Source organism: Peromyscus californicus, unplaced genomic scaffold (genome assembly GCF_007827085.1).
Source record: "Peromyscus californicus insignis strain IS unplaced genomic scaffold, ASM782708v3 Scaffold_1__1_contigs__length_55948999, whole genome shotgun sequence".
Classification (NCBI taxonomy): Eukaryota; Metazoa; Chordata; class Mammalia; order Rodentia; family Cricetidae; genus Peromyscus; species Peromyscus californicus.
This window is the reverse complement of record NW_026294492.1, coordinates 50,901,936-51,023,831: the sequence shown is the minus strand read 5'-3', so window position 1 is coordinate 51,023,831 and position 121,896 is coordinate 50,901,936. Positions and strand designations below refer to the sequence as shown.

The window sequence follows — 121,896 nt, the reverse complement described above, 5'->3', positions numbered from 1 at the left end:
TTAGGTGAGAGGAATCTTAAAGGAAAGAAATGTCTAGTGGCTGCTGCTCTGCTTCTCTGATCTTTAAGCTTTCACCCTGATATCCTGGTTTTTACTGATAAGACTAGTTAGGATCATGCTTCAAACCCCTGTCTCATAAAACCAAAAATCCAAAAGCAAACAAACAAAAAACAAAGACATTCAATGGCTGAGAAACATCTAATAAAGCTGATTGACTACAGCGAGGTTAGACTTTTGAGCTGTTATAACCCAGAGTGGGTGGGTACAATCTTTTTTGTGGAACATGTGGAATTTGTGTGTAAACATGCTTTTGTCCTTTTCAAAAGCCATCTATAAAACCATTAAAGCAAATCTCTGTAGGGTTTTTGTTTCAAGACAGGGTTCTCTGTGCAGCTCTGGCTGTCCTGAGACTTACTTTGTAGACCAGGCTGGCCTTGAACTCAGAGAGATCCACCTGCCTCTTCCTGCTGAGTGCTGGAATAAAGGTGTGCTCCACCACACCTGGCTCAGAATTTTAACATATAACTTTAGACAATATCCATTAAGTACTTTTATAAAAATTTGAGAAAAGGATCTTTTGGAAAATAGATCCTTGGTAACATGCCAATTATTAACAATGTAAGACAAATAATTTACCTGCATTTCATTGAGTGGAAACATAATTTTTGTAGGCTCTTTATCAGTAAGATATTATTTCTATGAGCTACTGCCTTAGAAGCCACATTATTTAATAAGCTAATGACCTGCTCCATTTCAACTGTTACATTTTTATAGAATTAACCTAGAGTTGCCAGAAAGAAACTTAAAGAGCACAGCCAAATACTCAGGAGTGAGAAACAGGTCTAAAATCTGTAATAAAATTTGACTTTAAACTTATAGCAAAAGGCTTATTATAGTTAAAGCCTATACATAGGAATTTTAATTTGCAACAACATCCTCTATATGTGATTAAACTCTTATCTAGAATATACTGAATTTATAACTAAGATTCAACTCTTGTATAGGAAAACATGTTTTAAATAGCCATCACGTGGCTCTCTCCCACCTTGGCTGGTAACCTCATCAGAATGTAAGCAGCCATATAGCTGGCAATCATCTTTACTAAGGTTAGAGTCCAAGCCACATGACTTCACCATCTTAGGAGGACCACATGGCATAAAGCAACAAATGTAAAATGTCTTAGCCCTAATGAGCTCTCTGCTTTTTGTTGTATCTCCTTTTAGACTAAGGGATTGGGGACGGCCAAAACAGCTTGACCACACTGTTGTTTAAAAAAAAAAATAAGTGGCACTGGTTACCATGCAGAAAGGTCATGAGGCACGAGCCATGACAAAACCCAGTATCAGAGCTTTATTAGGAGGATGGGGGGGACAAAAGAACCAGGCCTGGGGAAGAAGCATGTGCAGAGAACAAAGAGAAAGAAAGAGAGATAGAGATGGTGGGGGCAGGAGAGAACAGAGAGTGGAAGAGGAGGAGTCTGTGTCTGGCATTTTAAGACGCAGGTGGGCTTTTATGGAGCTATGCCACACGTGCGCAGATTGTGTGACCATGACACATGTATGTAATCATGCGTGCACTGATGACATAAGACACAAGACCCCTTACTTAGCTCCTGAACTGCGCATGTGTATGGTGGTATTTTATTTGTACTGAAATGTGATTTTAATTGTATGTTAATAAATAAAGTTGCCCAGGGGTCAGAGATATTAGAGCCATAGCAAAAGCTGGGCGGTGGTGGCACATGCCTTTAATCCCAGCACTTGGCAGACAGAACTAGGTAGATCTCTGTGTGTTCAAGGATACAGCCAGCATTGGAGACACACGCTCCAATGTGTGTCTGGAGGTCTGTACAGACAGGCAGTGACAAGGCAGTCACGTGGTTGGGTTTACAATCAATGAGAAGGCAGAACAGAAAGTCTATATAAAGACTAACAGACAGAAAGTAGCTCTCTTTCGGAAAGGTCTCTTGGCTGAAAAGGCTAGCTGCAGTAGGCGGGTAAGGCTCTTAGCTCTGATCTCTTGGCTTTCTTCTTTGCATTGGTTCTGTGTTTCTTATTTAATAAGATGGTTGGTTACATCTACACATGTGCAATCATGCAGCTGGAGTGGTGGCAGAATCCTAATACACACAACTGCCATGACAGGGTTAGAGGCCCAGACACAGCTTCTGTGACAGGCTTACTGGCAGGTAAAACCTGGATCCAGAAAAAGCTATGAACTGACCCCACCCAGTGGGGCCTGCATCTAAGAGGAAATACCTGACATTCCAAACATTCCCTATACCTCTAGACAAATGTCAGCCAAACAGCGTCCTGATCCTTGTAAATCCCCTCACCCCAACCTCTGCTGTGATAAAACTCCCACCTTGTCTGGGTTGGGGCTCTCTGCTCACACTGCTGTCTTGGACAGACAGAGAGTCCAAGCTCGGAGCTTGAAATAAAGGCTCTTTGCTTTTACATATGGTATCTGGTCTCCATGGTGGTCTTTTGGGGGTCCCTGATATCTGGGCATAACAGAAGAAATGACAGTGATCATTATAGATTTCTATATGAAGATAAAAATTTAAGGTTATATTTGCTACAACATACTGTATATGTATTCAAGTATGGTTTAGAATATACTATGTATGGTGGAAAACTTTTAAGATTACCACGGTCTATTCAGATTAACAAAAGCTAATTTAAGATATATGTCTAACCATGAATGTTTTTATTGTTTAACACCAAGCTGCTAGAAAAATTTAGATAAGTAACATGTTTGATAATAAGGTATATTTGATTATCAAGATATATAAATTCCTAAGATCTACTCAGGTTCACAGTAATATTTGTCTAGCTTCCTCTTTGCTCACTTTAAGCTTTAGTGATTTGGATAAGTTAAGTCTTACTAAAAAAATTCAATATTATATAATGGTGTGTCTGGTCCCCCAAGAAAGTCCCTTTCCCAAGGTCAGGCATTTAGACAAAAGCCAGGATTCCCTGAGGGGCTTGAAGAAACTTCCTGCTCGCTAAAAATGGAGTCATTCTTATCTCTGACAAAAGGAACTTGTGGCCAATCTATTAACAGATGACAGTGGTGCCTATTAACTTGTCAAGGTCAATGCTAGATCCCTCAATCCCTGCTCACATGTCTCACCCCAGTACACAAGTCTGATTTCTCTCATTCCCATTTAACCCTGGAAATGTTTCTCCTGTTAGTTTTCCTTGCTTTCCTGGGAGACAGCCTTGACAATAAACTTTTGACCTTTTATCCCTCAGAATGTGTATTTTGGTTTCTTCCCTGTGCCCATTTTCATTCATGGTGCACTATAAAGGGATCAGTAAAGTTGCCAGTCTCTCTGTGGACTATACCTATGTTTAGAAGTTTTATTTTGATACTAGACGAGCATCAAATCAAAATCATTTTTAAAGCTAAACGTAAAAGAGATGAAACATATATTCCTAGTCTTAGGGAAATTACTAACTTATTGTAACCTGTTAAGGATGACTAAGAAATGCCAGTTTATGGTCAGTCACCTTAAATACAATTGGAACATAAAGTCCTAGTCTTATAAAAGCTCCTAACTTATTGTAAACTTTTAGAGATAATTAAGAAATATAAGTTAATGGTTAGTCACCTTTTAAATGATGAAACTCTTTAATATGCTCGGAACTATACTTATAGTCATGCTAAGTACTAATGCATTTAATTCCAAGAATAAGCCTTATTTAGCCCCTTGTATATATTTTCAAAGTTAATCCTAAAAAAGTAACTAGAAGCAAGTGAAATTTGTCTATTCAGACATACCTAATAGGCAGGTGGTCCTCAAATGCTTCAGAGATCTGCAGAATATGGCATTTAAAATGTTTAAGTACCCCATAATAAATAGATCTGCCCCAACATAGAGGGAATGATTAAGGTATCCAAAGAAGATAGATGGTACAGGGCAACTTGGCCTGGATTGTGGTATCACTTACTGTTAATACTCTGATCCACCCCTTGAAATCCCACCCTGTGTCCTGACATAAAAGCCTCATTCTAAGGAAAAACTCCTCCCCTTCCTCTCTCTCTCCCACTTTTCCTCCCACAAAATACACTCCTTCTCTCTCTCTCTCTCTCTCTCTCTCTCTCTCTCTCTCTCTCTCTCTCTCTCTCTCTCTTATCTTTCTCGTCATCTCTCTATTATAATAAACTCTCCACATGTATGCAGCATCTGTGTGAATTACTGGCCACTGCCACAGGCACCATGCCTGCATGGCATGCATCTGCCCAGCCCGCCACTGCATCTGCCTAGCATGTTTCCCTGCATGTGTGGGATACCCTCAGTTGTCACAAAGGCTATGGGCCGTGGAATTGAGAGGGCACAGGCCTTCTCCATATGCTGTCATATAGGGATGGGAACCTAAGGACTCTGAGCCTGAAAGACACGTGGTACCAGCAAGCAAAATGAGAAAAATCCTCACTTGTGGGAAAATGGCGAGAAGGGAAGGAGGGAACCTTGCTGATCCTGTAGGATGAAGAGTCCCCAGTGGTGCTCCAGCCTGAAAAAAATGGTGGGTGGTAGATGATCCCAGAGCTCCTCAGACTGCAGGTGGGCAGGAGAAAGCAGTGAGATTGCCTGGTGATGTTGGGTGATAAAGTTAAGAATTACTGCGCAGGGAGGGGAACCATCTTGAATAAAGTCAAAAGAGGCAGGTCATATGACCTCACCACCATCTTTACTAAGGGCAGCATGGAAGGGACACCCGGCACTCAGGCCATCGGTATAGAGAGAGGTTAGGGAATCACCTTCCACTGTGCATTGTTTCGCCATTGTTTTACAGGCCACCAGTTTCTCCCAGAATCTCTCAGTTCCTACCTGTTACAAGGTATGTCTAGCATATCCCACCCCCTACCCTGAACTCTTCTGCCCAAGGGCTGGGCTGTCCTTCCCCCAGAGACTCATCCATATATAATTTAGACATTTTTGTCTCCTGCCCCTTTTGTATCTTTGGCCTTCTGACTGCTTCACCTGGTTCCCATTTCCTCCCTTCCCCTCCCACTTCCCCACATGACCCAGCTCAGTCTGGTCCTGTCCACTCTGGACTCTCCCAGATATCCCTGCCTCTGACTATGATCTCCCACACATCTACAGTAAACTTTCTCCTCCACCATACTTAGGAGCCATCATGTCCTTTGCATTTCATTTTTTTATTCAAGCACACCCAATAATACAGTTTAAAATTATGAAATTTGCTCTGTTAGTTCATTTACTATGAAAATTAAGCATTCATTTAAGCATTAACTAAAGGATCAGGAGAAGAGATCTGAGTTTGAGTCAGATCCTAAGAAAGGACAAGTCCCAAAGGTCTATGCCTGGCCTGGAATCCTAAAGGCTCTGGAGTCCATTCTGCCTTTGCAGCCAAGATGTGTCCAGCAGAAAATTCTCTCCCTCTTTTTCTCACTCCCCTTTATAAAAACTATTTAACAGGCACTTTATTGCCAGAGTCCAGCTCTATCGAGGTTCAGATCCAAAAGTGGAGGTGTGGAGTTGGTGAGGGCAGGAGGCTGACAGGACCTGAGGGGGGATCTGAATAGCTGCTGCTTTATTAAAGAAAATTTTTTATTTTTCTTTAATATTTTTTAAATATTTTCTTTATTTCATACTCTACAATTGAACAAAGGAGTAACTGGGAATGGGAAGAAGGGGGCTTGTGTGCTGGGTTGGGGCTTGTGAGCAGGGATTGAGGGAGCTAGCAAGACCATGACAAGTTATTAGACATCACAGTCATATGTTAATGGAAGGGCCACTAGTTCCTCTTGCCAGAGAGAAGGAAACATCTCCCCTTAAATGCTTAGTGGACTAGTGAGAGAAGACTCTGGGATAATTATTCTGGGGAATATTGGTGAGGTCTGCTCCACAGATAGCAAAAAGTTCACCAAGTTATTAACAAAATCCACTCTTAGTCTTCTGGATACAATTCAATTCTTTGGTTTATATCTCCTCCATTGAGTGGACACATCTGGGTGATTAACATCCTGGTTCTGTTAGTGCTTCTTTGTGAGTACAAGGACCTCTGTGCCCCCAACATCCCATACATTCCATAATCAGCATTAGCACGTGACTCCACATGCTATTTTCCAAGTTCAGGTACAAAAGAGTAGCCCTGGGAAACTAGGTTACTGAGCCAGAAATCCTATAGTGAGCCAGACTGAACATGCTAGTCAAGTGTTCGTGTGGCTTTAAAGAATCCTCAGCGGAAGGCCTGCAGGCAGGACACAGGATGAAATTCCTCCACAGAGCAGTGGAGCACAGCAGTAACGCAGCTGAACAGGAATTCTTCATGCCATTGCCACTGCTGCTGGCTGCTGCTTCAGCACCGTCACAGATTCCAGGCAGGGTGTCAAAAAGTGGACAGTGGACTTGGGGACAAAGGCCAGGGTGCCATTGTCCCATGTGGACTCCAGGACAAAGACTGACACTAATGATCCAAAAATTCTGGGGTGGCAGAGCCTGCACATGTTTGCCATTTGCTCTTTGAGAGAGGGTCTCCTTTATAACCATGCTTGCCTAAATCTCTCAGTGGTCTCCCTGCAACAGTGTCCTCAGTGCAGAGTACAGTTGCGTGCCACACCTAGCTTCTCTTTATTTCATTAGTAAATATGCAGAATTCATAGAAGTCAAGCATGGTGGTGCAGCAGAGGCAAACTGATCTTTATGATTTTTATGATGAAACAATAGGAGAATGATGAAAAATAAGTATTCTTAATTTGCTTTACTTATTTTCACTAATGATGCAGAATTAAGTGAAAACAAATCTGTAGACTCCTATGTCAAGTGGGCGATAAAGTATGTATAATTTCGTCATCAGAGTATTGAGGTTCTATAGTAAATATGGAGTGGTAAGTAAAAAGCTCACTCTGATCCCATAGTGTTTACTTCTCTAAATCCTGTATGTACATTGATGGGCTTTTTTCTACAGAATAACGGTTTAAGAGAATGCATATTAGTGAATAGTTTTTTTTTTTTTTAATTAAACTTTCTTCTTACAAAAATGAAAATCATAGCACGTTTTCCACAGCTCGCCTGAGGTTTTGCTAGCCCAGAAAAGGGCAGATTTCCTTTGTCCTTTCTTAGTTTCTTAGCAAACCTGACTAATTCCCCAGAAAAGAGTCCTACTGAATGCAGGAAAAGTTCAGGAAGACTTTGCAGTCCAGCCCCAAGGTCTGAGGCAATGCCAATCTCTGCAGGTCTGGGGCAGTTCTGTACCTGGGGTGGAAGCCGCCTGCCAATAATTGTGCTCCCTCACTTCACAGCACTCTGTCCGCTAAGGGAGCTGTTTAGATCACTCAGGCCTCAGTAGCCAATCAGGGCCTCGAGATGGACTGCCAGTCAGAATGGGGAGGGCACTTCCGTTCCCCAATGCTGCCGGCTGTGGGGACCAAGGCTGAGGTAACCTGTCTTGTTTCATACGCTGGGCTGTGACCGGCTTCTGGGAGCCGGTGAGGTGAGCAGGCGAGCTCCATATCCGCCATGGTGAGTGAGGGGCCGCTATCCCCACGGAGACGAGCCACGGGAGCTTGTGTAGTGTCCTCCCCGGGGCTGTGGAAATGGCGTCCGGTCGCGGTGTCCGGAGTGATTCCCTTTGGTCCCCTGAGGTCCCTGCAACTCCCAGGCACAAGCGGGACCACTGAGGATTTAGCTCTGAGGTATGCGCCTGCGCAGAGCATGGGGGCGTGTGAGCTTTTGTGTGGAAACATCCTAGACACCATGCAGTACACGCGCATGCGGTGTTTTTACTGTAGCTAGGGAATGCAGATTTGGTAACTTGCAGAGCCCTGGTCACTCTTGTGCCTTCTAGAAGTTCTGTACTTGGCACTGAACATTCAGGTGTAGACCGTGTGCAGTTAATTCTGTGCAGGACCTAAAGTCTGTGTCATTAACACATTTGCATGTGGATGCCTTACTGAATATGTGAATATGGCAGTAAGGCCACCCTTCCTGGGTTTCCTGGCCTCCTGTCACATTTGACGCTGTATTTATTGTGTTTTTATTTCTAAGTTTCCTCTCTTGTTCTCTTAATCACTTTATTCTTTCCTGGACAGTACAGTCTCCCCCCCCGCCCCCCCCCCCCCCCCCCATAGGTTTTCTCTGTGTAGCCCTGGCTGTGCTGGAACTCACTCTGGACCTGGCTGGCCTCAAACTCTCAAGTGCTGGGTTTAAAGGTGTGTGCCTTCACCACCACCCAGTTCAGTGCAGTCTTTATTACAGTTTCATTCAAAGTTAGAAGTCAGATGGTTACTGTGTGTACTATTTATTCAGTCATGTGTTGATCATTTTTTCATTCATGATGACCTTTTCTCACGCAATTTCTGTTGCTTATAATTTATAGCATAAATTGTTAGACTTTTCATTGGACTTTTGCCGGATCTATGGCTCAATCTGTATTGTCATGATATAATATTGACATAATAGGCAAGATGACAAGAAAGCAACCACTTGGCTGCTTTCTACTCAAGGTTAGTCCTGCCCCCTGCTAAGGAAGCCCATCTTCCATCAGGCACAGTTCCAGTGGAATCCCCACCTCTCCATGGTTAAATGTGCACTGTTACATCCTTTCCTTAAAAAGACTCTTTATTTAGGTTTGCATGTATGTAGGAGGAGATGGTCCCTTGTCCTAGGCAGGTAGGCTCCATGCAGCTAGGGAACAGAGGAAAGAATTCCATGACCCCAGCCAGAGACAGTTGAGTCCATGGACGAGTTTCCCCAACTGACTGTAAACAGTTGAAGCCGATTGTTGTCATCCAGGTCTTTCACTCTCTCCTCAGTCCCCAACACAAGATGTTGCTTGGCCCCATTTTCTCCCAATTGAGTCTGGTCTGGGCTGTGATCAGACAGATTTGTGACTCTCCATGTTTGCTGGACTGAAGACTTTGGGGTTTAATTTGTTAAAATAGTTAAATCAGTGGTGTTGGTGCATGCTTTTAAACCCAGTACTTGGGAAGCAGAGGCCAGCCTGGTCCATAAAGTGAGTTCCAGGGCAGCCAGGGCTACACAGAGAAACCCTGTCTTTAAAAAAAAAAAAAAAAGGTAAATAAAATTTAAAACTTTTGTAGCCTTGTGTGGCATAACAACCGAGTTAGAAATGCAGCTTCCGATGGCCTCATCTACAGCAGTCACACTTCAGCACACCAAGAGACTGACTGCCTTCATTGTTTCCACCAGACGTGATCCATTGTTTCCCAGATTTACTAAGGAACTGGGTAGGGAGGAAAACAAGGAATAATGCCATGCACTCAGGGAAAAGATAGGGACTTAAACCTGAGTTTGGAGGCCTTGAATTGTTTAATCTCTTCTTAGATGGGGCAGGGAAGGTTATATTAAGGAAGCCTGTAACCCAGCCAGGGGAGTTGGCTCCTCCTATTTGGATGGAATATTTTTTCCATTGTTTCTCTGTCTGTCTTTTTCTCTGTCGTCCCATCTTCCTCTCTCTGTTTTCCTTAATATCATTCACTCTTTTCCATTAGAGCTCTTTCTTCTAAGGTTGTATTTCTTCCATGGTTTATATTTGCTCACAACCTTAGGCTCGTATCTTTGAATGGTTGGCCCCAATTAGGGAGAAGTAATTATGTAAAATAAGGAGGCATGCCCTTGTGGGAGTAGGTGTGTCTTGTTTGTATTGGTGTGTCAATGTGGGCTGACTTTGAGGTTTCTAAAGCCCAGTGCAAGGCACGTGTTCCTTTCTGCCTCTGTGTTAGGATGTAACACTCAGCTCCTTCCCTGCCACTGTGATTCTTCTTTTCAAGATGAGAATAGACTGACCCTCTGTCACTGTAATTAATCCCCAAATTAAAAGCCTTCCATTATAAGAATTGCCTTGGTCATAATGCTTCACAGCAAGAGAAGAATCAGTAAGGCAGGTTGTGTAATATTTTGTTTTATTATCTCTCTCTCTGTTCTGTACATGTCCTGGGAAATCAAATACGGATAAATGAAAGAGTAATGGACTGATCTTATTTGGGGGGTGGGTGTTGGTTTTGAAAAACAGTGATTTTTTTTAAAGATTAGTTATTTATTTTATGTATTTTATATATATATGAGTGCTCTATCTGCATATATACCTTTATTTTGGACAAGGGCATCATATCCCACTACAGATGATTTTGAGTCACCATGTGGTTGCCGGGAATGGAACTCAGGATCTCTGGAAGAGCTGCCAATCCTCTTAACTGCTGATCAATCTCTCCAGCCCCATGGAGTGATTCCTTTGGAAAGCATTCAGTCTGTGGAACAGTTATGACTAGAAAATCTTTCATTTCTTTCTTTATTATCTATCCTGACCCATTATTCATTACTAGAAATGTATTGAGGTTCCACAAGTTTGTAAGCTTTCTGATGCTTCTGCTGTTGTTGACGTCCTGCTTTAATCTGTGGTGGTCTGATAGGATGCAGGGAGTTATTTCAACTTTCTTGTATCTCTTGAGACTTACTTTGTGTCTGAGTGTGTGGTCAGTTTTGGACGTGAGGTGCTTGTTGTGAGAGAATACTGCTTGTGTTGGGGAATATTATTTTAAGGTGTGTTGCTTTTGTTTCTGTTGTGTTTTCTTTAACTCTGTGAAGCTGTGTTGCTGTGCCTATCTAAAACACCTGATGAGCTAATAAAGAACTGGCCAATAGCAAGGCAGGAGAAAGGATAGGCAGGGCTGGCAGGCATAGAAAATATATAGGAGAAATCTTGAAGAAGAGAAGTATCCAGAGAAGGCGGAGGACTCCAGGAGTCAGACACCCCATTATACAGCAGCCACAGAGTAAGAAAGAAAGGTATACAGAAATAGAGAAAGGTGAAAGCCCAGAGGCAAAAGACAGACAGGCTAATCTAAGTTAAGAAAAGCTGGCAAGAAAAAAGCCAAGCCAAGACCAACCATTTATAATTAAGAGTAAACCTCTGTGTGTGATTTATTTGGGAGCTGGATGGTGGGCCCCCTAAAGAGCAAAAACAAACAACAGCTTGGACATGGGTTTAAACCAATAGAAAGTCTTTATTTTCTGCCTGAAAGTACACTGGATATTCTGGATCCCAGTGTAGCCCTGATCCTTTTTCACAATAAGCTTTTAAGCACAAAAATCATGTTCTGGGTTGACATACTTCAGTTAACAGGAACATTTAGCCAGAAGCAGAACTACAGTCCAAAAAGCAAGGTTAGCACATTTAGAGAGTTCCTATAAATATGTACTTTGATGGATTAGGCATTTGTTTTCTTTTAGCTAGTGGTACTTTCTACATGCTGAGTTTTGCAGCCTGAATGGCACTTCCATCTTGGAGTCAGTTGTGCCAAGGTCTGGGGGCCTACTAAGGACTTGAGCCTGTTACATTCCCCCTGGACTTAATGAATGAGTCACATCATGGACTCATGTTGTTTTAGTTAAGATGCAGGGCCCCACCATTAATCCAATCAGAATGAGAATTAAAGGCCCAGTCAGTACCAATAGCACAGTAGTTAGTCAATGGGACAAGGAGAACATAGACTGGTATCAATTATTTCCCCAACCATGACAGTAGTTTTTTTTATAAATTACTTTGATCAATTATCATAGGAACAACAAGTTTTTTCCAGAGTCTTACATAGTTTTCTTTATCTCATGAGAAGAAAGCCTAAATCTTTTCAGTTTTGTAGGATCATTTTTGTAAGGGAATCTAACTGTTGTTTTAATTCAGAAATGGAATGTTTTATTACCATCAGGTGCTGATCAACCTGTCTGCCTAGTTTGGAAAGCATCAGACGAGGCACATTTAGTTAAACCATTGGTACATGCCCACCAAATAGTCTCAGGGCCTTGGAAATACTGTTATCCCCATGAATTAGCCCATAAAGCAGAACATTAATTTGGGCTGACCCCTAGTCATAGCAAGTTCTGTCAGTCAATGGGCTGACAGTCTGGTTAACTCCTATCCCTATGTAGTATGACAGGGGCCAGGTGTTTAAGCATAACCAGCAATCCTGGCCTATTTCTGGCTGGGAATGATTGAGTCCATCCTCAGTGTTCCTTCCTGTAGCATAGGTCTGATTCTGCAAGGATTTCCGTTTCCCATAGGTCAGAATCTTTTTAATGATGTTTTCCAGGAAGCCTGTTTCACAAACCGTTTTCACAATTGATTCTCTGTTTCTGACAACCAGGGGGTCCAACCACAGGGTATGCAGAGAATTGTAAACTCTGTATTTCTATATCAAAAGATAAACCACCATATCTTTCCTTTCTCAAATACAACCAGACATTTAACATTGTCATCAGTAAGCAGAGGTCACAATGAATACGGGTTGCTGGTCTGAGTTACCTTCCTTCTATCTGTCCTTAGTTCCCTAGTCCAGGCCTAAGGTCAGTGGGGGTTGCAGCATTTATCCTGTATTCATAACCAATGTAAGACTCAGGAGGAGGAAGTAGAGGGATGGGGAGTAGAACAGCTTTGGGATCAATGAAACCTAATTTTAATGGGTCCATAGTCCCGAGACAGTCCATGTGGCAGCATCTGTGGCTTCTGCTTTCTTGACCTAGGTGTGGTAGATCCATGGTGTAATGCCAGCTTTCTTCACTGCCATATATATTAGTGGAGAGAATCACCTTTTAGGGTCCTTTCCAGGTTAGTTCCAGTGTTTCTTTGTCTACTTACTTGACCCAGACAGTATCATTGGACTGGAAAAAGGATAAGCTGGTGGTGGACTGGGAGGTCAGCTGGGTGTCTAGGCTAGTCCAGTGAATAGCCTTTATGGAGGGCTGGAGTGCCTGTAGTGACCTGAAAAATTAATGATTAGACTGTTTGCAAACAGTTGGTTTCAGAGCCTGGGAACAGTGGGGGAGGTTTTTCAAACATAATCTCACAGGGGGGTCAATTTCTCATTATATGGGGTGCAGCTGGCAGAAGCAACGCAAGGGAAGGAGGCCTATCCAGTTCTTGGTAGACTCTAATGAGAGTTTTGTTATTTTTTCTTTTTAATTCGTGTCCTATTTATTCCTTTTATCTGGCCAGAACTCTGAGAGCTGTATGCAGCATGTATGAGATATGTATGACGTTTTTGGTCTATATGTGAAGCTTTGGCTATTCATTGAGAGATTTTTGGCTATGAAATCCAGGCCATTGTTGGACCCCATTGCTAGAGGGAGTCCAAATCATGGGACCAGTTCCTGAAGGAGCTTTTTAAGCTACTACTTGAGTTTTATAGTCTGGGTGGGGAAACACTGTTACCGACCAGGAAGGTGTATCTATCCAAACTAGCCAGTACTGTTATCCTCCCTGGGCAGGGCGGATCTTGGTGAAGTCATTTTCCCCAGAATTCTTGGGGGTCTTGCTCTGTTATTTGGATGCTTTCCTGGGTAAGGGCTCTCTGTTTTGGATTTATGTGAGCACAAACCTGGCATCTGGCTGAGACATCCCTTGCTAGGCTGTCCTGTCTAGGTATAATATGCCTTTGTCTGATTCAACTCTGAAAGTTTTGTGAACCCCACATGAGTAGCCTTTGAAGGTTAGTTACCAACAGTCCAGTCAGTTGTTTGGGGGGAGAATGATCCTTCCCTCTGGTGTCCTCCATCATCCTGTGGTTTTGAACTGTCCATTTTATTTTACCATGGAGTGTCAGGCAGTAAAGGGTCACGGTATGTCATCAGAATGTCATCCACCCCACCCCGATTCCATAATATTAAGTAGCCCCACTGGTTTGTGGGCAGCTATGTCAGAAGCCCAGCAGGTGAGGACAGCAATTTGTAGGGGAAGCCAAATAGCTTCTAGGATGGCCAAGATTTTTTAAAGTCCTTTTTCCATGTCGTGAAAAGCCCTCTTTCTGTATAGATCATACTGTGGGCATGCCCAACAATAAAAGCATAGTGACTGTCATGTGTATGGTGGAGGACTTTCCTTTCCCCACCGGAGACCCTAGGTCAGATCAATCAGTTCTGCTGTCTGGGCTGAGGTACCCGATGTGGGTCCTAATTTTTTTCAGTTAATGGAACTGCTATAGCTCCCATGTACCTGGTTTCATCTTCCATCTCTTGACAGTCATGGATGAGCACCTGTGTCAACATAGAAGTGGGTAGCTTCAACCATGTTGTGGTGTGCTGTGAATATAAGATCCTGATTCAAAATTAACTTGTTTTCTTTCATTAAACTAGCATTAGCCTTGATTCCTGTTAGACACATGGGCCAACCTGTAGCTACAGGGTCCTGTCATTTGGACAGGTACATCACAGGACATTTCCATGGCCTCAGATTTTGGGTTAAAACTCCTTTTTATCTGTATTTTGGGGACAAACAGATGAAAAGGTTTTGAGACATCTGGGAATTCTATGGTTGGAGTGGAAATCATAGCTGTTTTTAAAGCCTTAAAATGGCTTTTGTTCAGTCTCAGTCCATATTAGGGGCTCAGGGCCCCCTTTGTGCTGGTGTATAGAGGCCTTGCCATTTCCAGAAAGACTGGTATCCAGAGATATCAATATCCAGCTGCACCCAGGAGCTCTTGAACTTGTCTTAGTCTTTTGAGTTGGGATCTGAAGGATGACAGCAATGCTATTCTGAGACAGGCTCCTTTTACCTCCCTTCAGCTGCTAGTTAAATCCCTCAGTGGATCCTTTATAATCTGTTTTCCTAGGAAACCTCTGATGAGAGGGTAGGAATTCTACATTTTGTTTCTTTAACTCCTGGGGCAACCTGGTCCAGGTATGTTGCCCATTATAACCTCCCACTGGGTCTTTCCATTTAAAAGCAAAGAGAACTGAATCCACACTGCTAAAGAATGCATCTTTCAGATCCAAGACAGTGTTTCTCTGGAAGAACCAGACTCATGAGAGTTAGAGGTACCAGATTTCTTCATAGGCAGGAGAGGCATATTCCAGGGTGACTGGCAGGGCACCAGGATGCCTGTCTCATCAAGCCAGGCATGTGAGCTTCATTTTCCCACTTTTTTCCAGGGTCATTTGGTATTATTTATCTTTTCATTGGAGGAATAACTTTCATATATTCTTCTGACAGAGGGTAAGATACCAAATTTTTTCTGTGTATCTGTAGTCTATGTCTCATTATCAGAGAAGGTGAAGGTGGCTTTCAGTTTGTGCAGAAGTTCTTGTCCCAATCAGTTTATTGTTGTTAGCAAACACCTTTTGAACTACCTCCAGCAACTGGGACCTAGTTTTACCTTTAAAATTTTTTAAAACTTTTATAACATTTTTCTAATACCCTGGCTGACTAGGCGACAAAGGAAATCTTTTTAGCAGCTGCCTTTAATCTTTCTAAAAAGTACTTAGTGAAATTTCTTAAAATGCCCTTGGTCAGTGGTGGACAGAAGGGAATGTCTGTTCTTTCCTGGCTGCGTTGCCTGGCAGCAATTCCCTTGCCCAGTCCAGGGGCAGCGTTTTCACAGTTTTCAAAGAGATTGGTGGGTTTTACAGATCACTGGTTGAAAAGAAACACAAATTGTGGAGGAGAAAGTAGTGAAACTTTCTTTTTTTTCTTAGGGCTCAGCCCAGGAGAACTTTTCCCTTTCCCTGGAACTGCTTAGAGCAGGCACAAAGTGGCGGGAATGCTCATCTGAGGAACTATTTCCCCTGGCCCATGTGCATTCTGCTTAGATGGCCATGGGTGTTGGGGCCTGGACTGAGGCCCTGCTGTAGTTGTTACAGCTCAGGAGGGAAATGTATCCTGACTTGTCGGGAAAGTCATGGTATACCTGCAGCTGTGAGGAGAACGGTATCCTGACTTGTCAGAATGTCAGGGTATACCTGAACTTGGGGTCCTGTAGAGGATGGATCCCCACAGGATGTGGCACTCCTGTTCCTCTGAGAGAGAGCCTTTACAGCTGAGCTCTGCCCTGCACCTAAAGGAGTTTCCCAGCAGATGTGTCTGTTTCTTCTTCTGCTCTGCCCCTCTAAGGGAGCTTCCCAGCTCCTCGCTAGCAAAAGATCTTCACCCAAAACTCTCTCAAGAAAGAGATGTATTTGGGAAGGAGGAGTCCGGGAGAGTGGCTGCCTCTGCCAGTGTGGAGAAGGACAGCTGATACCTGAACAGGCCGAGGGGTTTATGTAGGGCTTCTTAAGGGTGGAGTTTTTCCAGGGAGAAGATTTTTAGGGAGGGAATTGGTCAGATTTCAATCCCCTTGAGCTTGGACAAGCTCAGATTGGCTAGATTTTATGCTCAGGGATTGGTTATTTTTCTGATCAAAGATTGCTGGGGCATTCTAAAATTTTTCTTACTCTAAGATAAACATGTACATGTATTCTGTCATAACATTCAGAAATTGAAGCTACATTGTAGTTGTACTTAAACAGTTTACAGAGACTGGAAAGATGGCTAAGCTGTGAGTGTGCATATGGAGTTTCCTGAAGGCAGAGTTCAGTTCCCGAGTCCAGGATGACAGTTTGTTTAACTATGAAGGAATCGATACCTATTCCAGACTTGTGGTCTTTTACAACTCTTTTGTGACATGGATCCCAAGTGCTTTGCTCTTCTTTCTCCTGGGATATTCTTGTGTGAATCTTTTTGTGTTCTTATTTCTTGAGGCAAAGTCTCATTGCACAGGTTGTCCAAAAACTCCCTGTTTACCCATGAATGACCTTGAACTTCTGATCTTTCTACCTCCACCTCTCAAGTGCTGGGATGACAGCCATTCTAATCTGTCTTTGGGTTTTTATTGCTGTGAAGAGACACCATGGCCATGGTAATTCTTACAAAGGAAATCATCTAATTGGAGTGGCTCACTTACAAGACAGAGGTTTATTCCATTATCATCATGGTGGGACATGGCAGCATGCAGGCTGACATGGTGCTGGAGAAGGAGTTGAGAGTCTTACATCTTGCAGGGAAGGAAACAGGAAGTGGGCTGAGACAATGGTAGTAATTTGAGCATATATGGATACCTCAATGCCCACCTCCACAGTGACACACTTCTTCCAACAACACCGCACCTCCTCCAACAATGACACATCTCCTAATAGTGCCACTCCCTTTGGAGGAGATTTTCTTTCTAACCACCACACTATCCTTGTCCCCTTTATAGACTAGGAATTAAACTGAGAGATTCATGCATGCTAGGCAAGTATGCTTCCAACTGAGCTACATCCTCAGATCCTATAATCTTTTTCTTTTTAATAGGGTTTTAATTATAATGTTGCTATATATGAATGTGTTTCCTGCTTAAATGCCTGTGTGCAGCATGTATTCCTCATGCCAAATAGACCAGAAAAGAGTTTGATCACTTTGAACTGGAGTTAGAGGTGGTCCTGAGCCACCATGTGCATACTGGGAAACAAACCCCAGGCCCTTTGGAGGAACACCAAGTCCTGGTAACTACTGAGCCATGCAGTGACCCTAAGTGATCTGATTCTATTCATCCCCCAGATCTCTAGTTCTCCAACCATTTATGTTTTAAGTCAGCAGTCAGATCTTTTATTTTATTTCATTTTTCTTTAAATTATTGATGGAATGTGTATGAGTGTTTTTCCTGTATGTATATCCATGTACCATATGAATGTCTGCAGTCTCAGAATGCCAGAAGAGGGTACTGAATCTTCTGGAACTGGAGTTCTGATCATTGAGTCTCCATGAGGTTGCAAGGAATCAAACCTGGATCCTCTGGAAAAGCTGGCAGTGCTCTTTAACTGCTAAGCCAGCTGTAAGTGCCAGAGATCTAAACAACAATGCAGGTCATGTTGCTATACACATTATTCTCTAAACCGAAGGCCTAACAGTAAATTCCTTGTAAAGTCAACTCCTCCCAAGTCCACTGTTTTTCCTGGTTCTCTGTTGACACTGCTTAACCATGCTTCAGTGCTTTGGGTTGTCAAGCACATTATCACCTTAGGGCCTTTTTCCCTTTGCCAGGAATGGTCAACTTTCATGTATCCCATATTTCCTTTGTGTCACTGAATGAAGAAGTCCAGCTCTAACCACTTTAAAAACTGCAACCATGAAGCCCAGAGTGGTAGAATATGCTTATAATCCTAGGATTTGGAAATTAAGGCAGGAATATCAAGTTCAAGGCTGTCAAATGACAAATGACAGTCAAGGTCACCTGTGGCTACAAGTACACCATGTCTTAAAGATAATAGTAACCTGAAGCCTTAGTGTTGGGTCTAGAGCTCATGAGCCTCGGTGAAGAATGTCAGACTTCCTTACACTGAGCCATGAGATTAGGCCTCAGTTTCATTTTGAGGTAACAATATGTTGAGACACATATGTCATGAATAGCTGGATGTAGGAAGTAGAAGTAGCCAAAGATAGAGATGTATGAGAAGTTGCAGGGTGTAAGAGCCATATAAACCTTTTAAAACTGAACCCCTAGGTACCTGACACAGAGCTGCAGGATTTGGTGTTTACCCTTCATGGTTTCAAACTTACCTTGGTCCAATCTCTCCTTAATTCCTTGAAGGGGAAATGTATATTCTGTCCCTTTGTGTATTGGTTTGATGTGATTTGTGTTTTGATATTACATGAGGTCACAGTTAAGAGGTTGCTTTGCATGTTAGAGGAAAGTGTGGACATTCATAATATGAGGATCTTTGAAATCAGAGTAAATGCAATTTGCATCATGGTTTGATGGTGAGCTTGTCATGACCTGTGTCAAAATGTTGAGGGTTGAATGAAACACCTTGCAGGTAGTGTGCTGAGTTTGAGCATTTGTCTTTGGTGTGGGCCTTCATTGGTGACTTACAAAACCCTTAGTAGGAGGAGCCTTTCCAGAGGAATATAGTCTCACCACATTTCTTTGTTTTGTTAAAAGCGAGCAGCCCCCTTCCTTCTCATGTAGGCATGCCATCACCAAGGGTAGAAACTCCATTTCATTCTTAAACAATGTAAGGAAGAAGTAGAAGCAATTGCCCTTCCTGCCAATCCATATTTCTTGCCTGATATTTTTATGTTTATATTTTTGGTGGATGGAATCTGGTTTTTGTATGTGTAGCATTTTCTCTTGTTCAGAACTTTACCCACATCATGACTTTTGAACTTTGGCATTGGTGTCATTTTTCAGAGCAAGAATGCATTCATTCATGAAATTAATAGTGATCTCCTCAATCAGTGAATTGCTAGTGTGTAATATTGCCCCTACCTTTGTGTATGTTTTTACACTTTTATATTGTGTTCAAATGTCTGAAACTTTTGCGTGTGTGTGTGTGTGTGTGTGTGTGTGTGTGTGTGTGTGTGTGTGTTTACCAATTGTCTTCCTGGCATTTACTGAAGGCAGAAGAGAGAGCATTGGATTCTCTTGACCTGGAGTCAGGAATAGTTGTTCACTTCCAGTGAGTGTTGGAAAATGATCTAGAACCTCTTCAAAAGCAAAACATGATGTATTTTTTCTTTAATTTTTTTTGGGGGGGGGGTTTTGTTTTGTTTTGTTTTTTGTTTTTTTTTTTTTTAGACAGAGTTTCTCTGTGTAACAGTCCTAGCTATCTTGGAACTTACTTTGTGGACCAGGCTTGAACTCACAAAGATCAGCCTACCTCTGCCTCCCAAGTACTGGGATTAAAGGTGGGCACCACCACCACAGCCAGCACAGCAGATGATCTTATCTGTTGACCCATCTGTCTATACTCCCACCCTTTTGGTGTTTGTTTTACTGTTTTAGGATCAGCATTTACTTTACTAATGTTCTTGAGAACTCATTGATCTGTCAGTAACTTCTTAAAAATGCTTTCCTTCCTGGGAATTATTACCCTTATAGTTCAATAGGGGTCACTCCAGCTTATGATAGACAAGTTCAGAACAGGCGGGAATGTTTAACTCTATGGAGGAATTTTGAGTGAGGCCTGAGTGCTTTCTGTTTTTTATAGAGACAGGCTCTCACTATGTACCTTTGGCTGTCCTGGAATCTATACATAGACCAGGCAGGCTTAGAAATCTCAGGGTTTCACCTGTCTCTACCTCCTGAGGTTTGGGATTAGAGGTGTGTACCACCCCACCCTTATTGTCTGTCCTTTCTTGAAGTTAATAATTTTTGATAAAAATTATTCTGCTGATGTATACTATAGTGTTACGCAGGTTGCATGTCTCTCTGTATTATTAGGCATTTCTCCTGATGTGGCGTATTCTATTCGGGGCACAGGAATGGAAGATGTCATCCTATTTTTCTGTTTCCTTTTAAAATGAGTTGGTGACTGCATTTGATATTTACTAAACCATGTCATAGACTGTTTCGAGCACAGAGAATTATGTAAATATATTCTCAATGAAGTGTACTTTTGCAATTCAGTCAGTCTCATTATTTCAATTAAGAACATATATGGGACTTTTAGGATGCAGTGACCTATGAGGATGTGCATGTGAACTTCACTCCTGAAGAGTGGGCTTTGCTGGATCCTTCCCAGAAGATTCTCTACAAAGATGTGATGTTGGAAACCTACTGGAACCTCACTTCTATAGGTAAGAATGTGGGCTTTCTGTCACTTTTTAACTTAAGGAAAGAAGCCTTTCTTGGAGATTGATGCTCTTGTATAATTATGAATGTTAAAGAAGAAAACAGTGGTGAATAAATCAGGCATTGTTCTAAAGTTCATGAAAAACAGTACTTTCAATTGTTCGTAATTTCCAGTAATATATCACATTTTCTGGTACTGTATTTTAGGATACAAATGGGAAGACCATAATATTGAAGAACATTGTCAGAGTTGTAGAAGAAATGGAAGGTAATTTACATGTGCAAGCTGATATATATGTATGTCTGAAGAAATGTCAATGTACCCTGAACTTTTTTTAAAAACAGATTTATTTATTTATTTGTATTTTATGTGTATACCCTGAACTTTTAATAAAAAGCAACTGAGTAAATAAGCATAGCTTTGTGATGATTATTAAATTTGCACACCATGTACTCCAATGTCAGGTAGCTGATCACTGTTTGCATAGCATTCCATTAAAACAAGTCAAGGAAACAATGCCATAATGGATGTCATGGCTTTAATCATAGCCATGTGTGAAGCATGTTGTAGAACTGTCCATCCACTTACTGTCATGCCATTCGATTATAATATAAGGTATATACATTGATGAGGGGATTAGTGTGTATCCAAGACCTTTTATAAGCAAAGCTTTCATATTAAAGCTAGTGTTCCTCATTTTCTTGTAGTAGTGATTTAGCATAGTTTAGGGAGTGGAGCACTTTGTGAGAGACCAGGAGGGTGTCTTGGTGTACAAACATGAATCTCTATTCCCCATCTGTATGACACACAAAACATTTGACTATGTGAATGCAATATGAAAACCTTTTATTTGTTATCTTCTTTTAACCAGGTATATCATCTGTCACTCTAGATACAAGCCATGTGAACATAAAGGGTATGGAAAGAAGCATTGTAGTTCTGTCTCTCTCAGAACAATTGGAAGCTATGTGGTAGTCCCCACTATGAGAAGACTTGATGACTGTGATACAAGTTTACAATTAATTGGTTTTCCAACTTCAGTGGGAATACATCAACAAACTCTCATTGGAGAAAATTCTCATAAGTACCAGGAATATGGAAATGCATTTCACTGTACTGGTTCACTATGCACATGTAGTGTGGCTCACAGTATAAGAAAATGTTGTGAATGCAATCAGTGTGGTCAAACTCTGAGTTCTTCAAATTCTCTTCAAAGATGTGAAAAATCTTATGTGGGAAGAGAAAATAATAAATGTGTGTCATCTACTAACGGCTTTAGCCTTTACAGGCATCGTCAAACATACCAAACAACCAATAATAAAGAGGCTCTCTATGAATGTAATCAACATGATAAAGACTTTAGATCTGATTGCTCTTTAGAAGTATACCAAAGAACTCATTTGGAAGGAAAACTCTATGAGTACAATCAAAGTTATAAAGCCATTGCATGTCCCAGTCTTCATCATCAAGAACATAGAATTCAAACTAGAGAGAAAAGGTATGAATATCAGCAATGTGACAAAGCCTTTCCATGTCCCACTTATGTTCAAATACATAATAGAGGTTATACTGAAGAGAAACCCTATGAATGTAATCAAGGTGGTAAAGCCTTTGCACAGAAGAGTAGTCTTCAAAGTCATGAAAGAATTCATACTGGAGAGAAACCCTATGAATGTAATCAATGTGGTAAAGCCTTTGTCCAGAAGAGTAGTCTTCGCAATCATGAAAAGCATCATGCTGGAGACAAACGCTATGAATGTAATCAATGTGGTAATGCCTTTACACGGAAGAGTAGTCTTCACAATCATGAAAGAAGTCATAGTGGAGAGAAACCCTATGAATGTAATCAATGTAGTAAAGTCTTTACAAAGAAGAGTAGTCTTCACAGTCATAAAAGAATTCATACTGGAGAGAAACCCTATGAATGTAATCAATGTGGTAAAACTTTTATAGGGAAGAGTAGTCTTCACAATCATGAAAGAAGTCATACTGGAGAGAAACCCTATGAATGTAGTCAATGTGGTAAAGCCTTTGCAGCGAATTATAAGCTTCTCAGTCATGAAAGAATTCATACTGGAGAGAAACCCTATAAATGTAAGCAGTGTGTTAAAGCCTTTGCAAAGAAGAGTAATCTTCTCAGCCATGAAAGAACTCATTCTGGAGCGAAACCTTATGAATGTAATCAATGTGGTAAAGCCTTTGCACAGAAGAGTAATCTTCTCAGTCATGAAAGAATTCATACTGGAGAGAAACCCTATGAATGTAATCAGTGTGGTAAATCCTTTGCAACAAAGGGTAATCTTGACAGTCATGAAAGAAGTCATAGTGGAGAGAAACCCTATGAATGTAATCGATGTGGTAAAGCCTTTGCACAAAAGAGTAGTCTTCAAAGTCATGAAAGAATTCATAATGGAGAGAAACCCTATGAATGTAATCAATGTGGTAAAGCCTTTGTCCAGAAGAGTAGTCTTCACAGTCATGAAATAATTCATACTGATAAGAAACCCTATGAATGTAATGAATGTGGTAAATCCTTTGCAGCGAAGAAGAATCTTCTTGGTCATGAAAGAAATCATACTGGAGAGAAACCTTATGAATGCAGTCAATGTGGTAAAGCCTTTGCACTGAAGAAGTATCTTCTCAGTCATGAAAGAATTCATACTGGAGAGAAACCCTTTGAATGTAATCAATGTGGTAAATCCTTTGCAACAAAGAGTCGTCTTCTTACTCACAAAAGAATTCATACTGGACAGTACCACATGGATGTAATCAATGTGGTAATTTCAGATGTGAGCTGCCATGTGGAAGCTGGAAACTGAACTGTGTTTTCTACAAGGGGTGTTTGCTGGAGTCCTGCTCCATAGGGGTTCAGGTCCCAAAAAGGAGATTAGGCAATAACAAAGTAAGATTGCCATGATCTGAGGGTGAATGAGGATAGCTGTTGCTTTATTGAAAAAGGACTATACCCTTTATACTCTATAACTGAACATTAGTTTAGACTCAAGAAAGATTAAAAGGAGACTTAATGATTCCATGATGAAACCAACCATCAACCTCATCACAGCATTTTTCCTGAGGCAAAAAGTGATAAATTCAGCAAGTATCTTAATGCCTTTCTGGATCCACGCCCATTGTTTCCTTTCATAGTGTGCTTTCATCCTTGAACTATGTGTATCCAGTTAGTACATCTTTAAGTTTCCTATTCTTGGTGTAATCAGGGGGACACAATAGGGATTCTTGTGTGGGAGTAGGCATAGTTATGCTACATCTATGATTCCATGGTGGTGGGGATTTTTTCCAAGAATTATGTTTAAAGAGACTTGCCATTAAAAAGTCCGCAAAAAAATTTCCCACAGGAAAAGGCTTAAGGAAACTTCATAACATAATTAGTGAGAATTATTAAAACTAAAAGGTAAAAGATGCTGGAAATTTAAGATCTGTAATGTCAAAGTGCTGGAACTTTGTGAAGTAGCAATGGTATCCATGCAGTTCACACCAGGTACTAAACTGCTAAACCATCTCTCATCCCTTTTTGTTTCTTTTAAGATTTAATTTATTATTCTTATCTTTGTGAGTGCATATTATAGTTTGAAATCAGATGATAGCCTGTGTGACCCAGTCCTCCCTTTCTACCACTTGGGTCCTTAGGACCAAAGCATCAGCCTTGGCTTCAAGCACCTTTACCTGCTGGACCATGCCACAGCATCCACTGAGCCCTGATAGTTCTTTTGTTAATCATTGTTTTTAGGTTTTGTTTTTAATACAGGCTTATCAAATTCAGGCTGACTTTGAACTTAAGACCTTTCTGCTTCCACCTCCAATTACTGGGATGACAGGTTTCACTGCTGTTATTTACCAGGCGTGAGAACGGACCACAAAATACAACAAAACCCACTTTAAGAGTTTTATTGTGGGGGATAGGAGGGCTGGAGAGATGGATCAGAGGTTAAGAGCACTGACTGCTCTTCCAAAGGTCCTGAGTTCAATTCCCAGCAACCACATGGTGGCTCACAATCCTCTATAATGAGATCTGGCACCCTCTTCTGGTATGCAGGCAGGATACTGTATGAATAATAAATAAATCTTTTTTTTAAAAAAAAAGAAAGAAAAAAGAAAATGTTTATGCCAACTGGTAGAAGGAAAACTCACCCACTGAAGTAGCCAGTGTTTTGCGAAGAGATGCAGTGGCCAGGCAGATGGAAAATGGGCAGTTGTAGATGAACTGACCTCAGTTCAGGATTCTGGCATGAGGGTGCCACGAGAGCCTGTTTGGTCTCAACAACAGTGTTACTTACTGGGTTCAGGAACAGAACACGAGATACAACAAAGCCCACTTTAAGAGTTTTGTTAGGGAGGATAGGAAAGTTGGGGCTGATGCAGCAGGCCTGCCGGAGAGAAATGGACAGGAAGTGGGAGGGTATGGGGGTTTTCTTAAAAGAGGGAATCTGCTTTTAAGGACGACCTCCAGCATGCGAATGGGAGGTTATGTAACCATGCCATGCATGTGTATAGATTACATGGCCACGCTGCAAACGGATTACATAGGAGGTAAGATATGGAGTGTCTAAACATTTTGCCTGAATGCTAATAGCGCATGTGCATCATGGGACTCTGGAAGCAGGTAGATTGTCAGAAATGATAACAACTACCAGGACCTGTTTATGCAGAAGTCTTGTGTATGCTGAGCAAGTATTCTATCCAATGACTGCCATCTGATGTGAAAGCATTGATGTAGCTGAGTTGTTCATATTCAGGTCCACACTGAGATCTTGTCTCAAAAACAAAAACTGCAAACAAACAAAAACTTTCCTTAAAAGAAATTGTGTGTTTTGAGACAGAGTCTATCTCAGTTGCCTAGACTGGCCTATAACTCACCATTGTAGATGTAACCAACCTTCTTATTAAATAAGAAACACAGAACCAATGCAAAGAAGAAAGCCAAGAGGTCAGAGCTAAGAGCTAAAACCTTACCCTTCCTCCTGTGGTGGTCCTACCTCTCCGAACCAGAGCTACCCCTGTGTTAAAGTCTTTATATAGAGTTTCTGTTCTGCCTTCTCATTGGTTGTAAACCCAACCACATGACCACCTCATCACGGCCTGTCTGTATAGGCCTCCCCGTTTTCTATGATTGGTATTGAGATTAAAGGTATGTGTATCCAATACTGGCTGTAGCCCTGAACACACAGAGACTTACCTAGCTCTGCCTACCAAGTGTTGGGATTATAAGCGTACACCACCACTGCCCTGCTTTCCTATGGCTTGCTAATAGCTCTGACCCCCGGGCAACTTTATTTATTAACATACAAATAATATTTTAATACAAATAAAATATCTCCATACACCGTAGCCCTTGAATCCTGCCCCTTGGCCTCAGCTGCCTAAGTACCTGGAGAAAAGGACTGGACTACTGAGTGAGCAAGCCAGAGCACAGAGGGGCTTAACTATGTGTCTGGATATGCACAGCTAGTAGCCAGAGGTGCATGACAAGATCAGAGTGTTCCAAGGGTCAGGTTGGAATCCAGAACCTTCTTTGATGTAGAATGCCATCAATTCAGCATGGAAGGATAGGAACAGGCCCAGGATCTAATCCACTTTGGGGTTGAAATATCCTGAGAGTCTTATGTGGGCTAGGGCCAAAATGCAGTGTGAGGCATTTTTTATGAAGAGAGATAGACACTACCTAGGCCCACCCTGTCATGGCTCAGCTGCAACTTCAGTGGCCTCATATAGAGGGTGAGTGAGCATGCCAGGGCCAGAGCTGTGCCCGGCAGTCCCTGGACAAGGACAAGGAGAATGGCGAAAAGGAGGCTTTCCTCCTGCTCACTGTGGGGGCACACTAAGCTGAGAATACACAAAACTCAAAAACCTCCCAGATAGCAAGATATTGCAAAATCCTTCCACTTCTCACATGAGAAGCTGAGGCATAGAGGAAAGGAGGAGAGTCTGTGCTAGAGTAATTCTGGGTATTGATGCTCCAATTGGTTATTGTAACCATGGTAACAAGTGTGCTGTACTTACATAGGCACAGGGAGGTGAAGCCACTCTCACAAAATCACAAGGCAGTAAATAGATCATAAGCCAGGATTTGAACCCACATATCCCATGTGTACCCTTATAAAGATTTTAAGACTGCATGTATTTGTTAATGTAGGGGTGAGAGCATGCATGTGTGAAGATCTGAGGACAATTTACCTGAATCTATTTTCTCCTTCAACCATGTGGTTCCCAGGGATGGATCTCAGGTAGAAAAACAGGCTTGGCAGCAAGTATCTTTACCCCCCAGAATCGTCACACATGCCCCGAGTTGTATCATTTTGTGTGTGCTCTTTGTGTGAATGTGCAAAGATATCAGGTCATGGGAGGCATAAATGGAAATGGCAGCACCCAGCCAAACTTAGCAAAGACATGAAATTTTATGTATCTCATATGGCAAGACAGAGAAAACATCTGAAAATAATGAAATAGTGGGCAAATTGGCATCAGGTTTAATTAAGACTAGAATATTAAAATTTTCCAGGGAAAAAAATTCAGAATAAATCAGCAAAAATGATTACATTTAAAAAAATAAGGAAAACGTAGAATCAAATTAAACCAAGACAACCGTGTAAGAATAAGTATAAGGAATCCATAGTGAGGTGGTGATTCATACCTTTAATCCCAGCACTTGGAAGGCACATTCCTTTATTCCCAACAGTTGGGAGACAGAGGCAGGCACATAAGAATTAAAGTGATTTAAATTTAAAAGCCACTTGCAAAAAGAAGGCTGAAATTCAAAGTGATCGCTACTGCAGAATAGTCCTTTACACTCTGTGAAGACGCGTCACTGTGATTGGTTTAATAAAGAGCTGAATGGCCGTCAGTTGGGCAGGAAGATGTTACTCAGAACTTCTCGGGACAGAAAGGTCTCTGGGAAGAAAACCAGCAGAGTCACCAGCGAGAAGAGGGAGGTAGAAATGCAGGAGGAAGGTAAAAGCCACAGAGTCATGTGATAACAACAAGTACATGAATACAAGTAAGTTAATAAGAGTTATAAAAGCTAGCTAGGAACAAGCCTAATCTATAGGCCAAGTTTTGATAATTAATAATGAATCTCCATGCTGGTTTTTGCAAGCTGGTGACCCAAAGAAAAATCTGGCAACACACTATCTTTTAACATCTAAAAATAAATACTATTAAACCTTGAATTTATATATGAAGAGAAAGGGGAATATAAGTATATTTACCCACACATAATTTGATCAGGCAACCAGCTATTAAGTATACCTGCTTTTAAGACAACTTTTTTTTTCTTTTAGTTAATTGTTTTAGGCTTAAATTTGAGAACATATATAGAAGGGCAAGTCTTGTTTTTAAAATGAATCAGATTTGTACACAGTATAACTAGAAACTTAGTTTTGAGCACTTTAAAGGATTTGAGTTTTATATGGTGATTGGTCACTAATTTATATGTCTTAATTTTCTTTAGCAGTTTTTTAAAAAAGCTAGTAGCTTTTATAAGATCAGGATTTTACAATTTTAGACATAGATCTCTAAGTTAACTTTTCTTAGTTTGAGTATAACTTTGTAATCTTAGGAATTTATCTTTGTACAAAAATACATTCTAATCTAAAATAATTGGGAGATTTGCTTCTCAAGTTTAAAAGAAGATATAATAATGAACAGAGGACACATCAGCACTAAGAAGTGTCACAGGTGCCGCCCTTTTCCAGGAACAGTCAGAGCTGCTCCTGGCTTTCCTCCTATGCAGGTTTGTCCTGCTAGTGTTTTCGTGAGATGGAGGTGCCAGTGGTTCAGTATTACAGTCATGCTTCAATAAGATCTTATTTATTTATTATTTTTAGAGCAAGGAAACTGAGTTGAAGCAGCACATTTAGCCTTTTTTCCACTTTTTGTCTCCTTTCCATTCCTGTCTCCAAAAGCTAATGTTTCATCCATTCCAACTTTCTGTTAAGTAGACTCCAGACTCAAGTCCCTCATTCCAAATGTTTCCTCCTGCTATATCCTTTCAACATTCAAAACCCTTTTGCAACTTTCTTTTTCTTTCACATTAGTCCTCTCATTTTTTTTGTTTTGTTTTGTTTTTGTTTTTATAAATAGCTACTTGATAATTCCACAAATGTATGCTTATATGGAAACATTATATTGCCTTCTATATATAAAAGTTTTATTTAACTTTTTAAATTTATTTTACATATTAACTATAGTTTTTCCTCCATACCCTCCTCCCCTTACCCCCCCCCCACCAATCTACCCCTTTTCCCATCCACTTCTCTGTCTCCATTCAGAAAGTGACAAGACACCCATGGTCTTGAACAAAGCATGGCAAATCAAGTTGAGGCAGGACTGAGATCCTCCAATAGATCAAGGCTGGTTGAGGTAATCCAGCAAGAGGAACAGATTCCCAAAGCCAGATAAGCACCAGAGATAGGTCCTGATCTCATTGCTAGGAGACTTAAAAATAGACCAAACTACACAGCTATCATACACATGCAGAGGGCCTAGGTTGTTCCCATAAAGGCTTCCTAATTGTTGGCCCAGAGTTTATAACCTACCAGTTCAGGTCAGCTGTCTCTGTAAGTTTTTCCAACATGACCATGACCCCCCTGGCTCAGACAATCCCTCCTCCCTTTCTTCAGGAGGATTCCTGGAACTTGTCCTAGTGCTTGCCTATGGATCTCTGCATCTGTTCCATCAGTTACTACATAAAGGCTCTCTGATGACAATTAGGGTAGTCACTAATCTGATCACAGTAGATGGCCAGTTCAGGCTCCCTCTCCAAAATTGCTAAGGGTCTTAGCTGAGGTCATCCTTATGTATTCCTGGGAAAATTCATGCCCATGTGGATCAAACACCTCAACATAAATCCATTTACAACCAACCTGATAGAAGAAAAAGTGGGAAGTAGCCTTGAATGCATTGGCATAGAAGCTACTACCTGATTACAACACCAGTCACACAGACACTGAGATTGACAGTTAATAAATGGGACTCCCTGAAACTCAAAAGCTTCTGTGAGGTAAAGGACACTGTCAGTGAGAAAAAACAGCAGCCTACAGAATGGGAAAAGATCTTCACTAACCCCACATCTGATAGAGGGCTGATCTCCAAAATATGTAAAGAACTCAAGAAACTAGACATGAAAATACCTTTTAATGCTTAGAATGTGTATTTTGGTTTCTTTACTACACCCATTTTCATTCATGGTGCACTATAAAAGGATCAATAAAGTTGCCAGTCTTTCTATGGACTATACTGAGTCATAAAAGTTTTATTTTGATACTAAAAGAGCTGCAATACAAAATCATTTTAAGGAAAAACCAAGTTACTCACTTATTGTAACCTGTTGAGGAAAATTAAGAAATGCCAGTTAATGGTCAGTCACCTTAAATACAATTGGAACGTAAAGTCCTAGTCTTATGAAAGCTCCTAACTTATTGTAAACTTTTAGAGATAATTAAGAAATAGAAGTTAATGGTTAGTCACCTTTTAAATGATGAAATTCTTTAATATGTTCAGAACTATACTTATAGTCATTCTAAGTACTCATGTAATTAATTATAAGAATAAGCCTTATTTATCCCCATGTATATATTTTCAAACTTAATCCTAAAACAAGTGACTGGAAGCAAGCAAAGATTGTCTATTCAGACATACTTTGAGGCCAACCTTGTCTACAGAGTGAGTTCCAGGACAGGCACCAAAACTACACAGACAAACCCTATCTCAAAAAACTTTTTTAAAAAAGTTTAAGCTCCCTATTGTAGATAGAATTGCCACAACATAAATGGAACCATTAAGGTATCCAAAGAATATAGATGGCACAGGGCAACTCTGTCTGGATTGTGGTAACACTGTCAAGGGATGAATCTTTCCCACCTTCCTATTCCCAAATAACCACTCAGAGGCTTATATTAATGATAAACATTTGGCTGATAGCTCAGATATATTATTAGCTAGTTCGTACATTTAAATTAACCCATTTCTTTCAATCGAGGTATACTTGCAGGTTCTGCCCTGACCCCACCCTTCCTCATCCAGTACTTAGTTTGAATGTAATGCCTAACCTTATTCTACCTGGCATTTGGACAAAATAGCTTTATTTATCAACCAACAAGAACAATACATATTCACAGCATACAGAAAGACCATCCCACAGCAACAAACCACTGGGAAAACTGACCTATGCCTTACCTGCTGTCAGGGCTCTCCTCAAACTGAATATTTTTTGATTCGTTGCCATACTTTGCCTGGTAAAAGTAGTGTCACTCCTCCAAGTTGCTCCTCCACAGAACAAAATCTCAGACTTGGGTCTGGCATCCAAAGTCCTATGTATTGTGGGAATTATTGTGGGAAGCAGATCAGCAGAGCGTATACCTTGCTTTGTATTAGTGAGTCTGTATTCCCATTGTTCCATTTAGCCAATGACTTTGGGGAAGAAGCCCTAGGCTGTGGCTTTGTCTGCATATGTGACCCCTTAAGAGCTGAGGGAGAGTTGTCATCCATATTCTTGGGTTGTCAAGACTGGGTCAGGTGGTGGAGAATGGCTTGCAGTTGGTCCCCATCGGACTTGAGGAGATTGGCAGGTGGATCAGAAGCAGACCAGCAGAGCATATACCTTGCTTTGTATTAGTGAGTCTGTATTCCCATTGTACCCCTTAATAAATTGACATGTATACATTTGTTGGCTCTTGCTACACCTATGCTGTCTTGTATGATAGCCAAAGACCTAAAACTACTGTCCCCACTGAAACTGTGGAGACCACTGCAGTGCTGTGGGATATCTTTCTGTATGCTGTGAATATGTGTTGCTCTGATTGGTTGATAAATAAAGCTGTGTGGCCTATGGCAAGACAGCTTAGAGGCAGGCAGGAAATCCAGGAAAGAGACAAGAAGAAGAAAGGCAGAGGAGCCATCCTGCTGTCCAGGGAGCAGCATGTAACAGCACACAGGAAAAGCCATGGAACAGTGGTGACATATAAAGTAATAGAAATGGGCTGAGTTTAATTATAAGAGCTAGCTAGCAAGAAAATTGAGTCACAGGTCATGGTCATACAGTTAGTAATTAATGTAAGCCTCTGAGTAATTATTTTATAAGTGTTTGTGGGACCACAGGCTAGGCGGGACTGGAGAAATCTTCTGACTACACTGAAGTCTATGGTAACCTGTATAGGTAATGGGTCACTCTCATTTTATTTGATACATAGATCATTTAGATTATATTTCCAGTTATAATGTATCCTTAGATCTCTGAGGATATTGACTGACTGTAGCTTTATCAACAGCAAGTACCCAGCTGCTTTCCCAAGACTTCAGCTGCCTTCTCAGTTCTCCTCATATGTAAAAATGTGTCCACAGGCCTCACTTTCCTGGAGTTACTAATGAGTCTAGTCACCATTTACCCTGCTATCAGACTCCAAAGGAGATAAACTCACAAAACGTACTTCAGTGTAAATTTTTTACTATTTTGTTTAAAGGATAATTGTGTTACAATGAACTCTGTCTCATTGTGAATGTTTAGATAGAAAAAGATGTAACATGTAAAGCTTAAGATTTGAAGATATTTGAAATGTTTTAAGGTCTAAGAAAAGGGGTTTTGAGTTGTGTAAATGCAAGTGTATGTAAGGTGTGAGGACGTCAAAGTTTAAATTGTGATAAGATATTGATTTAAGGTATATAAAAAGAATGAATAATGCTTCAAATTTCTGTCTCTCACCATGCTACATTTATGTTAAGACTTCAAAGCTCAAAGTCTTATTAATCAATGCAGTTCTGATAAGCTATTAATGTAGCTCTGGGAAAGCTTTGCTTCCATTGTCATAGTCACAAGCTCGAGATTTTAAATTCCATTTGGTTGTTTAGTAAGTATAGACTTAAAAGTTCTTCTTATTGAGCTAAAACACCAGAATAATCTATATGTATCCAGTATTCTGGATAGAGAAAAGAGGCCCTTCTTTTTTTCATATTTAAAATCAAGACCAAGTGAGCTATTGCCCTTCTGCTCCACAGAATGTTTCTGTTCTCTCTAGGCTTGCCTTAAAGACTGTTCATGCTTTTAACCCAGAATCATTTTTGGGTCCCCAAGCTTTTACCATGACACAAGGGCATGAGTCTTCCTACAATGTGGATTTCAGTACAGCTTACAACAGTAGTAATGCTAACATATCTAAAACTTGTACCTCTTTTTATAACTTAAAAAAGTCTTGTAAGCTTCAGGCCATCTACTTCAACCCACCTCTCGTATGTCAAATGGACTCCAGATATATACTCTTGTCAATCAACAGCCTGCTTCCCCACCTGACTATTCCTGAGGGTGGAATCTTCCTCTGTCCCTGGTCTTGGGACTCCCCTCCCAAAGTGACAAGGACCATGGGCCTAAAAGTTTTAAATGGAGACCTAAGAAACAAATATCCCCCCCCAACCTCCTCAGGATTATCTTCTGTTGCTAATGCATATCTCTTCCAGCAGATTTCCAAGCAATTAAATGCTACAGACTGCTCTAACTGCTGCCTGATTTTCTATCAACAAAAGGCTGGGATGTTAAATTTCAAGACTGGGACAAATGGCTGAGGTGACTCTTTATCATACCAAATCTGGATTTGATCACCAATTTCTCCCAGAATCCTTCAGTCTCTACCTGTTACAGGGTATGTCTAGCATACTGAATCCCCTACCCTGAATTCTTCTGCCCAGGGGCTGGGCTATCCTTCCCCCAGAGGCTCTTCCATATGTAGTTTAGACATTTTGGACACCTGTCTCTTTTGTATCTTTGGCCTCCTGACTGCTCCACCTGGTTCCCATCTCTTCCCTTCCCCTCCCATTCTCCCCACATGACCGAGCTCAGTCTGGTCTTATCCACTGTGGACTCCCTCAGATATCCCTCCCTCTGACTATGCTCTCCCACACAACTACAATAAACTTTCTCCTCCACCATACTTAGGAGCAGCCGTGTCCTTTTCTTTTCATTTATTTTTTATTTTTCATTCAAGCACACCCAGTGATACAGTTCAAAATTATAAAGTTTGCTCTGTTAGTTCATATACTATGAAAATTAAGCATTCATTTAAGCATTAACTAAAGGATTAGGAGAAGGGATCTGAGTTTCAGTCAGATCCTGGGAGAGGACAAATCCCAAAGGTCCATGGCTGGCCTGGAAGCCTAAAGGTCTGGAAACCATTCAGCCTTCATGGCCAAGATGTGTCCAACAGAAAATTCTCTCCCTTCTGTGGGAGCCCGTTCTCGGGTTCCTCGTGGCTTTACCCAGTAGGTCCACATAGAGGATGATTAGGACCGCGGGCCTGAGTGCAGGTGTCTGAGATGGTCTGCACTTGGCTGTGCTGGGGGAGGAGGTCTTTTGCTCACCCCTTGGCGTCTCTATAAAAACCCTGGGGCAGAGACAGTCGGGCCCGTTGGAATAGGTTCCAGGCCCTCTCGAGGCTATCCTTTATTTTCTATCTGTTTATCTCCGCGATATTCTCCGCAATAAATCCTTCTATCTAATATTTCCTGCTGCTCGCACTCAAGAAAACTCTGGGGAACTGTGGGGGTGGTTGGGTAAACGCCCCACAGAATGGAGCCATGAACAGGGACTAAAGAAAAAAGAAAAAAAAGGGACTAAAAAAAGGGGGGACTGAAAAAAGGGGGGACTAAAGACAAATGAACAGGGACTAAAGACAAAGTAATAGGGACTAAAGATAAAGGAAAATAATAGTTTTATTACAGAGTTTTTGGCGAAAGTGCTGAGTTCAGCCCTGCCAGTGGATAAGGCATGCCGGTGTTATGGAAAATATATAATATATATATATATATATATATATATATATATATATATATATATATATATATATATATATATATATATTATTGAGAGGCAGGGGTTTTATCCTCGAGAGAAAAGGAAAGCGGACTGGAAGGATGTCCGATGCTGCAGCGAAATTCTCTTCTGTCAAAATTTTCTATCTTCTATCACTTTCTCAATTTCTATCTGAAAAATAAGTATAAGGCATAGGGTAGTAATATAGTGTAGGAAAAACTTAGAAGTGTAAGATTGTGTAGGAAAAAATAAGGCAACTAGACAGAAAAACTCTCCAATTTTCTAACTTTGGGGGCTATAAACGCAAACTGGGAAAAAAAATCTTTCTTTGGGCTTTTCGGGTAGTAAAAGAGTTCTTTGAGCTTATGGGGAAGAAAAAGTTTCCTGTGGAAGCTTTTGACCTGGGGACAGCTGAAATGCTAAATCCAAGCAGCAGGAGCAAGTGTTTTCTCCCTGAGGCAAAAATGGGAGTGTAAAAAGCCAAAGTTTAAAGTTGGGAAGTTTTGGGAAAAGTTGGTCTTTCTCTCTTGGGAGAAAAATCTTTCTCTTAAACTAAAAGCTTTTCTTGGAAAATTTGGGGGGAAAATCTCTCTAAAAAGCCTTAATCTTAAACTAAAAGCTCTCAAACTTAAAAACTAAAGCCTTTAACTTTCTCAGAAGGACAAAAATTAGAATCACCTGAAGATATTAGTATGGGGACCACCTGTGATTAGCTCTAAGGGAAAACAACAAACCTCTTAAGACAGCAAAACCTCTCTAAGTTCTGACTTTCAAGCTTTAAAAATCCTCCCTGCAATGCAGGAGGCAGGGACAAGTTCCTAAAAACCTCTTCTAAGCTGTCTCTTCAAGCTAGTAAAAGACAGTGGGTCAGAGTACCCTGAAGGAAACGCTTGGGAGAGTGTGGGTGAAGAGCTACAGAGCCCAAAGGGCAGGAAACTTTACCTGAGAAAAGCAAAAAGGCCAAGCTTTTCAGTTACAGCCAAGCTGAGGCATCAGCATCAAGGGTTTAGTTTGTTTGAGCGTTTCAGAATGAAAACATGCTCCTAATCATCCTAATGCAAAGATCCCCTGAAGCACTGTATCCTCGCTTCTGACCAAAAACCCAGGGGTGACTGGCCAGCATCTCTGAGTTGGGGTGCATTTCAGGGATACTAGGGTTCCTGCAGTGGTAAACTTCCTGGAGCACAGAGCTGAGGCAGGAAGGTGCAGGACCCAGGGGAAGATTGCTAATGAACAACCAAAGCTAAAGCCAGTGGGAACAGCACAGTTGTCCACTTTCCTACAAGTCCCGGGTTGATAGGTCCACAGCTGCAAAAAGAAATCTGAGAAAAGCTTTCCTATCAGAGAAAGGACCTTTCTGGGAAAACAGTAAAGCTGAACTGTGTCTGAAGCAGTTGTGCTGCTGAGTCAGAACGCTGTCTGGGGAAAGAGCCAAGCCAGGGTAGAACAGAACTACCCAGGAGTAAAGCTTCCTTTGCTGTCAGAGAAAGCATCTCTTTGAGAAAAGCTTTGTTTCAACTGACTCCCTGAGATGAAGGAGGGTAGCCCTGAGGGGTGATTGCCTCTGGCATAAGTTCTGTCCTTAAGCACCCAGACAAGCAAACCCAACCCACTGGGGGACTGGGCCAGGTGAAGGCCTGATGAAGCAAAGCACCTGTCCTAATGGGGGTTTAGAAATGGCAAAAACCTCCCTTGCTAGTTTTTCAGTCTGTACGCAAACCACACAGACCCTGAAAACAGAAACGGACAAAAAGCCCCTACCTTCAGTAGCAGGGAAAGCCGCCACTGTAGTGTCGGAAATTGTTTCTGGGGTAGAGGGGATAAACTGAGACCAAACTGGGAACTGTCTGGGGAAAAAGACTCTGAAGAAAGAGAAGGGACATATTCCTCCCCAGAAAATGCCTGACCTGAAAAAGCTGCTAGAATTTGAGACAGATTCGGGGGAGAAAAAAAAAGCCCCTACCTCCAAAAGCAGCTAGCAGAGGAACAGAGCCGCAGACAGATACCTGAAGCTCTACATCTGGGGAAGGAAGGAACAAGCAAAATAAGAATAAAATCAGTGGGAGAAAATCTCTCTGAAGGAGCTATGGAAAAGCTGTTGTACATGATCTTGTTTTTCACTGACTGGCTAAGACAAACACAAGCCCCAAGGAAAGTTGCTATCAGAAATTGCCCACCTCAATGCGCGCTAACGAGGCAGGTGCAGTTCTGATTTGGGGCCAGTGTCAAATGAAGGAGAGACACCTGTTAAAGCCAGCTGAGGAGAGAATAGAAACCTCCCAATGTCGCATAGCTGAAAATGTAAAATGCTTGTTCAAATCTCCCATTGCAAAAGCAAAAAACTTTGTTCAAACCTCCCGGGCAAGAATTTGTAAACAAGTCTGGTAAAAGCGAACAAGTTGACTCTCAGACCCGAAAAGAACTATGGGAAATGACTGATATAAGGGAAATGATAAAAAGAACTGATATAAGGGACTGATACTATTATGGACTGATATAAGGGAAATGCATTCTGGGAAAGGTAGTTTTTCCGCTAAAGATGGCGACATTGCCCTGAAACACTTTTTGTCAGCTCGGAAAATACGTTCCTGGTAAACTTAAAATACAGCTTTTAAAAGAATAAGGAGGAAAAAACATCTAAGAGTTTAAGTGTCAGTTCCAATGACAAATTGAAAGGATATGGAGCTAGGTGCTTCGCGGTTTGGGGCTCCATTGGTAAAATCCCTTATTTACCCTAATAGCTGTGCAAAGTTTTTAACGATAGTTGGATGACCAAAAGCTACCTATAAGAGCAAACAAGCCACTTTAAAATCCTTAAAACAAGAGAAAACAGTTTATACACTGAACGTTGTCTTAGATATAAAGAAACATGTTGAAATTTAAGAAGTTCTTTGCCTTGAATGAACAGCCTGCAATGAGTGATTCCTTTGTAAATCTAATAAGGATACAAGGAAACAGGCATTCAAAAAGAAATGACTGCTTTATAGACTTGAACAAACCAGAAAATCTAGCTGTCTTACAAAAGAGTTGCTTCACCTGAAAGTTCCTTATAAGAAATCAATGCTAAATATTACAGCTGCTAATAACATCAGGAGTTAAAGCTAATGAAGTGAAAATACTAAATACAGTTCGGAGCTGTGCCACTTGTGGCTTTACTAGCTCCTTTAGAAAAATACTTTATATCACCTAATAGCTGTGCAGTACTCTGCGAAGAGCTTTACAGCAGCTAAATATGGTAATTTCACTCAGCGTGAAGTGAAGTTTTTCGGTAGAGCAAACCAAGAGTACTGCTGTAATAGAAATGTTTGTCTGAATTGAAGCACTTAGGGGAACTACTATGAATTTGGGTGAAGGGACAGCCTCTAGTTAAAAACTGTCTACCGCTGACAGTGCATCTCTGCCGGTTCCGGAACGGCTGAGAGAACTGGCAACTTTGGAGTGTGGCTTCGTCCCGAGAATGTTACAGTCCCCTTGCAACAACTATCACAATTCTATAACAACAACACTCACTAAATCCCAGTGCTTTATAACAAAGCTGACTATAAACTCTAAACTTTAGAAATGATGTACGTACTTCCTGTCTATTTAAGAGAATCTTTCTAATATAGTGATAATAATTAAGAGTAAGGGATAGAAAAAGATGAAAATAACATGTGAGTTTATAAAAATTCTCTTGTTAGATCTGTGTTAAGAAATCTTTAGGTGTTTGCTAAATTAGATATATGCTAATGGTAGCCCTATATAAGTTTGTAAAATAGATCTATAGAGTTCCTTTAAGAATATAAGCTTGCCAGAAATATCTAAGGTAGTCTTAAGACATGTAGTAATCTTGTAAGAAGTAAAGATATTAGTTATAAATGTAAGTTTAAATAAGAAATAAGATAAGTATATAAGTAATAAGAAATATATTTGCTAAAGTAGTTCTATAGTTTCCTTAAGGAGTATAAATAAGTAGATGTTAATGTTATGAGTTTGTAAAAACATGTAAATGTTGAATGTGAGTCTAAATGCTTTGCAAAAAAATGTTATATGTGAGTTTAAAAAGTGTAAATGTCAAGTGTGAGTCTATGCTTAATGTATATGATGAAAAAAACCTGAGATACAGAAGTTACTGTCCTAGGAGACTGCAAAGCAGGCAGTCTGAGCAGTTTTCAAAAGCTCCAGAAGCCGCTAAGAAGCTAAGAATGGCGGATGCCAGAACCAGCACAAGGCATCCGCAGCCGAAATCCGTGGAAAATCGACTCAACACAGAAAAACCTGAGCTAACATCAAAAACGGTGCGGTTTAGAATACTACTGTACCTAAAAAGGTCTCTGGCTTAAGAATAAGTTCAGAGACGCTTGTTTGAACAAAAATTGTTAACTGCAAAAAGTTTTGGTTGAAAAACGTCTCTTCATATTTTGAAGTGAAAGCCTGATACCAGAATTTATTTCTTGTTTGAACTTTTTGAACTTAAAATGAGATAAAACTACAAAAAGATTTTGGTTATGGATTTCTTCATATTTGGAAGGCTCGTACCAGAATTTATCATTTGAATTTTAAGACTTAAGAAATGAAATGAACAATAGAGATTTCATTGATATGGGACAATTTTGAGTTTATTCATAGTAATGACCTAGGAACTGTTTTCTGGAATTGGGTTAAAAATGGAACTGTTTAAATGAAGAAATTTATTATTTCTACCTAGAATCAAGATGCAGTTTTGTGTATGCATATATGCTTTATTAATTGGTGATTCATGAATTGTTTTGTGGAACTGTTTATGTAAAAATGAAATTACTTACAGAACTGGTTTTGTGTTGTAAATGGAACTGTTTAAATGGAAAAGTTTGGTTTTCTAACTAGGCTTGAGATTTTGCTTAAATTATAAAGAAAAGGGGGAGAGTTAATATTCCTTAGTCTAATTTCAAAAGTTGTTTGAGTGGATTAATGTCATGTTTTGCTAGTAAGAAATGCAAATGGGGTATATTAAGAGACTACTTTTAAAGTGTAAAGAGTTTTATTACAAAACTGCTTTTGGATGTTTTGCTAAGTTTTTAAAGTGTTAATGGTTAGATTGAGAAGATTGCTTTTCAATATGGGTTTGTAGGAATTGTATGAGTTTGGGTTCTTCTAACTAGGTTTGAGATTTTGTTTAAAAAAATATAAAGAAAAGGAGGAGTTATGAGGTTGAATTGTTTGCAGAAATTATATTTACCCTATTGATATTAATGCACCCTGGTTTTGTGGAGTTAAGGAAATACTTAAGTTTGATGTGAATACATTGAAGTTTTTCCTATGTTCTGTTAGGAAGAAAATTCAAATGATTAACAGTTAAAGTTGTAAGACGGAGAAAATTGTTAACTATATTTAGCACCATATATGCTCATTCAAATGGTTCTGTTAAGAGTTTGCTTTGAGTTATAAGATTGAGAGAATTGTGACTATGTATAGCAATATTTATGTTAATGGTAATGATGAAGCTAAGGGATTCTTTAAGTTTGTAGTCACCTTAAGAGTTTTTGGTTTAGAAAGGGATTGAGGCAGCTAAGACTGCTATAGTCACCTTGGACCTAATTCAAAAGAGAAATGCCATCTTTATCATCCTCTACTCCCATATTGAGAGGTATAACAGCTATGGAGATTGCTGTAAGCCATTAATAGTTATTTTTTTATATATTAAGAAAGGGGGACCTGTGGGAGCCCATTCTCGGGTTCCTCGTGGCTTTACCCAGCAGGTCCACATAGAGGATGATTAGACCACGGGCCTGAGTGCAGGTGTCTGAGATGGTCTGCACTTGGCTGTGCTGGGGGAGGAGGTCTTTTGCTCCACCCCTTGGCGTCTCTATAAATACCCTGGGGCAGAGACAGTCGGGCCCGTTGGAATAGGTTCCAGGCCCTCTCGAGGCTATCCTTTATTTTCTATCTGTTTATCTCCGCGATATTCTCCGCAATAAATCCTTCTATCTAATATTTCCTGCTGCTCGCACTCAAGAAAACTCTGGGGAACTGTGGGGGTGGTTGGGTAAACGCCCCACACCCTTCCCTTTATAAAAACCAGTTGACCGGGACTTTATTGCCAGAGTCCAGCTCTGTCGAGGTTCAGGTCCAAAATTGGAGGTGTGGAGTTGCTGAGGGCAGGAGGCTGAAAGGATCTGAGGGGGAATCTGAACTGCTGCTTTATTAAAGAAGGTTACACTTTCATACTCTACAATTGCACAAAGGAGTAATTGGGAATGGGAAGAAGGGGGCTTGTGTGCTGGGTTGGGGCTTGTGAGCAGGGATTGAGGGAGCTAGCATGGACCATGAGGAGTTAATAAACACCACAGTCATGTGTTAATGGAAGGGCAGCTAGTTCCTCTTGCCAGAGATAAGGAGAATGACTCCCTTTATAGCAAGCAGGAACTTTCTTGAAGCCCTTGTGGAAATGTCAGCTTTTGTTTAAATGCCTGATCTTGGCAAAAGGACTTTTTCAGGGAACCAGACCCTCTATTATAGAATTTGCATAGTTTATCCAATAGCTAATGCTTAACGTTAGCAAAGACAAAGGTAGACAAATATTACTGTGAACTGAATACACCTTAGGAAATTATAAATCTTGATTATGAAATGCTGCTTATGTATCAAAAATTCTTATTTGTCAAATAAATCTTCTTTATCAAGCATATGTTACTCATCTGACTTTTCTAGCAGCTTGTGTTAACCTGTTTAGGAGTAGGCAGAGTTATCATGGTATATGGTTTCACAGTGGCAGGGATTTTGTTCAAAGAATTATTTTGTTTAAAGATGTTCCCATTGTATACACCTTCATCCTCCACTGAAGCCCACCCAGAATTTCCCAAAGGAAAAGGCCTAAGGAAACACCCATAAGATACAGTGAGAATTATTAAAAATGAAAGTCAAAAGGTGCTGGAGAATTGTGATCCACAATGTTGAAATGCTGGAACTCTGTCAAGCAGCAGTGGTCCTCAGCACTTTATTATGCCCCCTTTTCATGGTCTGTCATTGCTTTAGGTCCTATACATTCTAAAGTGTGTAGACCTGTAGCTCTGAATATTTTGTTCCTCTGGAACTTAACAAATATTTCAATAATTGTTCAAAATGCTTTGTCTCGTATAACTGAGAAGAGCCCATATTTAGTCCCACTCGCTCAATTTAAGGACATGACCCCTTATCATTATTTCTATTTATGGTAAACTCTTCCTATCTTCTCCAAGGATCATGTGCACCACATGGGGCACCAGTTGTAGGGGTCCCTGATGATGAGAATGAAAATCCAGTGCATACTGACCTCGTCAATCTGGATCAGACTTCAGGGAGACTATTACCAGGTAAATCACTGTCAGCATATTTAAAACACAGTGCAATTTGGGAAAAGGTTTCTAGGCAACAATCAGTCCAATTCCAGGTGCACAATAAAGCTTAAGATGTGATGACATAGAGACTCCTTTGCAAAGTACATGTGACCATGAGTGTGGGTTCTATAGCAAAAAGGACTAGAGTCTAGTGTGATCTGTGACCAAGAAAGCATAGATGTCAACAGGCCATAGAGTACATGTGACATCTCCCCTCAAATGCTTAGTGGACTAGGAGGAAAGTCTCTGGGATAATCATTCTGCAGAACATTGGTGAGGTCTGCTCCACAGATAGCAATAAGGTCACCAGGTCATTAATAAAATCCACTCTTAGTCTTCTGGATGGAATTCAGTTATTTGTTTTGTATCTCCTCCAATGAGCAAACACCCACGTATGATTAACTTCCTGGTTCTGTTAGTGCTTCTTTGCAAGTACACAGACCTCTGTGCCCACAACATCCCAAACATTCCATAATCAGCATTAGCATGTGAATCCACCTGCTATTCCAAGTTCAGGTAGAAATGAGTAGCCCGGGAAAGTGATTACCGAGCCAGAAATCATACATTGACCTAGACTGAACATGCCAGTCAAGTGTTCATGTGGCTTTAAAGAATCCTCAGTGGAAGGCCTGCAGGCAGGGCACAGGATAAAATTCTTCCACAGAGCAGTGAAGCACAGCAGTAAAGCAGCTGGACAGGGATTCTTCATGCCATTGCCACTGCTGCTGGCTGCTGCTTCAGCACAGGTTCCAGACAGGGTATCAAAAAGTGGACAGTGGACTGGGGGACAAAGGCCAGGGTGCCATAGATCCAAGTGGACTCCAGGACAAAGATTGACACTAATGGTCCAAATGGTTTGGATGTAAGGGGCCGCCCATGTTTGCCATTTGCTCTTTGAGACAGGGTCTCATGTATAACATGCTTGCCTACATCTCACAGTGGTCTCCCTGCAACAGTGTCCTCAGTTCATAGTACAATGGTGTGCCACACCTAGTTTCTGGTTATTTTATTAGTAAATGTGCAGAATTACTAGAAGTAAGGCAGGGTGGTGCAGGCCTTTAATCGTAGCACTCTACAGCAGAGGCAAACTTTTCTTTATGATTTTTAGGCTAGCCTGGTCTGCATAGTGAGGTCCTTTCTAGACAGGGCTGCAGAGTGAGACCCTGATAAAGAAAATGAAATAATAGAAACATGATGTAAAAATAAGTATTCTTAATTTGCTTTACTTATTTTCACTAATGATGAAGAAGTAAGAGAAAACAACTCTGTAGACTGTAACACGAATCTTAAAAGGTCTTATTAATAAAAACAAAGCCAGAGCTAAGTATTGGGGTGAATGCTGAATGATCAGAGAAACAGAACAAGCCACATCCAACCTCACCTTGCCAATTCCTCAGCTGATCTTGTTTCCTCAGACTGACAGCTTCTGAGTCCTCATGCGAACGGATCTCAGCTGAACTGCTGCTGAAAGCTAAAAGCTTAAAAAAGACTCTAGTTCCTGGTTTTCATGCCTTATATACCCTTCTGTTTCCTGCCATCACTTCCTGGGATTAAAGGCATGTGTCACCATGCCTGGCTCTATCCAGTGTGGCTTTGAACTCACAGAGATATGGATGGATCTCTGCCTCTGGAAGGCTAGGATTAAAGAGTGTGTGCTATCATTTTCTGGCCTCTAAGTCTATCTAGTGGCTGTTCTGTTTTCTGATCCCAGATAAGCTTATTAGGGTGCACAATATGTTGAGGGACACAATATTACCACAGTAGACTCCTATGTCAAATAGGCAATAATATATATGTTTATTTAAATATATAAATTATATATAATTTAGTCATTAGACTATTGAGGCTTTCTAGTAAATATAGTTATAAGTAAAAAGCTCACTCTGATCTTGTAGGGTTTACTTCTCTAAATCCTGTATTTATATGATGGGCCTTTTCTACAGAACAACAATTTAAGAGAGTGCATATTAGTGTATAGGTGTTTTTTTTTAATTATAATTTTTTTTACAAAAATTTAAATCATAGCATGTTTTCTACAGCACAAAAATTTAAATCATAGCATGTTTTCTACAGCACGCCTGAGGTATTGCTAGCCTAGAAAGTGGCAGGTTTCCCTTTTCCTTTCTCAGTACATAGCAAAACCTAATTCCCCAGAAAAGAGTCCTCCTGAGTGCAAGAATAGCTCAGGGAAGTCTTTGCAGTCCAACCCCGAGTTCTGCATGAATGTCAATCTTTGCAGGTCAGGGCAGTTCTGTCCTGGGGTAAAAGCCAGGGCTGCCAATCATTGGGCTCCCTCACTTCACAGCACTTTGTCCCTAAGGGAGCTGTTTAGATCACTCAGGCCTCAGTAGCCAATCTGGGCCTCCAGATGGACTGTCAGTCAGAATGGGGAGGGCACTTCCGGTCCGCCTTGCAGCGTTGTCTGTGGCTCAACAGTTAAGGGTGGGTCTCCTGTTCTGTGTGCTGGGCTGTGACTGGCTGCTGGGAGCCACGGGGAGAGCAGGTGAGCAGGGAATCCGCCATGGTGAGTGAGGGGCCGCGTCCCACGTGGGGAGGAGCCATGGGGAACAGTGTGGAGTCCCCCCGGGGCTGTGGAAATGGCATCAGGACGCGGTGTCTGGAGTGATTCCCTTTGGTCCCCTGAGGTCCCTGCAACTCCCAGGCGGAAGCAGGACCTCTGAGTGATTTAGCGCTGGGGTTTGCGCCTTCACAGAGCATGGGGGAGTGTGAGCCTTTGTGCGGAAATATCCTAGTCACCATGCAAGGCATGGTGATCATGGTGATCTTTTTTTTTTTTTTTTTTTCATTCAGTAAAACTGTGGCCAGGGATGGCAGATTTGGCTAACTTGAAGAGCCCTGGTCACTCTAGTGTCTTCTAAAAGTTCTGCACTTAGCACTGAACATTCAGGTGTGTGATCCGTCTGCAGTTAATTCTGTGCAGGGCGTAAAGTCTGTGTCATTAACGCATTTGCATGTAGATGCCAGACACATTTACCTGTGTCATTAAGGCCAGACTTACTGTGGTTCCTGGCCTCATGTGGCAAAACTGACTCTATATTTATTGTGTTTTTATTTCTAAGATTGCTTTCATGTTCTGTTGATCTCTTTATTCTTTCCTAGACAGTACAGTCTTTTTTTTTTTTTCTTTTTTCCCGAGATAGGTTTTCTCTGTGTAGCCCTGGCTGTCCTGGAACACACTCTGTACACCAGGCTGGCCTCAAACAACCAAGTGCTTCGTTTAAAGGTGTGTGCCGCCACCACCACCACCCAGTTCATTGCAGTCTTTATTGCAATTTCATTCAAAGTTAGAAGTCAGATGGTGTCACAGTGTTTATGGACTATTGATTCAGTCCTGTGATGATCAATTTTTAATTCATGATGACATTTTCTCATGTTATTTTTGTTTCTCATGCAATTTAGTTTGTAGCATAAATTGTTAGACTTTAATTGAACTTTTGCTGTATCTGTAGCTCCAATTCTGCGTTGTCATAATATAATATTGAAGTAATAGACACATGGTTGCTTTCTACTAAGGTTAGTCCAGCTCCCTGCTAATGAAGCCCATCTTCCATTAGGCACAGCTCCCAGTGGGATCCCCGTTCTCTACATGGTTAAAAGGGCACGGTTACACCCTTGCCTTAAAAAAACTCTTTAATTAGGTTTGCATTTATGTAGGAGGAGATGGACCTTGTGTCCTAGGCAGGTAGGCCCCATGCAGCAAGGGAACAGAGGAAAGAATTCCGTGACCCCAACCAGAGACAGCTGAATCCATCAACGAGTTTCACCAACTGATTGTAACAGTTGAAGCCAATTGTTGTCATCCAGGTCATTCACCTTCTCCTCAGTCCCCAAACACATGATGTTGCTTGGCCCCATTTTCTCCTAATTGAGTCTGTTCTAGGCTGTGATCAGACAGATTTTGTGACTCTCCATGTTTGCTGGACTGAAGTCTTTTGGGTTTAATTTGTTAAAATGTTTAAATCAGTGGTAGTGTTGCTTGCTGTTAATCCCAGCACTTGAGATGCAGAGGCAGGCAGATCTGTGAGTGTGAGGCCTGCCTGGTCTACAGAGTGAGTTCCTAGGACAGCCAGGTCTGTTCCATAGAGAAAGCCTGTCTGGAAAAACAAAAACAAACAAACAAAAAGAGTTGCCTTGGTCATAGTGCTTCACAGCAAGTGAAGACTCAGTAAGACAGGTCATGTAGTATTTTGTTATATTATCTCTGTATTCTCCATGTGTCCTGGGAAATCAAGTAAGGCTAAATGAAAGAGTAATGTGCTATGGAATATTATTTTAACACAGAATTATGTAAATATATTCTCAATGAAGTGTACATTTGCAATGCAGTCAGTCTCACCATTTCTATTATGTGCATATATGGGATACTCTAGGATGCAGTGACCTATGAGGATGTGCATGTGAACTTCACTCCTGAAGAGTGGGCTTTGCTGGATCCTTCCCAAAAGAGGCTCTACAAAGATGTGATGCAGGAAACCTACTGGAACCTCACTATTGTAGGTAAGAATGTGAGCTTTCTGTCAGTTTTTAACTTAAGGGAAGAAGCCTTTCTTGGAGATTGGTGCTCTTCTGTGATTTTGAATGTTAAAAAAGAAAACAATGGTGAATAAATCAGGCATTCTTCTAAAGTTCATGAAAAACAGTATTTTCAATTGTTCATAATTTCAAGTGATATATCACATTTTCTGGTACTGTATTTTAGGATACAAATGGGAAGACCATAATATTGGAGAACATTATCAAAATTCTACAAGACATGGAAGGTAATTTTTATGTGCAAGCTTGTATATATGTATATCTGTGATAAGTACTGGATTCCTGGTTACTGGGTTCCTCCATCACTGATGCAATAAGTCAAATCAAACCAAATTAATAAATCCAGATTTCATAAACAAGGCATAGCAAATCAACTCACTTTCAGGGGCTCTCAGGAAGACAGAACAGGAGAGCACCCATGGCAGCTCCATGGGCCAGGCCTTAAATAGCCAGTAGGCATGGGCATGGTCCCAGGCATCCCTGGGGGAGGAGCCACCAATGGTGGGCTTTCTGGAATGAGGCCCCTTCAGCTGGAGATTCTAAACATGTCAATTTTGGGGGGGTATATATGGGTGCAGGTTCAAGTCTGTCTACTTCTCACTGGCATGGGACGATGTGGGGGGTGGGGGGAGTTGGGGGTCAGGTGGGCCCAAGCTCAGTAGGGGTTTGGGTGGAGAAGCATTTGGATAGCTGCCATCCAGGAGACCTCAGGCATCTGTTCTTGAGGCAGAGAATGCAGGTTGTAGGAGAAAAACAATAGCTTTTTATCACTGGCCTTATGAACAGGGATAGCCATTGGTAATAGGAAGACTGCCAAAAAGAAAGGAACTGAGAAGTGTCCTGGTTGTACAAGAGTCAAGGGTGAATGAGTGAGGCATGAACGCAGATATGCCCTTAATTGGGACATCTTGGAAAACAAGGTTTCAGTTGCTGGGTAGGTGTCCACTTGTGCCTGGAGAGGTGGTACCAGCAGTGAAGTCCCAGGAGCTTGGGGAGATGGCATGCCAAATCTAGGGATGATGTTTTCCAGGAGTACTGGAGCCATGGCATCTGTTTCCTGGAGGTTGGGAGAACATCCATCCTGTAAATGTGTCAATAAGAGTTAAGAGATATGGAGCCTTTTTATGAGCAGGCATGTGGGTGAAATCCACCTGTTAGTATTTGTCCAGTTGGCATCCTTGTTTGGTGGTTGGCATCCTCAGAGCTGTTGCAGGAGCTGGTGTATCTGCAGGGCCCCCTGTGGGTTTGACCTTGGCCCAGGCAGAAGGAGTGAACCTACAGAATATGCTCAAAAATGGGTGGGGTCAAAATAGGCTCTGGAAACAGATATTAGTTTCCATTAGGTCAGATTTCTTTACAAAGTAGCAGAGCCCTTTTCCCAGGAACCTTTGGGTTTCTGTAAAACTACTGGAACAGATTTACATCTTGGTGTCATACTACAAAGCTATGGCTTTGGGTTAAAAGGCATGAACATTTTTAAGTCTTAAATTCACTGATCAAAGGAGGTTGGACGAGTGAAGGATGAAGGAGTTGAACATGTCTCCAGGGTTCTAGATCCTCTCTAATGCTAACCTAGCTCTAAAAGCTGGACCAGTAAAATCCACAGAAATTTAAGGATTCCTCAAAACTGTTTGTAAACAGTCTCTATCAGTTTGTCAAAACTGCATTTATCAAAGCTAAAATTTTGCACTCCTGAAATTATATCTGAAACCAGTTTATCCTGTACCATGGAGTCTGTGAATGAGGCACACCTGTATGTATTTTTAATAGGTAATTTACTAATGAACTGCCAATGTGCTTGTACCCTTTGGGTTGGGGACAATGTTAAACTGGCAAATCTATTAGTACCCTGGTCACCAAACACCATCAGATCTGAGAAGGATAAGTAAATGAGCAGGAGTGAGCCAGCTTTCCAGTTACCCAGGCAGTCCCAAGTCTCTCTGTGGTCACTGGGGGACAAGTCCCAGTGGTAGCACTTGTTCAGATACCAAGCCCAGAGAATCTGACAGATTCTTTGTGGAGTAGAAATTTGGGGAGATAGGCCTACCTGTCTTGACAGCGTGGGACAATTGTTCCCCCTATGCTCCACCTATTCATAGTCTGGACATGATCTCAGCAGCAGTTAAAGGTGTAAAGCAGCTTTTCACTGTGTGGCTGGCTTTGTTACATTTGAGGCAAGCCTCCAGGTGGAAGTTCTTCTGTGGCCATCCATCTTCTTGGAGAAGATGCAGGATGCTTCCAGGAGTTTGCATGTCTCTCATAAAAAGCTGTTATATTAAATGCTATATTCTCAGTTCTCTAAGAGTGTTTGAGAATGGGGGAAAAAATCTGTTAGGTATATCTAAATTAGACAAATGTTGTTTAGGTTTAACTTTGAGGGCATATGTAAGTGAAGTCTGAACATACAGTTTACCCAATTAGTTACAGCTTACCAATGTTAGTAAAAGCCAAAAGATTCATTCTGTAGTTTTCAGTGGTGATCCTAAGATATATCAGGCAAAACCAAGTTTTAACATTGCAAACAATTTAATTTCAACATCAATTATCAAAAGCATCATTGTTTTAAATCCTGTTTAATAAACCTTGTTTTTAGGACAGGACAAAAATTATCAAACAGAAATATATCCTAACCCAAATTATATTGGATACCTAATATCTCCTTGGTGGGGCTAGTCCAAGTGGTTACCCTTATTAAACATGGTGGTGAAGTATTTCTTTAACCTCAATCAAAATGGTGGCTGGTGATGTTCTCCAGAAGACTTTCATTCTGGAGTTACAGCCTTACAGATTTTAAAACATACCCAATTAGCAAGACACATTCAGGACATGTAAACTCTGTCATTCAAAACTAGTCAGAAACACACATGTGTGGCCACACCATTCACACATTTCCACCACACATAAAAAGTAAACAGAATCATTAACAGAAACAGTTTTTTTTAATGAGACTCCTAACAGGTCAGGCAGCCTGATACCCGGATCCCAGAGAAGGCGCTGCAGAGGGAAACTGAAAAACAGAGTAGCAGCACATGCTGCCCCGTTGAGTAAGTCAGAGCAGCAAGTTGAGAATTTTGGAAAAAGAGATTTTTAGGAGGGAGGAAGGTGTAGCAGAGTGTACTGAAGTAGAACAGGTTTAAGGGTGGAGTGGGCAGGTATAATTTTAGGGGTGGGGAGTATGGGAACAGGGACCACCATGAGCTGCAGCACCTTGGTGGTGGTGGTGGAGGTGGAGGTGGAGGTGGTGATGGTGGTGGAGGTGGTGATGGTGGTCTTGGCAGCAGCAGGAGCTCTGGTAGGAGGGTTGAAAGAAGGAGAGAGCAGACAGACAGACAGACCAACAGGCTGGAGACATTTATGCAGTAGATCAGGGTGTGAGAGCAGACAGGAACAGAGAAAAAGGATCTATTGTGGGGAGAATCCCCGTGTGCCCAGATCATATTCCAGGAAGGAGAGAAACAGGCAAACAGACACACAGAGCTAGGGAGGGAGAGGAATGGGAGCATTAGAAACACAGTGTGGCCAAACTGCACCCTGGGAACAAGATGCAGGCAGATAAAGAGTAAAAGGGAAGAGAGAGGAATGGGGAAAGTATGCTTGCAGCCCAATTTAGAGGAGACAACCCCAGTCTTTCTGGGGACTGAACTTGGACTTAGCAACTACCCATTCACAAGCCATTTACCAGGGACAGAGTAAAGTGGGGCAGGTACACAAATCACATCTAGGAGCTGTGTGTGGGGTGGACTCTGGTGAAGTCTCTCTCACACAGGGAATTCCAAGGGCAGCGACTGTCTCTACCCTGAAACAGGCTGGAGTCACCTGGCACTGCAGTGGCTCAGCAGGCAGTCTGCAGGTTGGAAGAGGTCCTGGCCTCTTAAGACATTTTGTTTGGGAATGGGAGGCTTACTGAGCTGCTCATTCAGTGTGGCAAAGGTAGAGTGGGGAGAGAGAGTGAATGGCATTCCACAGCCACACCTCATGGTTGTGGAAGGGCTACTCACCCCGGCCAGTGCACCAAAGTTAAGTATTGGATCTCGGGTTGCTGGGTTCCTCCTTCACTGGTGCAATAAGCCAAATCAAACTGAGTTAATAAATCCAGATTTAATAAACAGGGCAGCGCAAAGCAGAGCACTCCCAGGTGGCTCTCAGGAAAGCAGGACACAGATCACAAGAGCACCCATGGCAGATGTACGGGCTGGGTCTTAAATAGTCGGTAGGCACGGTCCCAGACATCTCTGGGGGAGGAGCCATGGATGGCGGGCTTTCTGCAATGGGGCTGCCTGAGCAGGAGATTTCAAACAGTTTGAAAAAATGTTAATGTTCCCTGAACTTTTAATGAGAAGCAACTGTGTAAATAGGCACAGCTTTGTGATGATTATTAAATTGTCACAACACCATGTACTCCAATGTCAGGTAGCTGATCACTGTTTGCAAAGCATTCTTTTAAGGACAAAACAAGGAAATAATGCCATAGTAGATGTCACAGTTTCAATCATAGCCATGTGAGAGACATGTTGTTGAACTGTGCATCCAATTACTAACATGCCTTCCAATTATCATATCACTGATGAGGGCATTAGTGTATGGCCAAGACCTTTTATAAGCAAAGCTTTGGTATTAAAGTTAGTGTTACTCATTTTCTTGTAGGGAGTGATTTAACATAGTTTAATGAGAGGAGCACTGTATGAGAGACTTTGAGAAGTAGAAACACGAATCCCTGTTCTACATCTGTATCACACAAAAAACATTCAACTCTGGTAATGCAATGTGAAAACCCTTTATTTGCTATCTTCCTTTAGCAGGTGTGTCATCTGTCACTCTGGATACAAGCCATGTGAACATAAGGGGTATGGAAAGAAGCATTGTAGTTCTGTCTCTCTCAGAACAACTGGAAGATATGTGGTAGTCCCCACTATGAGAAGACATGATGACTGTGATACAAGTTTACAATTAACTGGTTTTCCAACTTCAGTGGGAATTCATCAACAAACTTCCATTGGAGAAAAACCTTATGAGTACCAAGAATATGGAAATTCATCTCTCTCTACTGGTTCACTGTTCACATGTAGTGTGGCTCACAGTATAAGAAAATGTTATGAATGCAATCAGTGTTCTCTGATTTCTTCAAGTTCTCTTCAAAGATGTGAAAAAGCTCATGTGGGAAGAGAAAATAATAAATGTGAGTCATCTACTAAAGGCTTTAGGCCTGACAAGCATCATCAAACACACCAAAGAACCAATAACGAAGAGGCTCTCTATGAATGTAATCAACATGATGAAGCCTTTAGATCTGATTGCTCTTTAGAAGAACACCAAAAAACTGATTTGGAAGGAAAACCGCATGAGTATAATCAAAGTTATGAAGCCTTTGCATGTGACAGTCTTCATCATCAAGTACATAAAATTCAAACTAGAGAGAAATGCTATGAACGTAATCAATATAGTAAAGCCTTTGTACAGATGAGTATTCTTCACAGACATGAAAGAATTCATATTGGAGAGAAAACATATGAATATAATCAATGTGATAAAGCCTTTTCAGAGAAGAGACATCTTCATGGTTACGAAAGATTTCATACAAGAGAGAAACCCTATGTATGTAATCAATGTGGTAAAGCCTTTACAGGAAAGAATAGTCTACACAGACATGAAAAAATTCATATTGGAGAGAAACCCTATGAATGTAATCAATGTGGTAAAGCCTTTGCACAGAAGAGTAGTCTTCAAAATCATGAAAGAATTCATACTGGAGAGAAACCTTATGAATGTAATCAATGTGGAAAAGCCTTTGCACAGAAGAGTAGTCTTCAAAGTCATGAAAGAATTCATACTGGAGAGAAACCGTATGGATGTGATCAATGTGGTAAAGCGTTTACACAGAAGAATCATCTCCAAAGTCATTTAAGAGTTCATACTGGAGAGAAACCCTATGAATGTAATCATTGTGGTAAAGCCTTTGCAACAAAGAGTCATCGTCTCAGCCATGAGAGAAGTCATACTGGAGAGAAACCCTATGAATGTATTCAATGTGGTAAAGCCTTTACAACAAAGAGTTATCTTCTCAGCCATGAAAGAAGTCATACTGGAGAGAAACCCTATGAATGTAATCAATGTGGTAAAGCCTTTGCACAGAAGGGTAATCGTCTCAGCCATGAAAGAAGTCATACTGGAGAAAAACCCTATGAATGTAATCAATGTGGTAAAGCCTTTGCAATGAAGAGTCATCTTCAAAGTCATGAAAGAATTCATACTAGAGAGAAACCCTATGAATGTAATCATTGTGGTAAAGTCATTGCCTCAAAGAGTTATCTTCTCAATCATGAAAGGATTCATACTGGAGGGAAACCCTATAAATGTGACCAATGTGGTAAAGCATTTGCAAAGAAGAGTAATCTTCACAGTCATGAAAGAATTCATACTGGACAGTAACATATGGATGTAATCAATGTGGTAATTTAAGATGTGAGATCATGTGGGTGTCATGTTGATGCTGGCAACTGAACTGTGTTTTCTACAAGAGGTACTAACTGGAGTCCAGTTCCATAGGGGTTCAGGTCCCAAAGAAGAGATCAGGTATCAGCAGAGGGAAGAGACTGCCATGATCTGAGCATGAAGCAGTATAGCTTCTGCTTTATTGAAAAACGACTACACATTTTATGCTCTATAACTGAATCTTAGTTTAGACTTAAGCAGGTTAAAAACAGACTTAATGATTCCAGGATAAAAGCAGCCATCAACCTCACTGCAGCATTTTTCCTGGGGCAAAAAGTGAGAAATTCAGCAAGTATCTTCATGCCTTTCTGGATGTGAACCCATTGTTTCCTTTCATAGTTGCTTTCATCCCTGAAACTAGGTGTATCCAGTTAGTGAATCATTAAGTTCTCTATTTTTGGTGTAATCAGGGGGACACAATGGGGCTTCATGTGTGGGAGTAGACATAGTGATCACACTGTGTGCTTCCATGTTGGTGGGGTTTTTTCAAAGAATTCTTTAAAGAGACTGCCTTGCCTATGTATATGTTCCCATCCTCCAGTGTAGCCAGCAAAATAAAATTCCCACAGTAAAAGTCATAAGGAAACTTCATAATATATAGTGAGAATTTTTAGAATTGAAATAAAAATGATGCTGGAGAATTAAGATTGGCAATGAGGAAATGCTGGAACTTTGTCAAGCAGCAATGGTCACTGTGAAGTCCATGCCAGGTACTAAACTGCTAAACAATTTCTCATCCCTTTTTATTTCTTTTAAGATTCATTTTATTATTGTTATCTTTGTGTGTGCACATGAATAGTATAGTTTGAAGTCAGATGTCAGGCTGTGTGACCCAGTTCTTCCTTTCTACCATGTCTGTTCTGAGGACCACACCAGGTCCATCCGTCTTGGTTGCAAGCACCCTTACCTGTCGAGCCATGCCATGATGAACACTGAGCCCTGATATATTTTTGGTAATTATTGGTTTTTTGTATGTTTGTTTGTTTTTTAAACAGGCTGATGAAGTTCAGGCTGACCTTGAACTTCAGACCTTTCTGCTTCCACCTCCACTTACTGGGATGACAGGTTTTACTACCACGCCCTGTTTATGCACAGGTCTTGTATGTGCTGAGCAAGTATTCTATCCAATGACCACCATCTGATATGAAAACATGGATATAGTCGAGTTTTTCATACACAGATCTACACTGAAACCTGCCCCAAAACCAAATCAAAACTGCAAGCACAACTTTTGTTAAAATAAACTGTGTGTGTGTGTGTGTTTTGAGATGGAGTCTATCTCAGTTGCCTAGACTGGCCAAGAACTCAAACTGTAGCCCTTGAATCCTGCCCCTTGGCTTGGCTTCCTAAGTACCTGGAGAACAGGGCTGGACTAGGGAGTGAAGAAGCCAGAGCACAGAGTGGCCTAACTGTGTGTCTGGGGCTCACAGGTACTAGCCAAAGGTGCTTGACAAGATCAGAATGTTCCTAGGGTCGAATTAGAATACAGAACCTTGCTTGAAATGGAATTCCACCAGTTCAGCATGGAAGGATGGGAAAAGGCCCAGGATTTAATCCTCTTTGGGGTTGAAATGTCCTGAGAGTCTGATGTGGGCTAGGGCCACAAATGCAGTGTGAGGCATTGCTTATGAAAAGAGATATACACTACCGAGACCTTGGCCATGGCTTAGTTGCAGCTTCAGTGGCCTCGTATAGAGAGTGAGTGAGCATGCCAGGGCCAGAGATGTGCCCAGGAATCCCTGGACAAGGACAAGGAGAGTGATGAAAAAGAGACTTCCTTCCTGCTCACTGGTGGGGCACACTAAGCTGAGATTACACAAAACTGAAAAACCTCCCAGGTGGCACAGTATTGCAGAATCCTTCCACTTCTCACATGGGAAGCTGAAACAGAGAAGGAAGACAGTCGTGGCTAGAGCAATTCTGGGTATTGTTCCAACTGGTTATTGTAACTATGGTAACAAGTGTGGTGCACTTACATCTGTCTGAGTAACAGGCATAGGGTGGTGAAGTCACTCAACAAAGGCAAAAGACAATAAATGGGCCATTAGCAGGATTTGAACCCATGTATCCCATGTGTACTCTTATAAAGTTTTTAAGACTGCATGTATGTATTATGTAAGGGTGAGGGCATGCATGTGTGGGAATCAGAGGACAACTTACCTGAATCCATTTTCTCCTTCAACCATGTGGTTCCCAGGGATGGTTCTCGGAAAAACAGGCTTGGCAGCAAGTATCTTTAACACCAGAATATTCTCACTGGTCCCAGTTGTATCATTTTGTGTGTGTTCTTTGTGTGAATGTGCATGTGTGGAGGTCACAGGTCAAAGTTGGGCATCCCAGAAATTGATATTATACTCTAAATTGACTTTATGGGTTATTGGGCATGGCAAGGCATCTCCAGACTCTGGAATTCCCCAAGATGTGCCAATGGAGACCCTAAGGTCTGTGAGTACACAGGGCCTTGAGTCATTAAAAGATAATATGTGGCCGGGCAGTGGTGGTGCACGCCTTTAATCCCAGCACTTAGTAGGCAGAGCCAGGCAGATCTCTGTGAGTTTGAGGCCAGCCTGGGCTACCAAGTAAGTTCCAGGAAAGGTGCAAAGCTACACAGAGAAACACAGTCTTGAAAAACCAAAAAAAAAAATCTGTATTTTTGATTATGATAACAAATCACATCCTCATAAATTCATGGCTGTGTTATCCACATATTGCTTTAATTTTCCTGTTTGTCATTCTGGAGCTATATATTCCACCCCTTTTGTATTTTGTTTTACCTGAGATCAAGTTCAAATCCCTAGAAGCTGAATATTTCCCCTCTGAAGGGGCCAATCTGGATGCCAAGATTTGATGAACATCAAAACATGATCTGGAATCCCTTCAAGGGTAACAAAATAATTGTTTGAATTTTTTTCCTTCCTAAACATTTAAATTTATGAGGAACATTTTCAACACCTGGGGTATTCAAACACAAACTCTGAGTTGGGTCAGCTCCTGTTCTGAATCTGGTACCCTGTACCAAGTTCCAGTGAAAAGGTCCCTGGTTGTATCCTGGCTCAGGTTGGCCCCTCATGAAGCCCCTGCCCCCTCCATATTACAGAACTCCCAAAGAAGCCTTTGAGGTGCAGCAGGCTCTCCTGGCCAGCTCGGAGGAGGAGGAGGAGGAGGAGGAGGAGGAGGAGGAGGAGGAGGAGGAGAAGGATGCTCTGAGGGGCCAAATGACAGTCTTGCTGCAGAGAATCTAGTTACTACAGGCTCTGTGGAGCACGGTCATGTGATGGGTCATAGAGAAAACCATCTCTGTACAGAGAGGGATAGCTTGCTGGATCCAGCCTGGGCCAGGTACCTCAGGGACATGTCCCTGCTTCAGCCTTCTATGACCACTGAAGGTGGGGTTTTGATTTAGGTACAGAGGTGTGTGGTTGTGTCTTGCTATAGATGCAGCTGATACAAGCCTGGGGCTGTTGAGGAAACAGCTCAGCCATTCGGTCTCCATCATTCACCTCTGCAAGAGAAAGCCTTAGGGACCACCTTCCTCAGCCTGCAGGATGATGACCAGGACTCCTGCACTGGGAGATCAGACTGGGACATTACCAATGGTGTTCAGCCAGCCCCATCACACCATGACTCCCTACACTCTCCCTGTGATTCCCATTACTCTGCAACACTTCACATGTTACAACTTCTGATATGCCACCTACATCACAAGTATCTACCAGGGAGTGTAAGCTCACTGTGAAAGGGAAACATAACCAGTGTGGAACATGGGGTGATGGCAGGAATGTGGCAGATGGGCTCAGTAGATAGTTTTGAGCTTCTGGACCCAAAACTCAGTTATGGCAATAAACATGAGTACAGTGCAATATTAAATAAATCCAGTGAATGTTGTGGCTCATGGGTAAAGCCACTGCATAGAAATGTCCATCATTTTTTTTAGAGATAATTCAAAAAGGTCTCAGCCTTCTGGAATTTGCAGAAGGTTTGGCAAAGGCTGGCATTGTAATGCTGAATTCAGATCATGAAGGGCCAGACAATGTAACCCTTTGACATTGGGAAATGTTCTGAGTGGGCCTTCTGGAGGCCCCAATATCAAATTTGATCCAATGATTATCTGTCAGCATCAAAACTCCCAAAGTTAGATTACACAGTGGTTTATTAACTTCAAATTTTTATATGCCCATGAGAACAGACAATAGGCACAGAGAAATATATAGTACAAAGAACTTCTGAATTAAATTAGTTTGTATATTTTAAAGATGTGTTAACCTCAGAATGGAAACTGGGATATGTGTTCCATTGGGGAACAGATTTTACCTTTCACAGGAGAAAAATAGTGGTGAATACCATCAGGATTGATAAAGATAATTTTTGAATAGGAAGGACCTGCTGAATAAGGAAAGGTGACAGTTCATCAGACAGCTTGGTCATTCAATCCAAGCTAATATAAAGACTAACAAATGCCTTTCATTTGATCAGACAAGGAAAAATTAAAAAAAAAAATTTCAAATGATAATTTATCAACGGCATACTTGTCTTACTGGCATGATATGAAACATGGGTTTTCTTGTACCACATGTCTCAATTCCATGCTACAATGTTAGACTGTGGATTGTAACATGACCCATGACATCTTGGATATCAGCTTTTGAGTTTTCTTCTTACACAAAAAGGATATTTTTATATTATTTGCTGTTAAAAATCACAGTTAAGAGATTTAAGTTTTTTTTTTTCTTTTTGAGACAGGGTTTCTCTGTGTAGCTTTGCGCCTTTCCTGGAACTCACTAGGTAGCCCAGGCTGGCCTTGAACTCACAGAGATACGCCTGCCTCTGCCTCCCGAGTGCTGGGATTAAAGGCGTGCGCCACCACCGCCCGGCTCGAGATTTAAGTTTTTTAAAGTAAATTCAAAGGGTTATACTGTTTTTCTAAATCTCTCAGAGTTGGAGTGTTTGGGAGCTAAGATGATTGAGAGAGCATGCTTTTCATCCCTGCAGAGACATAGATCTGTAGCTGGAGAGGTTTCTCTCTGGGTCCCACCAAGCCCCTGCAGTCTGACAGCCCACTTATAAAATAAACACACAGACGTTTGTATTATTTACACTGTTTGGCCTAATGGCTCAGGCTTCTAGCTATCTAGTTCTTACATCTTAAATTAATGTATTTCTATAAATCTATACCTTTCCATGTGGCTCATGGCTTACTGGCTTACCGGCATCTTCACATGCTGCTTATCATCATGGTGGCTGGCAGTGTCTCCCTCCACCTTCCTGTTCTATCAATTCTCCTCTCTGTTAGTCCCACCTATACTTCCTGCCTGGCTACTGGCCAATCAGTGTTTTATTTATTGACCAATCAGAGCAACACATTTGTGTAGATGTAACCAACCGTCCTTTTGAATAAAAAACACAGAACCAATGCAAAGAAGAAAGCCAAGAGGTCAGAGCTAAGAGCTAAAACCTTACCCTTCCTCCTGTGGTGGTCCTACCTCTCCAAACCAGAGCTACTTTCTGTGTTAAAGTCTTTATATAGAGTTTCTGTTCTGCCTTCTCATTGGTTGTAAACCCAACCACATGACCGCCTTGTCATGGCCTGTCTGTATAGGCCTCCAGGTTTTCTATGATTGGTATTGAGATTAAAGGCATGTGTATCCAATACTGGCTGTATCCCTGAACACACAGAGACTTACCTAGCTCTGCCTACCAAGTGCTAGGATTACAAGCGTACGCAACCACTGCCCTGCTTTCCTATGGCTTGCTAATAGCTCTGACCCCTGGGCAACTTTATTTATTAACATACAAATAACATTTTAATACAAATAAAATATCACCATACATTTGACATATAGACCATCCCACAGCACAGATCTCTACAGGTTACTTTTTTTAAAGGAATGGTAGTTCACGCCTTTAATGCCACTACTCAGGGTCAAAAGTCAGATGTAGTGTTTACAGGTTATTGTAATAAGTCCTCTACAGAATTACTAGAAAGGCAGCTAATTTCCAATGGGGACAAGAACAAAGAGCAGCTTTTGTGGCTGCCTTTATGCTCTTCTCTGCATGCAACCTTGACCACTGTTTAACCAGATGGTATCCTGATGATAGGTATCAGCATATTTATTGCTTAATTGGCATCTATGGACTCTTCATAAAGCAAAAAGAGTCCACCTACATTTACCATATGGATTTTATTGCAAATACTTTCCATATAAGGAGAATAAATATCCTCTCAGAAAAAAATCTGCACATTTTTTTGAGGCATGGAGAACCTGATAGTGAAGGCCAACTATCCTATGGTGATCTGGGCACCCCTTACAATGATAGATTGGATCTCTTCAAAGGCAGAGTCCTCAGCATGGAAGGAAAGGTATTACAGTGGAAATGGTACATATCAGAATTCCTTAGTGACTGGGATATGGTTAGCACTGAAGAAATAGTTCAGTTGCCTAAAGTGCTCACCCCTCCTCCAAGAGAGGCAACTATTGAACTGCAGAGACCAACAGAATGGTCAAATCATTTGGCTAAGGCATGGTTTACTGACGGCTCATCAACCATTGAAGGATCCCAAACTAAAATGGAAAGTGTCAACCTCTAGACTTGAGATGGAATGGCCAAGTTTGAGAAAGAAGATACCACAAAATCATTAAACCACAATTGGGTATAAGACAAACAGCTAAAGGAGGCCAAGGGAACATCTGCAGTTCATGGGGCCTGTGCAGTGGCATAGCTATACGGCAATCAAAATGGAAAAGTACTCACTGGCAGGTAAATGGCAAAGACAGCGGGTCATGGGTGGCATGGATGGAAATGGCAGCAACCGGAAAAACTTAGCAAGGATATGAAATTTTACGTATTTCATAAGAGCAAGAAAGAGAAAATGTCTGAAAATAATGAGCAAATTGGCATCATGTTTAATTACGATTAGAATATTGAAATTTGCCAGGGAACACATTCAGAATAAATCAGCAACAATGATAGATTATACATTTGAAAAACTAGAAAACTTACCCCTAAATCTAAAAAGTAAGGAAAATGTAGACTCAAATTATACTGGGGCATTCTATGAGAATAACTAGATACAGAGTCTATAGTGAGGTGGTTGTTCAAATCTTTAATCCCAGCACTAGGGAGGCAGAGACAGGCACATAAGAATTCAAGTGATTTAAATTTAAAAGCCACTTGAAATTCAAAGTGAATGCTTTTGCAGAATATTCCTTTACACAATGTGAAGATGTTTCACTGTGATTGGTTTAATAAAGAGCTGCGTGGCCCTCAGCTGGGCAGGAAGAAGTTAGACAGGACTTCTGGGGACAGAGAGGTCTCTGGGTAGAAGAAAGGCAGAGTTGTCAGCAAGGAAGAATGTAAGATGAATTGCTAAACAGTCTTATTAATAAAAAAAAACATGAGCCATATATTGGGGTGAAAACTGAGAGATCAGAGAAACAGAAAGAAGCCAGCCACATTCTTACCACTTGGAAATCCTCAGCCGAAGAGAGCTACTTCCTGTATACCCACATCTATATGCTTTTCTGTGCTCTGCCATCTCACTTCCTCTCTCTGCCCAGCTACATCACTTCCTCTTTCTGCCCAGTCTATCACTTCCTGTTTGTCTGTAGAGACCTCCAGACCTCTATGGTTAACTAGTACTGGGAATTAAAGGTGTGTGCCACCATGCCTGGCTCTGTTCCTAGTGTGGTCTTGAGCTCACAGAGATCCAGATGAATCTCTGCCTCCTGAATGCTAGGATTAAGGGTGTGTGCTATCACTGCCTGACCTCTATGTTTAATATAGTGGCTGGCTTTTTCCTCTGATCCCCAGATAATCTTTATTGGGGTGCACAAGTAAAATATCACCACAGAAGAGGGAGGGAGATATGCAGGAGGAAGAGGTAAAAGCCACAAGTGATGTGACAACAACACATAGATGAATAAAAACAGATTAATATAAGCTATAAGAGCAAGTTAGACATAAGCCTAAGAGTCTATGATATGCCCAGATTGTGACCCCAAAGAGACCACTGAAGACCAAGGATGTCCAGCAAGTTTATTCTATAGATACAAGTCTAGGCAGGGAACTCATTCCTACACCCAATAGTGAGCCAGGGAGGAGTTGCTCTTTCTTTGTGAGGCTAGCTATTTTAAGGCAAAAACCGCAAGCCCTTCAGGGAAGTTGGGGGGTTGGGGGTTTGGCACGGGTGCAACTCGGATTGGTTTATTTTTATTTTTGAAGATCTCTGTTCTTTTCTAATTGGGTGAGGGTATGTAACCTTTGAATTTACTGGTTGGGGTTTACAATTACCATTTTGGGGGCTGTCTGGGACAAGTCCCAGGCTTTGTCCTTGAGCTACCATGGAGGCTGTCTGGCCTTGCACATACTGACTGTGGGGGCTGACTCAGTGGCCCAAGCTCTGTCCTTGAGCTGCCATGTAGGCTGGCTGGCTTAGCCCATTCACATTGATCCATGCATGTGGCTCTAAGTTGGTGAGGGGTCCTAGACAGTAAACAACTGGCTGAATCTTGAACAGTCAGAGTACATGCAGAAAGGGAGCTAGTGCAAGGGCTATGTCTTTTGTTCATGGCCCTCCCAGAAACTGCTTGCTTAAGTCTCAGGAAACTGAAATTGAGGCCTGATCTCTGAGAGAAGACTGAGCAGCCTGTTATGGCATCGTTTGGTCCTTTCAGTCTCCATGTTGATTTTTATGAGCTGGCAACCCAAAAAAAAAACCTGGCAACCAAATGTCCTTTGCAATCTTAAAATAAATACACTTAATCCTTGAATTTGTATATAAAGAGAAATGGGAATATAGGTATATTTATCCACACATACTAAAGTATATTTAGTTTCAAAATTTGAAGAATTTTTTTAAGTTGAAAGATAATGCTTTTTCTGTTGCCCCAAACAATTTTACCCTAGGAAAGTTATAACCTGCTGAAAAAGGAAGCCCCAGAGTTAGATTGGGGCATGATTTTCCTTTTATCTTTCCAGGAGAATAAAAGCATCCAACTAAGGAAACCAGAAACCACTAGACAAGTGAAACATCTGAAGATGTCCCATGAAAAAGAATCAATTGTCCCAAGTGTTACCACCACCTGCTTCCAGGTGACCAGCCTGAAATCCCAGCTTGGAACCCTAGACTAGAGCTGATACCCATGCCCCCATCTTGCCTGAGCAGGGGCTACTTCACACAGGCCCTCCTTTCCTCCTGCCATGAGGCTGGCCTGCCTGTGGTAGATTTCAAAATGCTTGTCTCTATTGCCCTCTACAGACATAAGTGGCAAATGGTCTTTATGTGGTCCTGATTCGATTAAAAGTTGAAGCTGGCTTTGGAGTTGTTATGTGGCTCTCTCCTCTAAATGCATACATTCTTCTTAAAGGAAAACCCAAAATCTCTGTCTCTTGTCAGAACAGCCACCTGGTATGGGACAAGAGAAAAACCAAACTTAAGGGCCTCTTCTGTTGCCAGTAATCTCATAATCTTTTGGTTTTCATTTGACCCTCTAAAACTTTTCTTAAGTTCTAAATATTATCTTAAGATATAAAAGATTATGATGTATATATAATCTTTCTGTTATGCTACTAGTAGTCATACAGAGTACTGATTCATTCTAGAAATAAGCCTTCATCTAGCTTCCTGTATCTGTTTTTGGGTTTGAGTCTGAAGCAGGTAACTGAGAACTATGTGTACTTTGGATATACTTAATAGATTGTGACCCTCAAACCTTTCAGAGATCTGCTGAATATGGCATTTATAATGTTTTAAGTTTCCTACAATTAACTATGGCCATTCCTAACAGTAACCTTTGAGGTCTCCAAGAAGATGATGGGGCCCTGGTATGATGAATCCATCTGGATTGTAGTAACAGTAACCACTGAGCAATATGGCCCCATCCCTCTTCTGCCATGAGGTTATGTACAAACACCTTTGGGTTAACTGTTGTGTTCTACCTAGCTAGGATTGCCACTAAGCTGAGAAACATCACCCAAAGACCATCATCAGATTACAAACTGCTCAGGACATTCAAATTGCTGTGTTCATATGAGACTGACATGAACATTTTATAGAACTTTGAACTCAAAAATATTTAATCCTAAGACTGCCAAATATAACAAAGCTGGACATTGTGGAAAGCTTGGCAGAAATAGTTTTATTAGTGTTAATAGTTTCACTGTGTTAGAGTTTAAAACCTTTTGTTTTATTTAGACAAAAAAGGGAAATGTTGCAGGATATTTGATCACACTGTGAACTTCATTATTTACTCGAAAACCTGTTTCTAGTTTTGTTGTGGCTCAGCCCTAGTAGATACCTTTAATCCAAGAGCTTTCTGCTTATTGTAAACAGAATTAGATAAAATCAATGAGAGGTCAAGACCTTGAGCAAGCAACCAGTTGACAGGAAGTGAACAAGAAAAAAAAACCTGGAGAGCAAGAAGTCGTCAGGAGGACAGAGAGATGAGCAGAGGTAGAAGGGAAGGACATTCTTTTTGACTTTTTTTTTTGTTTGAGACATTGGAGAAGAAAAGGTAGTTTATTTCAGGAGAAGGAAGGCCAGCCGAGTATTTTCTCTGCCTCTCTGAGCTAGCAGGCTTTCACCAAAGCATCTGGCTCCCAAGCCTTTATTAGTAAAATTGAACAGTTTATATTTAGTAAAAACAAAAACAAAAACAAAGCATATTGTTGGAATTCTGTATCATAGACAAACCTGGTTTAAAGTTTTGATGCCCTTCCTCCACCCCACAAATCTGGCATGACATTCCTGTACCCCCACAGAAACCTGGGAAAGTGTTTATCAGTGCATACCTAGCTGAGAGAGGTATGAGCAGCCCTTGGTGCACCTTATTGAAATTGCCTATGCCTCTTGAGTATCAATCAGGTGGTTTAAATTTGACCTGCATGGATTGGGTGCTCTTTCCACTGTGAGGCAGGTGGGTAATTCCACACACAACAGTAATGGTGTGTGCATGCTAGAGACAAGGAACTCAGGAGGAAGAAGCTGAAGTGTCTGTCTGCTGAGTGCAGGAAGACTGCAGGGCTGACTTTTGGAGGCCAGGTGCAAATACCAGCGCAATGCTGATCCCTGCAGGTCTGGGAGAGTTCTGCGGCTGGGGGGGGAGTGCTGTGTCCCTTCACAGCACTCTTGTCTCTAGGGAAGCTGCTCCTGTCACTTAGGTCTCACCAGCCAAGCAGGGCCTCAAGCAGACCTGCCTGTCAGAATGTTGGTGGGCAATTTTGCTCTGCCGTGCTGTAGTCTGGGCTCTTGGAGCTGAAGGGGCACTAGTGGTCTCTAGTGCAGCTCTGTAAGGCACTCAGAGAGGTGTAAGTACAGTGCCAGCAACTCAGAAGCCACCTGATGGTGACGAAGGCTTCAGTGTCCCTGGACAGGAAGGAGTTCTAGAGACAGTGTAGGTGTACAAACATGGCTTCTAGTAAGCAGACCGCAGAATCAATATCATTGAATTAGCATGAGATCCAATGAGGACCCATGAGGTCCAGTAAATAGTTTCCATGATGATCCAGGAGGTCCCTTAGAGTCATGGCAGGATACATCCTCAGCTGCAGCCACTAAGCACCCCCTGTGTGCATTTGCTATGTTGCCTTATAAAAGACAGGCCCTGCCTGGCTCTCATCTCTTTCTCTTCCTTTGCTCTCACCCCAGGGACCAGTCTCTGACCCTTTGACCTCTGACCCTTTCTTTGTCCCTTTACTCCACTCTCATGTGGGCCCTGTTGTATGGTGTTACTCCTTCTTGCTATTTTTAAAATACAACATTGATGCTGTGAAAGTTTGGGAGGCTCTCCTGGCAGTTCCTCAGTCTGAAGCACCCTGGGACCCTGGACCCACAACAGGCCCACTTTCTGGCTCACCGATCACTCACCACCCCATCCACCTGTGGCAATTCCGTAGGTTTCAACTGTGCTATTATGCCCTCTCCGAAGCTTCCCATAATCCCACAGCTCCTTTAGGCCCTTGTGGCTTTTGTGACACCATTCCTGACCCTTTCCTGTGGATGAGATCCCTCTTAGAGCTCAGTTTTGGTCCTTGCCTTCTGGCCTCTATGAAAGACCTTGTACCAGACACTGAATCTCCTCTGGCTTAGCCAGGCTAAGCCCCACCCCCATTGAGTGTGGTGATGACCCTGTAAATGGCTTTGTTCTCATTAGGTCCTCCCTTTAGTTCTGGGGATGCCCATGACTACAAACTGTAGTGACTCTTCCCTTTTCCCTCTGTCATCCATGGGAACCATGCTATATTTATCAAGACATATATGACTATTGAGAGCAATTGGGGCCTGCCTCTCCCAAGTCCCTGTTCCAACGCAGTCTTTCACTGTTTTGCTCTCTCCTTCCCTCAAACCTCTTGCACTAATTCTGTTGTGTGGTGTGTTTGCTTAGTGGCATACCTTGGCAGGACCTGCCAAAGGTACCCACTTCATGCCTGCTCCACCCACAATGGATCTGCTCTTTTCCACCTGCAACAAATCTGCTCTCTCATTCACTGACAACTTTGCTTTCCATTCAGTACCAACAATTGGGTCTCTGGTGGGGCCACCGGCCTCTGACCATTTCCCCTGGATGTGAGACTGGCCTCATTATTCCTTGGACCAGTCAGTCAGGGAACCAAGAAAGAATTCTCCACTTTCTTTTTCTTTGCTCCAAGACCTGCTTGTGTCTGTTTACTCTGTCTCTCTAAATGTCCTGTCTAGGTCTGCTGCAATGTGGGAGTCAGAGATGGAGAAGCCAGCTTCACCTTGCTTAGGACACACAGGTTTTCTCTTTCTTTTAATTTAGTCAAGTCCTGTTTTATATATATATAAAACCACATGGCTCTTCTCCGTCTCAGATGATGACCTCGGCATGATGGAAGCAGTGGACTTTTGTATGATGATAGAAATGTTTAGAACATACTCTATATGGTGATAAAAATTTAAGGTTTTAAAGGTATATTCAGATTAACAAAAGCTGACTTGGAGATTTACACCTAAGTACTTATGTTTTTGCCAAGTGTTCAACACCAAGCTTCTAGAGAATTTAAATAAGTGGTGACATACATTTGATAAATAAGGTATTTGATAAGCAAGATATATATTCTACACAGAGAAACCCTGTCTCGAAAAATCAAAAAAAAAAAAGATATATATTCTATAATAGAGTTTCTGGTCCCCCAAGAGGGTCCTTTTCCCAGAGTTGGGCATTTGGGCAGAGGCCCCTGTGGCTTGTCAAGGATAATCCTGGCCTCTGTGCTCCCTCAGTTCCTGCTCACGGCCCCTTTTCTCCTGTCCCTATTTGGCCTTGGGGATCTTTCCTGTTACTTTTCCTTGCCTTCTCAGGAGACAGCCTTACCAGTTTAGTACAAATTTGTTTTGTTTTCACTCATGGAATGACTATTTTGGTTTCTTTACCGGATCAGAAAAGAGATAAATTCACAGAACAGAATTCAATGTAACTTTTTACTATTGATGGCCCTCAGTAATCAACCACCTGTGTCTCCTGGTGAATTGGATAGAAAGAGGGTGTCAGGGTGATGCTATGGTGATGGGAAAGAACAGGTGCTTTAAGGTTTGTTTATGTGAAGATAGGAAAATTTAAGTGCTGATAAGGAGAAAGTGACTTGAGATGTATAAAAGAATGAAACATGTTACTATTCACAACCTTGACATTAATTGATGGAATTCTGATAAGCTATTAGTCTAGCTCTGGCAGAGTACTGAACACTATACTTTACCATTATAGCATTATAGCCACAAGTTCAGGACTTTACATTCCCTTTGGTTGCTTTCTTTTTTTTTTTTTTCATTTTTCTTTATTAAGAAATTTTCTACTCACTCCACATACCACCCACAGATCCCACCTCCTCCCTCCTCCCATCCCCCAGCCCTCTCTCCCAAGCCACCCCGCATCTCCACATCCGCCAAATCAAGGTCTCCCATAGGGCATCAGCAGAGCCTGGCACACTGAGCCTAGGCAAGTCCAAGCCCCTTCTCACTGCACCTTTGGTTGCTTTCTAATGTGTCTAAAACTGATCTCTTTTTGTAAACTCAAAGATCCACCTGAACAGCATCTTGCCAGGTCCAAGCAGCACCAGACTGTTCCACAGAGCCTGGGCAGCAAGCCTAGCTTTCCTCCTAGGCAGGTTTTCCCTGCTAGTGTTTTCTAGAGATGGAAGTGCCAGCAGTTCAGCATTACTGTAATGCTTCAATAATGTTGGATTTATTAATTTATCTATTATTGTTTTGAATGCAAGTAAATGAGGTGAAGGAGTGCATTAAGTCTTTTTCCACTTCTTATGAGTTATTCCTGCTATTAAGGGAAAATAAAAATCATTTCCCATTAAGGGACCTTTAATATTGAGTTATTCCCACTACAAAGGTAAGACAACAACAACATTTAAACAAAAATCAAGCAAACATACAACAAGAAAATACTAACTTCTCAGCCAAATTTGAAACAAGCTTGTTTTTATTGGGGTGCACCCAAGAGCTGGCCAGTGACTGCCTGCTAGATTGGGTTAAAGAGAGCAGCCATGAATCTACCTCTGGGGCCTCTTTTTTATTAAGAAATTTTTATTCATTTTACATACCAACCATAGATCCTCCTTCCTTCCCTCTCCCTCCCCCCCTAGCCTCTCCTCCCCCATCCACACTCCATTCTCTCCTCTGACAAGGTAAGGCCTCCCATGGGGTATCAGCAGAGCCTAGTACATTCAGTTGAGGCAGGTCCAAGTCCCTCCTCCAGGATCAAAGCTGTGCAAGGTGTCCCACCATAGGTAGTGGGCTTCAAAAAGCCAGCTCATGCACCATGGATGGATCCTGATCCCACTGCCAGGGGACCCCTTAAGCAGATCAGGCTATACAACTGTCTCACTTATGCAGAGGGTCTAGTCTAGTCCCATGGAAACTCCACTGCTGTTGGTCTAAAGTTCATTAGTTCCCACAAGCTTGGTTTGGTTGTCTCTGTAGAGTTCCTCTGGGGCCTCTTTCAAGGGGAAAAATCACAAGTAGTTTTACAGATAGGAGACAATGGAGCAATAAGAAAATACAAAAAAAATTATTTAAAAAAATCATGTGGTCTCCCACCATGAAATTAGGGAGGGGTCAGGGAGGGCCTGGGAGAGTCAGGGTGTTCTGATGGAAGCTCTACCTCAACTCCCCTCCCCTATTTCTCTCTCTCCCCAAACCCTGCCATATCTTTGAAAGCCTAACAAACACAGCTCCCCCAGCGATGCTCAAGACCACTTATTATGATATGATGTGTGGGAGGCCTTGGTGGGTTGGGCCAAGGTGCCCAGGTGGGTGACAGAGACATGCCATGCAGACAGAGCAGCATGCTGCCACATGAAGTGGTGGAAAGTTACTCACACCATGCAGACACATGTCCACATGGAAATTTATTATTAAAATGAGAGAGCAGAGAGAGAGAGAAAAAGGGATGAGAGAGAGAGAGAGAAAGAGAGAGGGAAAGAGAGAGAGTAGGGAGGGGTTTTTTCCTCTTAGGGCTTTAACATAAGATGACATCAGGACACTGGGCAGATCTCCAAGGGGCGGGCCAGAATACTAACATTCCTCCCTTGTTGATTACTATAAAATGGTGAGTTATGGATAGCAAGGGGGGATGAGGGCACCAAATTCCTGAGACTGCTTTCTGCTGATGTGGGGGCAAAGTGGGGAGGGGGAAGTTGGGAGTTGGGGTCACACACTGAGGGAGATGTGAATGAAGAAGCATTCAATTAGCTGTCATTGTGGAGATCTCAGGCATCAGTTCCTTGAGGGAGCTGAAAAGGCAGTTTGCTAAGAGAAAAAAATACATTGTTGTGACTGGCCTTATGAGCGGGGCTAGTCATGGGAAGAGAGATACCTGCCAGAAAGAATGGGACAGAGAAGTGCCCTGTGTGTACGGAAGAGGCAAGCAGACATGCCCTGGAGTCTGGGGTGGTGGTACCAGCAGTGATGTCCCATGAGCATAGGGGAATGGCATGCAAAATTGAGGGATGATGTGTTCAAGGAGTACAGGAGCCATCACATCTGTTACTCTGGGGGTGGGACATGCCCCCATCTTGGTTGGCATCCTTGGTTGGTGGTTTGCATCCTCAGAGCTGGTGCAGGGGCTGGTGTATCTGGAGGACCCCCTGTGGATTGGCTTTGGCACAAGTCTGGCAGGAGGGGTGGATCTATGCAGGAACCTGTAAGCATGTGAAACAACTGGAACAGATTTACATCTTGGTGTCATAGCAAAAGACTATGGTTTTCAGTTAAAAAGGCATGAACATTTTTTAGAGGCTAGTTTCAGCCCAATGAAACACATCTTTAAATCTATAACCAGAGGAAACTTACTGAATAGAAGTGGTTGGGTGAGTGAAGAAGGAGGAGGGAGGCTTCCCTACCCTCTCTCTAAAAGCAAGGACCAGTAAAGTCCATAGAAACCTTGGAGTTGGGGGAGAGAGCTGTTAAACTGGCAAACATTATCAGGTCTGAGAAAGATGAATCAGTGAATAGAAGTGAGATAGATTTCCTAGCTTCGTATATACAAACCTTAAAGGTGTTTCTTTTTGTCTAATTCACCAGGAGATACTAAAAGCAGTATTAGCCCTAACAGAATGAGGCTGCGAATTTTACATAGAGAACTGAGAAGGCAGCTGAAGGAATGCCTGATTGTCAAATGGCATCAGAGATCTGAGAAGGATAAATTTTACCTGAGTTAGCAATTGAAAGTGACATAGACTTACCTGCTGGCTACTTAGATAGCTACCCCAGGGTCCTCCATGGTTGTTGAGGGCAGAGGTCTCAGGGCAACAACATTAGTCTTCAGCTGCCAGGTCTAGGCCTGCCAGGCCTCAGAAGATCTGACAGTTGTGGGGTAGGACTTTGTGGGAAGGACCAGCCTACCGTGTCTAGGCAAAAGTGAGGCAATGGGTTCCCAGATTCCTATTGTCCATGGTCTGAAGAAGGCCCTGCCTACAGCAGTTGAGGTTCTTCTATGCCCATCTCAGTGACTGGTGCTGCCACTCTGGAGCAAGTTCCAGACAGAGGTTCTTCTGTGCCCAGCCATCTTCTTTGGAGGACATAAAGGTACTGTCAGGAGCCAGCATGTCTCTCTATCATGAAAAACTTTTTAATTAAACATTTTAAGTGTCATATTCTGTAGATCTCCGAGCATTTGAGGACTCTCTGTCAATTAGGAATGAATGAATGACTATTAAGTAGTATTCCCTAAGTCTCCAATATGTTAGCAGCTTTCATGAGACTAGGACTTACTGTCTCCTGAGAAGACAAAGAAGAGTGACAGGGGAAAGATCCCAGAGCCAAATGGGAACAGGAGAAAGGCGGCTTGTGAGTTGGAGTGTGGAGCAACTCTGAGAAAAGGACTCTTTGAGAAAAGGACCCTCTTGGGGGACCAGAAACTCCATCATAGGATATATATCTTGTTTATAAAATATCTTATTTATCAAATATATGCCATCATTTATTTAAATTCTCTAGAAGCTTGGTGTTGAACACTTGGCAAAGACATAGGTGTAACTCTCTAAGTTAGCTTTTGTCAATCTGAACATATCGATTTCATGCCAATCTACATTATTTGAGGATTGTTGTTTCATTACTCTAGAAGGAGATAAAATGAACAGAGATCTCATTAGGACTAAATGTGTTTTTTTAACCTTAGTAAACCTCAGTAAAAGATGTCTACCAGCCATGTGGCCATCTACATCATGACGTCAGGGGAACAAAATCAAATGTTATTTAGGCTTAATTTTGAGAGCAATAGAAATTAAATCTGGACATATGTTTTCCCAATTAGTTACAGCTTAATGAAGTTAGCAAGGACAAAGAGGCCTTGGCACAGCCATGTCTGAATGGAATGGCAGAAGTCATAAAGCCAGCACAGCTGCTTGACAAAGATCCAGCAAAGCTGAGCCACATGATGGCTGCCATGCCACCTTTGGTTTTCATCTCCACCTGTTACATACTTGGGGTACTTTTAATATTTGTACAATTTGGGGATATTGGGTTGATGGAAAATTCCTTGTGAATCATTTACACCTTCTCCCAGGAATGCTGCTTCTAAGCTTATCCAGGAAAATCCTGAACATACTATCTCCCCCACACACACTTGGAGGGAGATATCCTTATCTACTTGAAGGTCTTCCTTATGCCTTGGAGGTTGTGACACATAAAGTAGCCACAGGTCTCTTTATGAGGTTATGAGACATTTGAGGCTATGAGATATTCTTGAGACATCTGTCCCTGTACTTACACTGGAACAAGATATTCAAAACAAAGTAAATTCAAAAAGGTCAACAAGATTCAGTGGGCTAGAGGAATTGTCCACAGTTCAGATTACAAGCCTCTTCCCACTGCACTCAGACAATTACGTGGCATACAACTCTGCCCTACATAGAGACATATTGATAAGTAAAGTATGGAGTGGAAAGATGATAAAAGTATGAGGTGTTAGGACCTCCCTCTGTTAGAAGTTAGCTCATGTAGAGCCACTATAATGTCATATGACCAAGGAACAACAGAATGCCAGGATTAGACATATAGACCAATTCTATAAAGATATAAATGTGAACATTGATTGTGTTATGCCAGAATTTGAATAATAACTGCAGCAGTTTTGGCCTGAGGATTTTTCCTGGGCACTCTGACCACTAAGAGTTAATAATACACTACTTGGGACATGGCAAAATGTCTAGGGTGGTTGAAGATTTTTGTTTTGGTCTAGTGTCCTTGAAGCAACCAAAACAACCAGCCTGAGCCTCTAAATTCTCAAAAATTGGGTTATGGGTTAATGAGTAAGAATGATAACTCTGTTTATTAATGATGTCAAAACTTGAGGGAAAATGATTGGAAATGATAATTCTGTTCTGCCATAGTTTATTAATGATGACTAAAAGATGAGCAAAAGGAAGTGAAACACATATCCAAAAACAAAACTGATATGATCCATGTTTTGGAACATCATGAATGTATCCCTGCTAACTAAATTCTGTATAAATAAAGAAACACTCTGGCTGCTAGTCAGTCAGGCTGCAAGATTCTCCCAACCACCATGGCCTGGGTCACTTTCTTCTCCCACCGACTCCTTACACCCTCTGCAGGACCCATCTACCGCTGGGGAATGGCTCCTGGCAAAGCCTCACATTCTTAAGCCTGAATAGACTTTGAATAAGGAGAGCCTTTTTAAAGTCATTGGCAGCAATATCTGCATCGATTACCATTTTAAGGGCTGGGATTAAAGGTGAACACCACCACCACCCAGCCTATCCTCTGAAGTTTATATGAATTCTTATTTTTTGAAAGGACATAAAAGTTTTAGATATATTAGTATTACCAATCAGAATTTAAATCCATATCATAGAAAAGCAGGCAATGGGTATCTGCAAAACAGCCAGACTAAACTCATACCCTTGGGTCCTAGCAAAATTATAGATTTAACACAAAAATATTGTGTTAAAAGCATGTACATTTTTTTGTTAGAAAGAGCCAGGTACAGATTATATGGAGATGTCTCTGGTTTGATGAGAAGTTTAAGTTTATATTTAGAAGACAACCAAAGAAAATCTAAAATCTTGAGCTTGTAACCCAAATAGTATCAGAATTCTATTAATGTTAGACTCTGAACTTTTAAAATCTTAATATAATAATGCCAAGGACAATTGTAAGAGCCATGCCATAGTGCCTGCCTGAGTTAAGTTTCTGTTGTCCAGTATTGAGCCACTAACCAGAAACTTTTGACATGCCTGGACAAGTCTGAGTTATTAGAAAGTAACTTAACATTTCCTTATCTTTCTGTTACAGTAACCATTTGTAACAATGTTTTGTGGTTGGGTTGCTTGGTTGGGTTGCTTAGCAACTCAACAGTCCCCTGATCTTTTCCCAAAGAAAGTTTACTATAAAACCTGCCTGAGAAAAATAAATTTTTGCAGCTTGATCAGAATACTATCTTGCTGTCAATTCTTTGTGTCTCTTGTCCCTTTCATTCTCCATCCCCCCTTCTAGGGTCTCTGCTGAAGATCCTGCTGGCCAGGGCATAATAATATTATAGAAGGGGAAAGTAATCTGAAGCATTTAAATCATCTATTTGTATCTTTGTAACTGATATTTTTATCTTGAACCATCTTTTGAGACCCTCAAAGCTTGTGTGGACACTTATATCTTAGAACATTTTTTATCAAGAGACGTAGAAAGCTTTAGAAAAGCTTCCCTGGTCAAATGGAGCCCAGTCGGGCAGGAGGGAGGCATCCTGGGTCTCCCGAGCCTCAATAGCGGCAAGAGGAGGAGGGAGAAGAGTGAAAACAGGGAGCAGACAGAGACAGAACAGTACGAGACAGTTTGAGTGAAAGCATGAGGGCGAGGATGGTAAGGAAGGAATCCAAGGGATAGGAGAGGGAACAGGACAGGGTTCACTGGCAGAAGTTATAAAGATAGAGGTTTGGTGGGAGACTCATTTTCCATGACTGAGGTAGAAGGTCCAACAGACTGACCTCCAGTGAGGACCAGTGACAGCTCAAGATAGCCAGTGGATCATCATCTAAAGGCTATGGGCCGTGGAGTGAGTGGCGCAAGCTGTCCCATTTGCTGGACGAATAGGAACAGGGAACGGAGAGCTGAAAGCCCGAGACATGAGGTGCCCAGTACCAGGTCTTTTGGGCAAGGCTGAAAAGTAAGAAACCACAGTCACGACGATACAAATCCTCACTCATGGAAAATGGCCAGAAGGGGTAGGGGGTTTACAGATTTACAGATTATGGAGTGAATATTGAAGGTTCTAGAAATCCCAGCATGTCGCAGAGTGCCCACAGGCAGGATAAAGCACAAGGATGGCCTCTGCTGAGTCACATAGCACCAGTGTTATGATACAGCACATGGAAGGTCTTGGCGGGTTAGACCAAGGTGTCTGTCTCAGTGGGTGAGAGAGACACACCATGCAGATGCAGTGGTGGATTGTGGCATTGAGTGGTGAAAAGTAGCACCATGCAGACACATGTCTACATGGAAAGTTTATTATTATTAATGGGAGAGAGAGAGAGAGAGAGAGAGAGAGGAAGAGAGAGAGAGAGGAAGAGAGAGAGAGACGAGAGAAAGAGGGAGGTGCATGCTACCTCTGGTAAGAGGGGTAAAGAGAGAGGGTGGGGAGAGATTTTTTCCTCTTACAGAGGCTTTAACTTAAGATGACATCAGGACACTGGGTGGGTCTCCAAGGGGCGTGCCAGGATGCTAACACCATTCCCACAGGGTATTTAAACTGCCCCCAGGAAACAGACGTGGTTTTTCAGTCTGTCTTCCCCATCTCCTCTCTGGGGATGAGAAAATCATCCAGGAGCCTTTTACCCATTACACCTGGACTTTTTCTTAATTTGGTCTAATTTAGTCTGATTTGGATTGCTGTGTCAGCAGAGAAGCTCATCAGAGTGCAAAACCTTTTCATCTGGAGGTTCCACCGAGGGGCTGATTTTCCTCTACCAGCCCTGGGCCTGGAAAACACCCTTCTCCCCGACATGTTCCACACCAGACTAAGATCGGCTTTCAGCTGGGTAAATTTTCCTTTCCAAGTCATTGCCTTAAAGGCCCAGGGCCTCCTCTGATTTGGGGGGTGTCCTGCCAAAGGCATGGCCACACCAGGGCCCTGACCCATTACCAAAGCAAAGACCTGCCTTTGTTCTGTGGGACCCCTTATTCAGAAGATATTCTGTTCAAGGGCATATTCACACACACACACACACACACACACACACACACACACACTTTTTATTTATTTATTTATTTTTTTACCCAAAGCCTACCACATTAGACACATTGTGTTAGTCTTCAGTCCCAGCATGGATCTGTGAAATGGGCACCTGCAATTCAAAGCCAGATCCCCAAACACCCTTGGGGTATCTTTTACAAAATCTATTCAAACAGGGACTATCTGATATCATCTGTCCTGAATGCCTGATTTCTCTGAGCACTAATGCCTGGCCACAATATACTCTTGATAACCAGTCAAGATGACCACCAGAGGGAACCTTTGAACTTTCCATCCTCTGTAATCTTGAAAATTTTCCAGCATAGAGATAAGTGGATAGAAACCTGTGTCCATGGTCTTTGGGTTCTGCATTCCCATCCTCCCTACAACAGCCAGTGTGCCACGGCACTGGTCTTGTTGGCCAAGGTCACAGTGCCTCTAGATTCCCACCTGTCTGGGAACTGGGACCCTGAAAATTCTGCTGTGACCATTCTTCCTGAGATACTGGCCCCTCCCCCACTCCCCTGAACCCTGCCTACCCATCCCCCCTCCTATGCTGCCACATGTTCCTTTCAGTGGCCAGTATTCCTCATATGTCTCCCTTTATCCACCCTTCCCCCTTTCTTTCCTCTCCAGGAGAAAGGCCAGAGACCAAATTCCTCCTCTTTACCCACCTTCCTGTCCTCCCCACCTGCTCTGCCCCTCCCCACCCTTCCCTATCCTCCAATGCCACAACCTACATTCTGGTCCCCTTCCACACACTGGTCCAGTGCCCCCAATCATCCCCTGTCCCTTCTCATACCCAGTCTCACCAGATTCTTGCCCTCTACTGCCCTCTTCAAAAAGTATTTAAACTATCCCCCAGAAAACAGACATGGGGTTATTCAGTCTCTCATCCCCATCTCCTCTCTGGAGGCAAGAAAATTATTCAGGAGTGTAGATGTATCCAACCTTCCCATCAAACAATAAACACAGAACCAATGCAAAGAAGAAAGCCAAGAGGTCAGAGCCAAGAGCCAAAACCTTACCCTTCCTCCTGCAGTGGTCCTACCTCTCCGAACCAGAGCTACCCCTCTGTTAAAGTCTTTATATAGAGTTCCTGTCCTGCCTTCTCATTGGTTGTAAACCCAACCACATGACCGCCTCCTCACAGCCTGTCTGTATAGGCCTCCAGGTTTTCCATGATTGGTATTAAGATTAAAGGCATGTGTATCCAATAATGGCTGTATCCCTGAACACACAGAGACTTACCCAGCTCTGCCTACTAAGTGCTGGAATTACAAGCGTACGCTACCACTGCCCTGCTTTCCTATAGCTCTGACCCCCGGGCAACTTTATTTATTAACATACAAATAACATTTTAATACAAATAAAATATCACCATATTTCCCCTTTTCTATTTTAATAAAAAGGAAAAAAAAGAAAAAGCTTATAACTAATATAAGAAAAACTATATACAAAAGGACAATAACTATATACAATATATACAAGTAATAAATACCTAAACAATGTCTAGTCCATTTGTATTTGACAAATTCAGAGAAAATAATTTCATTATCTATCCTATTTTTGTAAGTCCAAAATGTATCCTAATTAATCTTCAACTATAACTAACTAACCTTCAACTATAACTAACTAATCTTCAACTCCCTCAGAGACCCAAGAAGGAAATAATATTAGCTAACAAAAATAAAAACAGGAAGTGCACATAAGCAACCTCCAAAAAATTTGTGAGTTGACAGAAACAGACAGCTGTCTGGACAGTCACCTGAGGTTTCTCCGAAGTGCTGGGGCATCATCTTCAGCCTATAGGCCCAGCATTTCCGACAGACTCATTTGTGAAGCAGGATGTACACAAGGTCAACAGTTCAACCTCACATTGAGTGAGAGTAGTCCATGTACCAGAAACACCTGAATTCCACCAGTGTCATGTCATGATTCAGGATTTCAAATTCTGGAAATTGATGATGGTTTTCCAACTCAGCTGTCCATTCTTCCTGGCTGTGTATATATGGCTTCATCTCAGCACAGGAGCATTTCACCCATTAAACCTTGGCTTTTCCTTAATTTAGTTTGACTCGGTTTGATTTGGATTGGTGCATTAGTGGAGAGGCTTATTGGGGTGCAGAAGCATTTCACAGGGTATTCTTAAAAACAAATCAAGGTCATGGGTTGGGGAAGGTCAGGTTCCAAGAAACAGAAAGCAATTCAACTCTCATTCAAATGGAGTCAGGCAGGTTCCTCACTAGCTCATGCTGCAGCAGTGGGGCCCTGCCGGCCCTGGTGGCCCTGGGCAGAAAGGGGTGACAGGCAGCTCACAGCCTGAGAGCTCTGAGTTCCAGTCAGATCCTATGTGAGGGCAAGTCCCAAATGTACATAGTTGGTGTTAATATTCTGATCCTGCCCCTTGGGGCCGCCCTGCATCCTGACATAGAAGCCTCTTAAGGAAAAGCTCCACCCCTTTCTGTCTTTCCTTTTGCCTTTTCCACTCATGAGGTGTGCACCGCCTTCCTCTTTCTCTCTCTCTCCCTCTTTCTGTCTCTCTGCCTCTTTATCTCTCTATTATAATAAACTCTCCACATGGATGCATCATCTGGGTTGCATCTGCCCAGCCAGCTGCTGCATCTGCCCAGCATGTTTCCCTGCACACGCAGGATACCCTGGGGGTGGGGGATGGGGGTGCCGTGTAATAAATCATAACATTGGTGCCCAGTGTTGTCAGCAATCCCACTGCTTTCTCCTGCCCACTGGCACTCTGAGGAGCTTTTGGGACCTTGTGCCACCCACCATTTTTCCAGCTGGAGCACTGTGGGAAACTCTTCACCCTATGGGATCAGTAAGATTCTTCCCTTCCCTTCTGGCCATTTTCCCACAACTGAGGAATTGCTCTTCTCTCTCATGGTGCTGGTACCACTTGTCTTTTGGGTTCTAAGCCCCTCAGGTCTGTGCCCTCCAAGGCCCATAGCCATTGTGACAACAGTCCATTAGCTGTCTTGCACCATTCATTCTCTCTGACTCTCTGGGACACTGGAGGTCAGTCTCGTTTTGCTTGCTGGCACCACCTGTCTTTCAGACTCATATCCCCTCAGTCCCTACCCCTATGTGACAGCATACAGAAGTAGCCTGTGCCCTCTGAATTCCACGCCCCATAGCCTTTGTGACAATAGTCCATTGACTGTCTTGCACTATTATACCTCATTGTGGAAAACTATGCTTACCCCTCTCTGCCCCCCCCATTACCCACCCCCAATGCTCCTCCAGCCTCCACTAAGCAACTCCATCATCACCTGTGCCTGGGTTCCTTTCCATGACATGTAAAATTTACCACCAGGCAAAGCTCACTCTCCTTGCCTGTTCCATGCTCCTAATTCCTATCCTTTCTGTGATTCTATCTCTTAAATCTTTTCTGTCTGTTGCTTTAATTCTGCTGCTGAGACCTCCTGTTCCACCTGCAGGACTTTGGCATGCAAGCCATGCCTCACTAACTGAGGAGCCCCTCCTTCCCCTCTGGCAGCCTGTAAACTAGCCACACAAATATCTGGTCACTTGACTGTATTTCTGCCCCTACTACCACTGAACAGGCCAAGCCTTTTGGAGCCAAGCCCCTCCAGCAGACTGCCTTCTCACTGTCCTGCACCCCGGGGCTCCACTGGCTGCTCCACAACTGCTCAGAGCCCCACCCTTCCCTCCTCTAGCAATCTGCCTTTCCTCTACTGCTGCTGCCATTACTGGAGTTTGGGAGATGGCCACGTTAACTTGTTTCTGACTTTTAAATGCTTCACTTTACTTGTTCCTTATCTGTTCCGTTTGTCTTGACTCTCTCCCCCAAAAAATCACATGAACACATGCTCAGCCACCATATTTGATAAGGGCAGTCACATGGTCAAGCAGGTGCCATCTTAAATAAGGTCAGCCATGTGGTCTAGCTGCCATCTTGGCTAAGGTCAAAACAGGCAAGCCACACCAGCTTACCTCCATCTTTACTAATGGCAGCATGAATGGGGCACCTGGCTCTCAGGCCATCAGGTATGGAAGGAAGTTAGGGAAATGCCCACTTTGCATTCTTTCACCATTGTTTTATGGGCTGAAGAAAAGTCCTCCAGCCTTGGCCTGGCATTCTCTAGCTGCATCTCTCAGGCTCCAGCCATCTGGGTGGAAGTTCAGTCATGGCCTGGCATTCTTTCCCACACAGCCACTCTGGTGGGCAGGGACAGCATGCTCCTATGCTGAGATAGGGTAATAGCACTAATGCTTAAGATTTTAAGTTTCAGATTTTAACGTTAGTACAATTCTGATGCTATTTGGGCCACAAGCTCAGGATTTTAAACTTATAGTTATGACTCTACTGCTGCTTTTCAGATATCCCATCCCTGCCCCAGTTCAGAAGTCTTTCTCACTTGTCTATTCCTGAAGATGGCATTTTTCTCTGTAGCTAGAGTTTTCCTGCCTTGCCCACAGTCAGGACAAATCTCTGTCACCCACCAGTCCCACAGCTGCTCAGACCCAACAAAGTAAACACAGAGACTTATATTGCTTACAAACTGTATGGCCGTGGCAGGCTTCTTGCTAACTGTTCTTACAGCTTAAATTAATCCATTTCCATAAATCTATACCTTGCCACGTGGCTTGTGGCTTACCGGCATCTTCACATGCTGCTTGTCATGGCGGCAGCTGGCAGTGACTTTGACTCAGCCTTCTACTTCCCAGCTTTTTTCTCCTCCTTGTCCCGCCTACACTTCCTGCCTGGCCACTGGACAATCAGTGATTTATTTATTGACCAATCAGCAACACACTTGACATACAAACCATCCCACAGCATTTCTCCCCTGGTCTCCAATTACCAAAACTACAGGTCTGAAGGCTCAAAATAAATTCATGAATTTTAACTCCTGTCTCTAGCCTATATTCCAGCAGGCTGGCAAAAACATTGTGGAACCCGCAGTACTTTCCCTGCCACAGATGCCAACAGAGGTTCTTGTCTATGTGATGTGGACCAGCTTAGCCAAGTGTAATTGTCCCCTGCCTCTACAGTCACGTCAGACGACCACATGCTTCTGACTAATACCCCATTGTCCAGCCTTTGGCTAAGCCTTCCAGCCTTTTGGTGAGCCCTGACAACAATGCCCCAATGCCAGCTTGAAACAGTTCCAGAAGAGAATACATTGTCTCATGTTTTGACATGCTGGGTCAAAAGCAAACCCCCTGGCATAGAGGACTGATTGGCTATCTAATGCCCATTGATATTTATCAATTAAAACTGTCCTGCCATAAGATAAGACACTTGACCTTCTTTATGCAGAACCATGGAGATATTGTATGACCTTAAGGAATTAGAATTATTACTTCTATATAAATCATTCAGGATGAAATTTCTGGTCCACCAAGAGGGTCCTTTTCTCAGAGTTGGGCTGCACCCTGATCCACAAGCCCCCTTTCTCCTGTTCTCATTTGGCCTTAGGATCTTTCCCTGTCACTCTTCTTTGCCTTCTCAGGAGACAGCTTAAGAAATAATTATTTTTATATAAATCATCCAGGATTATAATCTGGCTGTATTCAAAGGTTAGCTCCCTGTCCTTGCTAACTTCATTAGGCTATAACTAACTGGGAAATATGTATATTCAGATTTAAGTCATATATATTCTCTCAAAGTTATAAACACATCTAACAGATTTTGTTCCCCCCATCCTCAAACACTTTTCGAGATCTGAGTATATGGCACTTGATATAAAAGTTTTAATGGTAAAGAGACATGTCAGCTCTTGGCAGCAGCATCCTATAACTTCTCCAAGAAGATAGATGGCCGCAGAACCTTCACCTGAAAGCTTATGGCAAGGCTAACCATGCAACCAATGCTGAGATCCTGTCTAGACCACGAATAAAGAAAAGCAACACTGGGCTGGAGAGATGACTCAGAGGTTAAGAGCACTGGCTGCTCTTCCAGAGGTCCTGAGTTCAATTCCCAGCAACCACATGGTGGCTCACAACCATCAATAGTGAGATCTGGTGCCCTCTTCTGACACACAGGCACACCGTATACAAAATAAAGAAAGAAAGAAAGAAAGAAAGAAAGAAAGAAAGAAAGAAAGAAAGAAAGAAAGAAAGAAAGAAAGAAAGAAAGAAAGAAAGAAAGAGAAAGAAGAAAAAGAAAGAAAGAAAGAAAGAAAGAAAGAAAGAAAGAAAGAAAGAAAGAAAGAAAGAAAGAAAGAAAGAAAGAAAGAAAAGCAACAGGGGTCGATTGTCCTCTCTACCAAGACAGATAGAATGATCTCTTCAAATTTCTACTCCACAGAAAAATATGTCAGATCTTCTGGGCTTATCAGCTGAACAAATGCTTCCTTTGGAGCTTCTGCCCCTCCTGCATGACCACAATGAGACTTGAGATTGCTGCCTAGGTAGCTGGAAAGCTGTCTCACTTCTTAAGTTTATCCTTCTCAGATCTGACAATGTTTGATGACTAGGGTGTATCAGTTTGACAGTCCCAATTCCAAGATTACTAGCAGTTCATTAATAAGTTTCCTATTAAATTTACAGCCTCATTCACAGACTTTATGGTAAGAATAGACTGGTTTCAGATATAACTCCAGAGGTTCAAATTTTCAATATTGATAAATGTAGCTTTGATACGCTGATACAACATTGAGTACAAACAGTTCTTAAGAGTCCTTAAATTTCTAAGGATTTTCAACCCTTTTGCTATGATGTAAATCTATTCCAGCTGTCTTACAGATACCTACAGGTCCCTGGGAAAAGTTCTGCTACTGCATCAAAAAATCTGGTCTGATAAAAATTAACAGCCTCCAGAGCCCATTTTGACCTCATCCATTTTTGAGAATATTTTGCAGTTTCTCTCCTCCTGCCTGGGCCCAAGGGTTTTTTCCATATTCACCAGCCCCAGCACCAGCTGGCACCAGCTCCAAGGATGCCAACTAGGATGGATGCACCCCCACCTCCAGAGAAATGACAGATATGATGGCTCCTACCATCCTGGAGAACACATCCTTCAATTCACTGCTGGTACCACTCCTCTAGGCTCAGGCCCAGCAACTGGAGCCTGTTCACCCTTACCTCATCTGTACAACCAGGGCACTTCCCTGTTCTATTCTTTCTGGCAGATATCATTTTACTCATGGCTAGTCCAGCTCATAAGTACAATGATAACAATCTATTTTTCTCCTAGCAATCTCAAGGAACAGACCCTGAGATCTCCACGCCAGAGATTTCCATGATGACAGCTAACAATGCTTCTTTACTTTACCTCCCACCATGCATGACTCCTAGCTTTCCCCCCCCTACTTCACCCCTTGCCAGCTTGAAGTAGCCTCAGAATTCAGCACCCTTGTTCCCCCACTTGCTCCCATAACTCACTTTTTTTTATAATAATCAAAACGGAGAAATGTTAATATTCTGATCTGCCCCTTGGGGCTGCCCTGTGTAGAAGACTTTTCTTAAGGAAAAACTCCACCCCTTTCTCTCTCTCTCCTTCTGCTTTTCCTCCCACAAGGTGAGCACCCCTCCCTCTCTCTCTCCCTTCCTCTCTCTCTATGTCTCATTCATTCTGTCTCTCTGTCTCTTTATCTCTCTATTATAAGAAACTCTCCATGTGCATGCAGCGTGTGTGTTGTTTATTACTGTCTGCCGCTGCTGCCACTGCCATGCCCACATGGACTGGGTCAACCCGCCAGCCCACCAGCCCACAGCATGTTTCCCTGCATGCTTGGGATACCCTGGGGGGGGGTACATAATAAATCATAACAGCTGGCCTAAAAGCCTAAAGGCTCTGGAGTCCATTCTGTCAGCAGAAAATTCTCTCTCTTCATTAAAAAGTAAACTATTTGACAGGGACTTTATTGCCAGAGTCCAGCTCCAGCTGAGTTCAGGTCCAAAATGAATCAGGGTGGCTACTTTTTTTTTTTTCATTCACTCAACACAGGTGAGCTCCCTTTAATGGTGTCCTGTTGAGGGGAGGGTTGTGACCAGGCTTGGAAATGTCCCTAAGCCTCCTCCCCAGTCTGGTATAGGAGCCCCTGCTGCTGTAGGACTGGAAGCCACATGGGCACAGAGAGAGGTAAACTGGGGTCCTGGCCTGTGGCAGCTGGAGGCAGTGGGCGTGGTGGCGGGGCGCCCTGCCCTGTCTTGTCTCAGCTCTTGGAGCAGCGCCTCTGCAGTGATTCCCGGTAGAAGCAGAAGATGTGGTGTGAGGCGGCCTGGGCAGGAGCCAGGCACTGCTGGAGCTCGGCATCAGAATAGAGGCCCTTGGTGGTGGACATCAGCAGCTTCTGCTCCACATTGTCCAGAGCAAAGGTCAGGATGGCCTGGGCCTCCTTTTCTTGCTTGGTTGTGGGGTCCAGCACAAGATTGCCATCAGAGTCCAGGGCACAGCTGACCCCACAGAAAAGAGCCCGCATGGGCACACCTGCGTCCACCAATGCCATGCAGGTAGCATTCAGGCAACAGGCCAAGAGAGAGCCAGCATCGCTCACCACCTGCAGCACCACCGTGATTGAGGTGCGGGGGTGCAGGGCTCCCAGAACCACGACTTCACATGTATTCCTGATCAGCTGCTCCCGGCTCTTCTCGGCCACGCCAGGCAGCCCAGTCTTCGGCCTCAGGATCACTTCGAGTGTGGCCTTGTTGAAGATTTCTTTGCTGACCTTCACCTCAGCCGGCCAGTACACTCCAGCCAAGACAGAGGTGTCACCTTGCAGAAAAGAAGCAGACCCATCAGGCCGGGACAGCAGGTTCTGTTCATAAGCAAAATGCCGGAGGCTGCAGACTGGATTTCGAGGGTTGGACTCTGTTCCGGTGTCAGTACTTGCCTCGGCGTCTGCACGCTTAGTTACCTCCATAGCCGCCGACCACGCGCACAGAGATCTTACCGTAGCTTCCGTAGCTTCCGCCCGGCCGCATAACTATTGCGCATAGGGTGGCTACTTTTATACTCTACCACTGCACAAGGGAGTAAATGGGAATGGGAGGAAGGGGGGCTTGTACACAGGGGTGGGCTTGTGAGCAGGGATTGAGAGAGCCAGCATTGACAAGTTAATAGGCATCGCAGTCATATGTTAATGGAAGAGCTACAAGCTCCTGTTTGCAGAGATAAGAATGATTGCCTTTTTAACAAGCAGGAAGCTTCTCAAAGCCCTAGTGGAAATGGGGGCTTTTGTTTAAATGTCTGATCAAGGGAAAAGAACTTCTTGAGGGACTAGACACTCCATTATAGAATATTGCTTAGTTTATCCAAATAGCTAATGCTTAAAGTGAGCAAAGAGGAAGCTAGAGAAATATTACTGTGAACCTGAGTAAACCTTAGGAATTTACAAACCTTGATTATCAAATAGACCTCATTTATAAAACAAATCTTATTTGTCAAAATTACCTTATTTTCAAGCATATGTTATTTATATAAATTTTCTAGCAGTTTGGTGTTAACTTGTACGAGAGTAGGAGAGTTTAATGGTATATGGTTGCACAGTGGCTGGAATTTATTCTAAGAATTATTTTGTTTGTATATATCTTCCTCCACTGAAGCCCACACAAGATTTCCCAAAGGAGAAGGCATAAGGGAACTCCCATAACACAGAGTGAGAATCAATAAAATGAAAGTCAAAAGGTGTTGAAGAATTGTGATCCCACAATGTCGAAATGCTGGAACTTTGTCAAACATTAGTGGTCACCATGCAGTCCACACCACTTTATTATCCCCTGCCTTCATGGGCTCTCTTTGCTTTATTTCCTATGCTTTCTAAATTTTGTAGACCTGTAGCTCTGAATATTTTGTTCCTCTTGATCTTAACAAATTTTTCAGTAATTGTACAAAATGCTTTGTCTCAAAACACTGAGAAGAGCCCATACTTAGTCCCACTCTCTTACTTTAAGATCAGGGCCCTTTATGAGTAAAAGGACCCCTTATTTCTATTCATGGTAAACTCTTCTTACCTGATCCCAGGGTCATGTGCCCCACATTGGGCACAAGTTGTGGGGGTCTCTGCAGGATGAGAAGGAAAACCCAGTGCAGATTGACTTCATCAACCCGCATCAGACTTTGGGGAGACTATTACCAGGTAGATCATTGTCAGCATATTTAAAACGCAGTACAATTTGGGAAAAGGTTTCCAGGCAACAATCAGTCCAATTCCAGGTGCACAATAATGCTTAAGGTGTGATTACATAGAGAGTCTTTACAAAGTACATGTGACTATGAGGGTAAGTTTATAAGCTAAAAGGCCTAGAGTCTAGTGTGATCTCTGACCAAGAGAGCATAGAGGTTGGGAGGCCATAGAGTACATGTGACATCTCCCCTCAAATGATTAGTGCACTAGGGAAGGAAGACTCTGGAATAATTATTCTGGGAAATATTGATGAGGTCTGCCTCTATAGCAAAAGGTGGGTGAGGTGTGCTCCACGGATAGCGAAAATGGTTACCAAATTATTAACAAAATCCACTTTCAGCCTTCTGGATGGAATGCACTTATTTGACTTGTATCTCCTCCATTGAGCAGACACCCCTGGGTGATTAACAGTCCTGGTTCTGTTACTGCTTCCTTGTGAGTACAAGGGCCTCTGTGCATCCAACATCTAGCCATTCCCTAATCAGCATTAGTATGTGACTACCCTCTATTTTCCAAGTTTAGGTACAAATGAGTAGCCCCGGGAAACTAGATAACTGAGCCAAAAATCATATGGTGAGCCAGACTGAACATTCCAGTCAAGTGTTCGTGTGGCTTTAAGGAACCCTCAGTGGAAGGCCTGCAGGCAGGACACAGGATAAAATTCCTCCACAGAGCAGTGGAGCACAGCAGTAAAGCAGCTGGACAGGGATTCTTCATGCCATTGCCACTGTTGTTGGTTGCTGCTTCAGCACCGTCACAGATGCCAGACAGGCTGTCAAAAAGTGGACAGTGGACTTGGTTACTGACCAAGGTGCCTTAGTCCCATGTGTACTCCAGGACAAAGACTGACACTAATGGTCCTAAAAGCTGGGGTGGCGGAGGCTGCATATGCTTTGCCATTTGCTCTTTTGAGATAGGGTCTCCCTTATAACCCAGGCTTGCATCAATCTCACAGTGATCCTCCTGCCATAATGTCCTCAGTGCAGAGTACAATTTTGTCACAAAGGAGCTCAGCAATGAGCAGATGGCCATAGAGCAGACTCAGTCTTCAGTCTGGATGCTGTGTAAGCACTGCCTGAGCACACCTGAGACAAAGTCCACACCACAGAGACAGACCTTGGTGCATCCTGCTAAGGGATTGGTTTGACAGACCCTCCCTGTATTCATGATTCTTACTCACTTTATTACAAATTTCCCATTTCTGTCTTTTCTTTGTTTCTCTTTTCTTTGACAATTCAAAGAAGAGTTATTTGTTTAACCCAAAAGAGAGTGCCTAAGAGATAAGAAGTTCCATGGAAAATGCTTCAGTTGTTCTTGTTTTCCCCTAAGTCAGCCATGCAGCGATAACTTGGTAACATGGTGGGAAGTTAACTGTGAATGGTTTGCTTCCTGTTGTCATGCTGACAGTGTAGCGAAGGAGTTCTAGTGTGGTCAATGGTTGGACCAACACATAGCTAGCTAATCTGTTGGATTGTTTTAGTTAGTATTGGTGCTTTTTTTTCCTTATTATTTTGACTTTTCTTTTTAAAATTCTGAATTTGGGCCATTGAGATGTGTTTGAACACACATGCCACAGCATGTGTGAAGGTCAGAGTGATAGACCCCAGACCCAGGGTACTACACTACCTTCTCGGGTGGGCGCCCCAAGAATCCAGACTCTGGTCCAGTTGATGCAAACAGCAGAGGTTTATTGATGCAGCTGTACAGTCGGGCTACTCTCCTCCCAAGAGCAAGAGTCTCGCCCTACTATAGCCACATGGGTACTTTTAAAGGAAAAGGAAAACCCACAGAAGCCATACACGATTACAGTTCCCATGCAATTTCATTCCGGTTGGTTTATGTCTAGGGGCTACTTTCACAAGATTATGGCCTAATCACAGGGTAGGTACAATCATGTCCACATGCACAATTTTCCCTGGAATCTCAGGGGGGTATCAGGGCTGGAGTGAAGGTTACACAAAGGTTACAGTGGTCTTTCTTGGAATACTTGCAATTATCCCAGTCACAGTTGAGCAACATATCTTAACAGAAATCTCCATACATTGTGGTAAGGGTGGTTGAGTAATGGCTGAGTCAGTTTGCCCTTGGAACTAGCTTTTTAGTTCCTCATTCTCCTGGGGCTTGGGGGGGTGCAAGCCTGAAGGGTTAGGGTCTTTCAAGAAGACAGGTTGGAGGTGTGGGTTCTCTCCTGGGTATCAACCTCAGGCTCTTGGACTTGGTTGCAAGTTTCTACTCATTGAGCCACCTAGCTGGTCAAAGTTAACCACGGTGGTGACATTCTGTTTGTGTTTTAACAAATAAAGCTTGCCCAAAGATCAGAGGGCGGAGCTAGCCACTGGATAACCATAGAGACCAGGCACTGGTAGCACACACCTTTGATCCCAGAACTTGGGAGGAGGAGGCAGGAAGATCAGGAATTCAAGGCCACCCTGGGCTATATAAGATTGATCCAGTCTAAAAGTGAAACAGAGTCAAGCAGTGGTGGCTCACACCTTTGATTCCAGCACCTGGGATCTCATGCCTTTAATCCCAGCACTAGGGAAGTGGAGACAGGAAATAATATGGCTGTGCAGAGAGAAGAATATAAGGCAGGAGGAGACAGGAGCTCAGCTATCTTTCAGGCTGAGTATTTGGTAGAGGTAAGACATCTTTCTAGTAGCTGGCTGCTCTGCTTCTCTGATCTTTCAGGTTTTACCCTGATATCTGACTCTAGGTTTTTATTATTAAGATCAATAAAGATTCATACTGCAAACCACCCCCTCCTTTTTATTTTATTTTTTCAAGACAGGGTTTCTCTATGTAGCCATGGCTTCCTGGAACTCACTATATAAACCAAGCTGACCTCGAACCACAGAGATCCACCTGTCTCCACCTCCCAAGTGTTGGCATGACAGGCCAGTGCCACCATAGAAAGCTGGGAAAGTCTTAGAGTTTTGGTTACCAATGTGCAGCTGAGAGAGGCTTGAACAGTCCTACTGGTGCCTTATTGAAATTGCTGGTGCCTGGTGACTATGAATCAGGTTGTTTAAATTTGACCTGGGTGGACTGGGTGCCCTTTCAGCTGTGAGGCAGGAGGATCACTTTACTGCATGCTCTTTAATAATCTCCATATGCTAGAGACCCTGTGCCCAGACAGAGGAGAATTGCTTAGTGAGTACAAGAACAGTGCAGTAGTATCTCCTTCATTTCTTTCTTCAAAGACTTATGTTCTTGTCACACAGGTCTTTCATTTGTTTGGTTAGAGTTACTCCTAGATATTCTATGTCATTTGTGGCTATTGTAAAAGGTGATGTTGATGGGTTCACAACACGCCCCCATGGTTGGGCGTGTTTGCACATGCCCGGCAGACCTGGACACTTCCGCCTAGCCAGTTCCAGGTCAAAATAGCCATTTCTGGGTCAAGGCATCTCATGTGACGAGGATCCCGTGACTTTGCATGGTTGCGTAAGAGCACGCAACACAACCATGTGATCTGCACATTCCTGGAGTAGTTACTTCAACCTGTGTATGCATGTACGCCACCCAGCCTTTATAAGCCAGGGCCATATTCCCGGCTCCTTCTTCTTCTCCACACACGTGTCTCTTCCACAGGCCTGGGCACTCGTCTGTCCCTTTCATCTTAATAAAACTCTTGTTAGCGGATTCTGTCGTGTTTTGTGACATTTCCTCGCAAGATAAGAGCGCCGCAAAATAACTAACAAATGTTACTCTGATTTCTTTCTCAGCCCATTTTTCATTTGTATATAGGAAGGCTACTGATTTTTTTGAGTTAATCTTGTATCTCATCACATTACTGAAGGTGTTTATCAGCTGTAGGAGTTCCCTGGTTGTTGCTGTATATCGCAACATGAGTGTGTGGGTTCATGCAGATCCATCAAAAGAAGATTTAGAGGCACCTTAAGAATGTATTTAGCCTTTTGACAGCTGCAGGAGGCTCCAGCCTCGAAGAACTGAAGCACTAACCCTTTGCCTAGGGCAGTTTTATTTCTCTCCAATACAGTTTAGCAGGTAATTTCCATATGTTCAAAACAACCTGAAATGAGCTCCCAACAATACAATGCCAAGTGCAAATTCCTCGATTTATCAGGTACCATGGTTTTCCAGGTTTCCTGAATCAAGTTTTGCATAGGCCTTTGTATCCTTGGGAAACTCCAAGACAGGATTCACATAGAGGGCAACAAGGGAAACAAAAGGTGTCTGCTAACTAAAAGATGGATTAGGGCTAGGTGCTACTCTCTGGAGTCAGGCTAGGTGCAGCTCAGCAGGAATGCACCACACCTGGTCAATTTTTTGGGATCAATTACATATACTATCATATCATCTGCAAATAACTAGAGTTTGACTTCTTCCTTTCCAATTTATTTCCCCTTGATCTCCTTTTGTTGTCTTATTGTTCTGGATAGAACTTCAAGTACTATATTGAATGGACATGGGGAGAGTGGACAGCCTTATCTTGTTCCTGATTTTAGTGGAATCAGTTTGAGTTTCTCTCCATTTAACTTGATGTTGGCTGTTGGCTTGCTGTAAATTGCCTTTATTATATTTAGGAATGTTCTTTGTATTCCTGATCTCTCTAGGACCTTTATCATGAAGGGATGTTAGATTTTGTTGAAGGCTTTTTCAGCAGCTAATGTGATCATGTGGGGTTTTTTTCTTTCAGTTTATTTATGTGGTGGATTACAGTGTCAAATTTTCATATATTGAACCATCCCTGCTACTCTGGGATGATGCCTACTTGATTATGATGGATGATTTTTTTAATGCATTCTTGGATAGGAAAGATTCACATAGTAAAAATGGCAATCTTACCAAAAGCAATCTACAGATGCAGTGCAATCCCCATCAAAATTCCAACACAATTCTTCACAGACCTCAAACGAACAATACTCAACTTCATAAGGAAAAACAAAAAACCCAGGATAGCTAAAACTATCCTGAACAATAAAGGAACTTCTGAAGGCATCATCATCCCTGACTTCAAGCTCTAATATAGAGCTATAGTAATAAAAACAACTTGGTATTGGCATAAAAACAGACATGTGGATAAATGGAATTGAATTGAAGACCCTGACATTAATCCACATACCTATGAACACCTGATTTTTGACAAAGAAGCCAAAATTGTACAATGGAAAAAAGAAAGCATCTTCAACAAATGGTGCTGGCATAACTGGATGTTGACATGTAGAAGATTGCAAATAGATCCATATCTATCACCATGCACAAAACTCAAGTCCAAGTGGATCAAAGACCTCAACATAAATCCCGTTACAGTGAACCTGATAGAAAGGAAAGTGGGAAGTAGTTTGAACACATTGGCACAGGAGATCACTTCCTGAATATAACACCAGTAGTACAGACACTGAGAGCATCAATTAATAAATGGGACCTTCTGAGTGTGAGACCAAATGAGCCATCTTAAAAATAAGACCAAAATGCTTTCATCCTAAAATTAAGTCCTAAGATTTCTCCTTTTAGGAATAGGCCATTAGTTACTGAAACCAGTCAGTTCAGATTCCAGAAACCAGAAAGTATAAAAGTACAGAGTAGTACAGACAAGGTAGTCACGAGGTAATGACTGCCAGACTATAGAATGTTCCAACTCTGGTTTCCAGGGTAACTGACCATAAAAATGTCCCCACCTGATGACAGCCAATGAGCAATGGTGGCAGGCAACCACCCCCTTAGAAGTAAGATTAAGCCATGATTTCTAGAAAACCCCTAGAAGCGAGCCAATCAGAATTATACCAGTACTAGCACCCCTAAATGATGTAACCTTATGATTTTCCCTTTAAAAACTGAGTTTGCAGACAGGCAGGCACTTCCTCCAGCCTCCACTGTGTTGGATGTATTGGACAAAGTCCCTGCCTAGGTTTGTATTGCTTTTGGATATCCAGAATTAAACCTTGCTTTTGCATTCCGGCATGCTCGTCTTTGGTGGTCTCTCTGGGGGTCACGATCTGGGCACAACACTGAGACTGAAAAGCTTCTGTAAGGCAAAGGACATGGTCAATAAGACAAAATGGTAGACTACAGAATGGAAAAAGATGTTCACCAACCTTACATCGAAAAGAAGGCTAATCTCCAAAATAGATAAAGAACTCAAGAAATTAGACATCAAAATACCAAATAATCTAATTAAAAATGGGGTACAGATCTAAACAGAGAATTCTCAACAGAAGAATTCAAATGACCAAAAGACATTTAAGGAATTGCTCAACATCCTTAGTCATCAGGGAAATGCAAATCAAAATAACACTGAGATACCATTTTACACCTGTCAGAATGGATCAAAAAAATTGAAGACAGCTTTTGTTGGAGAGGATGTGGAGTAAAGGGAACACTCCTCCACTGCTGGTGGGAATGTAAACTTGTACAGCTACTTTGGAAATCAGTATGACAGTTTCTCAGAAAATTGGAAATCATTCTCCTTCAAGACCCAGAAATACCACTCTTAGGTTTATACCCAAGGATGCTCAATCATACCACAAGGACTCTTGCTCAACTCTGTTCATGGCAGCATTATTCATAATAGCCAGAACCTAGAAACAACCTAAATGCCCTTCAATGAAAGAATGGATAAGAAAATATGGTACATTTACATAATGGAATATTACATAGCTGTAAAAAACAATGACATCATGATCTGCAGGCAAATCCATGGAACTAGGAAAAAAGTCATCCTGAGTGAGGTAACCCAGATCCAGAAAGACAAACATGGTATGTACTCACTCATAAGTGGATATTATATGTAAAGCAGAGGATAACCATGCTACAGTCTACAGCCCCAGACAAGCTAGGTAACAAGGAGGACCCTAAGAAGGATGCATGGATCGCCCTGGGGAAATAGATGAGGTCTCCTGGGTAAACTGTGTAGGGATAACGCCCGCACTACCACCACCCGTTCACCATGTCCAAGCGAGGGGCTGTGGATCGAAAAACAGAGACAAAGACAGTGGGTCATTTGCCTCAGCAGAATGCCAAATGCCAAATGCCTTTATTGAAAGAGGGAGGAAACCTTAAATACAGGCCTACAGCACAATGGGAGAACCCCAGAGGGCAGAAGTTCGCTATTGATGTTTACATTCTTGCATCTAAGCTATTAACACCCAATATGCAGGATACACAAACAAGGAACTTCCCTAAAGCATTCAGGAGGGTGGATACCAGCAGGGAATTAGCATAGGGAGGACATCTGGTCAAGGTCGGCAAGCAGACAATGGCTTTACTCAATATGGGAGAAGACCAGGGCCCTACAAGTCCCCCCTTTTTACTAAAAAATGAGCTTCTGACTTAGGTTGCATGGGACATCAGCAGGTCACCTTACCCGTCATGGAGACACTTGCCCAGGCCACACAGGCACTCTGCCTTAGGTTGGTGAGTGCCCCCCAGGCATTACCCTTCTCTGAATACTCATTATCATACAGACTCAACCATGTGAGCTGTAAACTGTTGCCAAAGATCTCAAAGTGGCACTGGGCTTGCAATCTGTGCAACACAGAAAAGACCAACAGAAGTCCTAACCCACCCATAGCCAGGAGGCTAAAGGCAATTGAGCCATTCCCTTCCTTCAAGCCTTATGCAAATTGGAGTCCTTGTAAGATGGTATTCCAAAAGCAAATGGAACTTGAGTTTTAAATTTTGCAACTTACAAAGCCAATTCAAATGTATATAACTATTGAATTAAATTTATCATGCCCAATAGAATGAAAGATTAACTAACTGTGGTAGCTACATTTGCTGCCAGGGTCTCATTTGCTAGCTGTAGTAACCAATTATGAAATAGCAATCCCAGAAACAGTAGCAGCAGTGGCCACCACCGCTGTGACAGCAACAACGGCAACAGTGATGTCAGATTCTCTTCTGGAGCATGTGGGCATCCACTAGCATGGACACGACTCCAGGAACACGAACCACCAAGGCCCATTTGTCTTGATCCCAGCACGACTTAAGCTGGCAGCTCTGCAAAAGAACAACTATAACCATAAAGGAAAAACAAACAGCACACAAGGAGCAGAACTAATGGTCTCAATAATGGCTACATTCAGGCTCACAAATTTTAAAGGTATCATCAAAGGAGGCTAGATGAATTTCAGAAGGCCAATAAATGTTGCACAGAGCCACTCCTGAAAAGTAGGATACTACACCAGATTGAAGAGGGTTGCAAAATGTGAAAAGGCTTAGCTGGCATGCTACTGTTAACAAATAGAGGTCAGTGACCTTCAGAGTTATCCTTAATCTCCAAGGTGTCTGGGTGACACATTCTCAACATTTTTGAAAAAAGTTACCATACATTACCTTCTGAAGAATCCAACCACATGCCTACAGTTCCTAGGCTTACGTTAATGCTTGCCAAGGCTGGCCATATTGGACTCTCAATCCTCATTGGCATCAAAAGGGGAGAGTTCTTCACAAAGGCCCAATAGGTCTCTGCCATGTTGGGATTCAGCAGCAGCCATAGGGTGTACACAGCGCTCAGGAACCCAAAGAGGAACCTCATTGTCCTGCAGAAAAACACAAACAGATCCCCGGGCCCACACCAACACCAGATCAGGTCCCCTCCAAGTGCCAGTAGAAAGATCCTTCCATCGCACCAGAGGATGATTTGCAACAGCAGCCCTCCAGTGCTTATCTGCAGCAGATACTCCAGTAGAGTCCACCAATAAAAAATTTAAAGTATATAAAACAAGGGAAAGAATAGAATATGGAGAGGAGAGATGAGCCCCTAGCTCCCCCCTTTTTACTTTAGCAATATATGTTTTTAAGGTATGATGGCAGCGTTCTACTATAGCCTGTCCTTGAGGATTATAAGGAATACCAGTCTTATTAACGATAGAAAAATCTTGGCAGAATTTTGAAAATCCCGTACTGCTGTAGGCGGGACCATTATCAGTTTTTATGCATTCTGGCACTCCCATGTAAAGCAAAAGCATGAAGACAATGGTTCTTTACATCTTTAACCTTTTCCCCTGAATGGGCAGAAGCAAAAATTAGAGAGGAATATGTATCAATAGACACATGGACATATTGTAATTTTCCAAAGGAAGGCACATGTGTAACGTCCATTTGCCACACATGATTAGGTAAAACTCCTCGAGGATTAACTCCCAAATGAGGAACAGGTAAAAATTCAGCACAAATAGGACATGATTTAACTATCTGGATGGCTTGTTCCCGGGTTGTGCCCGTATGATGGCGAAGAGATCCAGCATTAAGATGATAACGTTGATGCAACTGAGTAGCCTTTTCAAAGGCAGAACAAACTAATGTGACAGCCATACGAATAATGGCGTCAGCCCTCTGATTATCTTCACTTAGAAGTCCAGGCAATTGAGTATGAGCTCTAATATGCCCCCATAAAGGTAATGTGAGCTGGACCATATAAGTCCTTGCACTTGCAATAAATATTCATGAATGGGAGAAATGGATGGTATGTAGGCTGCTGTCTCCAAAGGCATAGCTGCATGTGCCACATATTGGCTATCAGTATAAATGTTTAGAAGCTCATCAGAAAACATCTGTAAAGCAAGCAACAGTGCCTGTACCTCTGCCATCTGGGCAGAAGTGCCCTGAACTTTCATTCTCTTCACTTTGTTACCAGAAACTACCACAGCAAAACCACGTGAAGTGCCATCAGTAAATACCACACGGGCCTGAGGAATAGGAGTCATCTGTACTATCTTGGGAAATATAACAGGATGCAATTTAAAAAACTTACACACATCATTGGAGGGGTAGTGAGTATCAAACTGACTCTGCATGGAACATGTCAATATAGCCCAATCATTATCATTAGCTTGCAACCATGCTATTTGAGACTGGGTGTATGGGGTCACCACAATATCTGGCTCCTTATCAAAAGTTTGAACACTGATCTTGATTCCCTTAAATATAATCTGAGCAACAGCCTGAGGATAAGGAGTAATGGTTTTCACTGGAGAAGCTGGGGAATGTACCCATAGAATAGGACCTGTTTGCCAAAACACTCCAGTAGGTGAATGAGAAAAACAAAATATCAAATACAATAAGGGAGAAGAAAGATCTATATATTGCATGTAAGCCTGCTCCAGGGCCTCTTGCACACATTGTAGGGCTGTACATGCCCTTCAGCTGTTAATTCACGAGGAGATAAAGGGTCAGGGTCACACTTTAAGACATCATACAAAGGATGAAGTTGACCTGTTGGAATCTTTAAAGTGGACTGAAGCCATTGAATATCTCCCAGAAAGGTTTGGAAATCATTAAGTGTGCGTAGCTGATCCATATGCAGAGTAATCTTTTGTGGACGTATGCCTGTGCATAACAATTCATGACCTAAATAATGATAGGGAAAGGATACCAGTACCTTTTCTGGGGCTATTTGTAAATTATCCAGGCTAAGAACCTCTTGTAGTTTAGAAAAGGCATCAAAAACAAGTTTTTTATCTTTAGCAGCCATTAGTATATCATCCATAAGTCAACCACAATTAAATGCCAATGTTTAGGAATTGCCATGGGGCAGGCAAACCAGGATGTGTTGCTCCCATGAGAAGCATGGTTTTATTTACAGTTCTAAGATCTTGTAATAGCCTCCATTTTCCTGACTTCTTTAGAGGCCAGTTAGGATCTCAGGATTCTTGTGAAGTTAAAGATATGTCCAGCACCAGAATCCAGTAATCTTTTAATTTCAATCCCATATAATTTTATTTTTAATTTAGGCTGTTTATCATTGATAACTGTTTGTCAAAACACCTTTTTCCTGTACTTTCAAAGCCTCCAGTTCTACATATAGGTGCCATTTTGCAATTAAAATATGAAAGCAATAATAATCGAGAAATTTTATCACCAGCTTCTATTTTCATGCTCCTTTTTACATATACCAATTATAAAAGCATTAAATACAATCTCTATAGGATTTGAAGAGGTAACTTTAGGTAATACTCCTGAGTATTTTTATAAAATCTTCAAGTAACACATTAGCACAAATAGCCAAGTATTAACAATGTGGATAAAACAATTTACCTGTATTTTATTTACTGGAAAAATAGTTTTGTAACCTCTTTATCGGTAAGAGATTATTTTTTATAGGTTTATCTTAGCAACATTATTTAATAAGCTAACAACCCAATGCATTTCAGGTGTTATATTTCTATAGAATTCTAGAAAGCAACTTAAAGAGCAGAGCCAAATTTTCAGTAATGATCAACAGACAAGAGCATACCTAATATATAGTTCAAAATTATGAATTCTGTTCCTTAGTTTATCTACCATGAGAATCAAACATTCATCTAAACATTTATTAAGACAATCAAAAGAACAGAACATTCTTTATACAATGAATGATTAATATCCCTGGAAATTCAAACAGCATTTACTTAGCAATCCATGTCCTTACCGAAACCATTTTTCCACTAGAAGTTGGGCCCATTTAAACTTTTAGTGCTCGTCCCTCTCCTGGCCTCTGCTCGCTTGCCCACCCGAGAATCTGTTCCCCTCATTGGCCTCGTGGCTATGCCTCCCATCTGCATGTACCTGCCTGCCTGCTGCTCCGGGCTATCTCGCACATGCCTTCACTGCCATGCTGGACATGTGCCCCACACACGCGCACTCACACTTAAACTTTCTCTTATTCCCATGAAGGGACTACCTAATGAGTTATTCCTGCCATAAGGGAAAAACAGAAAAACATTTCCCATGAAGGGTTCCTAAATATTGAATTATTCCCACTCTGAGGGAAAAATGAACATTTAAACCAAAATTAAGCAAACAGACAAGGAAACTTTAAGCTCTGGGCTTGCTTGCTTGTTTATCCAGCATCAATGAGGCCCACCTATTGATTTTTTGTAATTCAGATGCTGCTGCTCTCTGCTGGCAGGCAGAAAGAGCTCAGAGTTTTAGCTATCCTGAAAATTCTATAATGGGAAAGAGACTTTTCTTCCTCTATTACCACTGGGAAGAGGCTTTTCTCTTTCCTTCATCCTTCCTCTACAGGGCCCCAATCTTTAGGCCTAGTTTCAAAATTTTTCCCCTTTTTACCAGGAAAATCCTTTTTTCTTGATTAAAATTTTCTTCTCTCTTCTAATGGAAAGTTTCCTTTCCTTCCCTCTTCCCTATTGGGAAGATTTCCTTTTTTATTTAAAATCTTTAGCTGTCTTGCCCTATCTTAACTTTGGTGCTCTCCTGCTTCAGCAGTCCAATTAACTGACTGTGAGCTAGCTGCACCCGTTTCAATTCACCCTCATCTTTTCTTTTTTCTTTAAATTGCTGGCCAGCCTTACCTTTCGGTGTCCATCAGCTTGTCCCTTCTTTCTCGGATCTCGGTGGGACCTCCATTTGTAGGGATAATGCCCGCGCTACCACCACCTGTTCACCATGTCCAAGTGAGGGGCTGTGGATCGAAAAACAGAGACAAAGACAGTGGGTCATTTGCCTCAGCAGAATGCCGAATGCCAAATGCCATTTATTGAAAGAGGGAGGAAACCTTAAATACAGGCTTACAGCACAATGGGAGAACCCCAGAGGACAGAAGTTTGCTATTGATGTTTACATTCTTGCATCTAAGCTATTAACACCCAATATGCAGGATACACAAACAAGGAACTTCCCTAAAGCATTCAGGAGGGTGGATACCAGCAGGGAATTGGCATAGGGAGGACATCTGGTCAAGGTCGGCAAGCAGGCAACGGCTTTACTCAATATGGGAGGAGACCAGGGCCCTACAAACTGAGGGCAGGGACATGGGGTGTAGAGGAGAGGAGGTGGAAGATGTGAATATGAGTGAAAGAGATGGTTGAGTTGGGAAAGGAATGGAGAAGGAGAGCAATGAAAGAGATATGTTGGTAGAGGGAGACACTATGTGGTTAAGGAGAAACTGGGTGCTAGGGAAGTTCCCAGGAATCCACATGGATGACCCCAGCTAAGACTCCCAGCAATAGTGGAGAGGGTGCCTGAAGTAGCCTTCCTCTGTAATCAGATTGGTGACTACCTTAATTGTCAACAAAGAACCTTCACTGATGTAAGCAAGCGCAGTGATCCCCAGCCAAGCAAGCACTGTGCTGAGCTTGGAGAGTCCAGTTGAAGAGAGGAAGGAAGGATTATATGAGCAAGGGTGGGGGTTCATGACAGGGAAACCCACAGGGAGAGATGACCCCCAGCTCGAGGGAGCACATGGACTCTGGACCAACAGCTGGGAAGCCTGCATGGGACTGAACTAGACGCTCTGCATGTGGGTGACAGTCAAATGACTTGGTTTGTTTGTGGGGCCCCTGGCAGTGGGATCAGGATCAGTCCCTGTGGAGGGACCCCAAAACAGCTTGACCACACAGCAGCCATGACAGGCTTAGGGGCCTAGACACAGCTTCTGTGACAGGCTTACTGGCAGGCAACACCCAGATAGGGAAAAGCCTTAAGCTGATATCACCCAGGGATCCACCCAGGGATGAGGAAGTACCTGACATCCCAAACATTCCAACCATTAGATAAGGTGGCCAGATGTCCTTGAGTCTAGCACACACTCTTTTTTGTTTTATAGATACCCCTAGACATTTGTCAGCCAATCAGGGCCCTGGACCCTGGAAATCCCTTCACCCCAACCTCTGCTATGAAAAAAAACTCTGCCCCATCTGAGCTCAGGGCTCTCTGCTCTCACCACTGCGTCAAACAGAGAGAGAGAGACCAAGCTCAGAGCTTGATAGAATAAAGGCTCCTTGCTTTTATATGTGGGATTCAGTCTTTGTGGTGGTCTTTTGGGGTCTCCATGATCTGGGCATAACATCCCTGGTGCATGAGATGGCTTTTTTGGAGCCCATTCCCTGTGGTGGGATGCCTTGCTTTGCCTTGATGCAGCGGGGAGGGGCTTGGTCCTGCCTCAACTTGATGTGCTGGGCTTTGTATGGGAGGCTTTACTCTTTCTGAGCAATGGATGATGGTGGGGAGGTGGGAGGTGGAATGGGGGCGGGGGGGGGGGAGAAGGGAAAACCTTGGTTGGTATGTAAAACTAATGAAAAAAACAGTGCAGGGAAACTTTTCAGTATAGGCAAAAGTTCTACTGCAATGCTTGTGAGACCAAAATGAGCCATCTTAGAAATAAGACCAAAATGCTTTCACCCTAAAATTAAGGCCTAAGATTTCTCCTTTTAGGAATAGGCCATTAGTTACTGAAACCAGTCAGTCCAGATTCCAGAAACCAGGAAGTGTAAAAGTACAGTCACAAGGTAGTCACGAGGTAATGCCTGCTGGACTATGGAATGTCCTCTCCCTGGTTTCCAGGGTAACTGACCATAAAAAATGCCCCCACCTGAGGGCAGCCAATGAGAAATGGTGGCGGGCAACCACTCTCTTAGAAGTAAGATTAAGTCATGATTTCTAGAAAGCGAGGCAATCAGAATTGTACCCGTACTAGCTCCCCTAAACGATGTAACCTTGTGATTTTTTCCTTTAAAAACTGAGCTTGCAGATAGGTGGGCACTTTCTCCAGCCTCCACTGCGTTGGATGTATTGGATGAAGTCCCTGCCTAGGCTTGTATTGCTTTTGGATATCCAGAATTAAACTTTGCTTTTGCATTCTGGCATGCTCGTCTTTGGTGGTCTCTCTGGGGGTCATGATCTGGGCACAACAATACCCATCTCTGCAGGTCTGGGACAACCCTGTGCCCATGGTAGATGTCAGGCCTGGGAAGTATGTTGTGCAGTGTCCCTTCACAACACTCTGTTTCTAAGCAAGCTATGCCTGTCACTCAGGAGTCACTAGCCAATCAGGGCCTCCAGGAGGACAGAGAGTCAGAATGGGGCGAGCGATTCTGGTCTTTTTTCGCTGCAGTATCAGCTTCCCCAGGCCTGAGGGAATCTCTGTGTTCCATGTGCTGCAATGTGACCCACTGGAGGGAGCTGTGAGGAGAGCGTTTGAGCTCTGCATTCTCTATGGTGAGTGAGGAGCCGAGGTCCCCACGAGGGGAGGTGCCACCTGAGCCAGTGTGGGGTCCTTCCAAGGCTGTGGGAACTGGCAGCTGGACTTGGGGGCCAGAGTGATTCCAAATTTGGTCCCCTGAGGCCCCTGCAACTCCCGACAGAAGCAGGACCTTTAAAAGACTTCTATTTGCAGGATACGCCTACGCAGAGCATGGGGAGCTGGAGTCCTTGTGTGGAAACATCTTTGGCACTAAGCAGAGCGTTCACATGCTGTGCTTTTACTGCCTCCCGGGAAAACCGATTTGCAAACTCACAGAGCCCTGGTCTCTCTAGTGTCTTCTAGAAGTTCTGCACTTGGTACTGAACATTCAGGTGTAGGGTCTGTCTGCAGCTAATTCTGTGCAGGGTGTAACGTCCGTGTCATTAACACATTTGCATGTAGATGCCAGGGTGGTCCAGTCACGTGTGTCAGTAAGGCCAGACTTACTGGGTTTCCTTGCCTCATGTGTCAAAATAGACTATAATTAATTGTGTGGTTTTTTATTTGTTTATTTTGTTTTTTCTCTTTTTTAAAATAATTTATTTAACTTTATTTTGTGTGCATCGGTGTGAAGGTGTCAAATGCCCTGGAACTGGAGTTACAGACAGTTGTGAGCTGCCATGTGGGTGCTGGGAATTGAACTCAGGTCCTTTGGAAGAGCAGTAAGTGCTCTTAACCACTGAGCCATTTCTCCAGCCCTGTTTTGTTTTTTCGAGACAGGGTTTCTCTGTTTAGTCCTTGCTGTCCTGGAACTCACTTTGTAGACCAGGCTGGCCTTGAACTCATAGATCCTCCTGCCTCTACCTCCCAAGTGCTGGGATTAAAGGTGTGAGTCACCATAACCCGGCATAATTGTGTTTTTATTTCAAAGTTTACACTCATGTTCTGGTGATCTCTTTATTCTTTCCCACACAGTCTTTCTTTGTTTGTTTGTTTGTTTGTTCATTTGTTTGTTTATTTGTTTGTTTTGAGACAAGGTTTCTCTGTGTAGCCCTGACTGCCTTGGAACTTACCTTTTAGACCAGGCTGGCCTTAAATTCACAGAGATCTGCCTGACTCTGCCTCCGAAGTGCTGGGTTTAAAGATGTGTGCCACCACTGCCCACTTCAGTACAGTCTTTTTTTGCAGTTGCATTCAGTGTTTGAAGTCAGATGGTGTCACTGTGTGTACTATTTATTAAGTCATGTGTTTTTCATGCATGATGATGTTTTCTCATGTGATTTTTGTTGTTGGTAGCATTAATTGTTAAAATGTTTTTATTGAACTTTTGCTATATCTATAGCTCAAATTCTGTATTATCATAATATTGACATAATAGCCACATGGTTGCTTTCTACTCAAGGTTAGTCCAGCTCCCTGCTAAGGAAGCCCATCATCCATCAGGCACAGTTCCCAGTGAGGTCCACAGCTCTGCAAGGCTAAATGTGCACCCTTACACCCTATCTTTTAAAAAGACACTTTAATTCAGTTACCATGAATATAGGAGGAGATGGTCCCTGTGGCCCAGACATATAGACCCACACAGCTAAGTAACAGAGGAAAGAATTCCATGACCCCAACCAGAGACAGTTGAATCCATTGATGTGTTTCACCAACTGACTGTAACTGTTGAAGTCAATTGTTGTCATCCAGATCTTTCACTCTCTCCTCAGTCCCCAGACACAAGATGTTGCTTGGCCCCATTTTCTCCCAATTGAGTGTTGTCTGGGCTGTGATCAGACAGATTTGTGACTCTCCTTGTTTTCTGGACTGAAGACTTCTAGGTTCAATTTTTTTTAAATAGTTAAATTTGCAGTAGTATTGCATGCTTTTAATTCTAGCACTTGGGAGGTAGAGGCAGGAGGATCTCTGAGTTTGAGGCCTGCCTGGTGTATAGAGGGAGTTCCAGGGCAAGCAGGCCTACATAGTAGCCAGGAGCTTTTTGTGTAGTTACAGTAGGTAATACCTTCCCAGTGTCTGTCTTTCTTAGTTCCCCGGTCCAGGCCTAAGGACAGTGTGGATTGGAGTATGACCCTGTTCATACCAAATGTAAGACTCAGGAGGAGTCAGAAGGACAGAGAGTGGACACCTTTAGGACTCAGGGGACCTAATTTCAATAGGTCCATAACTAGACAGTCCATTTGGCATCATCTTTGGCTTTTGCCCTCTTGCCCTGATGAGGGAGGTCCATGGTAATGGCAGCTCTCTTCACACCCATAGGAGTGGAGAGAATCATCTTTTAGGGTCCCTTCCAGGTTAGTTCCAGTGTCCCTTTGACTACTTGCTTGACCCATACAGTATCATTGAACTGGATCAAGGGGAAGCTGGTGGTGGACTCTGATGTCACCTGAGTCTCTAGGAATAGTCCAAGGAATAGCCTTTATGGAGAACTGGAGTGCCTGTAGTGACTTGAGAAAGTAATGATTAGACTGTTCTGCAGACTGTTGTTTGTGGTGATATTTTGTATGTACTATTAACAAATAAAGTTTGTCTGAAGATTAGAGAACAAAGACAACCACTAGATTAAACAAAGAGGCCAGGCAGTGGTGGCACACACGTTTAATTCTAGCACTCAGGAGGCAGAGATCCATCTGGATCTCTGTGAGTTCAAAGCTACCCTTGTAGCCAGAAGATTTTTCCAGTCCCACCCAGCCCCATCTGGTCCTGAGGTCCCTCAGCCGCTTATAAAACAATCATTCAGAGGCTTAATATTATTTACAAATTGTATAGCCTATGACATGCTTCTTGCTAGCTAGCTCTTTTAACTGGACCCATATCTATTAATCTATAAGTTGCCAGGTGGTCATGGCATTACTGGTCTGCTGGCATCTTGCTGCTCTTCAGTGGTGGCTGGCGTCTTTCCAACTCCTCTCCTTTCTTCTCTCCATATATCTGCTTATATTTCCCACCTCACTCTAAGCTGCCTTGCCATAGGCCAATGCAGCTTTATTTACCAACCAATCAGAGTAACACATATTAATAGCATACAGAAAGACATCCCAAAGCACACCCTGGACTACATAAGATTAATCCAGTCTAAAAGAGAAATAGAGCCAGGCAGTGGTGGCACACACCTTTAATCCCAGCACTAGGAAGGTTAAGACAGGAAGTGATGTGGCTGTGCAGAGAAAGAAATATAAGGCAGGAGTTTGGTGCCCTTTCGGCTGACGAGACAGAAGCTTTCAGTCTGAGGATTGGTGGAGGCAGGATCTCGCCTCCCTTGTGACCTGAGGATTCAGTAGTGGTGAGAAGTTTCTCTAGTGGCTTGTTCCTTTGTCTCTCTGACCTTTCAGCATTTACCCCAATATCTGGCTCTGGGTTTTTATTATAAAACCAATTAGCGTTCATGTAATATTTGGTCTCTGATCCTGGGAAGCAGTGGGGGATGCTTTTCAAATATAATCTCATAGATGGGTAAATCCATCCTTATGTGGGGTGCAGCTGGCAGAAGCAAAGCAAGGTCAGGAGGCCTGTCCCTTCTTCGGTAGACTGTAAGGAGAGTTTTGTTGAAGTTTTTTGTTGTTGTTGTTTTTATATCCTGTTTATTCTTTTTACCTGGCCAGAATTCTGAGGTCTTTATGCACAATGAAGTTTTCAATCTGTGTGTAAAGATGTGGCTATTAATTGAAAGATTTTTATCTGTGAAAGTCAGTCCCTTGTTGGGCCCCATTCTTGGGGGAGCCCAAATCAGATGATCATCTCCTGGGGAAGCTTTTTAAGCTACTATTTGAGTTGTTTTATTCTGGGTGGGAAACACTTTTACCAACCAGGAAAGGGTAGCTATAAAAACTAGCAAGTACTGTTACCCTCCTGGGCAGAGCAGATCTTGGTGAAGTCATTTTCCCGAGAGATCTTGGGATTCTTTGTGGTGATATACTGCATATCAAATAAGCTTGCCTGAGGATCAGAGGACAGAGCCAGCCACTAGATTAAACATAGAGGACAGGCAGTGGTGGCACACACCTTTAAGCCCAGTATTTGGGAAACACACACCTTTAATCCCAGCACTTGAGATCTCATGCCTTTGCTAGCAGTATTTGGGAAGCACACACACCATTAATCCCAACACTAGGAAGGAAGTGAAATGGTTGGGTGGAGAAAGGCATATATGTTGTGAGGAGATGTGCCATGGACTGGCCCATCGGGGGTACCACGACTGTAGGAGAACCAGGGCTTGGGTAGTCAGGAAGGCAAGGATTCAGTGAATGGCAGACAGACAACACACTCAGAAGTAGTTTGAATCTGCTGCAATTTTACTTCTGCAAATCAGTAGTTTATATACAGAAAAGAAAACTATCAAGTCATTCAAGGAACAACAAGAGCTTGACAATAATTCAATTACATCATCTTCAAAAAACAGCAAGCACACAAGCTAGACATATCCCTCCACCCACAAGAACTTTATGACCCAAAGAACAGTCTGTGGTTTCTAAACTTAGTATAGTCCCTAGACTTGTGTAGACTTCTTGTGGTTGCAGCTGTGTCCCTTATCTTATCCCAGCAGCTTTTTAGTTTATTACACATTTCTATTTTTTTGGTTCCCATGGCCCACTTAGCCAACTTGGATACTGTAGACCCTCTCTAAGTCTTTCTTTAGTTTTTTTTAACCACATATCTCTTTTAATATAAAACTTTTTTATCTGTTAGAATATGGACTCTTGTAATTTTACACCTGTAAGGGGAAGAGGTTCTGCTGTAGTCCTTAAGTTTCCCATGCTGAACTTCCTCAATGGAGGGGCCCACCATCTGCCTCCTATGAGATAACATCTTCTGCCATAAATCACTTTAGTTGGGATTCCCAAAGGATTCCTAGTGGGTGAGTGTTCATTCCCTAGAAGTGCCTGAACCATTATACTTTCTTTATCTAGCGGCTTCGGGTTTTTAAGAAATAGCTCATTCTGCTATATCTGATTAAGATCCATGTCCAGCTTCCCCTTTCCTCCATAGTTCACAACCCAAGCATTCATTAATTCTGGCTGTGCTTCATAGATTAATTAGAACATTATCAGAAAAGCAGTTATACAGAACCCATAGCCCAGGGAGCTCATGATCCATGGAGCACATCTTCTTTGAGAAGGAAGCATAACGTGGGCACTCTGCCAGGGACCTCCAGGGAGCTTAGTCCCGTGGGACACGTATCTCCCATCTGCTATTATTGACATAATTGTTCATGTCACATGGACGACACTGGAATTGGTGTGGCAGAGATGGGAACTAGAGCCTTTTGACTGAGGACTAAGAGGCATTCAGTCAGAGGATTCCTGGAGTTGGCGAGGTGAGAAGTGGCTGTGGCTTCTTTGTCTCTCTGATCTTTCAGCATTTACCCCAGTAACTGGCTCTGGGTTTTCTTTTTGTTTTTTGTTTTTAATAGGTAAGAGGGATTTACTAAGATATAAATTGAGAAAATACACTCACGAATACAGAATGGAGTAGACAGCTGAAGTCGCCCTCTGATCTGACTGGGAGCCAATCCACCTGGCAGTTCGATCAGACCAGGAAGCAGGCAACAGGCTCATGACCTTTTTTTTTTTTCAGAAAGCATTTATTTCTTGAAGGAGGGAGGAGGTCTTAAATACAGGCTTACAGCACAATGGGAGAACCCCGGAGGGCAGAAGTTCGCTACCTATGTTTTACAATCTTGCATCTAAGCTGTTAATGCCCATTATGCAGGATACACAGACAAGGAACTTCCCTTAAGCATTCAGGAGGGTGGAACCCGGCAGGGAATTAGCATAGGGAGGATATCAAGATCAAGGTCAGCAAGCAAGGCAACAGTTACCCAAAACAGGGGCCAGGACCCTACAGGTCCCCTTTTTACTAAAAAATGAACTTCTGACTTAGGTTGCATGGGACGTCAGCAGGTCACCTTACCTGTCATGGAGACCCCTGCTCAGGCCACACAGGCACTCTGTCTTAGGTTGGTGAGTGCCCCCCAGGCATTACCCCTCTCTGAATACTCATTATCATACAGGCTCAATCGTGTGTGAGCTGTAGAGTTAACTGCTGCCAAAGATCTCAAAGTGGTGCTAGGCTTTCAATCTGTGTGTGTTCAACACAGAAAAGACCAACAGAAATCCTAACCCACCCATTGGCTCTGGGTTTTTATTATAAGACCAATTAGAATTCATGCAACAGTTCTTGCTCTGTCATTTGAATGCTTTCCTAGATAAGGGCTCTCTGTTTTGTATTCACTTGAGCATAAACCTGGCATTTGGCTGAGACATCCCTCCTAGACTGTCCAGCCGAGGTATACTATACCTTAGTGTGAACAACTCAGAAAGTTTTGTGAACCCCAGATGAGTAGCCTTTGCAGGTTAGTTACCAACATTCCTGTCAGTTGTTTTTCGGAGAATGACCCTTTCCTCTGGTGTCTTCCATCATCCTGTGGTTTTCAACTATTTTCCCCCATGAAATCTAAGAGTGTAAAGGGTCATGGTATGTTATCAGAGTATCTATTGTCTGCCCTGGTTTTATCTAGATTATCAATAGGCCCCACTGGTTTATGCAGAATTTCAAGAGGCCTCACTGGTTTGTTGGGCAGCCAGGTCAGAAGCCCAGCAGTGGAGGACAGCAATTTGTAGGAGAGGTAAATAGCTTCTAGGAGGGCCAAGATTTTTCAATGTCCTTTTCCCCAGTGGTGAGAAACCCTCTTTCTCTACACATTGTACTGTGGACATGCCTGACAGTATAAGCATAGTGACTGTCTTGTGTATGGTGAAGGACTTTTCTTTTCCTCACCTGAGACCCTAGGTCAGATCTATCAGTTCTGTTCTCTGGGCTGAGATACCTGGTGTGGGTCCCAATTTTTTCAATTAATAAAAGTGCTACAGCTCCCACATACCTGGTTTCATCTTTCATCTCGTGACAGTCATGGACAAACACCTATGCCATCGTGCAAGAGGTTAGCTGAATTTATGGTGGTGAGTTTCTCAAAATAGACTGGAGGATGCACCAGGGGTAGGGCCTGGGACTGGGTCACACAGCATTAGATAACTAGTGTTTTGATGTTCCTCAGAGTCCAGCCACAACCATGTTGTGTTGTGCAGTGAGTGTAAGATCTTGTGGAAGTGTTAACTTGTTTGTTTTCTTTCATTAAACTAGCATTAGCCTCCATTCTTCTTAGACAAATGGGTCAACCTGTGGCTATGGGGTCTGATCCCTTGTACAGGTACATCAGAGGACATTTCCATGTATCCAAATTTTGGGTTAAAACTCCTTTTGTCTTGTGTTTGTAGACAAACAGATGGAAATGTTTTGAGCCATCTGGAAATTCTATAGCTAGAGTGGAAATCACAGCTATGTTTAAAGCCTTAAATGGCTTTTGCTAAGTCTCAATCCAGATTAGGGGCTCAGTGCCCCACTTTGTGCTGGTGTATAGGCCTTGCCATCTCCAAAACATCTGGTATCCAAAGCATCAATATCCAGCTGCACTTAGGAACTCTTGAACCTGCTTCTTAGTCTTTGGAGTTGGTATTTGAAGGATGGCAACAATCCTTTTCTGAGGCAGGATCCTATTGCCTCCCTTCAGCTGTTAACCAAATTAGACCATCTTCTACAAAGTTGGTCTTTCTTAGCCAGTATTTTGTAGCCCAAGGACTCTTTCAGCAGTCCCTCAGTAGCCCTTTTATAATCTGTTTTCCCAGGAAACCTATGGGGGAAGAACAGAAACTCTCCATTTACTGTTTTTAACTCCTGGGGCAACCTGGTCCAGGTTAGTTGCCCACTGTAACCTCCCACTGGGTCTGTCTATTTAAAAGCAAAGATAGGTTGACTCACCTCTAAATTGGAGGCCAAAGAATACATCTTCTGGTCCAAGACAGTGTATACCTGTTTTTCTGGAAGAACCAGACTCATGAGAATTAGAGGTCCCTGGTTTATTCACAGGCAGGACAGGCGTATTCCAGTGTGACTGGTAGGGCACCCGGATGCCTGCCTCTTCAAGCCAGGTAATATGGACTTCAATTTCCCCTTTTGTTTTCAGGGTCATTTGTATTATTTATCTTTTGATTGGAGGAATAACTTTCAGCTAGGTGATATTCTTCTGACAGAGGGTAAGATAACAAAATTTTGCTTGGTATGTTTAAGTTTGTCTCATTATCAGAGAAGGTGAAGGGGATTTTCAGTTCATGCAAAAGTTCTTGCTTTTTGTTATTTTGTTCTCCCCCCCCCCAGCTGAGGACCGAACCCAGGGCCTTATGCTTGCTAGGCAAGCACTCTACCACTGAGCTAAATCCCCACCCCCAAAAGTTCTTGTTTGTATCAGATGTTTTTGTTGGTAAACACTGTTTTGAATTACCTAGGCAACAGGGAGCTACTTATACTTTTAAATTTTTTTCAACTTTTATAACATTTTTAAAATAACCCTGGTTAACTGGGTGACAAGGAAATCTTTTTAGCAGCTGTCTTTGATATTTCCAAAAAAATACTTAGTGAGATGGTGTAAAGTCTCCTTCATAAGTGTTGGGTAAAGGGAATAACTGTTCTTTCCAGGCTGCATTTCCCAATTCAGGGGTAGTGTTTTTAGTTTTTTTAGGGGATGGTTGGTTCAACCAATGACTTGTTGAAAAGGAGACATAAAGTGTGAAAGAGAAAGTAGTGGAACTTTTTCTTTTCCTTTGGCCAGAGCCCAGGAGAACTTTCCCCCTCTGCAGGACTGCTTAGAGGAGGCACAGGTGGAAGGACTGCTCACCTGGGGGAACTATTTCCCCCTACCCTGTGTGCATTTGCTTAGATGTCATGGGTGTGGGGGCCTGGAGGAGAGAGGCCCTGTACCTCCTCACTTCCACAGAGAAACCAACCCTTAGCGTGAGCAGGAGTCAAGCAACAAAACAAGCAAGTGATTCTGCTCCTGGAGTAGGACAGGTGAAGGAACTTTTCACCCCTCCCGGGTGACCTGGCAGAGCCAAAAGTATTTGGGTCTCCAACAGGAGGGAACACAGTTTTCCAACTGGGTTGAGGAGGGTTTCACACCAAAGAAAGCCACTGGTCAATACAGGGAAACAAATCTGATAGAAACACCTGGAAAGACTTATAAACACACACATACCCAGAGTTACAGACATACAAGAAAAACAACTAGGATGGCCATCATATTGTCATACCCTGACCAAACAGGGATCCAGTAACATGTCACATGGTTCCTGGACAGTTCATTAGCATTCATGTCTGACCTCTTCTATGTGTCCAAAGACAAGGCACTTTAACCAGTCATAACTTCTGGGAGTAATTGAACTAGTAACTTTCTAGTTTGTGTCCTTTTGTGGGTGGAAGGGTCAGACCCCTCTGAATTAGGGTGCTCTGGTGTGGTGGTTTAAATAGGAATGGCCTCCATAGACCCATGTGTTTGAATGCTTGGCCTATAGGAAGTGGCAATAATAGGAGGTGTGACCTTGTTGGAGTAGATGTGCCCTTATAGTAGAAAGTGTGTCACTGTGGAAGCAGGCATTGAGGTCTCATATGTTCAAGCTAGGCCTAGTGTGTCTCAGTCATCTACTGCTGACTGTTGATGAAGATATAGAACTCTCAGATCCTTCTCCAGCACCACATCTTCCTGCATGCTGCCATACTTTGCCCCATGACAATAATGGGCTAAACACCTGAAGTTTAACTTAGCCCCAATTAAATGTTTTCCTTTATAAGAGTTGCCATGGACAATATTAAATACAGACACTAAGTTATAATATACATGGACAAACCCACTTGTAAATATACTAGCATACTCCTGTTACTTTACCTAAGCAGATATAAATGTCTGGATTTTAAGAATTCGAAATTTTAAATTGGGCTGTGGTGGTGGAAGCCATTAATTACAGCATTCAGGAGGCAGAGGCAGTTTTCCAAGCATTAATGCTTTAACCCAGCAGTCAGATCTTTCTTTTTCTGAAAATAATTGTTTGATGATATGTGTATGGGTGTTTTCCCTGCATTTATGACCATGTATTATCTGCATGTCTGCAGTCTGAGAATGCCAGAAGAGGGCATTGAGTCCTCTGGAATTGGAGTTACTGATCATTGAGTCTCCACTAGGTTGTAAAAAAATCAAACCTGGGGCTGGAGAGATGGCTCAGAGGTTAAGAGCACTGACTGCTCTTCCAGAGGTCCTGAGTTCAATTCCCAGCAACCACATGGTGGCTCACAACCATCTGTAATGAGATCTGGTGCCCTCTTCTGGCCTGTAGGCATACATGTAGGCAGAACACTGTATACATAATAAATAAATAAATCTTAAAAAAAAAAAAATCAAACCTGGATCCTCTAAAAGAACTACCAGTAATCTTTACCACTAAGCAATCTGTAAAGTGCTAGAGATCTGAAGAACAATTTAGGTCATGTTGCTATACACATTATTCTGAAAACTGAAGTCCTGACAGTAAAGTTCCTTGTAAAGTCAACTCCTCCCAAGTCCACTGTTTTTCCTGGTTCTCTGTTGACACTGTTGTAACCATGCTTCAGTGCTTTGGGTTGTCAAGCACATTATCACCTCAGGGCCTTTGCACCTGTTTTTCCTCTTTGCCAAGAATGGTCAACTTTCATGTATCCCTTATTTCCTTTGTGCCACTGAATGAGGAAGCCCTGCTCTAAAAACTGCAGCCATAAAGCCATAAAGTGTTGCTTTTAATCCTAGTACATGAAATTTAAGACAGAAGATCAAGTTCAATGCTATGTAGATTACAAATGGCAGTGAAGGTCATCTCAGGATATAGGACACCATGTTTCAATGATAATAATAACCTACAGCCTTAGTGTTGGGTCTAGAGCTCAGGGGCCCCAGTGAAGAGGCTGTGAGACTTCCTTACATGAAGCCATGAGATGAAGCCTCAGTTTCATGTTGATATAACAATATTTGAAATACCCAAGGTTTGAGACATCTGCCATGAAAAGCTGCATGTTGGAAGAGGAAGTAGCCAAAGAGAGAGAGGTATGAGAGTTGCAGAAAGAAAGAGCCATCAAAGACCATTGTAACTGGAGCCCTAGGTGTCTGACAGAGAGCTGCAGGATTTGGTGTTTGCCCTGCAGGGTTTCAGATGTCCCTTCATCTAATATTTCCATAATTCTTTGAAAGGGAAATGTATATTCTGGACCATTGGATAGATATAATTTATGTCTCATACTACAAGATATCACACTGAAGAGATTGCATTGAGTGTGAGAAGAACCTTTAGTTATCGTGCAATTTAGGTACTGTTACAAAATATAGGAATCTTTGAAATTAGACTAAATGCATTTTGCATGATGGATTTACCATGAGTCTATCATGACTTATGTCAAAATGTGGGTTGAATAAGGCATGCTGTATTTCAGCATTTGTCTTTGGTGTGTGGTCTTCATTGGTGACTTACAAAACCCTGAGGAGGAGGAGGAGGAGGAGGAGGAGGAGGAGGAGGAGGAGGAGGAGGAGGAGGAGGAGGAGGAGGAGGAGCCTTCCTGGAAGAATATAGTCTCTGTGGATGGGTTCTGAGTGTTATACCCTCACCACACTTCTTTGTGTGGTTGAAACTGAGCAGCCCTCTTCCTTTTTATGTAGCCACACTATCACCACCATTAGAGACTCCATTTCTAAATAATGTAAGGTAAAAATAGCAGCAATTGCTTTTCCTTACTAATTCATTTTGCTTTCCTTACTAATTCATTATATATAAACATATATTCCTATGTTTATAATTTTGGCTGATCAAATCAGGTGTTTGTTCATGTCAAGCATTTGCTCTTGTGCTGAACTTTACCCACATCATGACTTGTGAACTTTGGTAGAGGGTGTCATTTTTCACACCAAGAATGCATGCATTCATGAAATTAATAGTGGTCTCCTGACTGAATTTCAAGTGTGTAACATTGTCCTTAACTTTCTGTATGGTTTTATATTTAAAAAATATTGATGTATTTATTTACTTATTTGTGTGTGTGTGTGTGTGTGTGTGTGTGTGTGTGTGTGTGTGTGTGTCCATAGAGGTCAGAGGAGGCTATTGGAAGAATCTCCTGGAACTGGAGCTACAAATGGTTGTGAGTGCCATGTGGGTGCTGGGTATCGAACATGTGTCCTCTGGAAAGGCAACCACTGCTCATAACCACTAACCTATCTCTCCAACCCTGGTTTTACATTTTTTAATAAATCAAGTGTCTGAATCTTTTGCCTATATATGGATATATACAACTCATCTGCCTGGTTTTCACTGAATTCAGAAAGAGTATTGTATTCTCTTGATCTGATGATAGGGACAGTTAGTGACTTCCATGAATGCTGAGCATTGATCTAGGACCTCTTCAGAAGCAACAGGTGATCTCATCTGTTGACTAATCTTTATGTACTCCATTTTTTTTTATTGGTTTAGGATCAGCATTTACTTTATTAATGCTTTTGACAACTCTTTGATCTGTCAGTAGTAACTTCCTAAAAATGCATTCCTTCCTAGGAATTATTAAATGACTTACCATTTACAAGGGGTCACTCCAGTTTATGATAGACAAGTATAGAACTGGAGTGAATATTTCACTCTATGGAGGAATTTGGAGTGAGCCCCTGAGTGCTTTCTCATTGTTTGTTCTTTTGTTTGAGACAGGGTCTCACTGTGCACCTTTAGTTGTCCTGGAAATCTCTACATAGACCAGACTGGCTTGGTAATCACAGAGCCTTTGCCTCCTGAGGTTTGTAATTAAAGGTGTGCACCACCACACCCATATTGTCTATCCTTTTTTTGTCTATCCTTTTTTGAAGTTAGTAATTTTGATAAATTTTCTGTTGCTATACCTCTCTTTATAAATTACTAGACATTTCTCCTGCAATGCCACATTCTGTCCAGTGGGCACAGAAATGGACAGCATCATTGTCTTTTTTGCTTCCATTTAAAATGAGTTGATGACTGCATTTGAAATTCTATGACCCATGCCATAGAATGTATCAAGCACAAGGATTGTGTAAATATATTCTCAATGAAGTGTACATTTACAATGCAATCAGTCTCAACATTTCTATTATGTACATATATGGGATACTTTAGAATGCAGTGACCTATGAGGATGTATGTGTGAACTTCACTCAAGAAGAGTAGGCTTTGCTGGATCCTTCCCAGAAGAGTCTCTACAAAGATGTGATGCTGGGAACCTACTGGGACCTCACCTCTATAGGTAAGAATGTGAGCATTCTGTCAGTTTTTAACTTAAGGGGAGAAGCCTTTCTTGGAGATTTGTGCTGTCCTATAATTTTGAATGTTAAAGAAGAAAAAAATCTAGTGAATAAATCAGGCATTGTTCTAAGGTTCATGAAAGTCAATAATTTCAATTGTTCCTAACTTCCAGTATTATATCACATTTTTTGGTACTGTATTTTGGGCACAAATGGGGAGACCACAATATTGAAGAATATTACCAAAATTCTACAAGACATGAAAGGTAAGTTTCATGTGCAAGCTGATACATATATACCTCTGAAGAACGTTAATGTACCCTGAACTTTTAATGAAAGGCAGTGGTGTAAATAAGCACAGCTTTATGATGGTTATCAAAGTCTCACAACACCAGTGCTCCAATGTCAGGTACTGGATCATTGTTTGCAAAGCATTCTTTTTAGAATAAGACAAGAAGCAGGGTGACAATGGCACATGCCTTTAATCTCAGCACTTGGGAGGCAGAGCCAGGCAGTTCTCCATGAGTTCGAGGCCAGCCTGGTCTATATAGAGAGATCCAGGACACACAGAGAAACCCTGTCTCTAAAAACAAAACAAAACAAAAAAGAATAAGACAAGGAAATAATGCCATAACTGATGCCATAATTTAAATCATGGGAATATGAAGGCATGTTGTAAAACTCCCCATCAACTTACTTTCATACCATTCAATTATCATAGGGTATGTCCAAGACCTTTTATAACCAAATCTTCCATATTAAAGGTAGTGTTCCTCATATGCTTGTAGTGAGTGACTTAGCATAGTTTAGTGAGAGTAGCACTTTATGAGAGACCAAGAGTTGTCTTGGTGTAGAAACATGAAGCCCTATTCCACATCTGTATGACACACAAAACATTCGACTATGGGAATGCAATGTGTTATTTGTTATCTTCCTTTACCAGGTGTGTCATCTGTCACTCTGGATACAATACATGTGAGCATAAGGGATATGGAAAGAAGCATTGTAGTTCTGTCTCTCTCAGAACAACTGGAAGATATGTGGTAGTTCCCACTATGAGAAGACGTGATGACTGTGATACAAGTTTACAATTAACTGGTTTTCTAACTTCAGTGGGAATTCAGCAACAAACTCATATTGGAGAAAAAACCTTATGAGTACAAGGAATATGGAAAATTGACTGTCTGTTCTGGTTCACTTTGTACATGTGTGTCTCACAGTATAAGAAAATGTTATGCATGGAATCAGTGTGGTGAAACTTTGAGTTTTCTTCAAAGACATGAAAAACCTCATGCGGGAAGAGTAAGTAATAAATGTGAGCCATTTAGTAACGGGTTTAGCCATCACAGGTATCTCCAGTCACACAAAACAACAAGTAATAAAGAAGATCTTTATTAATCTAATTAACATGATATAGCCTTTATATCTGATTCCTCTACAAATGTACACCAAAGAACTCACTTGGAAGTAAAATCCTGTGAATACAGTCAAAGTGATCAAGCCTCTGTATGTCATATTCTTCATCAAGTTCATAGAACTCATAGGAGAGACAAAAGGTATGAATATCATCACTGTGATCAAGCCTTTGCATGTCCAGCTTCCCTTCAAATACATAGAAGTCATTTTGGAGAGGAACCTTATGAATGCAATCACTGTGGTAAATCCTTTGCCTATAAAAGCCATCTTCAAATACATGAAAAAAGTCATACTGGAGAGAACCCCTATGGATGTAATCACCATGGTAAAACCTATGCATATGTAAGTAATTTTCACAGGCATGAAAAAAGTCATACTGGATAGAAATACTATGGATATAATCAATGTGGTAATGACATTGTGTGTAACAATCACCTTCAAATAACTAAAGGAATCACACTGTAAAAACCCTATGAAAGCAGTCAATGTGGTAAAGCCTTTGCATACAAAATCATCTTCACAGTCAATGAAAGAAGTCAGACTCAAAAAAAAACCCTCTGAAAGTACTCAATTATATAAATTCTTTGCCTGTTGTAGTAATCTTCAAAAACCTGAAAATATTCACATTGGCGAATATCACTATGAATCTAATAAATGAGGTAAAGGCTTGCAGTCCATATACATATTTCCCACTGAGCTATCTCACCAGTGCATAAGTATGATTAGTAGAGCCACACTATCATTAAAATATTGTCTCCTTTTCAAGCTGTAAACATATCATATTCCAAAAATACAGAAACACATGATCATTTTAATAGCAAAATGTATTTTCAAATGGAATTTATATTTATGCTGTAATTTATTATTTTTGGATCATGTTACTGTTCTGAGGACCAAATACTTGTTCTTTTTTTAAAAAAGATTTGTTTATTTAATGTACACTGGTGTTTTGACTGTATATATTCTGTGTGAGGGTGTTGGGTCCCCTAAAACTGGAGTTACAGACAGTTGTGAGCTACCATGTGGTTGCTGGGAATTGATTGCTGGGTCTTCTGGAAGAGCAGCCCGTGATCTTAACCACTGAGCCATCTCTCCAGTCCCTAAATACTTGTTGTTAACATTTTCTGAGAAACAAATAAATGCCAGAGGTTTTTATCAGTGGACAAATATAGTTACTGCTAAGCCTGATGACCAGAGTTCACTCTCTGGAAGACCCACACTATTCATAAAAGTTTTTCTCTGATAACTACACTTGGGTTGTATGTACACCACACACCAACACAAATAGAAAAAAAGTTCAATGAGTTCACTCAATGATTTAAGGCACTTACTGCTAAATTCGACTGCTGTTGGTTGTTTTTTACTCTTTACTCTTTGGGAGAGCCTGCCACCCAGCTCCCAAATAAATCACACACAGGGAGTCTTATTCTTACTTATAAATGCCCAGACTTAGCTTGGCTTGTTTCTTGCCAGCTTTTCTTAACTTTAAATTATCTATCTACCTTTGCCTCTGGGATTTTTCATTTTCTTACTTCTGTAATCTTACTTTCACTCTTACTCCATGGATGGCTGTGTGGCTGTATGACTGGCCTCTTCTTTTCTCACTGCTTTCTTCCCCTTGTTCTTTTGCTTCTTCTTTTCTTCCTAGATTTCTCCTTCTATTTATTCTGTCTGCCTGCCAGCCCCACCTATCCTTTTTCCTGCTTTGCTATTGGCCATTCAGCTTTTTATTAAACCAATCAGGTGTTTTAAGCAGGCACAGTAACACAGCTTCACTAGGTTAAACAAATAAAACAATAAAGAATGCAACACATCTTTGCATCATTAAACAAATGTTCCACAGCATAAGCAAATGTAACACAACTTGAAATAATATTCCATAGCATTTGACTGCCTCAGCTTGATCTCTAGTACTCACAAAAAGGAAGTAGAGAATGGACAGCTGTAAGTTGTTCTCTGACTGGCACATGGACACCTTGGCACTGCTGTTTACACAGTTTTTTTGGGGGGTTTTTTTTTTTTTTTGGTTTTTGGGGTTTTTTTTTTTTGGTTTGGGATTTTTTTTTTTAACTGAGTAGTCCCGGCTGTCTGGGAACTGATTCTGCAGACCAAACTGACCTCAAACTCAAAGAGATCTGCCTGGACTCTGCCTCTGAAGTGCTGGGATTAAAGGCATGTACCATCACCACCCAACCAGTTAAAGTTTTAAAGGAAGGAAATTTATAATGCAAAGAATTTAACCCAAATATTGAGAATATAGGATACAATTTACCAGTTGAATACATTGAAAAATTCCATGCAGTATTATTGTTCATTTAAAAAACAATGCTTCCTGTTTTGACATATATTATTCTTTCACTATCTGATTCAAAGATAGATCATTTTAAAAACATATCTCACCTGTATGTAGAGGTACAATCTTATAATCCCAGTAATTGGGAGAGAGGCAGGTGGATCGCTCTGAATTTTAGGCCAGTCTGTCCTCAGTTCCAGGATGGTCATAGGTATATAGAGAAAGCCTGTCTCATAAAATCCAAATAGGGGATCTGTAAAGATGGCTATTTTCCAGGGGACCCAGGTTCAATTCTCAGTACCCATATGGAAGCTCACAACTGTCTATAAGTCCAGTTTCCAGAGATTCAACACCCTTAAACAGCCATAAATGCAGGCAAATTACTTTTCCCATAAAATAAAAATAGATGATTATTTTGAAAAATATATATCACATTATGAAACTTTCTGTAGCATAATATGGACTCATCTCTTCTCAACTAAGTCTCTCCTCAGGTCCATTTACATCAAGATCGGTGTTAAAAATTAAAATAAGCAATGTACAGAATCCATTCACAAAGGGATTGAAAAAACCATTCATTCCTTCATTGACCAAGTAGCCAGCACTTTGATCACATGCAAATGATGGAAGGCAGGAGAAATAAAGGAGCATCTTCATCTTCTGTATTCTAATGACATCTTTGGTAGCTGGAAACTGAATTCAGTAGTACTGCTGCTCTTGGTTATCCAATTTTGGTTCTTGTCACCCATATCAGGTGGCTCAGAAGTACCTGTGAATTATAGACCAGGTATGATATGCCAATGGTGTATAGACAAATAGTGTGTGTGTGTGTGTGTGTGTGTGTGTGTGTGTGTGTGTGTGTGTGTGTGTGTAAGAGAGAGACTCCATATTTTAAACTTCATGACCAAATTTTAAAATTGGTTAAAAAAAAAGATGAATTTCTTTGTTCAGGCAAAATCAATAGAGATGACAGCTCCCTTACTGGAGCATCCTTTAGGTACATATCATTCATTTTCTGTAAAAGACCCTGAAGCATGGTGTGTTGTGATAATTTGTTTGTGTCTGACAAATAAAGCTTGTCTAGAGATCAGAGGGTGGAGCTAACCACTACTTAATCATAGAGCTCTGAAGATGTTTCCAGAGAGGAAACAGGAAATGACAAGGCTGGGTGGAGAGAGGACATGACAAGGCAGGATGGAGAGAGGATCTCAGCCCTTTTGGCCAGAGGATTCTGAGAGGTAGGAAGTGACTGTGGGTTGGGGATTTAGCTCAGTGGTAGAGTGTTTGCCTAGCAAGCACAAGGCCCTGGGTTCTATCCTCAGCTCAAAAAAAAGTGACTGTGGCTGCTTCTCTGCTTCTCTGATCTTCCAGCTTTTATTCCAATATCTGACTCCTGTTTTTTATTGATAAGACTAATTAGGATCACACTTCATCTGGCACCCAACTTTTGGGGCATGAATTTATGAAAAAGCTGCTTGCCCATGGCTTTGCAGCCATGGGCACATGCCTGAGCTGCATGCAGGGGCCCCTGCCAGATTCACCACCCCACTGGCTAGGTTTTCTTTTTTTCTCCAAGCCTTCTGAGCGAGTTTGGGATTTTTCTGTTTCAGCCTCTCTGCAGCAAACTCAACAAGCAATTGTGCTCCAAACACTACCAGAATTAGCTCCTCACCACTGTCCAGCTCTGTCTTCAGGCAGATCCTGCCACACATACTTCTTCCCCATGATCCCCTGTGTGTGTTTTTCAGACAGACAGACAGCTCCCTCTCCTGATTTGTTGTGGGCTTTCCCTGGACCCCCTCCTCAGGCTGCTGCCACACTAGGTAGCTGCTTTGACACCTCCTCAGGCTTATTCTGTTCTATGCAACAGAAGTCAGACTCACACTTCACCGTCATCTTCACTGTCTTCATCAGTAGATTTAGTGAGACAATTGGGAATTCCTAAAGTGTGGGATTAGGAAAAAAAAGTTGTTGTTTTTTTTTTTTTTTTTGGTTTTTCGAGACAGGGTTTCTCTTTGTAGCTTTGTGCCTTTCCTGGAACTCACTCTATAGCCCAGGCTGGCCTCGAACTCACAAAGGTCCACCTGCCTCTGCCTCCCGAGTGCTGGGATTAAAGGCGTGCGCCACCACCGCCCGGCCAAAAAAAGTTTTTTTCCCATGTTAAAAAATGATAAACAATATTATGATGGAGAGAGTTAGGTCTCTGTATGATTATACAATGGGTGGTTTAAAAATGGAACAATTAAATGTGGGGATGATTAACTTAGATGGGACTTATGTAATGCCAATTATCATCATTGTTGGTTTGATAATTGTTGGTTTATCCCTACTAAAAAAGTTGGTTGATATTAGTGCCAAGATATAGGCCTTAAAACAGATACTACTGATAATATGCATGCCTTACAATTAATTACTAAGGAGAATAATACAATTTTGAATGATACAGTAAAAATTTGACTGATACTATACAAAATATAGAAAAGTTACTATTCAAAAGATACAAGCCTTAGGAAAGGTTACTAGTGATAATATGCAAGCCTTACAAATAATTACTAAGGAGAATAATACAATTTTGGCTAATAAGGTAAAAGCTCTAGAAATATTTACTGCTGAAGAGAGCAAAAAGACTATGGATATTTATAACATTTTAACTGGTAAGATAAAAGATTTAGAAATATTTAAGGTGACTGATAATATGCAAACCTCAGAAAAAGTTACAATTCAAAAGTCACAAGCCCTAGAAAAACTTATTAAAACAGGTAATAGAGATATTCAGACACTGACAGAGGAATTTAAAGGTGGCACAATATAATATTAAAGAGGAACAGCCCAAGGTTATCAAAGAACTAACCTTAATTTTTCCAGTCTCCTTATGGAAACAATTGCCAAATGACAGATATTCCCGAGGCTGTGTTAGAACTGAATGGACTCCTGTGGAAATGTTAGATTTGGGGAGATTTAAGGAAGTGATAGTCTCATATGGTATGCATTCACCTTTTGTGAAGCAGGTGTTAAATTCATGGTCAACTAGTAACAGAATTGTCCCACAAGACTGGAGAGACTTGGTTACAGCAGTATTGAACCTGGTCCTCAATTAGAGTGAAGAACCTGGTGGAAGGATGAGGCTAGAACCATTGAACAACGAAGTAGGGCCAGAGGTATTGAAATCTCCCAAGAACAAGTTCTTGGAGAGGGTGATTATGCTGATGTACAAAGAGAGTCTCTATTTGATGACCACACCCTGGCTCTATGCCAAGCAGCAGCTTTGAATGCTTGGGACAGAATTGAAGAAGTTGAAAACAGAACTGAATAATTCACTAAAGTTATACAGGGCCCCCCCAAAAAAACCTTCACTGATATTTTTACAAAGATTGACTTCAGCTGTAAAAAGAATAATACCAAATTCAGAAGCTAGACAAATACTAATTGAATCTTTGGCTTTTGAAAATGCTAATTCACAATGCAAAGGGGGTAATTAGGCATTTAAAGTCAAAATCAACACACATAGAGGAATGGATTTGAGATACAGTCAATATTGAATCTCATAACCATGATGATGCTTGGATAGGAGAGTTGATTTCCACAGGCTTAAAGAAAAATCAAAATGTCAAGTGTTTTAATTGTGGCAAACAAGGTCACCTAAAAAGGGATTGTAGGGACTGGGGAGATGGCTCAGCAGTTAAGCACATTAGCTGTTCTACCAGAGTTCAATTCCCAGCACCCACATGGTGGCTCACAGTCACAGTCACAGAGATCTGGCACCCTCTTCTGGCCTGCAGGCATACATGCAGACAGAACACTGTATACATAATCAATAAATAAATCTTAAAAAAAAGAGGGATTGTAGACAGTGATTTTTCTAGGAATAATCCAAACAGAAGGTCCTGCTTTTTGGAGTATGCAGAAGGTGCGGCAAATCTAACATTGGACCAATGAATGCACATCAACATGGTAACCCTTTGCCATCTGGAAATGCTTTGGGGGGGCCTCTTGAAGGCTCCCATGTAGAATTTGGTTCATTTATTTCCTGTCACTGTGGGGAACTCTTCCCCAGAACAATTAAAGGACCTAGTGTCTATTGCAAAAAAAAAAACCATACTGCTCTGGATGATAGAACAGCTTTAGAAGATAAAACAAAAACTCCAGGAGAAACCATAAAGTGAATATTATGGCAGATTTCCATAAATGATCAAAGACCAAAACTAAAGGTATGAATGAATGACATTGTAATTGAATGCCTTGTAGACACAGGAACAGATGTTACAATAATTGCACCCAAATCTTGGCATCCAAATTGGCCTCTTCAGGAGGTAAATGTTCAGCTTTCAGGGATTGGAACTTTATCTCAGGTAAAACAAAGCATAAGATGGGTTGAGAGTGTGGGGAGTTGGCTTATTGGGTAAGAGCATTCACTGTGAAAGTCAGAAGACCTGAGTTCAAATCTCCAGCATTCAAATGAAAATCTGAGGATGCTTTGCTGGGCGGTGGTGGCACACGCCTTTAATCTCAGCACTCGGGAGGCAGAAGCAGGTGGATCTCTGTGAGTTCGAGGGCAGCCTGGTCTACAGAGTGAGTTCCAGGAAAGGCACAAAGCTACACAGAGAAACCCTGTCTTGAAAAACCAAAAAAAAAAAAAAAAGATGGGTCGGCTGTATAGGGCCAGAAGGACAGAGTGGGAAATTATGGCCACATGTGGTAAGTATAGCAATGAATTTATAGGGATGAGATTTGTTACAGCAATGGAATACCTAGATTAACATTCCTCATATCTCAGAAACAAGCCATGAACTAATGTATGTTTCTAGAAAAACTATTAAAAGGTATTATAAAGAATAGTCACAGACCATCAAGGTTGTACAAAAACAGAGCACAAAAGCTGTTGATCTTTCAAAGTTACCAACAGCCCTACCTTTAAAAGGGCTGACTGACAAACCTGTCTGGGTGGAACAATGGCCTTTGACATCAGAAATATTACAAGCCTTAAAAGAGCTGGTACAAGAGCAGCTAAATGTATAACACATTGAGGAATCAACCAGTCCTTGGAATTCTCCTGTATTTGTTATTAAAAGGAAATGTGGAAAATTGAGAATGGTAACAGATCTAAGAGATATTAGTAATGTGATTCAGCCAATGGGCTCTTTACAGCCTGGAATTCCCCTGCCTTCTCTATTACCTAAAGGATGGCCTCTTATAGTCATCAACTTGAAAGATTGTCTCTTCACTATACCTTTACAAGAAAAGGATAGAGAAAAATTTGCCTTCATGGTGACTACTTATAATAATTCTCTGCCTATTAGATATCAATGGAAGATTCTCCCACAAGGGATCTTAAACAGCCCCACCTTGTGCCAATGTTTTATATGACAGCCATTGGAAATGATTTGTGTACATTTTTCTCCATCTATAATTTACCATTATATGGATGATATCTTACTAGTTGATTCAAATGTAGATACTTTAGAAAAAATGTTTGAAAAAGTTTTAAAAAATTGCCTTGTTGGGGATTACAATTTGCTCCTAAAAAATACAAAGAGGAGATCCTATCAATTACTTAGGATATAAAATAGGTTTACAAAAATTCAACCCCAAAAGATACAAATCAGGAGAGATCAATTGTGGACTATTAATGACTTTCAAAATTTTCTGGGAGACATTACTTATCTACAGCCCACTATTGGAGTAACAACTCAACAACTGAGTAATTTGTTTCAAACCTTAAAAGGTGACAAGGACTCAAATAGTACAAGAGAATTATCAGCTAAAGCTGAGAGGGAATCGCCTTTGGTGGAAAAGAAATTAAAAGATG

General features: G+C 42.0%; 3 protein-coding genes across 3 annotated transcripts; 2 read left to right on the top strand and 1 right to left on the bottom strand.

The window, feature by feature from the left end:
• Window positions 1-7,354: 7,354 nt before the first annotated feature.
• On the top strand, window positions 7,355-31,700 carry LOC128115829 (zinc finger protein 883-like). The gene is made up of 4 exons (XM_052746924.1): window positions 7,355-7,495; window positions 20,228-20,354; window positions 20,557-20,617; window positions 21,222-31,700. The coding sequence occupies exons 1-4, from the start codon at window positions 7,493-7,495 to the stop codon at window positions 23,167-23,169; spliced, it is 2,139 nt and encodes a 712-aa protein (XP_052602884.1). The 5' UTR covers window positions 7,355-7,492; the 3' UTR covers window positions 23,170-31,700.
• Window positions 31,701-45,794: 14,094 nt separating this feature from the next.
• LOC128115832 (zinc finger protein OZF-like) lies at window positions 45,795-54,261 on the top strand. The gene is made up of 3 exons (XM_052746927.1): window positions 45,795-46,012; window positions 46,215-46,275; window positions 50,845-54,261. The coding sequence occupies exons 1-3, from the start codon at window positions 45,979-45,981 to the stop codon at window positions 52,472-52,474; spliced, it is 1,725 nt and encodes a 574-aa protein (XP_052602887.1). The 5' UTR covers window positions 45,795-45,978; the 3' UTR covers window positions 52,475-54,261.
• Window positions 54,262-82,168: 27,907 nt separating this feature from the next.
• On the bottom strand, window positions 82,169-83,127 carry LOC128115834 (exosome complex component RRP46-like). Its single transcript, XM_052746930.1, has one exon. The coding sequence runs from the start codon at window positions 83,091-83,093 to the stop codon at window positions 82,386-82,388; it is 708 nt and encodes a 235-aa protein (XP_052602890.1). The 5' UTR covers window positions 83,094-83,127; the 3' UTR covers window positions 82,169-82,385.
• Between the last annotated feature and the right edge of the window lie 38,769 nt (window positions 83,128-121,896).

Bases quoted from the DNA above. Each gene is read 5' to 3' on its own strand.
- LOC128115829 (XM_052746924.1), top strand. The intron at 20,355-20,556 runs GTAAGAATGTGG...ACTGTATTTTAG, and splicing joins CTGGAACCTCACTTCTATAG to GATACAAATGGGAAGACCAT. The intron at 20,618-21,221 runs GTAATTTACATG...TCTTTTAACCAG, and splicing joins AGTTGTAGAAGAAATGGAAG to GTATATCATCTGTCACTCTA.
- LOC128115832 (XM_052746927.1), top strand. From the start codon at position 45,979: ATGCAGGAAACCTACTGGAACCTCACTATTGTAG. The intron at 46,013-46,214 runs GTAAGAATGTGA...ACTGTATTTTAG, and splicing joins CTGGAACCTCACTATTGTAG to GATACAAATGGGAAGACCAT. The intron at 46,276-50,844 runs GTAATTTTTATG...ATCTTCCTTTAG, and splicing joins AATTCTACAAGACATGGAAG to CAGGTGTGTCATCTGTCACT.
- LOC128115834 (XM_052746930.1), bottom strand. From the start codon at position 83,093: ATGGAGGTAACTAAGCGTGCAGACGCCGAGGCAAGTACTGACACCGGA.